Below are 144,179 nucleotides of genomic sequence, written 5' to 3' on the forward strand. Positions count from 1 at the left end.
TATTGTATTCCTTCTTTACTATTGATTGGCAATCTGTGTTAGTTTCTTACAACTGTACATTGGATTGTGTTTTACAATGGCTTGTACCATATAGATCATAAATCAGAGTGTGAGAAAATGGCTGTCAGATGAGCATAAGAGACATTTTCATCTCACGGCAAGAATATAAGTTTGGTGCTCTCACTGACTCCCATCAAATGTATGATCACAGCCAGGTTGTTTTCCTGCTTGGAGCCTTCGTTCCGTCTTCTATATAGAGGGGTGGCGGAGTGGGGAGGAGGGTAATATAATCTATTGCATGTGCTTATTTTAGTAAGTATTAAAAGGCCACAGGGCTGGCGTTCAACACTGGTACTTTTATTATTACCTAATCCTCCTTTTCTTTTTTCTTTTTTCTTTCTTTCTTTCTTTCTTTTTTTTTTTTTTTTTTTTTTTTTTTTTTGACATGGGAACATCTGATGTCAACATCAGAGGCCAACATCAGATGTCAATATCTGAGTGCAGGAGGAACAGATGCATAAGCAAAGGTCACAGGCTTTTAGGTCAGGCATTCAGGTGACTACACCACCCCTGGGTAGTTAGCTTTTTGTTTCAAATATGTCTTTATGCCAGGCTTTATGCTTCTGTTGTATGGAGCGGTGGGGCGGCACCAGGGACGATCTTTCAATATTAAAAACGGATTTTATTCCTACTCTTGATAGCCAAGTACCTGAAAGACAGGGGCAGTAATCTTCTGGGGACTGACAATAACATGAGACCTAAACTATCTCAACACATTGCTTCTGCTTTTTACATATGTCATGGCTCAATGCCGGAAGACTGTCCACTGATGTGTTATCAATAGAGAACATTATCCCGTGGCAGAGGCAAAAAAATGACTTGGTTGAGGGGGTTAGAGCAGAGAATAAAGCAAGAGCTTTATTATTGCCACACTTGGATGGGGCAGGAAGACTGTATTTGTAGACCAGGAGGATTCTAGGCAGCCCACTGAGTCACATGTTGTCAGTGTAGACCCCTCCCACCTCTCTCCCTCAGCTCTTTCCCTAAGGTCTTAATTTCTCTTCTGGCTCCCTAGCTGATGTCTCAGGGGACAGAGGTGGGGGTCCTCTTGCACTGCTCCCTGCCGCCTCATTCTGTCTTACCTATTTTTCGAGAACACTTTTATTCCTTCCTTGCAGCTCACTTAGATATTATCAAGAAGCACCTAATTCATTCACATTAAGGTAAATGACTGATTATTCACTTTTAATCTCCCGTGGCACATGTGCTTTGATATCGAAATAAATCTCTAATGGATCACATTCCAGGCAACACGACTGGGAATACGTTTTCAAGCGGTGTCTCCTCCCCTTTGAAAAATGGAGAGCACGATGGGTCCAGACAGGCTAACTCTGCACGTAAGATGTGATTGCTGGGGCACCTCTAAATGGGAAGTTATCTTCTAGCTGTGCTCCCACAGGAAGTCTGGTCTCTTTATTTACAAAACTCCTAGGGCTCTTGGGATTTGCTTTCTTATAGCTCATTAAAGCTTTGATTTCATAAAAAAAAAAAAAAAAAAAAAAATGCCTTCCAGCATTCGTTTCTCTGCTGGTAGCTCTTTAAGGATTCCACTCTCCCTTCTGAGTTTTGCTCATTCCACACGGATTTCCATAGTACCCTTGATTCACCCACCACCCTGACTCCCTTTCCGGCAGCTGGCCTGCAATTTGTTGTGAGAGTTCCCGAAGTCAGAGCTGGCTCACTTCACTGTTGTGAATTTATACTGCCACGGGTGTATTTCTGAACAGATTCCTAGCACTATGCACCACACAAGTTGTATCATCAAAATCTATTCACTGGATTGCCTTCTACACCCACGATTACTCTCAGGATGTGCAATAGTGAATGCGGACATCCTTGCAAAAACAGAAAAATCAGTTTGACAGCTGTGCTTCTCTTCAACTTCCTGCAGTGATCTTTGGCTGAGAGCCAAGGACACAGAGTGTTTTTAAAAAGCTATGATTCTGGGGGCCCCTGGGTGGCTCACTCAGTCGGGCATCCGACTTTGGCTCAGGTCATGATCTATCTCGCAGTTCACCAGTCAGGGCCCCATGTCAGGCTCTGTGCTGACAGCTCAGAGCCTGGAGTCCACTTCGGATTCTGTGTCTCCCCCTCTCTTTGCCCCTCCCCTGCTCGTGCTCTGTCTCTCTCTCTCTCTCTCTCAAAAACAAATAAAAACATTAAAAAAATTAAAAAGCTATGATTTTAAGAGGGTTTTCATATGATACAGTATACCTTCAAGATTTATAAGTATACTTACACTTATTAAAAGTATACTTAAGATTTCCCTCGTTTCTTTCGGGAAGGTATTCTTTATCAGACAACATGCCTTATCTGTATTCAGAAAAGAAAGACCAGATCATTGTATGTGTCTGTCTTAGGAGCACTGTTATGCCTCAGCTCCAGAGAGGTTTGCTTATTTATCTTGAAAAAGCATTATGGCTATCTAAAGATGCTGCTAATGTAGGTTAAAATGTCTTTCCATGAGTGTTTTCGAGGAGAAAGGCTAATGTGCAGTATCATTACTCCATCAAAGGGAAATGAAATGTAGTCCTGAAAACATGGTGCCCCAATGTATCAAATAGAGGCCAAACAATTATGTTCGTGGAGAAAAGTTGTCACTGACATGACAACCTGCACGGGTTTGTTTACATGAAAAGAACATATTGTTCAAATATTGTGATTGCTTAGGATGTATGATCCTCGTGGGCTTCTCTTAGAAACTGTGAATACTTTCAATAAGTTAAAAGTGTTTTGATTAGCTAATGTTAGGAGAGGAAGGTGAATTTATCACACTGGTTTCTTGATAGAAGAATTGTCAGAGTTTCACATTAGTTGATCCACATGGAAGTGGTCTAGTTTTTCAGTGAACTCTCCCATGTTTGCCATTTAATCACAAATTTGGGATTAAGATGAGAGGCAAGTGGAGGCAATGGAAAGAAGTCGGAGCTGACAGCAGACAGCACGGTCTCTGGTCCAGCTTCCACAGCTAATGAGCTCAGCCATTCTGGACCCCCATTGCTCTACGTGCTCAGACAAGATGATCTATAAGGCCTTTCCAGTCGTGAAAAGACTCCAGGGTAAAAGCTGCCATTTTGCCATTTGCCGATGCTAAGCACTCTGGGATGACGAGAAAAGCATTTGTTGCCCTAAGTGGCCCTAGGACTGAACACCAGCCTTGGTCTTTTAAACCTGTCTGCATCCTCTTGTTCACACCTTAGCCTTGACCTCAATTTAGGATTTCCAATCCCTAATGGTATGCCTTCCTTTGTACCATTGGAGTCTCAAGAGCCATATTCTAAATTATCTCATATTTTAAATTAAGCCACTATTTTCTCACTCAGTTTTTAAATGTCTATTATAGAGAAAATGGCCATTATTATTCCATTGGTGACTATCCACAATACAGCAGTTTTCATTAACGATAAGTGAATACATACATGCAATGGCCTGAACACATTTGATTTTCTGATTATCAGAAGGAAAACAAAAATATCTTTACCTCACTTAAGTTCTTATGAAAGAGTTGTTTTGTTTTGTTTGGCCATGATTTAATATAAGAAGATGTTCTCTGCCGTTGGAGAGAAAAAGATTACTCCTGGAATGACAAGGAAGGATTTGCTGATCACCTAAGACTAAATGCCTGTTTTAGTCTTATAAACAGGTTGGGACTACCACACACACACACACACACACACACACACACACATATCAGGCTCTAGGATACATTCACCAAGCCTTACATTAAAGGGAAAAGGAGGGGCACCTGGGTGGTGCAGTCGGTTGGGCGTCCGACTTCAGCTCAGGTCATGATCTCACGGTTCGTGAGTTCAGGCCCCGCGTCCGGCTCTGTGCTGACAGCTCAGAGCCTGGAGTCTGCTTTGGATTCTGTGTCTCCCTCTCTCTCTGCCCCTCCCCCACTCACACTCTGTCTCTCTCTCTCTCTCTCTCTCTCTCAAAAGTAAAGATTAAAAAAAAAACGGTGGGGGGTGGGGAGGAAAAAAAAGCACTGAATGTTTCATTTTTTTCAAAGCAGGAGTGAAGAGATGTTACTTTGTTCCCCACCATGACAATTACATAAAGTTTTAAAGTTCTCTGGGCAAAGATAAAAATAGCAGCTGATAGAATGAGAAAAAGGGTAGCTACCTTTCAAATTGTAGAAAATAGAAGACACGAGAATTTAAGCATTAAAAGAAGTACAAATCAGGGGCGCCGGGGTGTTGGTTAGGTGTCTGACTTTGGCTCAGGTCATGATCGCATTGTTCGTGGTTTCGAGCCCCACATCAGACTCTGTGCTGACAGTTTGGAGCCTGGATTCTGCCTCAGATTCTGTGTCTCCCTCTCTCTCTGCCCCTCCCCTGCTCACACTCTGTCTCTCTGTCTCTCAAAAATAAATAAACATTATTTTTTTTTAAAGTATAAATCAGAATGACAAATGTAGATTAGACAAAATAGTTAAATAGAAGTGAAAGGTCTAAATTCTTCCTTTCCCTTGGCAAAGACCCTCAGAAATCACTGAAAATGACAATCTAATGTTTTATTCCTAACATTTAAAAAGTGAAATATCACAAGAAAATATCTTACACAAGGCCCTAGAGTACAACTCCTTTTTCCCTCTCCACACCACCACCCAAATAACGCAGGGTTAAAATCTTGACATTGGGGGCGCCTGCATGGTTCAGTTGGTTAAGCATCCAACTCTTGATTTTGGCTCAGGTCATGATTTCACTGGTTTGTGAGTTCGAGCCCCAGAGCCTGCTTGGGATTTCCTCTCTCTCCCTCTCTCTGTCTCTCCCCCACTCATTCTCTCTCTCTCTCTCTCTCTCTCTCTCTTTCTCTCTCTCTCACTCTCTCTCAAATAAATAAATAAACTTAAAAAAAACGCTTTAAAAAATACTGATATCAGTGTTATTTGTAGTAATGACTATCTTCCCTGACAGCATGTTTTGTTTGTAAACCTGTCCTCGGGCCCTATCACAGTATCTGGAACGTAATCAGAATTCAGTAAATATTTGCTGCATGCATAAGTTCATAAATAAATACCTGTTTTGTTAGCAAGAAAAACACTAAGTTGAGTAAAGAGAGTAAATTTATATTGATAAAGCTTACAAACAATAGGCAATCTATAACAGCATTAAACTTTTATGCCTCAAGTAGTTTCAAAATATCTTAGTGTAAATCATAGAATTGCAAATAAAATGAATAATGATAATAGAATCGCAGTCTTGGGTTACTCATCTTCATAATCCTAGGGCATTCTATACTGTCTCGTCTACGGTGGATACATTAGGTGCTCAAGTTATATTAAGAAATTGTGGGGGCGCCTAGGTTGGCTCAGGTCACGATCTCACCACCAGTAATACTGAGACCCGCTTCAGGCTCTGTGCCAACAGTTCAGCCCTTGGAGCCTGCTTCAGATTCTGTGTGCGTGTGTGTGTCTCTCTCTGCCCCTCCCCTGCTTGCTGTGTCTCTCTCAAAAATAAAATAAAAACATAAAAAATAAATTTAAAAAATTGTGTGGCTAAACCTAATGATGAATGTGTGAGAGTGATAGCAGAAAGCCACCCAAAAAGGTCCTGCTACATACAACCCCACTCTTGAATGCTCTTTCTTGACCCTGTATATGCCAGATCCCAGCACAAACCCAGGTTCTCCTAGATTTCAATCTCCGTTTAGATCCACTGTTTTGCATTATTAATATCATTAATAGCCTTCCTCATTTTACCAACGCCCGAATCCCCTCCCTCTTTTATGCACATAACCCCCATGATCATTGCTCCAATTTTTCTGAACCCGGTTCATGAGTTAGTTTCTGAAGGGCCATTGTTCTCTGCTAAACAGTTCATAAGCCAGGTTGGCTTGAATAGGGAAGCAGAGAATTCTTTGAAAGAACATCCATTCCGTGCAAAGTACCCCCCGTAAAGTTAAAGTGCAGTGTGTGTGGCCAAAATGGGTGAAGAGGACGAAAAGGTACAAACTTCCAATTATAAAGAACAAAGAAGCCATGGGGATGTAATATACAGCATGGGGACTATGGCGAAAAATACTGTATTTCATATTTGAAAGTTGCTGAGTAAGTAGATCTTAAAAATTCTCATCACGGGGCACCTGGGTGGCTCAGTCGGTTAAGTGTCTGACTTCGCTCAGGTCACGATCTCAAGGTTTGTGAGTTCGAGCTCCACGTCGGGCTCTGTGCTAACAGCCCAGAGCCTGGAACCTGCTTCGGGTTGTGTGTCCCCTCTCTTGGCCCCTCCCATGCTCATGCTCTGTCTCTCTCTGTGTCTCAATAATAAAGAAATATTAAAACAATTTAAAAAAAATTCTCGTCACAAGAAAAAAATCCGTAACTATGTGTGGTGATGGATGTTAACTATACTTCTTGTGGTGATCATTTTGCATTGTATACAAATACTGAATCATTAGGATGTATACCTGAAATTAATATAATGTTATATGGCAAGTATACCTCAGTAAAAAAAATAAACTAGTGTCCTAACTTCATTTTTATCTGAAGAATCATCCCCTTCCTACTCCTTCTGGCTCCAGCCACCACTTTAATCTTCCTGAAGGGTTTTCTAATGGTATTATTCTCCTATTCTAAAATCTTCAGTCACTTGTAATTGATCTCCAATCTACCTTTGTCAAGAGATGGTAAGTGATCTTTCAAGGTCCAACTCAAAAGGCACCTCCTCTAAGATTCCTGCTTTTATTATCTATGAAGGAAGTCATCACTGCCTATTTGGAACCCCCATACATTCTGTATTACTCATATGGTACTTATAAAAATTAATTAATTTAATTTAATTAAAGGAAAGTAATTGGCAACCATGGGAACCAGCATCGTGAGAGATTGATGACAAAGAAACCAGTTGGAAAAATGCTGTAGTGAGCCAGGCAATAAATAAAGAGGAGCTTCACTGGCACAGAATCCTAGGACCCAGACTTGGAACAAATTGGAGACGTTGGATTTGAAATAACATTTCTGATTTGACACCACAGGGTAATTGATAAAGCTTGAAGTTAAGGATGACTCCCAAGTTGCTACCTTAGAAGAATCAACGGATGATGACACCATGATCGATAGAAGAATTAGCTTTACAGAGAAAGTACAGCTTTGACTCTGAACAAAATGGCTTCTTTTCTAAGCATCCTAATTTTGATGGACCCTTAGGGCTCTCAGGGTGAGATATCTGGTATGTAGATGACAGAGATTTGGTTTCAGTCATGTAACTACCCTGGTCACTTTCCGGACTGTTTTGTTCTTGGTTTTTTGGGCTTTTGTACGGTTTTGGCTGAGTGCCAGCTATAAGCAAAAAGTGATGGTTGGAGTGATAAGAAATGACTAGATTTTGTGGTTCGTTAGATCAGGAAGGAGGAATAAATAACTCTTTTGTCACTGCAGAACAAAAGTGCCTGTTTAAGGTTCTCGATGGAAACAGATTAGGGCAATGTCCTTTTGACATAGATGCAATATTAAATAGTAAGCCGTGCTATTAAAAATGAATATCATTTGAAATCTGAAAAAATTGTTAGTCAAAAGTTACATACACCAAAATAGCAATGTTAACAGCATAAAAGTAAAGACAGCTGAATTAGGTTATTAATGACTCAAACTAGCATCTTCCCACTTTAAATCTCACAAGATTCCCATTACATGTAAGCAACACTTTCCTCGTACCAAGAGCCTTTTAGGAGCCCTCTATCACATCCATCTGGCACCAGGCGAGCAACGTTATGGATCATCGAGACAGGTTGGCTAGAGAGGTAGATCACTTTTGTCAAGGAAGAAAATTTAAAGAGTCAAAGGATCATAACTCTTATCCTCTACAGTAAAAATGGCATTGTTGATGATTTAAGAACTTTGGATGGTGCTATTGAGCCAAGATAATTATAAAGAATACCCCATTGTGGAATATTATTCCATAGGTCTGTAAATTTCCTGTCACTTTCCCTATTTCAGCTCATCTTACACATCAAAAAACTCACACTGTCCATAAAATGGAAGATATGCCATATAATAGTTATATCAAAAAAGATCTTTTATGTGAAATCACTTCATAAAGTCTGTTCGAACATGAGGGATTAGCAGTTATTTTAGCCTATCACAGCAGTACTGCTCAGGACTCCAAGATTTAGAGTCAAACTCTTGGGCTCTTTCGCTAGGCTCTTGGAAATAGCATGCTGAATTCTAAAACATGTAGAAAACAATAGCCCAGAATCAGGCTCTAGAGTCGCTGGAGTTAATTTTTACTTCAAATCGGAAGAGTAATAAAGCCAACTTTGAATTCAGCACTAATTTTCTACATATTGTCAACTCCTTTCAAATGTCATCGTTGACCTTGAAGTGCAGATTCAATCCCTTCTTTTGGAGGTCACATTAGCATGGACTTCCAAATCACCTTCTTTCCCCTCTGAATTTCAGAGCTACCAGAAATGTAGTTTTTGTTTTTGGAGACACAATGCCGGATGTGAAGTTGCATAAAATCGGTAACCCACCTGCGAGGATGCATGAATCACAGATGGTGTCTATTTTAATTTAGTTTCGTTTACTTCCAGCTTTTGTTCTGATGGTGTTTTATCCATCCTTTCAAACTTCTTTCTTCATGAGCAACACAATGCAAGGAGAAAGTGCAAACTCTTCGAACACTTAATTTGTGTTCTTTGAAAAATAACTGTACTTAATTTGTTTGTCTCATGTGGTGGTTGTTAGTTTCAAACAAAGAAGTCACCTTTCCTTCAGGGTGTCTCCCAAAGCAGGACACTACCCAGATGCGCATGTATTTCTAGGGAGAGGAAACAGAAGTCTTTCGCCATCAAAAAGGAATCATTTGACATATTATCTGTCCCATTTGTTTGAACATTGTATTTTCAGGGGCTCAAGTCTAGATTGTTCTACAGCCGTACGTGAGAGCTCTGGAGTATCTGGAGTTTGTAAGCCGCTGGGCAAAAGTGAAGAATGGATCTCGCTATACATTTTGTAATGGCAAAAACAAATCCCCACAGTAAGAGATAAAAGAATCAACTTAATACAACTCTTTAATTCTAGTCTCTGCCTTGTGTTAATTTCCAGTGCTTGGGACCTAAACAACTGAATAATGAACAAGCTGATTGATCTTTAGCCAAGGAATGAATGAATGAATGAATGAATAAATAAATAAATAAGTTTCTTTCAGTCTGGTGGGTATTTTCTGTAATTTCCTAAGGAAACTATTCGGCCTCCGGAAAGGCCAAATATTTGGTAACACATGAACAGGGGGAATACAATCCTGTGTGTTTTGGTTTTATGTCACCAAGTGGAAGACAATATGTCAGGTTAGGTAAACTGAAATTGTGTTTCCCAAGATTCCTTTCACTTCCCAGTTCTGGGTGGGGAGGAGAGCATAAGAGGCCCTTTGAACAAGATTTAGAATAGAAACGTGAAACGGGGGTCCACGTCCTTGGAATGCTGCAGCACTGTGTGAGGGCATTGGCTGCTGTTGCAGAGAAGACATCTTGTTGTGGCTCAGTTGGTTGGCTGGGGAAGCAACTGGGTAGAGCTGCTTACCTCCTAACTGACCTGCTTCCTGCTTTCCTCCTCCAGCCCACACCTGGGGCCGGTGCATATTTAACTTCATAAAGAATGGCTCCCACTTCTCCAGCTGGTTGTCTCCATCCTCAAAGATGAAGACTGAGAGATAGTGGGTTCCAGTTGGTCCTTGTGGGACTCCATACAACTTTAGGAGCTCCAATTTATCCATTCTCCTCCTACTTCACACCCATCTTTTCTTCCTGCCCGCCCGCCCCGTGGGCTTCAAGCTCCCAGACACTGAGCAACTGTCCGCCCCTCCACTACCTAACCAGCTCCCATGCCCCATGGATCTGTTTCTCTGATCCAACCCTAAAGGCTATACACACTGCGATTTTCTTCTTCATGAGTTTTCTTAGTTGTTTACTTGGCTCTCCCCCCTACTGTCTGCCTCTCAAAACCACATCTAATCTTACAGGCACAGTTCAAGCCCCACCCTTTGTGGGAAGCCTTCTCTGATATTTATGATAAAGATTAACCACTTTCTCTTGCATGTGCCCTGAATACTTTTGTTGTGTCTCCATTTGAGCACATAATGCATCCTGCCTTGCGTGGCAGTTCTGTATATCTGCGTCTTCCCTTATAAATTCCTTAAGGGCAGATAAGATGTTTCACTCATATGTGTATCCCCAAAAGCAACTATCACAGTGTCTGATGCAGAACTCGAGTTCAATAAATGTTTGTTGACTTGAAGTCTGGTTCAGTTTGCTTTATCCTCTGGCCCTTGTGGGCCCTGCTTGGGTTATCACCATGACTGGATCTAAAAGACAAGTTTAGCCTTCTGGGCTCTCTGCTCTTGTTTTAGCTATTTTTATGATGTGTTTATACATAGTCTCTGGTTTATGCCAGAAGCTGAGCACTTTGGTGATACATTTTCAGTCAGGTTAAAAGTTTAGCTTTTTTTTTTTTTTTTTTCAAGTGGAAAGGCCCTCGCCAGATGTGTTAAGAATTTTCTTGTGAAACCCTATTATGAAATTAATGAGTAAATAACTACATCCAATAAGGAACCCTGTGATTAATGTAGCAAAGTTCCCAGCGCACAGCAGATTCTCCTGAAATATGGCCTGAATGACTGAAGGAATAAATTAATGGATTTACTAATTATTAAAAACCTACCCAGGGTGTCTGGGTGGCTCAGTGAGTTAAGTGTCCGAATTCAGCTCAAGTCATGACCTCATGATTTGGTTGGTAAGTTCGAGCCCCATGTTGGGCTCTGTGCTGACAGCTCAGAGCCTGGAGCTTGCTTGGGGTTCTGTCTCTCTCTCTGTCTGTATCTCTCTTCCTCTCCCCAGCTCACACTCTGTCTCTCTCTTTCAAAAATAAACATTTTTTTTAAAAAAAGAAACCTAACCAACGGACAAAACTCTCAGGTATGTGTATAGCGTTGCCATTTTTAATGACATGACTTGAAAATATTCCAAAGACACGTAGGTAACTTACCCCCCTGGATATAGTCATACCAGCAGGCAGGGACTTTCTTTCCTTTGAGATGCATTGGTTCATCATTCCTTTTTAAAGTTTGCTGTCTGGTCTAGTTGATAATAAACTATAATTCATTGTTTATTTTTAAAAACTAACATGTCAGAAAACAGAGAAAACCACAGAGCAACTTGTGGAGTGGAATGTCTAAGGAACCATTATCACATGGATCTGAATCTATTTTGCTTGTCTAACATCTATTTTAAAAAAAAGTAGTATCTTTTTTGGTAGTAGTATCTTAAGTATTTGTCTAATTTTGCTAAATATATGGTAATTTTATAAGAATTCTTTCAGCTCCCATCTGCTTATGAGCTTCTATAGAACGTTACTACATATTTCACTAGGAATTAGATACAGTTTTGTCCTCGAAGTTTCATGTAACAAAACATTTTCTCCCCAAAGAAAGTCCTATGTATAGGTCCCAAGGAACCAAGTAAAAGTCTAACATAGAATAAGAAGAACTATCTATTTTCTCAGTAGGAAAATTGTCGGGATATTAGGGAAAACCTAGCTCTGTGTATGTATGAGGGAGAAAAAAAAGAAAGAAAGAAGGAAAACAGACCCCAGAACATTCTTAAGTGATTAAAAAAGTAAAACTTTTACTGAAATTCTTTTATTGTAAATAAAACTAGAATAATTGTTCAGCTAAAAGTAAGTTCTCTGGTTTGGTTTGTGTGCATTTCTATGCAGTACCTATAATGCTAATTTTGAGAAGGTTCTTAGATAACATCTGACTGTGCTTTGAGTTTATCCTGCTAGTATAGGTATCTTCACAGATATTGCTTTTCTAATCCATGGATTACAGCATTTCTTATTGCCTATTATCCAGCCATTTATCCCACCAACTAAAATTAAAGAGTCAACAAAGATTAAAAAAATTTTTTTTAATGTTTTTATTTATTTTTGAGACAGAGAGAGACAGAGCATGAGCAGGGGAGGGGCAGAGAGAGAGGGAGACACAGAATCGGAAGCAGGCCCCAGGCTCTGAGCCGTCAGCACAGACACGGTGCTTGAACTCACAGAGTGTGAGATCATGACCTGGGCTGAAGTAGGACGCTTAACCAAGTGAGCCACGCTGGCGCCCCAAGAGTCAATAAAGACTTTATAAGTCATTCATTCAACAAAATTCCATTGAGCAGTGACAAAACATGGACTCTGGTTCACAGTTTAGATTCAGGGCACAGACACACCCATATTAGTATAATGCATGTTACACGCATTATACTTGAAGGTCTCCATAAACACTAGGAGGTCAGGAAAGACAATAATGAAAGGCATGTGTCTACACTAAATCTTGAAATATCATCAGTGTTCATTAGGCAAGAAAGAGTAGGATAGGAAAAATATCACTCATATAAAGGAAACAGACTGAACAAAGCAGGAGGTATAGAACTCTGATTCAATACAGAAATGAATGGTGCTATCCAGGGAGAAGGAGGAAAGTTAGAGATGTGATATGGGATGAACTATGTCTGCCCAAAATTCATACATTGGAGCCCTAACACCCAGTACCTCAGAATGAGACTGTACTGGGAGATAGAACTTTTAAAGAGGTGAGTGAGATAAAATGAGACTGTTTGGGTGGACCCTAATCCAGTATGATGTGGGTCCTTACAAAAAGAGATTAGGGGGGTCCCTGGGTGACTCAGTCAATTGAGCATCCAACTCTTGGTTTCAGGTCAGGTCATGAATACCAGGGTCATGGGATCAGGCCTCGCATCGGGCTTCATGCTAAGAGTGGAGCCTGCTTGAGATTCTCTCTCTCTCCCTCTGCCCCTCTCCCCTGCTCATGCTTTCTCTCTCTCTCTCTAAAAAATAGAAAAAAAATAATAATAATTTAATTTAAAAAAGAGCGAGATAGGACACACAGGGAGATTCCAGGATGCATGCACACACAGCAAAGATCCTGTGAAGACACAGAACACCTGCCAGACAAGGATCAAGGCCCCAGGAGAAACCCAGCCTGTGGACACCTTGATCTTAAACTTCCATACTCCAGACCCAACAAAATTCTGTTGTTTATGTCCCCCAGTCTGCGGTACTCTGTTATGGCTGCCCTAGCACGCTAATATTTGAGACTGCAGAGGAAGCCTGGGACCTTTCCACAGGAAGCCTCATTATCCTGAGACATCTATACATCCCTCATCTATGGGGATCATTAAACAGTTGTAAATAGGAAGCTAGAGATAGCTTAATGATAACTTTTTTGGTATAAAAAGTATCACTCTGACAACCACATACAGCATGGAAGACATGGACAGACCAAGAGTTGAGTCAAGTGGTGATGAGGGTCTCGTGGGGACAGGAGTAGGGTGAGGATAGGACTGATGAGAGAGAGAGAGAGAGACACAGACAGAGAGAGATGTTTCCGATGCTGACTCAGCAGAAGCTGGATTTAGAGTTGATATCATGTTTTGGCAATGAAAGTGACACTCAGATCTGCTTTGGTATTGGGACCTGCAGTATTGGAACTTGACAACCACTTACAGAATGAATGAATGAATGAATGATGACTGAATGAAAAGAAAAGACAAGGCAATTGCCCTTTTCATTACATGTATACCTGAGAATAAATCATACTACTCCAAACATAATAGCACTCCTACAACCAGCTCCCATAAATTACTATTTCCCATACTGAATATGCAGACAATTGAGTGCTAACTCTAAATATACACATTACAATATCCCCACATTCTTGTATGACTTGTGCATTGTCTGTTCTCCTACCGGTATGTTGATTGCTCAATCAATGCCCAATTTGCAGTAATGTGGTTCAGAAGGGTTGCTATAAAGTAACACAAAATAGATAGATCTCTGCCCTAAAAGGGCTTTTAAAAAATCTCTAGACCATAAAACTTTTATTCTTTAAAATGTACATAGCAAAGCAAAAGGTGTTGCAAAGCATCAGAGGAGAAGTTGGGCTGATGTGGCCCAAACTGCCTTGTTCTGAAGAGTTCAGGGTAGAAAGACATCAGTATGAAATAAACTGTAGAGAAAAAGCTTAACTGAGCTGTACAACTTAAACCGAGCATTGATGGGTGGGTAGATTTGCAAGGTGATAAATCTACAAACTTGCTTCTCCAGAATTTTTTAAAAAGCACAAAAGGAAAGTAAAAAGAACATTAATATGGAAGATCCTTCTGGGTAGTGTGAGTAGAAACATAGACATCATCTCATTTACCAATTTAAGATTAGAGCAGGGTCAGCAAATCCTGCCTCCTAACTGTTCTAACTGTTTTTTCATAGCCTGTGAGCTCAGAATGGTTTATATATTTTTAAATGTTGGAAAAAAGTCCAAAGAAGATTTCTTGATATGTGAAAATTATATGAAATCTACATTTCAGTCATACTTGTTCAGGTTTCCATATTGTCTGTGGCTGCCTTTGTGCTGCAAGGGTAAAACTGAGTAGGTGTGACGGAGACCATATGGCTCGCAAAGCCAAAAAATATTTATTATGTGGCCCTTTATGTGGCTTTTTTCCAACCTCTGACTGAGAGCAAGGAAAATAAGATCAAAGACCTAGATTTTAATTGTCTTTTTGCAAACCCTGAATCTCCTGTGTCCTACAATGTTACAGAGGTGAGCATCCTGCAAACAGGACCCACTTATGGCTCAAATAACCATTCATAAAATTAGCATTTTGCAATGTGTGCTCTATGGAAATTAAGTTCCGAGGGACGGTAAAAGCTGTCATATGCGGGGGGAAAAGGCGTTCCTGGCTACGTAACTTTTAAAGATGCTGAATGATGTTTCAAGGCTTTGGTATGCAAATACAAGTTTTGGATTTTTCTTTTTTGAGAGAGAGAGAGTGTGTGAGCAGAAGAAGGGCAGAGAGAGAGAGAGAGAGAGAGAGAGAGAGAGAGAGAAGTCCAAGTAGGCTCCGCACCATCAGTGCAGAGCCAAGTATGACACAGGGTTCGATCTCATGAACCACGAGATCATAACCTGAGCCAAAATCAAGAGTCAGTTGCTTAACCAACTGAGTCACCCAGAATCGATAAGCATTTCTTAAACATGTTCTACCCTGGCATTTTTTTTCAACCCCACCCTACTCCAATATGGGGCACCGAATGGGACACTTATGCCTTAAAATAGAATTTGAGAGATGCCATATCAGTTGTGTTGAAGATGGGGATAATGAATAACATTCATTGCTTACTGAATTATTCAAAACTTCAATGACGAAACCAAGGAATACATGATACTCTACCGAGGCCTTGTAATCTCAAAAGTTGCATTCTTCTATTAACTCTGCCAACGCATATCATATACTTCTTGACGACCTGAAGAAGCAAATTCTTGGAAAAGAAATCCAGCTTCTGAAGGCGAGAAAGTCTACAGGCATCAGCGCTGCCCATTTAAAGCAGACCAAAAGGGTTTAATGTAGCAGAAAGCCAAGGTAGCTAGGTTATCAACCACCACAGATTTCACTCAGAGCCTCTAATCAGCAGGACCACTTGGAAAAACAAACAGCCTGCGAGGGATAATCACTGCTTGGAAGTCAAATCATGCAAAATATGTTCCCTTTGTGTGAATACCACAAGTCAGTGGAATTGGCTCCTGGTAGAGACAGCCATTGAGGCTGATATAATTTTCTCACTTACTGATTCCTTCAGTTTGGGATTATTCCGAAAACTTTAACTTTTCTTGATTTTATGTCATGGGGGGAAGTGCTGACACACGAGGAAGCTGGATAATGAAAAACACTGCCAAACACAAGAAAAGAAATACTGCCATCATGTTAAATGGCTTTACTAGTGTTTGGTGCTTGGGATTATGTTGTAGTTCTCATTCCCAAGGAAAAATTCACATGCCTAGAAAGCATCGGACTCAATAGTTTTGAAATCATATGCAGATGCCCTTCCTCCCAGGTGTTTTTCTACACAGTGCATGGTGTGTACATGCTGCTGGGGAATCACTGAGGGGGTGGGTGAGTACCGATGGGTCAGAGTTTCAGCAGCTGAGGTGACCGTGAAAGGGGTCTGATTTACAGCCCTTTGGTATATCTTAGGATGTCTCAACAATTCTTAATTTCCTTGTAGAGTGATATCCCTTTATCAGGAAGGAAAAAGACCTGTAAACAAAGACTTGCCCCATGGAAGAAAAAATGAGGATTAAAATCTGCACTTCCCAGGGCACCTGGGTGGCTCAATCAGTTAGGCATCCAACTCCTGATTTGGGCCCAGGTCATGATCTCATGGTTCATGGGTTTGAGCCCCGTGTGGGGCTCTGCACTGACAGTGTGGACCCTGCTTGGGAATCTCTCTTTCTCCTTCTCTCCCTGCCCCTCCCTGCCCTCTCTCTCAAAATAAATAAGTAAACATTTTTTAAAAAGTCTTTAAAAAGAACTGCACTTGTTTTAAGTTGTTGTGAGGACTAAGCAAATTTTATTTATCTTTTTTATTTGCCCTTCACGTTGACAGTTTTGACAGAGGACTCTTGGTTTATTGTTTTTCTTCCTTCAGGAATATTTTTTTAAGTTTTTTCATTTTGTGAGAAAAAGAGTGAGAGAGCGAGGGAGAGGGCAGAGAGAAGAGGGAGGGAGAGAATCCCAAGCAGGCGCCACACTGTCAGCATAGAGCCCAAGGCGAGGCTCCAACTTACAAACTGTGAGATCAAGACCTGAGCCGAATTCAAGAGTTGGACTCTTAACCAGCTGAGCCATCCAGGCGCCCTGTGAATTTTAAAATTATATATTTATAGGGAGCCTGGGTGGCTGAGTCAGTTAAGCATCTGGCTCTTGGTTTGGGCTCGGGTCATGATCTCATGGTTCATGAGATGGAGTCCCGTGTGGGGTCTGTGCTGATAGCACCAAACTGCTTAGGATTCTCTCTCTCCCTCTCTCTCTCTGCCCCTCCCCCACGTGTGCATGTGTTTGCTCTCTCTCTCTTAAACTAAATAAACTTTATGTATATATTTGTGTGTGTATGGAAGGTAATGGCATTTAAAATTGGCATAAAGTAAGCCCTATAGACGTGTTATCTACCTATCTACCTCTCCATCCATGTCTCATCTGTCTATCATCATCAGAGAAGTTTCCATTAACAAAAACCTTCATTAAATTCTCATGAAGTAATAGCTCTAAAATTATCTGCTTGGCAATTTCTGATGTTTATATGTCATGACTAATATTCTTAAAATATGATAAAACTTAGTGTAAAATAGACAAAATGTGTCACCATATGTGCTATCATTTTGTTAGTTTTTATATAAAATCCAAGCACTGATTGCAGAAAAAAATACCTACAGAAAATTCTGGAAGAAAACAAAGAGTATGTGGTTTGCCCTTGAAGCATCCCAGTGACCTTATTCTGGTACAGACACTGATTTGCTTTGGCCTCTAACTCATCATCAGTTCATAGAATCTCAGTGTTGACCCACAGGGGAGCCAATCACTATGTTACATGTTCCCTAGACCGGGATCGTGGTGGCAAGTAAGTCAAGCTGGTCAAATCAGAGTGATTGTCCAGTTTTGACAACACTACTAGAAAAGTTACTTCCTCATTGCTGCCACGTTGAAGGTAGTTAGGCTATTGCCACTGCAGCCATCTTGTCACCATGAGGACAATAACCGTCTGAGATTGAGACCAGTCCATGGAGAAGTCAGAGCTGTGACGTGGGGAAAAACAGAGTTCTGATGGTATCCCCTCAGCTCCTAGATCACACTATGGTTAAATCTAGTCCTACTACAACCGTTTAAATAAAGTGAGCCAATAAGCTGTTTTTCTTAAGCCACTTTGAGTAAATGACGAAATGAGTTCTAGCTGGAAAAGAAACCAAAAATTAAGCCTCAGAGCCTCACTGAGAAGGGTCATGGGGTTTCCTGATAACACTTTAAGAACAGTACAAATGGCTTTTGTATTCTATTATGAAAAGGAAGCAAAGAAACTACCGGAAGCAAAGAACCTATTTATATTTATTAAAACCGCTTACCCATTTGAATTATGATATTAGCATTTGACTCTTATTTCTGGCTTTCAGAGTAACAATTATAGACCTGAACTTCCTGACTTTTCCCTGCTACCCCTTAGGTTATAACATTTAGTATTACTTTGTATTTGTGGTTACCTGTTAGGCTAACCCCCTCATACATACTGACACCGAAAAGACACCAGTGTTTCCTCTTTGTACTAATAAAGAAATGAAAGCTCATCTCAGAAGGCATTTGTAACTGTTCCAGTTGTATCCAGATGTATGGATTTATTTCGTTAAGAAATAATTAGTGGGAAACCATTCTATGCCAGATACGGCAATGAGCCAAAAGACGAACGTGCCTTCCCTTGTGAATCTTCCGTGTTGGGATTGTGAGTGGTGGTGCAGATAGAAAACAAACAAGATGAATCAGTAAAATCTAAGTATGCTAAGTAGTAAATTAGATGAAAGGGAGGTAGGGGATATTGGGATAGGCACAACGATGGGTTACAACTTTACACAGAGCATATTCACCTCACTGAGAAGGTGACATTTAAGTAAACACCTTAAGGAGGTCAGAGAGGAAAGCATTGTTCGTGGAAAGAGTAGCAAGGGCAAGGTCCTGGGGTGCAAGCACACTCTAGGAACAGGTATGTGCCTTAGGAACAGTAAGGAAGCCTGTACAACAGAGTGAAGAGGGGGAAGAGCCATGGGAGGTGAGATCAGAGAGTTAAGGGTGCTATGAACTGAATGCAAGAAGGTAAGGTGGATTCAGTAAAACCATACAAGATAAACAGATTGGACACTTCATTTTTCTGAATGAGTGGAAAACACAGGAACTTTTAAGCAGAGTGATTTGATCTGACCTACATTCTAACAGGATCACTCTGGTAGTGTTAGAATAGACTTGGGGTACAGGGCCAGAAACAGGGACGCCAAGCTAGAGACAATGACAACAACCCCAGTAGGAATAATAATGCCTTGGATCAAGATGGTTGTGGTGGAGGGTTAAGGGTTTACCAGATTCTGATAAAACTTGCAAGAAAAAGACCAGACAGCATAGGGTGGCATATGACCGCAGACTTTTCCCGTGGTGTCCTGCCCTCTCGCCCTAACAGATGCTAACCCTTAGTCTCCAGCAAGATTTAACTTTGAGGTCACTGCATCCAAGGAGACTTCCCTTGGGAGTATGGCTATCAAAGCTCTCTTGACACTATTTCCTTATTTACTTATCTTTTCACCATGAAGCTTCAAGTTGTTGGAAATTAGTATCTGTGTCCTGCTCAAGGGCATCTTGCAATGTTTTGAACAGGGTCTGCCATAAAGTAAATAGTCATAAATCTGTGTTGAATGAAATCATATTTTTATGTCAGCCTCTTAAATTTCTCAAATCTTTCTTTCTTCATTTGTAAAATCCAATAATAACTTCCTTATTGATTTCAATGAAGGGAATATATGTGTCCACAATAGATCCTGACAGAGAACAGGCACAGAGACACTGATGTAACTCACCAATTTTTAGTTTATACAGCTAAAGAAAGCGTTACTATTTTTGCTGACTTTCTCGAACTTTTGAAAATGAATTTTTCTACTTTCTACTTAAAATGCCACTTTACCTTTTTTTTTTTGAATATTTGCTTTACCTTTTAAAATATTAGCTGAAGGACAGGGAAACAACTTTGGATTCAGTGAGAAACAAACCAAACTTTTGCAAAAGCTTTGCTTATTCAAACAAAAACAGTTCTGTGAATCCCCCCCAAAGGGAGATTGGGTGCTGACCTAATCTTGTTTGCTTTCCTATTCAGTATTCTTCCCTACCAACCTCCCTCCGGGCCTTCAAAGGAATTACCAACTGCACGAAAAAAACTGCCTTGATGGTCATGCTTACTTGGTGTTTCTGGTCTAATGGAAGGGTGATATTGAAATAACAGAAAAGTGCTTTTTTTTTTTTTCATTTTTATTTTGATAGCTTAACATTCTGAGGAAGTTTGTCTTTCTATTCTAAAGAAATATCACACAGAAACAACAAGTTTAACGCTTAGTAGAAAAAAAATTAACTGTAATACTCTTCGGAAGAAGCCAAAATAGCCATTATTTTAAATAATAGTAACTTCCAATTACTGGAGACTTACTATGTGCGCTAGAGTGGAATGAATACATTTTCTCATTTACTCCCCTCGAGATGTCTGTGAAATGTGTACTCATATTATCACCATTTTGCACGTAATGACTCTGGGGCTCAGGGTGGTTAAGTAGTGATTTGCCTAAGATTACACAGCCCGTAAATGGTTGAGACGATACACTAACAACCATGTGATACTCATTTCCCTCTAGAAGTGCATGTCCATCTTTATATTCCCATTTCCTGAGTCTTATTTCAGCCTCTCGTCATCTTACTCTCTAATCATTGCAGTGGACCATCTCGCCAAAGCCAGACGGATAGAAAGTTCTAGAAACACCTTTCTTTCTTTTTTTTTTCCCCCTTGTCCATCATGCTCAGTCTTAAAACATTGCTCTGATGTGATGCCCTCCCCACACATAACACATTGATGATTCTCATTGCCCACAAAACACAGGTCAAATTTCTTTGACTGACGTTCAAGGCTCTCCCATCCTCTGCCTTGGCCTACTCATCTGGTTTTTTCTATTAGTTGGGCTTTATACTAAGGCCACAGCATAAGATGCTGCACTGAAAGCCTGCTGATCTATGTGCAGTGACCCTGCTTTAAAGGGCCTGACTGCCAGCTCATCTGTGGGCTCGCCATGTTTGAAACTTGCCTTAGGCTCTTCTGCTCTATTCCCATTTCATCTCCATCCAAAGCCTCCCACCGCGTGTCTATCCAGATCTTATCATATGCAAATGACTGCTCAGTTATTCATCTCTGATCATGTCTTTCCTGATCACCTTGGTCAGAAACAATTTCCCTTTTTCAGCATTCAGATAAAATCTATTTTGAACTGTAAATATGGTGCTGTCTCATATTGCTTTGGATAGCCATCTGTCTAATCCCCTTTACTAGATTTCAATCATCTTGAATACAAGGAATTACAAGAGTCAGGATAGGTTAGGTTGTAGTGCTTTAGCAAGAAAAACAAATTCAGTGGTTATAGCTGCAAATGCATAATTTTATTTCACGCTAAACCCCCATCAGCTCTGAATTTGGCTTCCACAGCACCATCCTCCACCATGTGGAAAGTGGCCAGTCACAATAGCAAGAGAAACATGAAGGTAAATTGAACACTGGTAGACAGGGCTTCAGCCCAGAAGTAACACATAACATATGTCACCTCTGTTTGCAAGTTATTGTGAAAACCAAGCAATTGGTCAAGGATGACTTCAAGAAGAGTAGGGACTTTCAACTGCACCATGGTCCTGAAAAGAGCGAAAACAGTGTATATATAAACTTCTCCAATGGTTTCCACAACCATATCAGCACCTATGGGCTCAACAATAACCAGGACCATGGCCCAATTCTGCATTTCATACCTGACTCAAAACTATCTTCTATCTTCTACCACAGTCATTATATACAGATGGCACTGAATAGGCAAGTACTTCCTCCGCTCTGGCTCCAGGTGTCTCATAACCATTAGAGCATAAAGGTCAGAAAGATCAGACGATCGTGGCAGGGGAGCTCTAGCTGCCATAAGACTGTTTCACACAGAACCAGTATTGTCCTACTGATAATTAAAAGGAAGAGTCTAGCTGATGTCTTGGCTGTGGACAGATCCTGAATCTCCATGACATACAAAACTAAGCACTTATTTGTAGTTCACGTATTTGCAGGCCAGCTGGAGTTGAGTTGATCCAGGCTGGGCCTCAGCTAAGTTTGAGTCTACACTTCAGGTTGGGTCCAGCTTGTTCCATGTGTTCTTCGTCCTCTTGGAAAAGCTACTCAAAGCATATTCCTCTTGTGATGAAAGGTAGAGCGTAAGATTGCAAGCCCGTGTCGGCAAGCACAGTTTATGCTTCTGCTAGAATAACATCTGATAACATCCATTTGATCAAAGTAAAACACACGGCCAAGACCCGAATCAAGGGTGGGAAAGAACACTCCATCCACCATGAGACAAAAGAAGTCACAGGGCCCGAGGCAGAAAAACTATACTCTTCCCATGGATGAAGTCAGGAGACAGTGAACATATGTGAGCAATGATCTACCCCACCTGATGTGAAAGAGGAAGAATAAAATGTGGATTTTACGGTAACGTGTTTGATGTTCGCACAATAGTTCCTGTAGGACCTCTCTCAGCCACAAGGATGGATGGCTTCTCTCAGCCACAAGCGTCTGACTTCAGCTCAGGTCATGATCTCACGGTTTGTGAGTTCGAGCCCCGCGTTGGACTCTGTGCTCTCAGCTCGGAGCCCGGAGCCTGTTTCGGATTCTGTGTCTCCCTCTCTCTCTCTGCCCGTCCCCCCACTCATGCTCCCTCTCTCTCTCTCTCTGTCTCTCTAGCTCAAAAATAAATAAACATTTAAAAAAAAACTAAAAAAAAAAAAAGAAAATCAGATGGTAGGTAGGCTATAGTTTTGAAAGTGAGTTGACTAATGTCCTTTCACTGCCAATGACACAAAGAAAGTGTTGGAGCCCTAGGAGTTAGAAAGCTTCTGTGATTTCTGAGAATCTGGGGAGCTGTGAGACACTCTCAGACTAAACTATTTGAAGCCTGTGTGTCAGGTTTGTTGGGGAAGCAGCACCAATATGACATAGCACCAGCAAAAAGCTCATAATGCAGGGGTCATGGGCTATAACATGAATTTTAACATGAACCAGCAGATCAAGGAGAGAGTCTCCAGCAGTTCTACTATGATAAGGCACTGGAGTAGCTCCCCAGCTGCATAGGGTGCAACTTGCTTACGTGCGTAATCACCATTCACAGGATATTAAGTCTATAATGACCCCCAAATGGCCACCATATTTAGAATAATAGGGGCTGAGGAGAGAGCAAAGGAAAAATTAATGATGGTAGAGGGCACCTGGGTGGCTTAGTCGGTTAAGCTGCTGACTTCAGCCCAGGTCATGATCTCACGGTCCGTGAGTTCGAGTCCCGCGTCCGGCTCTGTGCTGTCAGTTGGGAGCCTGGAGCCTGTTTTGGATTCTGGGTCTCCCTCTCTCTCTCTGCCCCTCCCCCCACTCATGCTCCCTCTCTCTCTCTCTCTCTCTCTCTCTCTCTCTCTCTCAAAAATAAATAAACATTTAAAAAATTAAAAAAAAAAAAGAAATCAGATGGTAGGTCAGAGTCTTAGGAAAAGGGAATGGTGTGTCAATTGTTTAACCCATTTGGACAACTCGTATTTATGGGGAAGGTCCAAGAAAATTAAGACATTCAAATGTTTCTAGACGCAGGATTTAACTCAAGGGAAAACCACACTGACATGTGCGGGAGCAGCAGGATTGCAGTTTCTGACTTGTACTCCATCGTGTTGGTGTGAAACGAGCCGATCCGCAGGATCTGAGCAAAGCAGGTTAGAACAAGGAGCTGGGCTTGAAAATTCCATAGCGCTCATTGTGGTACTAAGCTCTATAATTTACCAATAGGGGCATAATTTATATCCCCCAAATTGTGTACGCTGTGGTAAGGTCAATTTTCACTTTCTAGTCTAAACACATGGCTGCAAGTGTTCTGATGTGGATCCTGCCCATGAAAGAAGGATGTGAACTAGTCACGTAGCATTGGGCTGACCTTCCGGGGTTTGCAGAATGCACTCTCTCTCCAGCTTTAGAGGGGAGAGGTAAAAGTGAGGTGAATGCTATTTAATGCTGTCCTCCCAGCTCCCACCATTTGCATTCAGCAGCTGCACAGTGCAAGAGTGCTCCTTGTGATGACGGGAAAGTTCTATGTCTATGCTGCCCATAAAGGAGACACTACGCACATGTGGCTTTTGAGCAGTGGACATGTAGTTAATGTGATTTAGAGAATGAATTTCTGATTTTATTTAATCTTAGTTAACTTAAACAGCTACATGTGACAAGTGGCTACCATATTGGATAGCACAATTTGAGAATTATCAAGTCCTCTGAGCCTCTCTACTCTTTTAAGTACTCAAAAGCAGCTCAAATGGCCCCTATTCTGCAAACTCACACTCTCACTGCCAAGGAGCAAACATCAGTATCTTAGCAGCTCTCTCAGTTGTCAAAAGAAAAAAAAAAAAATTCTGCTTCTGGGCAGACATCTGACTGTGTAACCGTTGCACAGAGACAATTTAGTTCAAAATTATGTGCCACCCTGACTCTACCTGGCAGGTGCCTTCTGTGCTGGCTTTTCTATCTGAAAACTTGAGAAAGATGACAGGGTTTTAAATGATTAACTCCTCTGGGCCACATTACTTAATTATACAGTACATCCAGGGATAGGCACATGGGTCTTTTATGGTAAATGATATGACGGTCTTAAAAACTCATTAATATGTCATTAACCAAGCAGACATTTACTAATTAAACAATTAGCCCCTCTGTTCTTTTCCTTTGTTCCTCCTAGAGATGCTTGGTTGCCCAGATCCCCAATTTAGCAGAAGGTCCCCCCTTCTTTTCCCAGAGAAAATCGCTCATAAAGCAAACTCTGAGACTAAATGATTCACCAGATTTTTTTTTCCAAGTTGGCTACAAAAAGAAAATCAAAGCTGATTTTCATAGTATAAATTAATGTGGGTGTTTGTCTAGTTTGAATAAATCATCCTCAACCGTAAATCAATTTTATATGTATGTGCTATAACATCCACCATAACCGACATAAACACTGAATATAACAAAACTACATATCCCAGTGAAATAAATACAAACAGACAAGATTAAGGTCTTGAAATGTATTATTATGATTCATCATATAATATCAATACAAAAGAAATGTGCAACGTTCTTAACTTTTTCTCTCAGAAGGTTTCTAAACATCCATCATGGTCTTTGATAATTTTAGCTTCTTCATATTTTTGTGCTGAAACTCTGCTAAACTGTAGTACAAGGGGGATTATCTAGTATAGGAAAGTAAAACAGAGCAAATTTCTTTTGAAACAGAGTTTTGTGCCTTAAAAAAGTAAACCTAAGGTAGTTTTAAATTCAGAATAGGAATTTCTGAGACCATTCAGAAGTGCTATAACACACGCGTATTGTTTTCGGCAATATTTTGGTTATACATTTTACAGTTTAATGCTATAGTTTCAGTGACTTAGAAATGTCCTGCTGACCTAAAGTGTTGAACAGTAGCAAAAGAGCAAGAAATGGGTCATAACTGGGGTGATAAAAGAATACAGTGGAAACAATAGAGCTCAGATGACAGAAAGTTCTAAAGCTGGTACAATTGCTAGAGTTGCTTGACTTTCTCTTGCCTTCCTAAGTTTTCCATTGGCTTCTCTTTCTGCCTTCTGAGTAAGCAATGAAGCTGAATGAGCATTTGCATAATATCCTTTATGATACTAACAGTAGAATATGTCTAGATAACACTCTCAAGAGGTCTAGTCTTGTGGAGGATGAACACATTGATTATTCCCTCCATGAAATGAATTTGGAATGGGTCTTAGGGACCCCTTAGAACATCACCTGAGGCCCCTGTAGCCCACTTTATGGAGACAGCATTGATTCTCAAACTTCACCTCAGATCAGAAGTAGCTTTACTATGAAGTTAATGAAGGTTGAGCTTTAAGACCACTCACTAGTGCAGGCTCTTGACAGTACTGGGAGTAAGTTCTAGGCTGCAAATAGGAAGCATTTTTTGTAAATATTTATGGTAAATTTCCTAAAGGATCTCAGAAGACAGAGGCATAAATCTCTTCTAATGTTCTAGTTACTTGTTGGGATTTCTTCTTCCATTTCTTTTCCCATTCTAAATAAATACTCTAACTAAATAATTTTCCCATTAATTTTTATTTGTAACCTTGGATACTTTTCTTAAAGAGAACTCCTCAAATTATGTAACCTTCAGTATGCATAAACTCTGGACCTGTTCTTGAGCTAATCAACACGTTCACTGCTCAAATTAAATAATTGACCTCCGTCACTAGAGTCTATTATAAGATGCTACCTGACTGAGCACAGAGTTGTGTAATATGAATTCAGCATTTGAATGTTTAAGGATATTCTGCAAAGAGCATTGAGATGTTTATAGCTTCTCACCAATAGAACCAGACTGGACAATTCTGGTTCCATGAGTAAAATAGTGGACTGGGGGAACCAGAAGACCTGGTCCTCCTCACACACTTGCCATTAAGTACCTGTGCCACCTTGGGAAACTCAGTATCTCTACCCTCGTTATGCTCATCTGTAGACAGAAGGTGAAGTAGAGAGGGGACAAGACCCTTGGTACTCAAAGTGTTGTTCCAGGAAGCATTCTGGAAATGCAGAATCTCAAGCCTCAACCCAGACCCCCTGAATCAGAACCAAGATCCCCAGGAGATTCATATTCACATTACTGTTAGAGAAGTACAAGCACTGAAATGGTTACCCTTCCAGGTCTGAAATTTGTACACCATGCTAGATAGAAGGATACACAGAAGTTCACGGAAATTTTCAGGGAAAAAAAATGTAAAATTAAACTTTTGCTCAATTTTATCCTCTCATCACAATATCTCACCCCCAGCCACTCCCAAATTTCCCTTTATCCTCAAGCCCAGTCCCATTTGGCCAATCACCCATATTGTTTGATTTCTTTAATTTCTTAGGATAAATTCACAGGTGAATTTAAGTTTTGTTCAACCATTGTGATCTTTTACAGTTGCCATTCAAAAACTTTGAACACCCAGGAAAAAAAACATCAAATGAAAATGCTATACTGTTTTTAATTCACAGTGATTTTCTGTAAAAACCAAAATATAGCTTATAATTCAGCTCATAAACATTTCCCCCATGTCCTTTAAAACTCTTCTCCCTCCCTCTTTTATTTTTTTCATAATCATATCTCCACTCACAGCAGGAAAATTACATCAAAATGCTCTCATATGCCTCATATTAGACCAAGCGAACTTTGGGAGGTAGAATGTTCGAAGGTATGACCCAAGTTTGCTGGAATTGAGATACAGCTGTCCAGTGACAAGCCCTTTTTAAACGCTAACTTTACTCTACAAGGCCACTGGGATGCATTTGGGTTAAATAATTCTGTTAAGCATAGGGACTGTACATTTACAAGAAGGTTTTAAAGAAAATGTAAACCTGCAAAACATTATACTTCTTGTTTATGCAACGAACAGGCGCTTACCTGCATAGGTAACGATTCTTGCATTACATGCAAATAGGCTTAGAGCTAATTTGAGAGCCGTAATCAGTATATACATTGGAAAACTTTGATCCCTAAGGAGGAAAAGGGCCGTCATCAATAAACTTGGTTCTGACTTGCATTAGTCATGGATTCAGAGACTCGTGAGCTCAGATTCCAGTAAGTACCTGTAAAACAGGAGAAAAGCCATTTGACATTTCAACACTGGAAAACATTTGCGTGAGAAACTTTTTCATAAAGAGAAGATCAATCCCCCTTCCACTGACTAAAGACAAAATTAATTACCACAGTTGGCAGAAGATAAATGGTTCCAATGTACAGAATTGTGTAATTATAGCAGCTGCAGAGCTGGAAGCCAGCTCCTAACTTTGAACCTCAACCCCGACTTGACATTTCTCCCCACCTTCAGTGTTGCTACCAGAAGCATGTTGAAAGCCCCCCCATCTTTCTTCCATAATTACATGCTGGGGTTCAGAAGTAATCACTGGCTCCATTGCCTACACGAAACCTTATCATCCTCCGGTTTGCAAAAGGTATGCTGTATCATCTTTTGAAGTGTTGAAATCTCTAGAGAGAAAAATTTATTAGGGGAAAGTTACTGTTATGGCAACAAAATTAATTCTGCCACAACATGTCAAATTAACCACCCTCCTAAGGACTAGAGTCAGAGCCAAGTTCAGAAATGGACAAATATTCAGTATCAATTTCTTAAATGTCACCCTAAGTTTGAGTAAAGCTAAGGTAAACATCACAGTTTATCTCAACATTCTAATGTTTGCGCCAGAACAACCCTGGCTGGAAAACAAGAGGTTAAGAAGAAGAAAAACAAAAAAAATGTCAAATCCTTGTTTTCCCCTCCCCCTTTTTCAAACAGCAAAGGAGGTTGTCAGTTAGGCTCTGTGGAGCTTTTGGTTCTCCCTTTGAAGCCAAGAGGAACGTTTTTAATCTCATCTTTAATTTTAATCCTTTAAAATATGTAAGTGATTTAGAAATGTACAAGTTAAATTTGGCAGAAGACCCTACTGGTAGAAGTAAAGCCATTTCTTTCAACTTCACCACGATAAAGGAGTTCAAAGCTGGCCACCTAAACTATCTAGATACCTCAGCCACAAGCTGCAGTCTACTGATTTTAAAAGATCCCCTTATCAAAAACGTTTAGAAGTGGTGACAAGGTCACCATCAAAGAAACAACCTCATGATTGAAAATCTATTTACAATTTAACAATTTTTAGAATAAGTTTTTCCTATTCAAAGGGAATCACATCTGTTCAGAGTCAAACATTTGCAAGTTGCTACATCTAGGAGCTCAAATCACTCAATTTTGATGTACAGCAGCATACTTGAGATTTTCAGAGGACTTATATCAATTAAAAGAAGATAGGGTTTGAACAGTTGTGGCATACTTATTCCTGATACTGGTTGTTTCCATTACTGTTTCTACATAAAAAATAAGTAGCTAAATCTCTCCATACTTAGTGGTGTCAAACAACCAGCACTTTATTGTGCTCGCAAATTTTGTAAGAATTAAGGAAAGGGTGCATTAGCTGCACCTTGCCTCTGCTCTGTGATATCTGGGCAGTCAACGGGGAGGCTACAAGTACCTGACCAGATGGGGACTGGAGTCATATGGTGGTCCATTCACACGTGTCTGTGGTTGATGCTGGTTGTCAGCGGGAGCCTCCACTGGAGCTGTTGATCAGAACACCCACATGTAGCCTTTCCATGGGCTTATTAGGCTTCCTCCCAATATGGTGGCTGGATTTTAAGTCATAGTCCCAAGAGACAGGAAGTTGAAGCTGCCAGTTTCTTAAGGTCTGGGCCTAGAAACTGACATGGCCGCATTCATGCTACTGATCAAGCAGTCAGAGTCCAGACTCAAGGTGATATATACCACACCTGGAGTCATGCCAAGAATTTGTGGACCACAGCAATATATTAATTCCCTCATCAAAGGTATAATTGTTGGCATTTACTTCAGACTTCTTGTGCCCACTCCAATTAATTTTGTCTCTTTAATTCATATTCAATTTCTCATTGCCCACAAGTTTCCATAAAAATATGGCTGTTTCCTCTTACACTATCCTCACTACGATTCTACTGCCTCACTATCCACCTAGCTCACAATCTGATATCATATCTTTGCAGTAACCTAGTGGACAGCAGTCATTAAGCAGGGAAGAAGTAGTATTTGTTGGATGAGAAGAAAAAATAATATGGGTACACTAAGCAAGAAACAGAAGAGAAAGTGGTAAGAGATTGGATATAAGGACTTTCCATTGTTGCTAAGATCCAACATAAAGAAATGATTCCAGAGACTTTTGGAGATAAACCAGTACAAATGTAGTTCATCTCTAAGTGTTAATTTCTTATAAATTTGAGTGACAATTGGGCTCAAGTTGTCATTGCCCATTTTCACAGAGTGAAAATATTGAAAACTTTTTATGGCAATAATATAGAAATAGAAACAAAATTCTAAAGATGTGATTTTCAAATGGAATTTTTCACCCAATAGAAACTGGTAAAAAGTGTTTAACATAACATGCATTTTCTTCAATGGAAATGTATCACATTTGCTCAATATACCACTAATCACTCAGAACAAAAAGACTGTAAATTGGAAACAAAATTTTTAATGCACAGTTATGAATGACTGCAGCAGCCACATAAACCTTACCTATTATATTTAATTGGTTTTAATGCTTTCTGTTTCACCTTTGTTTTTGTTTGGGGAAGTTTAATTATTCTTCTTATTGCACAATTATCAAGAAAACACTTCACTTGCAAACTTTGGGAAAATTGGGCATAGGACTTTTAAGCTGACCTACTCTGTATTATGCAATATAATCACCATTTAATATATGTTCTATGATCTAGATTTAAATTTCCAGACTGGTGTTTCTTTTGAATGTGATAACGAGTAAGTTATTATACAAGCAGCTCAACTTTGCATGGGTTATATTTTGGGGCAATAACCTAAGACTTTGGATTTAAGGAGAAATTCTCAGTAACACCTGAGATTCTATGAACACCTGTCTGTTAGATTTGTAGTGTACAAGAAAGTAAATCAAGACATCAAGTATTGTGATAGTTTTTGGAAAAGGAGAGGGAAATCGGGACACTATCTTCCAGGACTGGATAAGCCAGAAAGCCAAATATCCATAACACAATATGAAATCACTACATTGAGACAGTTTAACAAACTCTCTAGAAACATTGTAATCTAGAAATAATCAGTTTTAACCTTCACTTTGTAGAAATCGAGTATCTTGAGAAATTAACGTCCTTTCTGAAGGGAAAGAGAAGCTTGGGCTGATTGAAGGTCTGTGTGCTATTTGTTCCACCAGCAAACACTAGATCCATTGGAGATTTGGCTGCCCCTGTGGTTTTAAAACCTTTTTGTGGAGTCTAGAAGGAGGTGATTCCAGGGATGAATGAAAAACAAATTGATCTTTCAGTTAAAGTATGTCCCTGAAATATCCTAAGGGTGGAGAGCCTTGGAAGTAGACAGATGTCAGAGTGAATGGCCCTGTAGGGTCCAGCATTAGGAACTGTGCATGAACTCAAAGCCTGAGGCCTCCATTCAGTAGCAGATTGCCCCATTCTCTTTGAGTGGGAAATGGCCACAATGTGTAGGTCAATGAGATGATTCTGCAGTTGGTCATCCCACAGAGAAAGAGGAAGTTAGGACAAAAGGATCAGGGCCATAGAGATACATCAAGACAAAGACTTCCTCACAAACCAGGGTGAGGGTTGCATTATGCTATTAAAGCTAAATACAGGAAAATGGGAGAGAGAATAAAGCAAGCTATTGGGGGAGGGGGGGTGACAGTTCAGGTACTTTTGCTGTACCTTCATTATGTCCTTACCCCTGGATGTTGAACACATACAGGATCCTTCAGGTAGACTCGTTCAGAAGGTCCCCAGGGATATTCAGAAAAGGTCTTCAGACCTCTGTTTATTAATGCTTAGTACCTAATTGATGTCACTTAGTCCATTGGTTTTATAGGATGAGGACCCTGGATTTTAGATCACCAGTGCAGACTTCCTCCTAAGATCTAATCTCATATTTTCAACTGCCTAATCAAAATCTCCACTGGATGCCCAAAAGGCATCTTGAAATCAACATTTCTGGAAGCAATGCAGTGGGGACTCCTTCGCCTGAGGTCAGAGCTCCAAAAGACAAAGTCCTATTGGATGCAGATTAGTAGGTTCCTCACCCTCAATCAAAGACTTCTAGGCCAATCCAGAGTTTCCAAACTCTGCTCACTAACTTGCTTCCAGATGTCAAGACTGCTCACAAGTAGTCACTGTGATTGCCTCCATACCTTTAGACTCCAGCTAACGTTTGAAGGACAGGCTGACCTTTAGACTGCCCTGAATTTGAGAAGGGAGAAAACACTCCCACATCTCTTTCATATAGGATTAAGAAGGCAATTGTATTGGTCACACCCACCATATATATGAACAATCCAAGTGATAAAATATGAGATAGCACAGTCATAATAAATACTGTGGCAATGAATTCCCGTAAGTATGCATATGTGTGACCATGTGCTAACATACATGCTGAAGCAATGGCTAATGTCCAGTAAAGCTGAGAAATATCCCAGCTGCTGCTGGGCAAACATGGAAAATTGCTCCTTGAAGTAGTAATCCTTAAAATGTTTATAGAACCACAAACCTTTTAGATAAAGGGATGGAAAATACTGGATACTCTTTCCAGAATAACATACATATACATACGCTTGGAAATTTCTCATATACTTTTAAGGGTTTCTGAAAGGGCGGGCCTACACCGGCCGACTCCATCTTGTTTTGTGTCCTTCACCTAGACCACGCCTCCACCCCTTGAGTAACCTCCCGCTCACCCGTTCAAACTTCCTGGTCAAAACACGCCTAGCGACCTGCGTAACAGGACTCTGACCCTTCCCCAGCCAGTCAGCTGAGGCCACAGCCATTACCTCACCAACTGCCCCTAGGCCCCAATAAAACCTTTGTCCTTTTGAAGCTCGCTCTCTCCCTGGTATCTCACCACTGCCTCGGTGCAGGTAGGGGATTGAGCTCGAGCTAGCTCGAATAAAGGCTCTTCTGCTTTTGCATCGGACTCGGCTCCCTGGTGGTCTTTGGGGATCACGAATTCTGGGCATAACATTTCATGAACTCCTAAAGGTCTAAGGTCCAAGTCAAGGGCTTAGTGAGTTTAATTAGCATGAGTATGCAAGAGCAAGGGAGGGAGGGAGGAAAGGAGAGAGGGAGGGAGGAGGAATCAAGAAATGGTGTGTTCAGTGATTCTTAGCATGTTTCTTTCAGGCCTGTGCATTGGATTTAGAATGTTATCAGGATATAGTAAAGTACTCATAGTCCCTGTCCTCAAGCACATGATCTAAATGAATCTATAACTTTGAGGCACCTGGGTGGCTCAGTCAGTTAAGTGTCTGACTCTTGATTTTGGCTCATGCCATGATCCCATGGGTCATGAGATCAAGCATCAAGCCCTGAGTCATGCTTACACTGGGCATGGGTTAAGATTCTCTCCCTCTCCCTCTGCCCCTTCCCCACTTGTCCACACACGTTTTTTCTCTCTCTCTCTCTCTCTCTCATAAATAAATAAATAAATAAATAAATAAATAAATAAATAAATAAGTTAGCAACGCATAAAACTATTAGAAAGTAATATAAGAGAGTTTAAGGTCAATTGCTAAGAAATTTTACACAAATATAAAAAGAGTAGCCCAAATTAGTTAGGTTGAAAATAAAAAAGTTATATGGATGAGGTGGAATTTCAGCCAAGCTTACAGTACTGATATCAAGCAGAAAAACAGCATAAACAGACTTGAGAAACTATATTTAAACTAGTCTGATTAACATGGGGGAGTTATGTTGGAGAGTCAAGGAAAAAAAGTTACATGTGGAGAAAGGAGAAAGGTTCTGGGAAAATTTACTTAAAATGCACTCAATATGTCACAGTGTTGGTAACTCCAGCAGGCTCTTGAGCCCAAAAATAAATTGCAAAGCAGTGTGAGAAGAGAAATGTGGTTTTAAAAGCACTGAATCCTGAGTCATGGGACCTGAATTCTATTTCTAAGTCAGCCACTTACTGGTGGTGGGTATGGGTTTGGCCATTTGTAAGTCTCAGTTTCTCAGTAATGATGATAATAAAATCACTTTGCATAGTTTAATGAAGATTAAATAGCATAATTAATCAATTAATGAACACTATATAAGTTCTGTATAAATTTATATAGCAGCTCTATGTAAGTGTAAAGCAGCATTTTTTGGCTAGGGGCATCCACACAACATTTTATTACATGTAATTTTTTATTCAGATATAATTAACCTACAACATCATGTATGTTTTCGGTGTACGATGTGCTGATTGGATACATTTACAGGATGTAATTTTGGATATTTCAATATGATCACCACTAACTAATATGATCAGCACTAACGAACACCTCCATCTGTATTCTTAACATTACTTCCGAACTCTGTAAGTAAGGTTAGCGCGGCTGTCGTAACCACCATGGAGCGGTGTGGGGAGAGACTGAAATCAGATTAGTCACGAAATTAAAGCAGAAATCCAAATATGAGAAGCTGGGGGGTGTGAAACAACATGAATACAAGAGCTGAGTATAGTTACCTGGAGAACGTTGATACCCCTGACCTAAAAAGTAGCATCTGAGGGAAGAGAAACTAGACGCCACTAGAGACCCGGGTTTATCTGCATTTCTTATTCACCAGACAGCTGCAGTATCTCTAGTTAGTACATCCATGTTCTTGAAAAGCAGCAAGGGAAAGGGCAAAAGAGGGAAAAGAGGCATTGGAGCTGAGAAAAAGCCAAAGCTTCTCTGGAAGACCGCCCCTTTAAACTTTCACTCATACTTTATTATCCAGAATGGTGGCACTGGGCCATCCCTGGCTGGAATGTGACTTCAGAGAAAGGAATTGTGGGTAAAGGTGGGGGTAAACAGTCATTAGGGGTTGCCTCCAGCCTGCCCTTGAAGGACTTTTGAGAATATTAAATGCAATATCTAAAGTGCCTATCGTATTGTCTATAGGACAGTAGAGTAGCTTCTCGATAATATGCATTCCTAGTACTATTAAACGAAACTATATGAGTGCCTATCAAGTAGCAGGCAGTTGCTGCATCCTGGAAAGCAATAATTGAATAAAGTATGACTTCTGAATGATTTCAATTCTAGACCTCGAAGAAATGGTGGCTTGGAAACCAAGTGAAAATGTGTCCTGTGTAACTAGAGAGTTGGGCAAGGAAACCGTGATTTTTTTTTTTAAATGAATATCACAGGGCCGTTTAAAGCCGAACTAGGAGATAATTATTATAAAAATAAAAAACGGGAACTCCTAGGATTAATGTTTAAAAAACATTAAAGGATAAGCAGAAGAGATTGGCCAAAGCCGGGAGGAGCAAACTTTAATAATGTTACGAAAGTCAAGAAAAGAACATGTTTTAGTTAAGAAGTTGCAGCTTACTTACCAAATTTCACAGAGACGTCAGCAATAGAACAAAAGAAATATTGAGCAAAAATAACTTCATGGATGACTGCATTTCAGCAAAATTCGGGGTGTGCAAGTCACATTTTAAGGAATTAAAGAAACAGGATTGTTTGAGGACAGACCCAGGGAGTTAAGGACATTTATTTAAGACTGTAGAACAACAGGGGTGCCTGGGTGGCTCAGTCGGTTAAGCGTCCAACTTCAGCTCAGGTCATGAACTCCTGGTTCGTGGTTCCAGCCCCGCATCGGGCTCTGTGCTGACAGCTCAGAGCCTGGAGCCTACTTCGGATTCTGTGTCTCCCTCTCTCTCTGTTCCTCCCCTGCTTGCTCTCTCTCTCTCTCTCTCAAAAATAAATAAACATTATTAAAAAAAAGATTGTAGAACAACAAGAGGTCAAGGGAAAATGAAATCCCATCGTGGCTAGATGAGGCAGCCTGTCAAGTGAAGAACTTTTTAAGAAAGGAAAGCCCAAGTGTGCTTGAGGGCAAGGATGAAGGCAAGTCTTTCTTGGAATAAGAAAGTCTTAAAATGTGGTAAAGGAAACAAATGAGCCTCAGAGTAAAATGTCTCAAAATAAAAACTGGGCAAAACTTAGCATATATGAGGGGGGCAAGTGCCACTGTGGACAGGATGCGGTAAGATCTTAGCACCGAGCCAGGGACGGTTGGGAGAAGGTTACAGTGGATCCCTGCTGAGATGAAGGTTGGCTTGGGAGAAAGAGAAAAAAATGAAAGCAGGTTTGGAATGAGGCCTAAGGAGAAAGCAACAAGGACTCAAAGGGGATAAGAAGAAGAAGTTCCAAGAAGCAGCAAGTGCCAAACTGCAGCGTGAGGCACATCCTCTTGGAAACAGAATTTAAAGTCACAGGATACCCTGGGAATCGTTTCTTTGTTTCTAGTAATCTAAAGAGAGGCATGAGTAGAGTAATTTCTGGAATTATTTTAGATGGGGGCTTGATACTGAAGGCTCATTAAAAAACAAGAGACTTTAGGAATCTAGACGGATGGGTAAGAAGCATCAAAGCTTGAGGTTACCAAAGTGTTCAGGTGGGAGAAGGTGACATAGTCAAAGGAAGTGAAAAGGTGGGCAAAATGAGAGGGGATGTGGGTCATGAGGATGAGAGACAGACACCGAGAAGCAGGTTCAGTGGAGGTGAACAGAGGGAGAATGGCAGACCAAGACTCCGTGCTTGTGAAGAGCCCAGAGCTGGAATACTGTGTGCAGTCCCGGAGTTATGGCACCTGTACAGGAAAGCTGAATGCCAGAATGTTGAAACTGGGAATTCATAGCACTTGATGAACTGACAGTAAGAACGCCAGTGTCACTGAGAAAGATGGAGAGTAAACACACTCATGTGCTCGTAACGACTGACAGCCTGAGTTCCGGACGGGACCCAACTTTGCCTCCTAGCTATACCACTTAAACAACCACTTAACTGCTGTTTGTCTTTGCACAAGTTATTCAACCTCAGTACATTTCATTCCCCTCCATTACAGCATGGAAATAATAACAGCAGACCTCTAAAGGATGGGAATAAATGAAGGAAGGAAGGCATGCAAAGTGTTTAGTAGCACATCAGCACAGAGCAATTGCTTGGTAAATGTTAGGAATATCCTTAGGAATATAAAAACCAAATGTGGGAAGCCCTACAGGGCAGCAGTGATAATCTTCAGTGGGTAGAGAGATACTTGAGGGACTTTGAAAGATAAGGAATGTGGGGGGAAAGGGCAGGATTCTGGTGGGATCTTTGAAGAAGCTGGGACTCCATTGAAAATGGTGGAGGGAAAGGCAAGTGTCTGTTGAGACATGAGGACAAAGAAACAACAATGAGAAATAGGCTTAAGAGAAGTGGAATTTTTCTGATATTTAGAAGGGACTTCTTAAGTCACAATAAAAAGAAGGAAAAGAAAGAAGAAGGAGGAGGAGGAGGAGGAGGAGGGGGAGGAGGGGGAGAAGAAGAAGAAGAAGAAGAAGAAGAGGAAGAAGGAGGAGGAGGAGGAGGGGGAGGGGGAGGAGGGGGAGAAGAAGAAGAAGAAAGAGGAAGAGGACGAGGGGAGGAGAAGGAGAAGGAGACAAAGAGGAAGAAGGAGGAGGAGGAGAAGGAGGAGAAGGAGGAGGAGGAGAAGAAGGAGAGGGAGAAGGAGAAGGAGAAGGAGAAGAAAGGAGAAGGAGAAGGAGAAGGAGAAGGAGAAGGAGAAGGAGAAGGAGAAGGAGAAAGAAAAAGAGACGAGCCCAAGGAGAGTGGAGGAATGTACAAAGTAGAGATGAGCACGAAAATCTTAGCTGTTACAGGCACTGGAAAGGATGAGAAATTTCTACCTCTTCTCACCATCAAGACCTACCAAATGTATCCACTTTTAAAAAAGAGGGAGAAGCATCTGTTTCTGAAAAACCCAGAGCCTGAGTGTTTGTGTTCTGTTATCCCAAGAGCCAAGAACATAAAGTCAGAAAGAAAGATCATGTAGGACATCATCACATATGTGCTCACTAAAGCCAAATAAGCTTTCACAGAAGAACTTGGTCCTTGTAACTAGAAAAACATTACATAGAGCATTTTATGTGGCTTTTTCTCCTCCTGGCATTATTTTTCCATCATGGTGCTCAGACCCCAAATATGTTTAGATCGTCATGGTTTAACATTAATGAGATAATTTGATCTTGACCTAATGGCACAGATTGTTTTCCACACAAAAATATTGCTTATAGAAGTAGTAATATTCTGCTGAAATGCAGACAGATGAAAATATCTACCTACAGACATAAATATAGGAAGAATCATGGGGCACCTGGGTGGCACAGCTGATTGAGCATCCGACTCTTGATTTCAGCTCAAGGTCATGATCCCACGGTTTGTGAGTCTGAGCCCTGTGTTGGGCTCTGCACTGACAGTGTGGAGCCTGCCTGGGATTCTCTCTCTCATTCTCTCTCTGCCCCTCTCCTGACTGCGCATGCGCTCTCTGACTCTCTCTCTCTCCTCTCTCAAAAATAAGTAAATAGACATTTTTAAAAAATAGGAAGAATCTATCTGAACCATTCCCAATATTGACTTCTCAACTCTAGCTACAAATTCATCTATTTCTATTTTCCTTGAGAGTTCTCACACCACCCTTCTATGTGCTTCTTCACTTTTAGATTTTACTGGGCTATAGAACTTTAATTTTTCTATTAATTCACTGCCCATCCCGAACCAGAAGTTGCCATATGTCGTATGCTGCATTACAATGGTGTGTGTAAGTTTATGTTGGAAGACTGGGGGTGGTGGGGTGATCTACCTTTAGGCCATATTATTTCCATATAAAACCTAATACCATTTCAATAAGTGAAAATCACAGCCTTTAACACAAAACCAGTTATTTTAAAAAAAGATTTGCCATAAGCAAAATGCTGAGGCTTAAACTGACTGCACAAATGGAAGAGAATGGAAGTTCAGGTCACCAAAACACTACGGCTCTATGCTTTCCCATGATCTGTTATATTCCTGGATTTCCCCATATTCTTCTTTACATGTTTCATAAAAAATCACTTTCAGGTTTATGGCAAATGGAGCATAAAGTGAGCAGTTTTTTGTTTTTTTGTTTTTTTTTTTTAATGAGTTACATGGAAGAAAGAACAGCAACTAAGATTTTTGTGATTACTGTGATAGACTTCCAGTAGGAAGTATTTAGTTTATCTGCACATAGAAAATGAATATTAAAATATTCATACCCCCAAGGCTACCAGAAAAAGCAGATAACAGCTGTTGGTCTAAAATGTGGTTTCATTATGCAGAGATTGGAATAAGCTTGTAATTATGAATTAGAGCGAAAGCAGTTGAAAAAAAAAATGTTGAGTAGGTTTCTAACCCCAACATTTAAAATCAGTTTTTTGTTAAGAAATAAAGGAAGTGTTTATTTCCCTCAATAAGCTTTCAAGTTGTATCAGCAATAACAGACTTGCTTTTGCTCACCTCAAAGAGAAATGTGCAATAAATCCACATAAATTTCAGAATAATCTTTTTTTTTATAAAGCAGGTTCACATACCTTGTCGTGAGTCCATATTCCAAACTACCAAAACCCTAATTTAATATTTCTTTTAGATCTAAGGACATAGCAAATACAAGGAAACAAGGTTTTAAAATATTATTTTGTTTAATAGCACAAATTACGAGATTTTTACCAACATTTATTCTTCTTGGACACGTTACCATGCCAGCGAAGAAAGCATTCTTTAATTTGTTACAATATCAGGTGAACAAAATAAAGTATTGTAAATAGTCTTATTTCAAAATTTACTGCAATTAGGAATACCTTTTAAATTGCATTCTCATGGAAAAAAATTAAATAATATCTTTTCCAACTGTTCAATTAATCCACTGAGAATTGTGACTTTAGTTTGAACCAATTTATTTTAAGAAATTTAACCCCCCCCCCACATAATGCATAAAGTAAATTATATAAAACAATATACAAATAATATTTCCTTCTTCCCCCATCTCACTGCTTCTCCATTACAATCTGTTCAGAAGCTGAATAGGTTATTACCGAAAAAAAAAAAAAGATAAAAGGTATTTGAACAATATGAAGAGTGACTAAGAGAAGCTTTTGCACTAATGCAACACATTTCATTAAGAAATATGAAGCATTTTCAACAATATTTTCTGAAATTAAGAATTATCATCCTTTCTTAAAAGTGAAGATGAAAAATGGAAATTACGTATTAGACCCGAGATGGACAATAGTTAAGCATTACAGAAAAACATAAAAAACGGGAAACTTTGGGGGTTCCTGGGTGGCTCAGTTAGTTAAGCATCCAACTCTTGACTTCAGCTCAGGTCGTGATTTCAGGGTCTTGAGATCAGGCTCATGTGGGGCTCCGTGCTGAGCATAGAGCCTGCTTGGGATTCCCTCTCTCCCTCTCTCTCTCTCTCTCTCTCTGCCCCTTCCCCCTCTGAAAAAAGGGGAAACTTTGCTTCCATTATTTGCCGTGATTTGAACTTTTGGCTAAATTACGTGCATCTGGGTACAACGAACGACATCCCCGTGCTACTTTTTTCCTTTCAATACGAACGCTCTTCGTATCTAACTCTAAGATGTGCTTAGAAAGCAAAAGGGAAAACACGCAGCCTCTGTCCTCCGGCCTCCACCTCCTGAGTTGGATGGAGGTGAGAAAGTACAGCGGACCACACGGGGGGATGGTGAAGTGAATGAAGGGGATCCAGAATACGCTTTTCCTGATGAGCTCTGAGTAACTGTAGAACTACTGACTCACTACTGAATCACCATATCGGACACTCGAAACTAATATAACACTGTATGTTAACTATACTGAAATTAAAATAAAAAAATCTTCAAGAAATTTAGAAAGAAAGAATAGGAGACGGCACACAGAAAGTCTGAAACACTTCCTTGAACACTAGCCAGCATTCTGGGGTTCCAGCAACATGTGCAAATAAAGGACAGAACAGAAAACAATGATCAGGATACTTTTTTTTTTTTAATTCAGAATCATTATCATTAATATTTTAACTTTTTTTTTTTTTTAATTTATTTTTGAGAGACAGAGAGAGAGAGCATGAGCAGGAGAAGGGCAGAGAGAGAGGGAGACACAGAATCCAAAGCAGGCCCTAGGCTCCAGCTGTCAGTGTAAAGCCCAATGTGGGGTCAAACCCGGAAACCATGAGATCATGACCTGAGCCAAAGTGAGAAGCTTATCTCGCTGAGCCACCCAGGCACCTCCGGAATCATTGGTTTAAAATAATATTAATATTATTATTAATATTAATAACTGAAATGGAAGAGAAGTAAAAGAGAAGAAATTCATCTTTATTATACTTTATATTTGACACCTTTAATGTCTCTCTCTGTCTCAAAAATAAATAAACGTAAAAAAAAAAATGAAAAAAAAAAAAATGAAAAGGGGCGCCTGGGTGGCTCAGTCGGTTGGGCATCCGACTTCGGCTCAGGTCATGATCTCGCAGTCTGTGAGTTCGAGCCCCGCATCGGTCTCTGTGCTCAGAGCCTGGAGCATGTTTCCGATTCTGTGTCTCCCTCTCTCTCTGACCCTCCCCCATTCATGCTCTGTCTCTCTCTGTCTCAAAAATGAATAAACGTTAAAAAACAATTAAAAAAGAAAACTTACATGGAGAAGTACACTTGCTCTGTTTCTGTGGGAGCATGTCAGAAGACAAAATACAAACCACACAACAGCAAAAATCCCCCACTCTCCCTTGAGCTCCATTAATAAGTTCAGTCATTTAGTGTAGACAAACAGGACTGTAAATCCCTTCCCTAAACAAATGGCAAACGGGAAAACACGTTGACCTGCAATATTGAAAGTAGCCAGTTACCAACATATTGGCAGACAACAATACCTTGCTCATCACAAAGATAACTTTCTTTTCTTAACAAGAATAAGGAGAAATCCTCAAAAGTGAAATCGATTGAAGAGCGCCTGTGTGGCCCAGTAGGTCTGGCATCTGACTTCAGCTCAGGTCATGATCTCACAGTTTGTGAGTTTGAGCCCCATGTCAGGCTCTGTGCTGACACCTTCAGAGCCTGGAACCTACTTCGGATTCTGTGTCTCCCTCTCTCTCTGCCCCTCCCCCGCTCATGCTCTGTCTCTCACTGTCTCAAAAGTAAATAAACATTAAAAAAAATTTTTAAAAAGTGAGATCAATTGAAAATCTGCTCTCACGTGCATTCTAATAAAGAAGATGTAATACAAAAATTAGAATCTAAATCTTTTTTTGATCTAAAAACTTTTATAAATGATTTACAAGAAAACGTAAAACACAAAACGGATACACCCCTTTTCCCAAAAGCAAAGTAAACAGCAAATAGTTAACATAAGTGAATAAGTTAACATTTTCACTCTTTACATTCATTAGAGAGCCTAACTGATATTTCCATTAATTTAAGAATAGTATTGAATAGCATTAGAAGTATTTTTAAAAATTCCAAGTTATATCGTGCTGCTATTTTTTTGAAGATATAACATTAGTATAAAGGTAATAGAGAACATTAAGAGAAATATGGGACATTTGAAAAAAATTCAATATTTATATCTCCTCCTGAATGTCACAATAATTTTATGACAAAATAGAACTCTATTCTTTTTGGCAGTTTTATTTAATTTTTGAAGGAAAATGGCCATAAAAATACCTTGAGGAGTAATAACAGTATCAAACCCAGAGATCCTAATAAGATTTGATATTTTTGAAAATACCATACAAATATTAATTAATGCACATAAAACATAAGTAAGGAAGCACTATCATTGCCCTCTGACTAACCAACAGTGTGGCCAAGGTTAGTCTCAGGACTTGGGCTGGGATCATCTGCCTTCACTAGCACATAATTTCACAACGCCAGGAAGAATCAGAAGAAAGAAGACATACCTCACATTCCAGTTGCTGCAAAACTTTTGAAAGGGTTCATCCGAGAGGTTTTGACTTGTGTTTATCCTCTGAATCTCCCCCATTTATATTAATTGAACACCTTTCTTGGGAGATAGCACTCCACTGTACAGACATCCTGCACTCTTTTAATTGAGCCCCTTTGGGGGAAAGTATCGTTTAAATATAACAATATATTCAGAACCCTAAAATAATTTGATCTATAATAAATTCTTAAGCAAGGGAGGAAGACCAGCCTGGGGACCCAGGGAGGGGAAGATTGCCAGGTACGAAGTCAGAGATTCACAAGGAAGTTAGAAGCTCCTTCCCTGGAGACTTTTAAAAATAGAATAGACAGCCCTCAACATACAGTGGTGTAGGAGGCCCCATTATACTTTGTTATTAGAGAACTTCACTATAGGTTTCCTTAGGCTTGATTAAAAAAAAAAAAAAAAAAGTGGGAGGAGGGCCAGAGAAAGCCACCTGATGTGAGGAAAATCAGTTTAAGAAATGCCTTTGATGGTGAACTACGTCTGCTCCTTTTAATATGAATTCTCTGATTTTTACACATGATTTTGATGATAAAGTCTTAAATGGATTTAAATTCTAATATCTGTTTGATTGCACTGCTTTACATTTTTATCTACATTTTATATTACTATTGTGTTCACTGCATATTGTGCTATTTCGGGAACCTCAGTACATTCAAGGTCAAGAAGAAATTGAAAGTCGTTATTTTACTTTTTATCTTCCCTTAACCCCATGGTTCTCAATATAATTGCCTGTATATGGAGATACACACCCATATACACATATGATTTAATAATAGCTTTTCAGGGAAAACTAATAACAGTTTAAGTATGTAGAATCTTCTACTAATTAATAAACTATGGGAACATCAATAAAAAATTTAACACACCCTTCTTCTTTAGTTCATGATTCAAGATATCATGAACAAATCCATTAGGAATCCTTTTCTCAGTTAAAAAGGAAAAGAAGAAAAATTCATCTTAATCCAATATCTGTATGCACACAGAGCATCATAGTGGCATGCCCACATGTCATTACTCTTGCTCAAGACTTGGGCCACTTTGCAATTTGAGTTTGAGGACTTCTGAAGACTACTGAAATTCCTTTTGCATTCTCTATTTGGTTAAACTCATCGCTTCTTTTTTTTCATCGGATTACAATGCAAATAACACAACTAATCTCTCGGCTACCCGGGTGTAGCATCTACCGCAAGACTAAATTTGCAGATACATACACTATGCTAAGCACATCATAATATAATTTTGTACTGAGGAGTTAACAACATTTTTTTTTACCCTAATTGTAAATTCATCTATATTTTTAAGAAAATTAATCCTCATTTTTAAGAAAGGTTAATCGAGAACCTAGAACATGTTAATTCTACACTTTATTTTTGTTAAGTTTATTTATTTGGAGAGAGAGAGAGAGAGAGAGAGAGAGAGAGAGAGAGAGAACAAGTGGGGGTGGGGCAGAGAGAGAGGAGAGAGACAATCCCAAACAAGCTCGTGCTGCCAGCGTGGAGCCTGGCTCGGGGCTTGAACTCACAAAATGTGAGGTCGTGATCTGAGCTGAAATCAAGAGTTGGACGCCTAACCAGCTGAGCCACCCAGGCATCCCTAATTTTACACTTTAATAAGGAGTTTTCAGTAACGTTCTGAGCTTTTCAATGCATCACGTTGGGCTGAGATATTGATCCGTTGTATTAGTTTTCTACTGCTGCTGTTGATGACTTAAAACCACACATTTGTTATCTGGATGCTGGAGATCAGAAGCCTGGCATGGTTTTCACTGGACTGAAAATCGAGGTGTTGGTAGGGCTGGCATTCTTCTGTGAAGGCTCCAGGGAAGAATCAGCTTCTCTGCTATTTTCCAATTTTTAGAGACTACCACCTTCCTTGGCTCCTGACCCCTTCCTTCGTCTTCAAATCTAACAATGGCAACTGGAGTCCTCAGATCTTACACTGCTTCACTCTGACCTATTTTTCTGTTAAGAACCCTTGTGATTATGTTGCAATTACTTGGACAATATGGGATAATATTTTCGCTTACAGCCAGCTGATTATCAACATTAATTCCATCTGAGACTTGAATTGCTCTTTGCAACATATTCCCACTCCAAGATGTGGACTTCTGGGGAAGGAATCATTGTCTACTACAACCCCCTCCAAATCTCAAGTACAGATTTATCATCAATTCCCCTATTCCTAACAAACTACAGCTAGTTTAAGTATTACCTGGAAAATGAATGTACCCAAACTGTGTAAGTAACTTCCCAAACTATTTTCCCACCATTTAGATGCTGATTATTTTTAAGTTTCATTGTTCACTTATATAACGTTATTTTCAAAATTCCATATAAAAATGTACAGATACAAAATGATAAATGGTTTTGTGTGAGTTAGATCCTAAATTTTTTTTTTTTAAATTTCAGAGAGAGAGAGAGAGAGCATGAGCAGGGGAGAGGGGCAGAGGGAGAGATATATATATAGAGAGAAAGACAATCTTAAGCAGACTCCACACCCAGTATGGAACCTGATGCGGGGCTCGATCCCACAACCCTGGGATCATGACCTGAGCCAAAATCAAGAGCCAGAGGCTCAAGTTAGCCACCCAGACGCCCCAAATTCAATCCTACACCTTAATGCATGGTAGAGAACTTGGATCAATATCATCTCCATAAGTGAGAAAGACGTGCCCCTGCCCTGGGTCCTGGGCTTTGGAAACCCCTTTTCTGGATTTTCTCTGGCACTCACCCTCTTGTTGGAAAGAAGCCCGTAGAAAGGGGTCTGGCTATTCAGAGTTCTTCCCCACCCCCTAGACTACACACATGACACCTGGTACCCTGGAAGTCTCAATTATGTCACCCAGATTATGAGAACGCTTGATCTCTTCTCCCCTAAGTTTACCCCATCAGGAATATACGGAGGTTTCCCTTGATATCTGAAAGTAGAGACTTCCTATGAAACCCTCTGTAAGCTGAAATGGGATAAAGCAAAAGGTAGCCCCTGCTTCCCAAAAGTTCCTGTTAGGCCACTTCACTTTCATAAAAGGCCTATGTTAATAGAGTAACGGCTTTCTTAATAAAAGCAAAAATCCTTTTCAGATTTCTTCTGGTTAGCGAATACAGGTACTAACACAGGTCTTTTGCAAAAGCAAATGGGTATAAAGCAAACTTTTGGAAAGTGGGGGGTACCTGTATGCATCCTTAGGCCTAAGAGGTGCCAAAACGTTAGTAAGTGCTTGAGGTATATATGGAGGTTGGAATGCAGGCTGTCATCTCCACACTAGCACCTGCAGGGTTTTGTAGTGCCCTACCAGCTAGAGGGAGGGAAGAGGAGACCAGGGCATGGTGGGGGTGGGGGGAGGTACAGGGGGTGAAGAGGAGTTGCAGAGGCCAGAGGCCTTTCCCGGGCATCATCTTGCCACACAGATCTCCTAGGGATTCTAGAATTCAAATTCAAATCTGGCCTTTCAGGTTGTTATAACTTACATTTGTCAAGGTAGGAGGGTAGAACATGTTTATTTGAGAGTTTGCTAGTTTGATTTATGACCTTTAAATATTTACATGTAGAGTATGCGGGCTTGCACTTGTATACTCCTGCCTGGGGTCTTGAAAATATTAGGGGCCAGTCCATCTTAGATATCCTTATTCTGATATTTTCATTCCAATTCAGTTTGCACATCAATAAGGCAAATTAATACCTCTCGAAAAACACTTTTCAGACGTATACTAGAAGGTACCTAATTTTCCTCACCTAGTTCAAAGTATTCTGAAACTATCACAATTTGTTAATTTCAGGGCTTCAAGAACCTGATGATTCTTCAGTTTCTAATTGCTACAAGAAAAAGCTAATATTATTTGTGAATTCCTATCTATCTATCTATCTATCTATCATCTACTTATCTACCTATCATCTATCTATCATCTATCTAGATATCTATATAAATATGGGATTTGAGTTAATGTATTTTGTTGGGAAGCCAAGAGAAACAATAAGAACTCTGGGCACTCAGAATGAACTAGGCATAAAGCCTTTCCATAGAGAGACTAACAGCAGGAAAGACAAAGAAGCCATTAGCGGTAATAGTAGACTTTCCCATTGTTTCATTGGTAGAACCATGAAAAAAAATATGGAGAACACAAGAAATTTTAAACTGGCATTCATACTTATTCATTGAGTCAATGAATAAAATTTCAATTTGGCAAAAAGTATTTATAGAAATGTAAATTCAAGGGTCTTATTTTTACAATATGAATGTGAAAAGTCATAGAAGCTAGCTAATGATCAAGAGCAATCTAACCAAGCCTCATCTTGTGTACTAACACCATCCCTGATAAATATGCACTAATCTCAGATTGAGGGTCAATCTTGTTTTTAATATATTATGTCAGTGTAACTACATTTTTAGATGTCTGTGTGATGGAAAAGAATAAAAAAGGAAAAGAAAAGAAAAGAAAAGAGAAAAGAAAAGAAAGAAAAGAAGAGGAAAGGAAAGAAAAAAAGGAAAGGAAAGGAAAGGAAAGGGAAGGAAAGGAAAGGAAAGGAAATTCCAACCTCTCTTTGGAGAAAACTCTGAAAAGAACAAGCATATTTCTAATTTCTTATTGATCATGACTTCTACTGGTTATGGGTAACAATTATATAAATTTGACAAGGTTCATCCCTTTAGCTTGAGCCATTAAAAATCAATTCATCTTTGTTTTATAGAACTATAGAACTACTGTCTTATATGCTATTGGATGTTCTTTCTTGTAAGATCCTTTGATTATGTTTTCTACCAAAGAATATTGGGAATTTAATTAGCTCCAAAAAATTACTAAATCTTAGGAAGTATTTTACAAAATGTCATTCTTTACTTAATAAAGGGCCAGCCCCATATTTCACGAGTTTCCATTCATCTGACAGAGCTGTGGTGTTTGTAATTGTGTATATAAAGCCATCAGTCTTCTAGAACCATCTCTAGCTGAGCAAGCCCCAAAGCATGGTCCATTCTGCTCATATCTGATCAGCATCTTTATAGCTTATCAGCCTTGGGGTTCAATTTTGTTTCGGATGCTTTTATAAATGAGCACAATCACTGGTGAATCTGTTCTTCCAGATTGCAAAGAGAAAAATCGAGAGAGGAACTTTAGTAGATTACTGTGTCATTGAGAATAAAGTACAAGCACAAATGCACCTAAAGTAGTCTCACAGATGATTTTTGTTGGGTGTACATTTTCAGTTTTATTTCAGTAAAATTAGATGATTGTCTTAGTTATTACTGTTTTTGAAGTTATGCTCTCACCCCAGGCTAGGGGTATGATCAATGCATTATCTTACTAAATCAATTTGTTCCAAAGTACTATTTTTTTTCTTAAAAGGAAGGAAAGATAAAAGAATACAGGAACAGCAATAGATAGAAAGCATAAGAATTATTTCAGGACTTTCTTCTTCTGGACAGGTGTATGATGCATTTTATAGTTTCTAGTAGCTAGATTCGACAGTATGGTTGTTCTCAGGATCCAAGGCAGTCACAGGAAATAGCAGAAGCCAAGAGGAAATTTTAAATCATTTTAGTGGCTTTTGCATTTATAAAATTTCTCTGTGAAAGAGGTCATAATAATATTTGCCTCAGTGAGTGGTTTCTTAAGTCAGTAGGACAATTAAAGTGTAATGTCCAGGGAAAAGTTGTATATCTTAAACACATGTATGAAAATCTTTCATAATATTCAATGTAGATCACATAAAATGTATCATTTGATATTTTAATAAAGGAAATAAAATCTCCAAAGATCAAGCTATCAAATGGTCAAGAGTATATGTTTAACTAATTAATCTTCAGAAAAACCATGAGGCTGTCAAAGAAATTCCAGTGCCTGGCCAAGAATAATTTTCCTGTGTTACACCAGAAATTCAGAGGCGGAGTTTCAATGTTAAAAATCCACATTCAAATTGTTCCAGTCCTGGAAACATATTTTTCAGTCATTATAAAGTGTTATACTTTATAATAAAGTATATAAAGTGATATAAAGCATTATATCCTAGAGATTGTTCTCTGCATGGTAGGAGCAAACAAGGACATAAATGAGCCTCAAAGTACATGTGGTTTGTTCATTTTCTATCTACTCATACTATGTGGGGCATATAATTGATGGCATCTTTCTTAAAATACTTACAACACTTTTATCAACTAAATGCTTGTGTCCCTCCAAAATCCATATATTGAAACCCTGTCCTCCAATATGATGGAGGGGGAGATTAGAATTAGTTGAGATCAGAAGGGTAGAGCCCCCATGAATAGGATTTAGTGCCTTTGTAAGAGTCAATGAGAGAGCTTGCTTCCTCTCTCTGCTCTTTACCATGTGAGGATACAATGAGAAGCCTACAGTCTGCAACCCAGAAAAGGGTTCTCACCAGAACCCACCCATGCTGGCACTGGCCTCCAGAACTGGGAGAATTAAATTTCTGTGGGTTTATAAGCCACGCAATTACGGTATTAGAGCAGCACAAATGGACTAAGACAAAGAACTGTGAAACACATTCCTGAGACTACTTCAGGTGCACTTGTGCTCATAATTTATTGTCAACAACATAATAATCTACTAAATATCCCCTCTCAATGTTCAGTCCTCACAACAGTTATCTTTTAGAATTGACCACATACTAACCATTTCGGCTGCTTGTATTGACAATCACTTTGGTTTACTTATAGACCAATCAATCAATGATGGAGCCAAAAATACCATCAAGATTTCTGGTTGAGGGAGCCTACAATGCATCATCTTGCCATTGTTACATCAAACAGACACCAGGAGAGGATTTCTTACAAGTGGTGAATGATTTAAGCTAATGTTAAAATTATTTCTAAAGAAGACGGAACTACTGCATGGATTTCTCCAAAATTATAGTCTATCACACTCCCATCCCTCACCCCTGGGTTCTTCCCTCCTCCTTTTCTCAATTCCGTGAGACTAAGTATGGTTAAAAATAATTAATATGAAACACATTGAATTCAAAAGCAGATGCCGTGTTAGCCTAGCTACACTGTGCTCAGAAGTTTGTGGAGAACGGGCTTTTAGTAAAACTGAACCCATTTTAGAATAGCCATGATGACAAAAATAAATAAATAAATAGAAGAGACAGACTAGAACATCCAAGAGTATTAAATTCATGTACAAGTCTGTTGGAGGAATTATAAAAATCTACTGTCTGATTCGTAGAGATCATTCAACCAATCTTCTCACCCTTGGGTGAGGAGAAAAGGAGCTTTAAGCACACAGTAGGTATATAAATAAAGCTGACCTAAAAGGACCAGTGTATGGGAGGCAAAACAGCAAACAGTGAGAGCGTCTCTCAATGCAGCTTTAAGGCTCGTACATGTCAGGCCTAGAGCAGCCATCCCCCTTGATAGGAAGGGACCACTAATATGCCAAGGTAGCTCAGGAAATGGGTGTGACACAGGAAACAATGGTTACAGTATGTTCGAAGTCTTAAATAGACTTACAGAGAAAGATAAATGAGACATATGGGCAATTCTATGAACACAGAAAACAGAAATGTCAGCATACATTTTAGTGAGAACTTTTGCGTGGAATTGGTACCATCCTTTGCTGTTCTGCCTTTTGAGGACATGTAGAGTCAGAAAAGTTTCCCATAAATGAGGACTTAAATAGAAGAAAATAAATAGCCGTCAGTCTCTCTGCTGGTCAGGTTTGGAAAACAAGTACAAGTGAAGAATGGCATTGCTTGAGGCCGGGGAGGTGTGGCGAGTTTGTTTTTGGCTTTACAGTTTTTACGTATTTACTTTTATTTTTTTGTTTGTTTCTTTTAAGCTTTTACTTAAATACCATTTAGTTAACATACAGTGTAACATTCGCTGGAGGAGTCGAATTTAGTGATTCATCATTTGTATATACCACCCGGTGCTCATCACAAGTGCCCTCCTTAATCCCCATCACCCATTTAACCCATCCCCCCGCCCACCTCCCGTCCAGCAACCCTTGTTCTCGAGAGCTAAGAGTTTGTTTTATGATTTGCCTCTCTCTTTTTTTTTTTCATTATATTCATCTGTTTAGTTTCTTCAATTCCACATGAGTGAAGTCATATGGTATTTGTCTTTCTCTGACTGACTTATTTTGCTTAGCATAATACATTTTAGTTCCATCCCCGTTGTTGCACATGACAAGATTTCATTCTTTTTGGTGGCTGAGTAATAGTCCATTCCATTGTATATATACAATGGAAGATATACATATATATATATATATATATATATGACCACCTCATCTTTATCTATTCATCAGTCAATGGAAGATATACATATATATATATACGACCACCTCATCTTTATCCATTCATCAGTCGATGATCACTTGTGTTCTTTCCATAATTAGGCTATTGCTGATAATGCTGCTGTAAACATTGAGGTGCATGTGTCCCTTCAAATCAGTATTTTTATATCCTTTGGTAAACACCTACTAGTGCAATTGCTGGATTCTAGGGTAGTTCTTTTTTTAGTTTCTTGAGGAAACTCCATACTGTTTTCCAGAGTAGTTGCACCAGTTGGCATTCCCACAAACAACGCAAGAGGATTCCCCTTTCTCCACATCACCCCAACATTTGTTTTCTCATTGTGGTTTTGATTTGTATTTCCCAGATGAGTGATGTTGAGCAGCTTTTCATGTGCCTGTTAGACATCAGAATGTCTTCTTTGGAAAAGTGTCTATTCATGACTTCTGCCCATTTCTTCACTGGATTATTTGTGGGTGTTGACCTGGATAATTTTTATAGATTTGGGATAATAACCCTTTAACTGATATGTCATTTGCAAATGTCTTCTCTCATTCTGAAAGTTGCATTTTGGTTTTGTTGATTGTTTTCTTTGCTGTGCAGAAGTTTTTTATCTTGATGAAGTCCCATTAGTTCATTTTTGCCTTTGTTTCCCTTGCCTCTGGAGACATATCCAGTTTCTGGGGCTGATTCAAAGAAATCACTGCCTGTGTTCTCCTTTTGGATTTTGATGGCTTTCTGTCTCACATTTAGGGTCTTTTATCCATTTTGAATTTATTTTTGTGTATCGTGTAAGAAAGTGGTCTAGTTTCACTCCTTACAAGTTGCTCTCCAGTTTTCCCTACACCAATTTGATGAAGAGACTTGTCTTTTAAACTATTCAGTAATACTACAGACCAGGAACTGTATAATAATCTCATTTGATAGAACTACTTTGCAAGATAGAGATTTTTTTTTTAATTTTATGTTGTTGGGCTAAGAATACACAACATGAGATATACCATCTTAAAGAAACTTTTTAAATATAGGGGCACCTGGGTGGCTCAGTTGGTTAAGCATCCAACTTCGGCTCAGGTCATGATCTCATGGTTCATGAGTTTTTGAGTTCAAGTCCCACATCAGATTGTTTGCTGTCAGCACAGAGCCCACTTCAGATGCTCTGTCCCCCCCTCTCTGCCCCTCCCATTGTCATTCTCTCTCTCTCTCTCTTTCTCTCTCTCCCTCTCTCAAAAATAAATAAACATTAAACAAATGTTTTTCAAGTATTGTTAGCTATAGGTACAATGTTATACAGTAGATCTCAGAAACTTTTTAATCTTGCTTAACTGAAACTTTATTCTAGTTGAATAACCACGTTTGATTTCCAACTCTGCCTCAGTCCCTGGAAACCACCGTTCTACTCTATGATTCTATATATTTGACTATGCTAGATACCTTGCATAAGTGAATTATGCAGTATGTGTCCATCTGAGATTGGCTTACTTCACTTAGGATAATGTCCTCAAGGTTTATCAATGTGGTGACATATAATAGGATTCCATCCTTTTTAATGGCTGAATAATATTCCATTGTACACATATGCCATATTTTTTTCATCTATTCATCTGTGGATTGACATTAGGTTGCTTCTACATTTCAGCTATGAACAGTATCTCTTCAATATCCTGATGTCAATTCTTTTGGGTAAACACCCAGAAGTGGAATAACTATATAATATGGCAGTACTTTTTTGATTTTTTTTTTAATGTTCATTTATTTTTTGAGAGAGAGAGAGAGATACAGAGACAGACACAGAGACAGAGACAGAGTGTGAGCAGGAGAAGGACAGAGAGAGGGGGAGACACAGAATCTGAAGCAGGCTCCAGGCTCTGAGCTGTCAGCACAGAGCCCACCGTGGAACTCGAACTCACGAATGGTGAGATAGTGACCTGAGCCAAAGTCTGACGCTTACCGACTGAGCCACCCAGGCACCCCCATATGGCAGTTCTATTTTTAATGTTTTGAGGCACCTACCTACTGTTTTCTATAGTGACTGCACCATTTTGCATTCCTACCCATGATATACAAAAGCTCCAATTTCTCCATATCCTTGCCAACATTTCTTTTTCTTTTTCTTTTTCTTTTTTTTTTTTTTTGGCTGGGGAGGAGGGTAGAGGGATAGGCATAAGGTAATATCTCTTTGTGGTTTTGATTTGCATTTGCCTGATGATTAGTGGCTCTAAGCATCTTTTCATATACTTTTTGGTCATTTGTGAATCTTCTTTGGAGAAATGTCCATTCAAGTGTTTAGCCCACTGACAGAGTGAAAGAGTAGCCTGTGGAATGGGAGAAAACATTTGTAAACCATATATCTGACAGGTGTCAAGTTACAAAATATGTAAGGAACTCCTGCAATTCAATACCAACAACAACAACAAAGAAACTAATAAGTCAACTTAAAAATGGGCAAGGTTTTAGAGTTTAAAAACTACTGCGTCCAACTCAGTAGTTACTGGCTTGAGGAGCTATTGTTAGTGCAAAAGAGACAGTAACATTAAAGTGTTCATGCTCAGAGAATCAGGTGCTATTTTCCTCACCCACAGAAGCCTCCTCACCCATGTCCACATCTAAGGAATCTTAGCAACACCCAAGGATTTCTTCCTTGAATTAATCCAGATGCAGCTCATAAATGTACATTATCACATGACGTTTTCCCATACCATGAAATCTATGTTTATAAATAAACAGAGGAAGGGCTTTCTCATTGATATAATGTGGCCATAAATCTGCAAGTTAAATACTGGAAAAATAAATAAATAATGTAAAAGATTTTAACTTTTAAATTGTATATTACCTTTGGAATGAGGACTGTCATAATTCTGGTACCACTATTCTGGGGTGGCCTCTATTAGTCTTGGCAGCTTGAAGTTTTTAGAAACGGAGCTAATGTCGTGAATAAGTTGAGCCTCAAGACGTTAAGTGCCAACTGCTCAATACAAATATGTATTCTCTCTGCTTTTTCAGTTGTTTCACTCTTTTCCCTATAATTTTAATAAGCCCATTCACTTTGTCATCAAAAGTAGTTAACGTGATACAATCACAGGGACATTGACTTCTCCCCTCCTCCTGAATAAATACCATAGCAATGAAACTTCTAAGTACTAGATACCAAATATATGATAATTTGTATGATGGGGAAGAGCCTACCAGGTCCAGAACTATGTCAAGAAAGAAGGATTTTAAATTCAAAAAACTTGTTTATTTTACCCTGTGCCAATCTATAAATATTAGAATTTGGAGGAATGGATACCTTCATAAGGGCTATCATCTTGTTTGCTGAAAAGGTTATTTTCCAAATCTGGAAGATTTTTTTTTTAATTTTTTTTAACATCTATTTATTTTTGAGACAGAGAGAGACAGAGCATGAACGGGGGAGGGGCAGAGAGAGAGGGAGACAGAATCTGAAACAGGCTCCAGGCTCTGAGCTGTCAGCCCAGAGCCCGACACGGGGCTTGAACTCATGGTCTGCAAGATCATGACCTGAGCCGAAGTCTGCCACTTAACCGACTGAGCCACCCAGGTGCCCCTGGAAGATTTTTGACAATCAGATGTGAAGTTGGTAAAGTCCTAAGCTCCTAATATAAATTATTAGATATGATATAATGTATGAAGAAAATAATAAATATTGACCAACATCCTCTCTTCTAAGCCCATGTCAATGATAGATAAAATATAAAAACAAACAAAAACAAAAACACAAAAAGGCACATAATGGCTCAAAATCATCTCTGTAGAGTAAAGCTAGAAGGCAGCCCAGTGGAGAGCAGGACTGAAGCCACTCAGCTTCAGCATAAAGAAAAGCAAGGGGGCCAAGAGATGGGTGCCTGCACAAAATTGAGAAACACGATGGGGCCACTATGGATTGAGGAACAGAGCTCACCTTGTGGCTCGAGGCGATATCCTGGGATAGAATATCCCTTGCTACGAAAAGGAAGCTGAATCAAAAATTAGCTGCTGACCACTGGTCTAGACTGTGTCTTTGGTGGCGGAGGACAAGATCACCTCCTCAAGCAAAGCTAGTGCTAAACCAACGCTGCTTTGGTGACTGGATCAGTGATATCTCTACCCACCACGGGGAAGAGCTCCAGAGTGACACCGTAAGGCCAAGTTCTGGACTTGGAGACTGGAATGCTGGAAAAGCTGGAAAGAAGCATCCCACTAGTCAGAGCATCCCACCACACAAAGAAGAATTAGGAAAGAAAAAGAGATTGAGAGGGAGGGGTGGGAGGAGAAGTGACACAAAACCAAATCACCTTCCATTCAAAATAAATCTGTGACTAAAATATCAAAACACACGATGAGGAATTCTAATACTGAGAAAGTCAACCAAGTTAATCAATAGCATCAAAACATGAATGCATGTGAAAAACTTCGTCTTCATAGTCCAACAAAGACTTTAATTAGATTAGGACAATGAATGGAGTGTCGACATCCATTTAAAAGAAGAAACGGTGGCAATAATAAAATATAGGGAGAAATAGGTGATTGAGAAACAGATGATTTGAAAATGAAAAATAAAGACAGTTTGGACAACAAAGATTTCAAAATTAAACATTTCAAAATTAAAGATTTCAAATGGCAAAATAACTGGACCGAACTGGACACACCTGAAGAAAGAATGTATGAGTTGATAAATGGCACTAAAGCATTTGGCTAGAGTATGCCCCTCCCCCCAAAAAACACCAGAAACAACAAATTTTGAAGAATTTTTAAGAGATATTAAACGATAATTTTATGGAATAATAATTTAAATTTTTTTTATGTTTATTTATCCTTGAGAGAGAGAGACAGAATGTGAGCAGGGGAAGGGCAGAGAGAGGGAGACACAGAATCTGAAGCAGGCTCCAGGCTCTGAGGTGTCAGCACAGAGCCCAACGCAGGGCTTGAACCCACAAACTATGACATCATGACCTGAGCTGAAGCCGGACGCCCAACTGACTGAGCCACCCAGGCGCCCCATATGGAATAAAAATTAAAAAAAAATACGTTAGACCTGGGATCAGAAGTGCATTTAGGGGCACCTGACTGGCTGAATTGGATGGTTAAGCGTCCAAATCTTGATATCTGCTCAGTTCATGATCTCACGGTTTGTGAGTTCCAGCCCTGCATCAGGCCCCACACTAGTAGTGTGGAGCCTGCTTGGGATTCTCTCTCTTCCTCTCTCTCTGCCCCTTCCCCCCTAAAAAATTTTGAAAATTAAAAATTAAAAAAAAGAAGTGCACTTAGAGAGTCAAGGAAGATAAATATAAATCCACTAGAAATACTGTAGTGAACCTACAGAAAATAAGAGAAAAAGCAAAATCCCATATGCTATCAGAGAGAAGATACACTACAAAGAAATAACAAGTTGGCTTTGTATCAACAACAAATGCCAGGAAACAATAGGATAGTATCCTCAAATGCTGCTGGAAAATAATTGTCAGGATATGTTTAATAGATGAGTCTTACTCAAAATGAGCCCCCTGTGCAGCATTGGTGGTATAGTGGTGACCATAGCTGCCTTCCAAAATGAGCCTCAAATAAGTCATTTTAGACATATAAAAAGAAATCTACCACCCATAGACCTTCAGTACTAATGGATACTCCAAAGCCAAGTTAATACAGATAAAGAAATGTATGTAAGGAACAAAGATGAGGACAAATTTTGACAGAATAAGCTGGCAAGGAGCACCTGCGTGGCTCAGTTGGTTAAGCGTCAGACTCTTGAGAGTCTTGATTTCAGCTCAGGTGATGATCTCCTGGTCATGAGATCTAGCTCTGCTGGGTGTTGAGCTTGTTTAAGATTCTCTCTCCTACGGGGCTCCCTCCACCCCTCCCCAATTCACGCACAAGCGCATGAGCTCTCTCTCTCTCTCTCTCTCTCTCTCTCTCTCACTCTTTCTCTCTCTCAAAAAAAAGAAAAAAAGCTGGCAAGTTTGATAAATAATATACTCTAATATAGAATCATGATATCTGTTTATACTTTTAAAATAAAAAAAAAAAAAGACTCTTAAAAGCAGTAGAAAATGGGAGAAGTTTGCTTAACAGATCACCAAAATACTCTAAGGTCCTTTTTTGGGTTTGAGAAATAATTAAAACTATTGAGTAAGTTTGGAATTTGTTAAAAGATTTCATGGCTAAGTGCATGTGTTAAAAATTGAAGATAATTAATAAACTTAAACAATAAAAATAGTTAAAAAAATACAGATGCAACTAATAGCTTTCAATTATTACAGGATGAGGACAAAAGAAAACATAAAAACTTTATCAAACTAACATGAGTCAGAAAAAGGAGAGGAGAATAGGCAAAGAATATAAAATGAAAGAAATTCAAACACAGAAATAATTAGGATTAAGGTAAACAAAGACAATTCATTTACTATTAGATCAGATTAAATATTTAAAACTCAACTTAAAATCAAAAAGACTTTAAAAAATATAGGACTAGAAAAAGATCTATCAGGTAAATCCTAATTAATTCTAATTAATTATAACTACTAATTCTTTTTTTAAGTTTATTTATTCTGAGAGAGAGAGAACACAAGTGGGAGAGGGGGAGAGAGAGGGAGAGAGAGAATCCCAAGCAGGCTTCATTCTGTCAGTGCAAAACCTGACCCCGGGCTTGAACCCACAAACTGCGAGATCATGAGCTGAATGGCCAACCAACTGAGCCACACAGATGCCCCTATAACTAGTAATTCTAATACCTCTTATCACCAGATTATAAAATCATTGAAGTATAATTCATTGTTAAGAAAACATTAATCTAAAATAAATACTACATGTTTTATGCATTTAACAACGTGACTTTGAAAAATATAAAGCAAAAGTTAACAAAATTATGAGGGGAAAAATACAACAACAAAATCAGAGTGGGATATTTTAGTATATTTCTGTCAGAAGCAGAGAAAAAAAATTAAGAATATAGAGGATGGAGTTATAAATAAATTAAGAATAAAATTATAAATATTTATACTATATAATTTATCTGTAATAAAAATTTATATATATACATTAAACTTAAATAAATTCTGAACTAATCATAAAAATATACATTATTATCAAATTCACATGGAGCATTTACAGAACATATGACTCATTCAGTTGGTCATAAATTAAGATATAAATTTAGAAAAACAATATCACAGAGATCATATTCTCTGACAAAGAAACATAAAATGGAATTCAGCACTGAGAAAACAAAGGTTTCTATACTTGGAAATTTAAACAAGCACATTTAAATAACTCCTTAGTTTAAAAAGTAAATAACAATGGAAATTATAAAATATTTCCAACTTGAAATAAATGAAACCAAACAATGGAAGTACTTATTTAAACAACTATGAAATTCAGCTAAAGTAATACCTAGTAATAAATTAATACTTCAAAAATACTTACTTAAAAAGGAAAAAGAAATAAGAATGAAGACTGAGGAAAAAGAGGAAAGCATTTTTCAATTCAAAAGCTAAAAAAAGCATACTAATGTAAAACTGAAAAACCTAACAATAAAATAATACATACTGTGTAAGTCAAAATGAATGTAACAGAAAACCAATAAGCAGGAAATCATCCACAAAACTGTTAGCTGCCTAGTACAAATGTGATACCAAATCAGAAGGATAACACAAGAGAAGAAGGTAATAAATCAACATCATCATACACAAGCAGAAATGGAAAAATTCAAAATGAAGTTTTAGCCAATCGACTTCAGCAGCATGCAATATGGACTACACACACCTACACACATGTGTATAGTATGATGAGGAGAAGATCGATTTTAAAATCAGAGAGGGAGGGAGCCAAAACATAAGAGACTCTTAGAAACTGAGAACAAACTGAAGGTTGATGGGGGGTGGGAGGGAGGGGTGGATGAGTGATGGGCATCGAGGAGGGCACCTGTTGGGATGAGCACTGGGTGTTGTATGGAAACCAATTTAACAATAAATTTCATATTTAAAAAATAAAATTTAAAAAAATCAGAGAAAGCTGAGTTTGTGTCCTGCACTCTCTATCTATTAGGTAAGTTCCCTTGGTATTTAGTGTTTCTGGTGTTTATTTTGTTAACATGATTTCAGTAGACAGTGTCAACATAGCTACAACCAAAACAGTTCTTAATTTACCCAATATGATGAAAATTAAAACTTTAATTGAAAGGTTTTAACTGAGAAAATGTCACCTTTGAAGCTATTTATCTGCCCTGAAAAATGCTAATGCTGTAATGGTTTTGTTGACTTCAGGTAAATATCACCAAAATATATATATTTTTAAGTATAAACACATCTCAAGGTTGGCAACTGAATACTATTTTTTAGTTTTGTTTGTTTTGTTTTACAGCTAAAAAACATGATTTCTTGGTGGTTTTGTCTTGGTGGTTAAACATGAAAACAATGCTCATTTCTTGACTTTTCCTATTGTGAGCTCTCCTGGCCTTCCTGGTGGAGGGTCCGAACCACACACAGTGTACTAACTCATAAACTGTAGGCACTACATCCATCCAAAAGTTACATCATTCAGAGATGTATGGTGTCTGCTCCCACCTGCCTGAATTTTCATGGAAGTCCTGCTCTCGTAACCTGAGGAAGGCAAGTAGGACATAGAGCCGTTGTCCTTCCATCCCAGACCCCCAAAATGCAGCCACCTTCCTCATCTCATCACCGGAGTCCATGTTACCTCCCTGGAAGACACCATAGTGATCATAATCAACCATGTTGGAAATTTGAAAGCCACAAATTTAGTGGCTTGAGTGCCAGAGAAAATCACCATTAAAGAACATATCAATAAAAGCAGGTTGATTCCCAGCCAGCTGCCAACAGTAGGCATCTTGGCACTATGCCTGTAGCCAACCCCTGCAAATAGTGTCCCTCCACCTGCTAGTGGAAAATGGACTACTAACAATTACCAGACCAAATGTGCCGTAGCGTGCCTTTCCAAGCAAATTTCAACAGGTATAATTTGTTCTGTTAAAATGTTGCCATGTTAACCCCCATACCTAGGGACCCTGAAGAAAGCTGGCAGTTGTTTCCTAGGTAGTCTGAGAGCTACAGCCCGGAATTTCCCCTGAACTTTTCCTGTAGCCTAGCTTCCTTCCACCAGAGATGACCTTGCACTTTACTTACTTATTCATGTAAGAATGCCAGACCATCTCTCAGGCACCTGAATACACATGGGGTGGAGAGAAAGCTGGAGTTTCTCCTTCAGAAGGGTAAGGTCCTTAAGGGCACTCTTTGTCCCTCCCTGAGATGTGCTGAACTTAGGTTTCCTCTTGGAACAAGTGTAGCAGTTAATAATGTGGACCTGTCTTGTCTAATGACAAAAGTCAGACTTGTCACCATTATCACATGATGTGTTTAGGGATCGACATGAACCTATTATACATCATAAATAGTCAAGTATACGAAACGTTCTATGGCTTACTTAGAATTGTATAAGAAAAAAACATATTCTCCTCTACACATTATTGCTTTATCTTCAATCACTTTCTTATTTTACTCTTTTTTTACTTCCCCCAAAAAACTATTGATTGAATTAAATCCAAACATAATAAAGTAACAATGTAGTGAATATTAATGCAGAAGCCACAATATTCTAGAAGAGAGGATGCTTTTGTTTCTCAGGATTTTCTTATTGTGGTGATAGGCACGGTGATGGTTGCAATCATTTTAGTAGCTTGGAGAGAAAAAAAGGAGATAAAATAAATGGCCTTGTTGGGCTTCTAAAAAAATAAAATTAATATAATCAATATAATCATGGTGATGGCCATATTTTGAAAGAGAGTCTTTCCCAGTATATATACTGGGAAGTATATATATATATATATATATATATATATATATATATATATATACATACTTGTCCAGAGGAGTTAACTGCTTTGTGCCTAACTTTTTAAAAATGTTTAATTTTTATCTTTCCAAAAAGAAATCTTATAATCAGGTAAATGCAAAAATGCCAAAAATTAACAATTGCCTATCTGACCAGATAAGGAGAGTTTTATTCCATTTTTAATTGCCTCCAGGGAGGAAGTTTCTTTGTAAAATGTAATCAGCTCCCAATCATGGATGAACCTATCTTAGATATATTAGGGTAACATTTAAAAACAGAGAATCAGAAACAGAGGGGCTCAAAGGAATCAATACTCTGCCACCTGCTCTTAAGAGCTTTCCTAGATGCAGAGCATCTATGGATGGTTTCTGGAAGAATGATTCTAGCAAGCACATGTTGGAGCAAAACGTACCAGGGTGTGTGTGTGTGTGTGTGTGTGTGTGTGTGTGTGTGTGTTAAGATGAAAAAGTATTCTCTAATTACTCTACTGTAGTAAGTAAAAGAAAGCTTCAAAGAAATAGTGAAGGATGCTGGCAGACAGCCAAAAATATTTAACGGTTAGCAGGACAAGTGGAGTCTTGCTGCCTTATTCTTAATCATGGTTAGAGAACTCTGCTCTCTTCCGATCACTGTGAACCCTCCCGGTTTGTACATCATTTCCCTTTCCATGCGTAGGACACCAGGCAAGCAAGCATCACCCAGACCCAGGCTCTGTCCTGATGCAGGGGATCTACGGAAATGCAACTTCGGCTGAGGGTTTCCTTTTGAATTGGTCACGGTCACGCTATTCAAATAGGAAGAAATCTGCAACCCATTAGACATTTTCCTCCTGCGTTAATAGTCAGAAAAATTAATTATATCTTATAGCCATTCCTATTATTGGTTATTTTGTTTTTTTGTTTCCCCTGGTTGGGAAATGTTCTCAAAGGGCCGTGCCTGGATAACAGCATGTAGAGTCCATTCCATTAAGTGGTGAGAAAAGAGAAGGGAGCGGGCAGATTTGCAATCCTATCCTTGGAGGGAGAGGAAGGTGGCAACAGAAAAGGAGAGCAAAACTTTTGACATCTGGGGTACCACGAGCAGCCAATTCAATAAAATGGAATTTCAGAAAACCAACCCTGTGCTTTTGAAACATTTCAAATAGATCACAATGCGCTCCCCGTTGTAATCCTGTCCTGAGCTGGCTGGGACCGCCTTTCTCTTGGACTGAAAAGCTGAATCAAACTTCCGGTCTAAAAACCACGTGGGTGCTCCTGGACCGTCTGAGACTCGAAACCTTTCAACAGAAGTATGCACACAATGACCCTGGGTTTCTCACAACCGTTTGGACAGAATCAAGTAACCACATGAGTTGCAGAGATCCAGTTTTGGTTTTTTTTTTTTAAGTTTATTTATTTATTGTAGGGAGACAGAGACAGAGACAGCCTGAGAGGAGAGGGGGCAGAGAGAGGGAGAGAGAGAGAGAGAGAGAGAGAGAGGAGAGAGAGAGAGAGAGAGAGAGAATCCCAAGCAGGCTTCCCTGCTGCCAGCTTCAGAGCCCCCCAGGTTTGGAACCCACCAACCAGATCATGACGTGACTTAAACCAACTGAAACACCCAAGCACCCCTAGGGACCCAGGTTTAAAAAAAAAAAAAAAAATGTGCCACTGCCCTTGGCAATCTAACTAGTTCACTTCCAAAGCACGTGTTTTATTATTTCGCATTTTCAGAGATTGCATGAATTATAAAATGTTAGGGCTAGTGGCAGCCTTACATAGCATCCAATTAAATTTCTTAAATTTCCAGATTAGGAAACTAAGCCCAAGGATATTAAATGACTAAATTCAAGGTGACAACCAACCAGCGACAGAGTGGGCCACAATCAGTTTTTTTATACATATATAAAAAACTGGTAAAGCAAATATATATTTTCTTCCAAAGCTAATGCTCTATTTTCCAGATTTGACAGAAATGTGACATGCTCTACATAGCTGAAATTCAACAATACGTTGTTCTGTGTTCATTTGTTATATTTATGTATTTATACATGTATTTCACATACTGTTAAAGCAGCAAATGGCATATTTACACAGGTGACTATAAGTCTCAGTCACAGAATAAGACAGAAGGATATTTTGAAGTGCAAGACTTTTTTTCCTTGCAAGATATTGCAAGGTATGAGGTAATTCAGTGCTTTAGGATTCATTATATGTCTCCTTTAAAATTCTGTAAAGTATCAGATAATCATGAGAGAGGCATTATCTCATGACTACTTGAATTTATTATAAGTACATATAAAAATTAATAGCAGAGGAACAACTAAAAGCACTTTTATGTCTGTAGCTTGAACGAATATAGCACTTTATGGTTTTCGAAGCAGATTTCAGTTTTGTAGCAACTTTTCAAGGAATAGCACTGGCCCTTGGATTCTGGTCTTTTGTCTCTTTGTGATTTTTTTTTTTTTTTTATTAATAGAAATGTGAAGATGGTCAATTCATGAGGACAGTGTTGGTTTTTCATGTAATTTACAAACACACCCAAAGGGGCATTTCTTATCTTTGGCTATTCAGCCATCCTTCCTCCTGATATCAGTACCTAGATTTTTCTCTCAGTTCATGCGGTTCTGGGCATCTAAACCCCCTCCTCCCAACCCCCACCACCGCCATCCTTACTTTTCTTTCCCACCAGCTAGGTGAAAACATGACCCAGATCCAACCATTAGAGTCTATCTCTTTGTCCACAGGGGTTTGGAGAGAAGCACAGAATGAATTCATTCCAAACTGAACCCTAGAACTTTCACTGGACCTATCATGAAAGAGATTTTCTTCTTCTGCTAGGCTTTACTAAACTTAAAGGGTATGAGTTGAGAGTAGCCATTTTATAAGGAGACCGTGTTGGAAAAAAATGAAACCACACAAGAAAGTTCAGTGGAGAGAGCCACTGATGCTTTTAATATTGCCCACATCTTTGGATCCAACCATTTCTACAGACTAGCCTTGGCGTTGAGGTGACATGTGCTAACGAGCGCCCCCCACCACCACACCCTGCTTTTACTTTGTTATATCAAACAGCAGAGAATTGAACTAGAACATAGCAGGAATCTTTGACTTTGTCCCTTGATCTAATTATCCATTTAAATAGAGTCAGCAAACATTATAGGTTTAAGCAACTGGGGATTCACGTTCTGAACTCTTAAAGTTTTCTCAATCTAAATCCCACCTTTTCTCACAGCTTTCCCAGGTTCCACTTTCTGGGATGGCATTTCTGTCTCTTGAGCATCCCAGAAAAGCCTTCAAATATACACAACAGAGAGAGAGGGAAGATGGCAGCGTAGGAGGACGCTGGGCTCACCGTGCGTCCTGCTGATCACTTAGATTCCACCTACACCTGCCTAAATAACCCAGAAAACAGCCAGAGGATTAGCAGAACGGAGTCTCCGGAGCCAAGCGCAGACGAGAGGCCCACGGAAGAGGGTAGGAAGGGCGGCGAGGCGGTGGGCGCTCCACGGACTGGCGGGAGGGAGCCGAGGCGGAGGGGCGGCTCGCCGGCCAAGCAGAGCCCCCGAGTCTGGCTGGCAAAGCGGAGGGGCCGGATGGACTGTGTTCCCACAGCAAGCACGACTTAGCGTCTGGGAGGTCATAAGTTAACAGCTCTGCTCGGAAAGCGGGAAGGCTGGAGGACAAAGAGAGGGAGAGCTGCTGAGCCCCCGGACGGACGGCAGAGCTCAGCTTGGCGGGGAACAAAGGCGCCAGCGCCATCTCCCCCGCCCATCCCCCAGCCAAAATCCCAAAGGGAACCAGTTCCTGTCAGGGAACTTGCTCGCTCTGTGCAAACACCCAACTCTGTGCTTCTGCGGAGCCAAACCTCCAGCAGCGGATCTGACTCCCTCCGGCTGCCACAGGGCCCCTCCTGAAGTGGATCACCTAAGGAGAAGCGAGCTAAGCCTGCCCCTCCTGCCCCCCGTGCACCTTGCCTACCCACCCCAGCTAATACGCCAGATCCCCAGCACCACAAGCCTGGCAGTGTGCAAGTAGCCCAGACGGGCCATGCCACCCCACAGTGAATCCCGCCCCTAGGAGAGGGGAAGAGAAGGCACACACCAGTCTGACTGTGGCCCCAGCGGTGGGCTGGGGGCAGACATCAGGTCGGACTGCGGCCCCGCCAACCAACTCCAGTTATACACCACAGCACAGGGGAAGTGCCCTGCAGGTCCTCACCACACCAGGGACTATCCAAAATGACCAAAGGGAAGAATTCTCCTCAGAAGAATCTCCAGGAAATAACAACAGCTAATGAACTGATCAAAAGGATTTAAATAATATAACTGAAAGTGAATTTAGAATAATAGTCATAAAATTAATCGCTGGGCTTGAAAACAGTATAGAGGACAGCAGAGAATCTCTTGCCACAGAGATCAAGGGACAAAGGAACAGTCACAAGGAGCTGAAAAGCGCTTTAAACGAAATGCAAAACAAAATGGAAACGACGACAGCTCGGATTGAAGAGGCAGAGGAAAGAATAGGTGAACTAGAAGATAAAGTTATGGAAAAAGAGGAAGCTGAGAGAAAGAGAGATAAAAAAATCTAGGAGTATGAGGGGAAAATTAGAGAAGTAAGTGATACACTAAAAAGAAATAATATATGCATAATTGGTATCCCAGAGGAGGAAGAGAGAGGGAAAGGTGTTGAAGGGGTAGTTGAAGAAATTATAGCTGAGAACTTCCCTGAACTGGGGAAGCAAAAAGGCATTGAAATCCAAGAGGCACAGAGAACTCCCTTCAGACGTAACTTGAATCGATCTTCTGCACGACATATCATAGTGAAACTGGCAAAATACAAGGATAAAGAGAAAATTCTGAAAGTGGCAAGGGATAAACGTGCCCTCACATATAAAGGGAGACCTATAAGACTCGTGACTGATCTCTCCTTTGAAACTTGGCAGGCCAGAAAGGATTGGCACAATATCTTCAGTGTGCTAAACAGAAAAAATATGCAGCCGAGAATCCTTTATCCAGCAAGTCTGTCATTTAGAATAGAAGGAGAGATAAAGGTCTTCCCAAACAAACAAAAACTGAAGGAATTTGTCACCACGAAACCAGCCCTACAAGAGATCCTAAGGGGGATCCTGTGAGACAAAGTACCAGAGACATCACTACAAGCATAAAACATACAGACATCACAATGACTCTAAACCCGTATCTTTCTATAATAACACTGAATGTAAATGGATTAAATGCGCCAACCAAAAGACATAGGGTATCAGAATGGATAAAAAAACAAGACCCATCTATTTGCTGTCTACAAGAGACTCATTTTAGATCTGAGGACACCTTTAGATTGAGAGTGAGGGGATGGAGAACTATTTATCATGCTACTGGAAGCCAAAAGAAAGCTGGAGTAGCCATACTTATATCAGACAAACTAGACTTTAAATTAAAGGCTGTAACAAGAGATGAAGAGGGCATTAAATAATAATTACAGGTCTATCCATCAGGAAGAGCTAACAATTATAAATGTCTATGTGCCAAATACCGGAGCCCCCAGATATATAAAACAATTACTCATAAACATAAGCCACCTTATTGATAAGAATGTGGTCATTGCAGGGGACTTTAACACCCCACTTACAGAAATGGATAGATCATCTAGACACACGGTCAATAAAGAAACAAGGGCCCTGAATGATACATTGGATCAGATGGACTTGACAGATATATTTAGAACTCTGCATCCCAAAGCAACAGAATATACTTTCTTCTCGAGTGCACATGGAACATTCTCCAAGATAGATCATATACTGGGTCACAAAACAACCCTTCATAAGTTTACAAGAATTGAAATTATACCATGCATACTTTCAGACCACAATGCTATGAAGCTTGAAATCAACCACAGGAAAAAGTCTGGAAAACCTCCAAAAGCATGGAGGTTAAAGAACACCCTACTAACGAATGAGTGGGTCAACCAGGCAATTAGAGAAGAAATTAAAAAATATATGGAAACAAACGAAAATGAAAATACAACAATCCAAACGCTTTGGGATGCAGCGAAGGCAGTCCTGAGAGGAAAATACATTGCAATCCAGGCCTATCTCCAGCAACAAGAAAAATCCCAAATACAAAATCTAACAGCACACCTAAAGGAAATAGAAGCAGAACAGCAAAGGCAGCCTAAACCCAGCAGAAGAAGAGAAATAATAAAGATCAGAGCAGAAATAAACAATATAGAATCTAAAAAAACTGTAGAGCAGATCAACGAAACCAAGAGTTGGTTTTTTGAAAAAATAAACAAAATTGACAAACCTCTAGCCAGGCTTCTCAAAAAGAAAAGGGAGATGACCCAAATAGATAAAATCATGAATGAAAATGGAATGATTACAACCAATCCCTCAGAGATACAAACAATTATCAGGGAATACTATGAAAAATTATATGCCAACAAATTGGACAACCTGGAAGAAATGGACAAATTCCTAAACACCCACACTCTTCCAAAACTCAATCAGGAGGAAATAGAAAGCTTGAACAGACCCATAACCAGCGAAGAAATTGAATCGGTTATCAAAAATCTCCCAACAAATAAGAGTCCAGGACCAGAAGGCTTCCCAGGGGAGTTCTACCAGACGTTTAAAGCAGAGATAATACCTATCCTTCTCAAGCTATTCCAAGAAATAGAAAGGGAAGGAAAACTTCCAGACTCATTCTATGAAGCCAGTATTACTTTGATTCCTAAACCAGACAGAGACCCAGTAAAAACAGAGAACTACAGGCCAATATCCCTGATGAATATAGATGCAAAAATTCTCAACAAGATACTAGCAAATCGAATTCAATGGCATATAAAAAGAATTATTCACCATGATCAAGTGGGATTCATTCCTGGGATGCAGGGCTGGTTCAACATTCGCAAATCAATCAATGTGATACATCACATAACAAAAAAAAAAAGAGAAGAACCATATGATCCTGTCAATCGATGCAGAAAAGGCCTTTGACAAAATCCAGCACCCTTTCTTAATAAAAACCCTTGAGAGGGGCGCCTGGGTGGCACAGTTGGTTAAGCGTCCGACTTCAGCCAGGTCACGATCTCGCGGTCCATGAGTTCGAGCCCCGCGTCAGTCTCTAGGCTGATGGCTCGGAGCCTGGAGCCTGTTTCCGATTCTGTGTCTCCCTCTCTCTCTGCCCCTCCCCCGTTCATGCTCTGTCTCTCTCTGTCCCAAAAATAAATTAAAAAAACGTTGAAAAAAAAATTAAAAAAAAAATAAATAAAAAATAAAAACCCTTGAGAAAGTCGGGATAGAAGGAACATACTTAAAGATCATAAAAGCCATTTATGAAAAGCCCACAGCTAACATCATCCTCAATGGGGAAAACTGAGAGCTTTTTCCCTGAGATCAGGAACACGACAGGGATGTCCACTCTCACCGCTGTTGTTTAACATAGTGCTGGAAGTTCTAGCATCAGCAATCAGACAACAAAAGGAAATCAAATGCATCAGAATTGGCAAAGATTAAGTCAACCTTTCGCTTTTTGCAGATGACATGATATTATACATGGAAAATCCGATAGACTCCACTAAAAGTCTGCTAGAACTGATACATGAATTCAGCAAAGTTGCAGGATACAAAATCAATGTACAGAAATCAGTTGCATTCTTATACACTAACAATGAAGCAACAGAAAGACAAATGAAGAAACTGATCCCATTCACAATTGCACCAAGAAGCATAAAATACCTAGGAATAAATCTAACCAAAGATGTAAAAGATCTGTGTGCTGAAAACTATAGAAAGCTTATGAAGGAAATTGAAGAAGATATACAGAAATGGAAAGACATTCCCTGCTCATGGATTGGAAGAATAAATATTGTCAAAATGTCAATACTACCCAAAGCTATCTACACATTCAATGCAATCCCAATCAAAATTGCACCAGCATTCTTCTCGAAACTAGAACAAGCAATCCTAAAATTCATATGGAACCACAAAAGGCCCCGAATAGCCAAAGTAATTTTGAAGAAGAAGACCAAAGCAGGAGGCATCATAATCCCAGACTTTAGCCTCTACTACAAAGCTGTCATCATCAAGACAGCATGGTATTGGCACAAAAACAGACACATAGACCAATGGAATAGAATAGAAACCCCAGAACTAGACCCACAAACATATGGCCAACTCATCTTTGACAAAGCAGGAAAGAACATCCAATAGAAAAAAGACAGTCTCTTTAACAAATGGTGCTGGGAGAACTGGACAGCAACATGCAGAAGGTTGAAACTAGACCACTTTCTCACACCATTCACAAAAATAAACTCAAAATGGATAAAGGACCTGAATGTGAGAAAGGAAACCATCAAAACCTTAGAGAAGAAAGGAGGAAAAGACCTCTCTGACCTCAGCCGTAGCAATCTCTTACTCGGCACATCCCCAAAGGCAAGGGAATTAAAAGCAAAAGTGAATTACTGGGACCTTATGAAAATAAAAAGCTTCTGCACAGCAAAGGAAACAACCAACAAAACTAAAAGGCAACCAACGGAATGGGAAAAGATATTTGCAAATGACATATCGGACAAAGGGCTAGTATCCAAAATCTATAAAGAGCTCACCAAACTCCACACCCGAAAAACAAATAACCCAGTGAAAAAATGGGCAGAAAACATGAATAGACACTTCTCTAAAGAAGACATCTGGATGGCCAACAGACACATGAAAAGATGTTCAACGTCACTCCTTATCAGGGAAATACAAATCAAAACCACACTCAGATATCACCTCATGCCAGTCAGAGTGGCCAAAATGAACAAATCAGGAGAATATAGATGCTGGCGAGGATGTGGAGAAACGGGAACCCTCTTGCACTGTTGGTGGGAATGCAAATTAGTGCAGCCGCTCTGGAAAGCAGTGTGGAGGTTCCTCAGAAAATTAAAAATAGACCTACCCTATGACCCAGCAATAGCACTGCTAGGAATTTATCCAAGGGATACAGGAGTACTGATGCATAGGGGCACTTGTACCCCAATGTTTATAGCAGCACTCTCAACAATAGCCAAATTATGGAAAGAGCCTAAATGTCCATCAACTGATGAATGGATAAAGAAATTGTGGTTTATATACACAATGGAATACTACGTGGCAATGAGAAAGAATGAAATATGGCCCTTTGTAGCAACGTGGATGGAACTGGAGAGTGTGATGCTAAGTGAAATAAGCCATACAGAGAAAGACAGATACCATATGGTTTCACTCTTATGTGGATCCTGAGAAACTTAACAGAAACCCATGGGGAGGGGAAGGGAAAAAAAAAAAAAAGTTAGAGTGGGAGAGACCCAAAGCATAAGAGTAAACTCTTAAAAACTGAGAACAAACTGAGGGTTGATGGGGGGTGGGAGGGAGGGGAGGGTGGGTGATGGGTATTGAGGAGGGCACCTTTTGGGATGAGCACTGGGTGTTGTATGGAAACCAATTTGACAATAAATTTCATATATTAAAAAAAAAAAAAAACATACACAACAAAAGCTGAGCAATATTTCTGATTTCTTCCCGTTAGCAGATTGGTTAGCCCAAACACAAGCAGGAGAGGACAGGCATATCCAAGGTATCTGTGAAGCTGACAAAAAAAAAAAAAAAAAAGTGAAAGGCTTCAGTAATTCAGTCAAATAGGAGGGTTTAGGAACCTTGTTACAGCGCTGATGTCAGGAAATGTGAGTATTTTGACCATATCATATTTTAGGATTTTTTTCCTAAAAGTATATTTGGAGAAAGGTAAGAAGTCAGAAACCTCTAAGTTTATGATTTCAACAAGTCTACAATGTTTTAATGTCTTTAATCGAAGAAACATAGTTATTTTTAATTCTAGTTGTGCATCCAACCAAGTTTCATCTACATCATCTCAAATGCCTGGTAATGGGAAACTTTTTAGTATTCAGGACATTCTTGCTTTCCTTATCCCCTCCCCATCACCATTTGCAGAGTCACCGCTCTGGGATCTCCTATCATAATGTGATTTGATATTATTATGTGTAGCAGCTTGAATGGAGAAATTAGTACACCGCATAGTAAACTTAACAGACATGACTCAGGCATCCTACCACGTTTTTATATTTTGAATATTTCTGAGCACATAAGTTTGAGATAATTCTGAGGTTAATTCTATCAGAAGCCATAAAAAGCAAAAGTGATTTTAAAAAGAAGCTGTCATCTTGCTTTAAATAATTTTAGTTAACAATTATTGCTTATGGAAAGATATTAGTACATTATATTAACATGTAACCGTATCTTATATTTATGTAGCTCTTTCTAGTTTCGAAATGATCCCAATCTGCCCCCCCCCACCCCAGAGATCCTACAAAATAGGTCCAAGAGATTTAGTCAAAGAGAAGGGTCTCTATCAAATAGGAAGAAGAGGCTCAAACCAGGCAGCTGGTAAATATCAGATTTGGGTGTTTTCAGTTGGTTCATACCTTTGAACTGGATACCAGAAAGCACCCAATTAGAAGCATCTCCTATTTATGTATTGGGTCAGGGTATTCCCTGACTAATCACCAATATCATGAACAAGTGTCCAAACTTGGGTCCAGATATGTCTACTAAAATCTTCCAATGAGGCTTGAAAAGGAGGAAATTAATATAGTAAAGCCAAAAGAATGCTGTAGAGACTAGCTCTGAAATGTTAGTTCCATGAAGGCTACAAAAATGTTGCCTGTCATGGTTCTTCTCCAATACCACAAGTTTATCATGCATATAAACATTGTTCATGAACTGGTTTTCAGTGCATGAACAATTCTATCCAGTTCAATCAGTAAGACCTAGCAAATGTATGGATCTATATGTTACACATACACTATTATGAAACCAGTTAAGCTATGTATAACACAGATACAATTATTTATTATTTTGTTTATTCTTTAGAGAGAGAGGGAGTTCATATGTGAGCCAGGGAGAGGGGCAGAGAGAGAGAGAGAGAGAGAGAGAGAGAGAGAGAATCCCAAGCAGGCTCCATGCTTAGTGTGGAGCCTGACACGAGCTCCATGCCACGACCTTGGGATCATGACCTGAGCCCAAATCAAGAGTCGGGTGTTCAACTGACTGAGCCACTCAGGCACCCCCAACACAGATACAATTCTTAATGAATACCAAACCTTTCTCACCAGGATCAGGTAAAATGTGGTCATGAGTTGCCAAACACAAGGTCTCAGTTACAGCCTCAATATTCTTATATGTCAACTTGCTTGCTCTTAACTGAACCTCTTTTTCTTTATAAAACCTTTATAAATATACTGGCTATAGAAGCATCCTTACCATTCTCTAAGAGGCCAAGGAAGTCAGGGTCACATCTTACTTAACCTTGGTTGTCCTAATAGACATAGCCTCATTAACTACACTTAATCTGCTGTCAGTCATCAGATTGCTCTACTCTACTCTGCTACCTGGGTCATGGCAATACCTTTAGTATAGACGTCTCTTTCAAGCCAACAATTCCTTCAGTTTCTTTAAGTGCCCTAGGAGAGACCATTGATTCTGGCTCCATGATTTTGCATGGGTAGAAACAGCTTGAGTAAACCTCTTATTTCCCTTTCCTAAATTTAATGGATTCCATTAAACTTAATGGATTCACACTTTTGAGATACTAATCAATAGATTCTCATAATAGTTTGCAAGTCTAACCCACTCTTATTCTTACTCCTCTTTAAGAATTTAGACCATTAAGTATATGTTATTTCCTGCCTCTGAACTTTTTAAAAAACAAAAACAAAAACTCCTGAGACCAATGCTATGAAATCCAGGAAGAAATGTTATAATCACAGCAAAAGATTTGAGTAGAATAAGATTCTACTCTGAGGGGTGCCTGGGTGGCTCAGTCGGTTAAACATCTAACTCTTGATCTCAGTTCCGATCATGATTTCATGGTTCATGCATTTGAGCTCTGCACTTACATCCAGAGCCTGCTTGAGATTCTATGTCTCCCTCTCTCTTTCTCTGCCCCTCCCTAGCTTGTGTGTACATACACTCTCTCTCTTTTTCAAAAATAAATAAACTAAACTTAATAAAATAGATTCTGCTCTGATCCCATATTCACAAATAATAAAATTGGTTTATATGTCTCTACATACATGAGAGAAAGGGAGACAGTTCTCAGGGGAATTGTTAAAGAAGACATTCCAGAAAGAATCCCAGGATCCTTTTCCTTAGGAAGGCAAAACCCCAGAGATGGAAACCCTAACAAATATAGAGTGATGAGATTGGATCAGTCTCTTAGAGAGTTCTGTGACCTAGCATGAGAAGAAACAGCAGAGTAAACCTTTGACCCTAAAAACAGCACAGACTTAAGAGAAAGAGCCCAAGACCCAATGAGACAGGGTAGACAAAGATATCTCAGCCGTGACACCCCCAAATTAATGGCCAAGGGCCATTTCTGCTCACACCCATAGAACTATTTAACGTCTTCAGAGTCATATACGACTCCAGGGAAAAATGAATGTAGGGAAATCCCAAACTAACTGCAATGAACTCTGTTGCCGTGTTGAGACTGGCCCTCAAAATGAAATCAAAATCATTTGTGGAATAGAAGGACTATTGTGTTTCTCATGCACTGTTGGTAGCTGTTGATAAGGATTCATACTCACTGGAAAGACAGGACTTCCCTAAGAAATCAAGAAACAATATGACTAGACTCAATATGAAGAATTTCGATAAAATGTTGCTAGGGCAACAGAACAAAAAACCGGTTCATAAGTTTTAAAGCCTTCTGTTATTTTTTTGTCCCTTCCTACAAGAGTTATATGTGCACATTTTTATGCATGAACCTGATTAATCCACTCAACAAATATTCATTGAGTACTTCTAATGCAGAAGGTGCTAGACATTATAAGAAATGCAGAGAAATATACAACATGCATTCTCTTACCCAATTGAGGACAAGGAGACAAATTAAATGTAATATATTGGCATGCATCAAATAAACCATAGAAATGATAAAAGTATTATGAGTTTAGACAACTGAGGGAGGCACCAGTGGGCTGGAATTATCAAGGAAAGCTTCACAGAGAAATGTTTTGCAAACAGTGGATGAAGACACATTGGTAAGAATGAAATCATTTTCGGGAGCTATGACCAAGATTTAAACTGAATAAGATAAAGGAGGCTAGAGTCAGATGCAATAGAGCAGGAAGGGTGGGAGAGTAAATGAAACACTTGTGTCAATGTCACTGAGAGGGACTTCTTGGAAATATTCTAATTAAAATATTTTTTCTTTGACATCTGAAGGTTCATTCCCCTTAGAAATCTTAATCAACTGAACTAGATCACTCCTCTTAAATCACTTTTTTAGTAATGAATCCATAGCCTTGATATGTATCTTTTTAGTGCCCTTTGAGATAACCTTTTCCCTGACATCACCCAGTAATTCTGATAAAGCCAAAGTCCCCTCCCGACACACACACACACTGACACATTCACACAATTCCTTAGCCACTTAGATCTAGATGAAAGTCAGTGTAACACCCTCCACCCTGCATACACACAATAATACTCACAACCATAACCCCTATGGCTCAACCTAGACACCCTTCCAAATCCTTCCCTGTGACTTAAAATGCATCAGTCCTGTTCCCTTTCAAAACATATAGTTTCCTAGAGAACTGGTAAAACAAAAAAAGAGGAACACTGGCGTTATTTCTATGAGTACTTTGTGTCTTTGCAAACTCTACGTTCCATGCAAAAGTCTGCTGATACGGTCTGCCCTGTTCCCACGTTGTCTAGTAATTAGAATTCTTCTCAGCAGGAGACAATGCCATGCATCTTGAGCAGAGAAGAGGAAACTGGAAGGATTCCAGAACCTTTGCACTATTGGCTCAACTTGCCCAACTGGTAAACATAATGTTTCTGTCGTTTGCTGGAGGTGATTATATTCAGTCTGAGTTGGAGAAGAATAAGATTTTTTTTATTATTATTCTAAGGACTTGCAGTATTTTTTTTTTCTTAAAACACCAACGAGTCAACCAGCAGAGGAAAACCCTGAGGGTTTACTCATAATACCCAGAGGCAGATCATGCAGGGAAAATGAAGACCTTGACAAAGGATGCGAGGTATTCTCATACAAAGAAACCAAGTCCAATCGGCACATTTCTAACAGATCCCTACTATGTGCGAGACCAAGATATCACATCAAAATAAGTAGTTAAGAGAAGCAAATATTGACGCGCAGAGACTTGGATTCATTTCAGATTTGTTTGCTGACAGTTGATGGGACACCAAATTGATTCTGGCCATATACATATACAGCCTCAGGTCTGACGTCCTGGAGTCGTTTTATCCCATCATCCCTGGGAACATCACTAGGCGATTTAATAGACTCTGTTCCAGACAAGACAAGTAGTACTCAATACCAGGTTAATGAAATTTTTGTGGTCATTGCCTCTTCATACATCTTTCTACTAAAGAATGTGCGGGTTTTAAACAATCACATAAACCTCTATTCCTTAAGCAACCACAGTAAAATTCTTAAATCGTTTCTGGTAAGTACTTTATCTGTGCAATCCCTTCTAGTCTCTTCGTCATTTTTATAGATGTAATCAATTATTTCAGTCAAGCAAAGTACACTGCCAACTTTCCAGAATTCCTAGCACGATTTTAACTACCAGCTTGGGGTTTTATTCGGTATGAGCATAAAAGTTATTATATTCTAATTGCTTGTGATTGTTACTACATTGAGATTTATTTTTGTTGGTTTTTTTCAAGAGATTGTTAAAATGAGTTTAGTGACTTCATTCTGGTTTTCCTGATTGATTCTATTATTAGGACTGTGGAAGCCTGGGGCCCTTTGGCCTTGCTACACATCTTGAACAATTTTTTAAGCAGTTTGGGTTTGGCAAAACCTATTTTACCAAGAACATTACCCTTTAATTTTTAAAAACCATGTGCATTTTAAGGAAAATGTGACCCATATGTTCCTAATTCCTCTGTACTAAACACATCAAAATGTTTTGTAAGAAACACTTGATTTCCAAGAAGACGTATGAGCCTTCCTCATAAGACCTTTTAACTTATTTTCTTTTAAAACAGGAAGTTGCTTCTGCCAAGAATAAAGTTATTTAGACACCAACTGTTTCAAGAAACTCATGAACTAAATGGACATATTTTATGTTACTCTGGAGTATATTTGCTGAATAAAATGGTAGCCAAAAACAAAAACTGAGCTGTGACAGAACCCAATCAAGTAAAAAAAAAAGTTCTTAGAATATATCTATGTTTTCTGAATCTTCATACCCTTGAAATATTTAGTTATAGATTTACTATTTGACAAAAACACCTGCTTCAAAAGAGTCTTTTAGGAATAAGACTGGGGGGTTTGGGGGGTTTTTCATTTTGTTTTTGTTTTCTTAGCTCTGGGGAAGATATTTTAGAATCTTATTTGAATATCTGTTTTCAACATGGTACACATTCACTTCTCCCAGAGAATTTGGAAATTTTAATTCAATTTGTCTTCACCTTCACATTTCTATCTCTAATCCTAACAGTAAGAATAGAAAGAATATTCACAAACCAGCCCAATGTATTTTTCTGCATATATATATATATATATATATACACAAATGAGACTCTCGCAGACAGAACAAACAACCTGTGTTGTTCTGCAGACAGAACAAACAACAGGCCTGTGTCTGGCTGGGTTTCTTAGATATTCCAGTATATTTTGGTTTCCATCTTCTTTGCAAATATCAGATCAGAAGAGAAAAGTAGAAACTGTCTCCATGCCGCAAGCCTGCAAGGATCCACCTGTTTGCCGTCTCCAGGTTAGTTCTCCCCTCAGATCCACCTCATTTTGCAGGACCCTGAAGACAAGGACCTCTGCTCCCACTGGCCATGTTGCTCAAGGCTCTTGAGCCCTTCCATCTCCACCACCACAGCCCCCGGCGGCTGCTGTATTATAACTCCCATCTGCGAGCCAGCCCAACCCTGAGCACTCAGAGACAACCCAACAGATATCACAACAAAGCTATTAAAAGGCAGAATGTTCTGATTTGTAAGTAGCCATACGGTTCGTGCTCAACGATATGAGACGATGGATGTGTTAATTAGCTTGATGGTGGGAATCATTTCACAATGTACAGCTATATCAAATCATCAAATTGTACACCTTATGTATATAAGAGTTTTATTTGTGAATTATGCCTCATGAAAGCTGGGGAAAATGTGAGAAATTATATCATCCGGCTCTGTTGTGAATATAATTTGTTATATGTTAATATTACTGTTTATGCTCTGTTAAAATGTACAGATCAGGAGCACCTCGGTGGCTCAGTCTGTTGAGCGTCTGACTTAGGCTCAGGTCGTGATCTCACCGTTGGTGAATTCGAGCCCCGCGTCAGGCTCTGTGCTGACAGCTCGGAGCCTGGAGCCTGCTTCAGATTCTGTGTCTCCCTCTCTCTCTGCCCTTCCCCCGCTCTCTCGCTCTCTCTCTCTCTCTCAAAAATAAGTAAACGTTAATTTTTTTTTAATTTTAAATGTGTAGATCAGAAACACAAAAAAGACAACTCGTTGTCATCTTCTCCCAGGCCTCAGTTTCCTCGTCTGTAAAATAGCGTGAGAGGATGGAATAGTTCCTAAGATTATTTCCTGCGCAAACTTTTTATGAACCTAATTCTTAGCACGTGAGCTTTCCTTCCAGCAAACCTGACATTAAAGACGTCAGTGGCGGCTAGTGTTCAGGGCGCACAGTACTTCTTGCTGCAAATATTTACTAGATCCGCCCTGAGTTCCTGCTGCATGCCAAACACTTTGCTAGGATTAAGAATACAAAGAAGAAAGCAGAAAGAAAGAAACAAATTCTGCCTTCATGGGTTTTAGAAGAGCTTAGATAAATAAGCATCCAAACAACTGTGACAACGTCTGCTTCGAATTCTCACCGATAAGAAAAAAAAAAAAAAGTAGAGGCTGGAAACTCTTCGTATTTAACATGGAGATGTAAAAACAGAGGCTGATCAATGTCAGGGGGTAATTGACAAGGAAGGCGTGGTGTCGGAGAAACTCCAAGTTATCTGATTAGCAGTAAGGAAATTTCACTTATTTTGTACACATCAGATACTTTATGTCCTCACTTTCCTCTTCATTTTCAAAATAAAAGGTTTTATCAGTTCTAAAACAGTAACTACAGAGGGATTGAGTTCTATTTGTTTTAAAATTGCCGCTGCTTTAGTTTCAGTGCATATTTCTATGTGATGCTTTTCTTCTAAGTTCTCCAGCACCCCAATGTACTGCATCTGTTGCCAACGAAAATAGAATAGGAGGTCCATCAAACATCTTATGGTCATAAAATTCAAAATATACAGAACCATCTCCAGGCCTGGAAATTAATCTAATAATTTCTTGCGTATCTGTAAAAGAGGCCATTATGAAGCTGGAGGAGGGCCATGGAAACACCCCAGATCGTACTCACATGACAGCAAGAGTGCAGCATAGTGAGGGCATTTAAAAAAAATACAACCCTTCAGGGGCGCCTGGGTGGCTCAGTCGGTTAGGCGTCCAACTTCGGTTCAGGTCATGATCTCACGGTTTGTGAGTTAGACCCCCGTGTTGGGCTCTGTGCAGACAGCCCGAAGTCTGCTTCAGATACTGTGTCTCTCTCTTTCTCTCTCTTCCCCTCCCCTGCTTGCACTCTGTCTCTCTCTCTCTCAAAAATAAGCAAACATTATAAAAAAAAATCTGTGACCCTTTAATCTTAAAAGACAAGAACAAAGCTAGTCATAATCAAAGTTTTTAAATTGTGAAGAGTAATATTACAAGAATATTCTGATTCTCTTATGATCTTTAAGGATTAAGGCATTTCGTGAAATAAACAACACACAGTGGATTGCCTGTGTTAAGGATTTAAAATAGGAAATGGCAGATCCATCCATAATTTTCTAAGTTAACCTAAATCTTTCTGAATGTACATCATCCACATTTTTAGATTTAAATTATAAACCACAAAAAAAGTGTTACACTTGGGAATAATCTGGTAAGAGTGTTCTTTGCTGTCAGGATTGCTAGGAAGTTCATGTGTTAAGAATACGTTCATAAAAAGTTTGTGCAGGAAATCACCTTAGAAATCATTCCACCCTAGGACACCTGGGTGGCTTAGTGAGTTAGGCGCCTGACTCTTGATTTCGGCTCAGGTCATGATCTCACAATTTGTGAGTTCAAGTCCTGCATGGGGATCTGTGCTGGTGGCACGGAGCCTGGTTGGGATTCTCTCCCTCTCTCTCTGCCCCTCCCCTGATCATGTGCACATCCTCTCTCTCTCTCTCTCTCTCTCTCAAAATAAATAAACTTAAAAAAAATCATTCCACCTTCTCACATTCCTTTACAAATGAGGAAACTGAGGCCTGGAGAAGATGAAAATGAGTTGTGTGTTTTGTGTTTTGTGTTTTGAGTTGTGAAAATGAGTTTGTGTGTGTTTCTGATGTGCAATGTGATGATGTGATATAGCTGTACCTTGTATATATTGGTAATATCATTAAAAGCAGATCTGTTCTCATAAATATGACTTAAGAGAAAAATATTAATAAATTGGTCTTAATAAAGAGCTGACGCTTCAAACTTATAGAAGATCCATCAGTATGTTGCAATATTCCCAAAATTTTACATACGGTTGGAAATTTCCTTTCATCTGCCGCTTTTGGTAAGGGCATGGATGAGGAGGTGAGAGAATTGTCCAGAGTGAAGCAAGTGGGTATAAATGATCATCAATTACTATTTCTTCTTCACATATATTGTGTTTGGAAAAAAAGGAAGGAAGGAAGGAAGGAAGGAAGGAAGGAAGGAAGGAAGGAAAAGAAAAGAAACCCTCCAAAAAAAGAATAAGTCCAAACAACTTGAATTATAAAAATATTTTAAAAGTAGAGTCAGTAATCTCACCAGCCTCAACTACAGTAATAAGAAAAGTTTGTTTGAGAAACAGCAAAATCTAGGTCTTGACTGGCTTCTTTCAAAACTTACTTTTGTATAATTTACCTTGAAATTCAGTCTCTGGAGAAGTTAAAGATCAAATGCTGAGGAAGGTATCGAAGTATAGATAGAGAGAATATGGCTTTGGTGAATATAATGGTAAAACCAATGCGAATTGTTCTATCTGATAAGCTTTTTTAAAACTCAGAAACATTCACCTATAAACTATGGAATGGGTTACTTGATTTTTAAACCAACCATAGTGACCACTAGCTTTCCATCACTGCAGAAGTATCCAGAGTAACCACAATTAAATAATTATAGTCACTTAACTGTAAATCCAATATGTTTGGTCAAACTTTTTTTCCTTTCTATGAGACTATGCAGAACTGATGCCCATGTTAGCAACAGTCTACCACTGTTCATTCAAGTGAAGTCTGTCTAATTTTGTGGTAACAGCAATCACACAAAACAGGATTTATTCTGTTTATGGATTGTGAGTAAACAAAATTTGTAAAGAAGCGAATTGTTTACCCATGGGAGGTGGATGAGCTCTTCCAGAAGAGCAGGATTTAGTGCCCTCAAGGAGACCTTTTATGAAATGGAGCTACAGGGGCACCAGCGTGGCTCAGTCAGTTAAGCGTCTAACTCTTGACTTTGGCTCAGATCATGATCTCACGGTTTGTGGGATCTATTCCCACATCAGCATCTGTGCTGCCAGCATGGAGCCTACTTGGGATTCTCTCTCTCTCTCTCTCTCTCTCTCTCTCTCTCTCTGCCTTCCACCCTGTGCTCATGCAGGTTCTCTCTCTCTGTCTCAAAATAAATAAATAAACTTAAAAAAAATAAAAAAATAAATGAAACTAGAAATGTGTGTTCATTTCACTGGTCTAAAGAGAGCAAAGGCATCATCATTAAAGTTACATCAGGGCACTAGGATTTCTGTATCAGGTATTATGTAAACTTTGTTTGTACAAACAACCTGCCCTCACAAGCAGTCACAGCAACACGACAATATTTATTAGACCATCCTGCCATGTCATCTCATAATAACGGAGGGGAGCAAAGCCCTATTCTAGAAGTCAGGACATCTCAGTTTGTGTGACCTTCTATGAGCAAGACATTTAAACCCAGGCCATTCATCTGTACACATGGAAGTTAAACAAGATAAGCTCTAAAATCTCTTTCAATTCTAAAGTAAAATTTTTTATTCATTTTCCTTTTTCTGTGTTAACATGTCTTCCCAGTTGTGCTTGAAACATTTTTCTTTCAAGAATGCCTCTTTCACACCCTCCCCAAATATACACTTAATTCCCAAGAATTAAAAGAATGTTTTAAGTGCACTCTTCTCTTTCAAAACACACAAAGAGGCCAAGACAATGCAAAAGCTGTTTTATGATTGTGACAAAATCACTAAACAAATAATTTCCATGCCTAAATAACAGGAGTGTAGGCCAGTCATTTCACTTCCCACCTCCTCTGTTTTCCATCCCCCAAACAGATAATTACTTGCTTATTTTATAAAGTGGATGTCAAAAAGTTTCCTGGAGATTGGGGGGGGGGAGGGGGGGCAGGCAAAAGAGGGATGCAGAGAAAAATTTGATTATATCTTTTATTTTTTAAATTTTTTCTCTCATTAAACTTTTGTTTTAATGGGTCTCAAAATTCTGTGACAAGCTTTTGGTCAACTTGTTTCCATTAAAAAGTACTGATTCGAGAAATTAATAACTTAAAACTGCCACACACACACAAACTTAATGGGTCCCCAAAACATCCTCCTTTCCTTCTGAAGGTTTTACGATGCATTGCTATCACTAACTAGTCTTTTACTACTAAACTTAAATGGCCAATTGGCACAAAGAGTTCTGAGACCGTTCTTCCACCGCTGATTAAGACTGGGGTGGCAGGTGGTGGCAATGATATTCATTTAGCCTTCCGAGCTTTCTAGGCAGGCTTGGTGACCTTGCCAGCTTCAGCTGCCTTCTTGTCCACTCTTTGATGACACCCCCAGAAACCATCTGTCTCGTGTCACAAACAGCAAATTAGCCCAGAGGATAGTCAGAGGAGCTCTCAACATGCACAGGCTTGCCAAGCACAATATCAACAATGGCAGCGTCACCGGATTTCATGAACTTGGGGCCATCTTCCAGGCTTTTTCTAGAACTACGGTCAATATTCTCTTTCAGCTCAGCCAGCTTCCGAGCAACGTGATCTGGGTGACGATGCAGCACACGTGCATGTTCAGCCCTGATTTGGCTGGATGGTTCAGGATAATCACCTGAGCTGTGAAGCCAGCTGCTTGCTGTCACCAGCCACATTGCATGATAAGATCTTTGACAGATGTGTTCTTGACATTGAAGCCCACGCTGTCCCCAGGAACAGCCTCATGCAAAGCTTCATGGTACATTTCCACAGACTTTACTGCGGTTATAACATGGACTCGAGCAAAGGGGACCACCATGCTGGATTTAAGAACACCACTCTCCATTTCGCCCATAAGGACGGTACCAATGCCCCCAAATTTGTAGATGTTCTAGAGGGAGAGACGCAAGGGCTTATCATTTGGACGAGTTGGTGGCAGGATACAATACAGACTTTCAAGGAGCATGGTTCCACTGGCATTGCCATCTTTATAGGTGACTTTCCATCCTCTGAACCAAGGCGTGTTAGCACTTAGCTCCAGCATATTGTCACTGTTTCAACCAGAAATCGGCACAAATGCCACTATGTTGGGATTGTAGCCAAATTTTTTTAAGGTAGGTGCTGACTTCCCTAACAATTTCCTCATCTCTCTTCTGGCTGGAGGGTGGCTCAGTGGAATTCACTTTGTGAACACCAACAATGAGTTGTTTTCACACCCAGTGTAAGCCAGAAGGACATGTTCACGGGTCTTCCCATTCTTGGAGATGCTTGCTTCAAATTCACCAACACGAGCAGCAACAATCAGGACAGCACACTCAGCTTGAGATGTGCAGTAATAATGTTCTTGATGAAGCCTCTGTGTCCTGAGGCAACGACGGTGGTCACATAACACTTGCTGGCCTCGAATTTCCACAGGGAAATGTCAACAGTGATATTGTGTCCATGTTCAGCTTTCAGTTTATCCAGGACCCAGGCCTCCCTGAGAGGACCCTTTCCCATCTCAGCAGCCTCCTTCTCAAATTTTTCGATAGTTCTTTTGTCAACCACATTTGTAGATCAGATGACCAGAAGTGGCAGACTTGTCCAAATCTGTGTGTCCGTGATGATGATATTGATATGAGTCTTTTCCTTTCCCATTTTGGGTTAGGTTAAGCAGGGGTTTTCATGACACCTGTATTCTGGCAGCAAACCTGTTGCAAAAAATCTGATTATATCTTTTTAAAAACTTGTCAATCTTTTGGGGAACTTGGTATTTTGAAAAGAAATAAGTGAAAAGGGAGATCCTGGGTCTAAAATTCAAGTCAGATTGACTTCAGGAAGAATCCAACGTGACAAATTTTAAGTTATTGCTGAAAAAGTGAAGGAGAATACCACGAGGAAACTAACCACACAAACACAGCTCATCACTTTTGTGCCCTTGGTATATTTCAGAGTTCAATATTCACCTCTTAGAATTCCCATAACCCCCATTCCTAACTATGAGCTGTCTATGTATTTTTGTGTCCTCCAGGCACAGTGAAAATACCACCTCACTGATTTCATTTCGTTTAGATAATATTTTCAACAAGGCAAGGACTCATTATGCTCTACTGTTTAAACATGTACACAAACACCCCCCAAACAATTAGACTGTTATGCCTTTGAACGTAAGGGTTCTGCTTTATTCCCTTGTGTCCCAGCACCTACCACTAGGCACATACCAAATGATTAACGTAAATGTGCTGCCTACATAAAAATAAAGTATTTGATATGGAGTTTCATTAAGGTAGAACACGAATTGAACATGAGCAAAACAATAAAACACGTTTAATGTGCTTGTGTTCACTGGTGCCAAGCACTTTACCCACTTTACCTTTAACCCTTAGAATTGCCCTGTCAGGCATCATCATCCACATTTCACAGAGAGGACATTTCTAGGAAGTAAATTGTCCGCCATGATAACAGCAAGTAAGTAACCCATGGCCCAGCTCTCAGCCCCGGTCTGTTGACAGCACAGCCCGGTGCTCTTTCCCTTCCAGGACATTTTCTCTCCTTCCTCACTGCTCTAACCACACACCATCCAACTTACATATGACTTTATGAACACTATTATGAAAAAGCGTGGAGAAAAATATGTTTCTGCTTCACGGCTGGCTAATATCTTCCAATGAGATCTCCAACTTAGTAATCACTTTGTCTGGTGGGTGAGTTGCTTTGTTTTGGTTTACCAAAATATTTTTCTGTCAGAGGGAAAGGCTGTCTGAGAAAATATACATACATCAGTACAAAGGAATCAAAAGGATTATTAAGTGTTCTAGGTAACCTGTAAGCTAGCCACGGAAATAATGGAGGGATGAGGTAGACTGGGAGAAAGATAGGGGACCCATTGTGGTCGTCCAATTACATTAAGTCTTCAAAACTCAAGCTCTTGAGTCAGAGACCTAATCATTGGAGGTCAGTGGACAAAGAAGTTGCCTGTGTCTTAAAGCAAGGCCCTTTTGTAGACTGGGCTCCTTAATCAGATTGGTGTGCTGGTTAAGGAATCCATGGAGTGACCAAACCCCCTGATTATAGCTTGCTGACACAGGGCCCCACCTGACCCACAATTCAATTACTTATGTTGGGAGAAATTGAAGAATCAGATTAAGTTTCCAGGATCAGTCAGCAAGCAGAATATGAAAAACAGCAGCCTGGGTTTGACCAGGATTCAATTTTTTTATGGAATGTTTTTATAATCCTTGCCATCAGAAGTGGGGTCTGATCCTTATTGGTTGTACATTCTCCTAAAAATTGTCACTTTGACTCACTCTCTCTAAAGATTGTCATTTACTCAACTAGGGATTGTCATTTACTCAAGTTCTTCTTCATTCATGGCTTGGCAACAGGTGGTTAACATCAGAACCTAACGTTTGCCTTCTTAAAATCAGTACTTGCAAAACATAAACATTCTTGCTACTTGATCTTCTTTCTTCAGCTTCCAAGAGATGATCATAAATAAAATATGACTAATCCTCAACAATTCACTAAGCTTCAGTTTTGTATTTATAGCTACTATGCATACACATGCATAACAAATGTCATATCCGCATTTGTCATAAATATGTAATTAAAACGTTCCCAAGGATTGTGCAAACTGTTCTATATAAATTATCACAACAAACCTAGGAGGTAGTAATGGAAAAAACTGTGGCTCAGAGGGGCAAACGTGCCCAAAGTTGTGTGGCTGTTTAAACAAACTTTATAAATATACATAACTAAAGAGATGACTCTAAGTCCATTGAGACAAACTAATCACATCTTCTGAAGTAGCAAAGCCTTATGATGTAAATCACTCTTTTGGTTCTTATCATAAACTGACCTATATTGTCATAGTTCGTGTCCAGTCTTATCTTCAAAGGTCAGCTCTTTAAAGCTGGAGAATCTGATGAAAGCAATGAACACTTTCCCCAGAAAAATCCATACATCCACCATGGTTGTTCCATAATTTCAGAGAGAAGGCCTTCTGTAGCCTGTCTCTGGGCTTGAAGTTCCATGTACTCCACAGAGCCATGAGCCCCAGGTGCAGAACACTTCACATGCTCTCTTACCCTCCTTCCTGTCTTCCACAGACCTTGTACTCTTCTGTTTCTCAAGAAATATGCTGACTTCAAAAGAGAAAGACCCTTGCTGTGAACTTTGCAGTCCAGGAGCCTATAAATGTGGTTTACCAGAGAACTTGTTTTTCTTTTTTATTATCATACCCTTGAACACATAAAACCCAGGAAAATAACTGCAGCTTGTGCTGAGCCTTGACTTTGGCGAGCACTATGGGAACAGACACTTCCATATTGGACTGTTTTTGTCTTGCATCAAAAGCTCCAATGGCTGTTGAAGACCTGGATTTGTCTATACCAACTGGCTCATGTTGGAGATATTTAGGGAGGTGTCAAAGTGGACATTATCACTCTTTGGAAAGAAAAGATTCTTCTTTCTTGAAAACTCTTATCATGTAAAAATAACCTGGCAGACCAAAAATTGAGACTATTTAATATATGCTTCTAATATATGCTTCTTTGGTAAAAGCTAAAATTCAATTGAAAGATCTTCGTATGAAATTCACATATTATTATTTTACTTTGCTTCCTTCTAAAAGCATTTTAAAGTCTAAACACTCTTTTTATTGTGGGATCTGTAGCAGAAATACCCTTAAATCCAGTCCTCTGCTCCATCTTTTTTGACTAATTCTGAACTTTATAGTCTTTTGCCTAGGTTCTTAGAACAGCTTTTTGGCTCAGAACCCCTTGACCAAGCTGGTAATGTTGAGTGACTCTAGCTATTTTCCTAATAATTAAGTCTAATCATGTCATTCACTTGCTTAAAAACCTCTCTTGGCTCCTATTGCTTATAGAATTAGAGTCAAATTTCTTATTTTAGCTCTGAAGTCCCTTCTACCACAGTCCTGGCCTAGTGTTCCTTTGCCAACTCCATGTAAACTCTTGTCCACTTCCTCCAAGCCATTAACATGCCTCTAAAGTCATTTTACTAAAGTCATCACCATTTGCTAAGCACAATAGACCTACCATAATAATAAGCATACTATCTCTTCTGGAAGGTCCTTTCTTATATTCACCTATTCTTACAAATACCCCTCATCTTTTAAGACTCAATTCAAATGTTGTCTCTTCCAAGCAGACTTGAAACATTTCATGTGGTTATTTATCCTTTTAACTTCAGTTCCATTTTCTTTGTAACTGTTAAAGTTGATTCCATTGGAAGTTTCATGTGTGATGGCTGTCTTTTCAAAGACTACAAGGCCCTAAAAAATAAAAACAAATGTTTCTGTCTCTATATACCCAGCACCGGACCAATGATTGGTGTAGACCATTAGCTCAGAAATTGTTTGAATAATCAATGAATAATATATAGGAGTGGAGGTGAGCACAAATTTTTGCTCTGTTGCTAACCAATGTATAAAATGGAAGTAAATAAATTTGAGTAGAGAGTGTCATACATTTATAACTTATATTTTATTGAATTAAATTAACATGCAATATTACAACAGTTTTATGTATACAGCATAGTGATTTAACATTTTTTACATTATGAAAGAATCACCTCAATAGCTCTGTCACTACACAAAATTATGCAAATATTGACTTTATTCCCTATGCTGTATATTATATCTCTGTGACTTATTTATTTTATAACTGGAAATTTATATCTTTTAATTTCCTTCACCTATTTTACCCATCCATACCCAGCTCCCCTTTGGCAACCACTAGATTATTTTCTGTATCTGTGAGTCTGTTTCTGTTTTTTTGTGCTTTTTAAAAATTTTTTTTGTTTTTATTTTAAATTCCACATGTAAGTAAATCACATGGTATTTATCTTTCTCTGACTTATTTCATTTTTCATAATACACCTTAGGTCCATCCATGTTGTCATGAATAGCAAGATTTCATTCTTTACTATATGAACTTCCAATTCTATGTTAAATAAAAGTGGCAATAGTGAGCATCCTTGTCTTGTTCCTAATCTTAGAGGAAAAAAACTTTCAGCTTTTTACCTTTGAGTATGACATTAGCTGTGGGTTTGTCATATATGGCCTTTACCTTGTCGAGGTGTATTCCTCTATTCACTTTTTTGAGAGTTTTTATCATAAATGGAAGTTGAATTTTGTCAAATGCATTTTCTGCCTCTATTGAGACGATCATAAGAATTTTATCTTTTGTTTTTTTATGGGATATGTCATGTTGATTGATTTGTGATGTCAAATCATCCTTGAATCCCTGGAATGGATCCGCTTGGTCATGGTATATGATCCTTTTAATTTATTGTTAAATTTTGTTTGCTAATATTTTGTTGAGGATTTTTGCATCTATGTTCATTAGTAACCCTGGCCTGCAATTTTCTTTTTTTCTTTTTTTTCTTTTATTTTATAATATCTTTGTCTGGTCTTGGTATCAGGGTAACCCTGACCCTATAAAATAAATTCAGAAGTGTTCTTCCATTTTCAATTTTTGGAGATAATTTGAGGAGGGTAGATATTAACTCTTCTTTAAAAGTGTAGTAGAATTAACCTCTGAAGTGGACTTTGTTTATTGTGACTTTTTTGATTACTGATTCAGTTCCATTATCGCTAATTGATTTGTGGAGATTTTCTAATTCTTCATGATTTCAGTCTTGAAAGATTATATGCTTTTAGAAAATTATCCATTTCTTCTAGGTTGTCTAATTTGTTGGCATGTAATTTTTTACAGCATTCTTGTGATCCTTTATATTGCTGTGGTATTGGCTATAATTTCTCTTCTTCTGTTTTTTTATTTTATTTATTTGGGCCATCTCTCTTTTTTTCTTAATGATTCTGGCTAGAAACTTGTTGAATTTTCAAAGACAAAGAATCAGTTCTTAGCTTCATTGATCTTTTGTTTTAGTTTTTTTTTTTTTTTTCCAGTCTGTATTTTATTTATTTCCACCCTGATCTTTTTCATTTCCTACTTTCTTACTTTGGACTTAGTTCTTTTTCTAGTTTCCTCAGGTATAAGGGTAAATTATTTATTTGAGATTTTTCTTGTTTCTTGAGGTAGACCTGTATTGTATGAACTTCCCTGTTAAGAATTCTTCTGCTGTGTCCCAAAGATTTTGGAATGTTGTGTTTCCATCTTCATTTGTCTGAAAATATTTTTTTATTTCTTCTTTGATTCTTTTATCGACCCATTGATTGTTTAGTAATATGTTCTTCTCTACACTTGTTTGTGGGGGTTTTCTTCCAGTTTTTTTCTAGTAATTGATTTTTGGTTTTATGCCATTGTGGTTGGAAAAGATATTTGATATGGTTTCAATTTCTTGAACTTCTTGAACTTGTTTTGTGGCCTGACATGTGATCTACTCTGGAGAATATTCCATGTGTATTTTTTTAAAATGTGTATTCTGCTGTTTTGGGGTGGAATTCTCTGTATATATTAAGTCCATCTGGCCTAATACGTTGGTTAAGGTCACTGTTTGCTCATTTATTTTATATTTTGATGATGTATCCATTGATGTAAGTGGGACATTTAAGTTTCCTACTGTCATTGCTATCTAATTCTCCCTTTATTTCTATTAATATTTGATTTTTATGTCTAGATGCTCTTATTTTGGGTGCATAAGTGTTTGCAAAAGTGATATCTTCTTGTTGGATTGACTCCTTTATCTTATGCAATGTGCTTCTTTGTCTTTTGTTATGGTCTTTGTTTTAAAACACTCTTCTCAGGGGTATTAGAAATACCCAGCAAAAAAACAAAATAGAACCCTGGACTGAAGTAAAACTTCTTGGAATAAACATAAATTTATTAGGTCAGAAACTAAGTGAGTAAAGAAGAAGAGAAAATTCAGATACAATTGGCGGAGGGCACCAGACAGATATCAGAAAATACTGGATGCTTGGCTATATGGAGAGACCATATTTTTTAATACTCTGCATGAACAACAGATACAAAATCAGGGAGGAGTACAAAAGAAGAACCAAATTCTAGAAAAAAATCTAGCTTGACCCACTTCTATCCCCTACACAGGAATCTCTTCTTTGAAGTATAGAGGTACCCAGCTCACTCCAATATGAACAACAGAAAAGAATTAAATATTATTTAATTTAATGTTAAATTAAATATTACTATATTAAATATTAAATATTAATTTAATATTAAATAAATGTGTAGACTAAATAACCTTAAAGAAATAAATACATATATAGTGAAAGATGAGAACAGAAAGACCACATAAAAGAATTAGAAATAAAAGTAATAGGTTTAGAAATGAAGACTCAATGGAAACTAATATAAAAGTAGAGAGACAACTCAAGAAGCAATGTTAGGAAAAGAGAAAGAAAAAATAGAACTAAAAAAAGTAAACAAAGAGATTAAAAATAATTTGAGATAGACATAGGACAAAGAAGACCTAGCATGAGTATAATTGGAGGTCCTGTTGAAGAAAATCAAAACCATGGAATTAACAAATACTAAAATTACAATCCAAGAAAACTTTCTTCTTCATAAGAAATTTGAATCCATATATTGAAATGTACAATGTGTACCTGGAAATTGATGCAGGATAGTTATATCTTAATACACAATAAGAAGCTAGATATTTTTATCGAATTTGGAAAGATTACTTAATTATGGTAACCATAGATGATAACGTGTACACTATTTAACTTTCATTTTCTCAAAATTCCAGAAAATAGCTTGTCTACTTGAACCTAAACCCATAGGTAATACCTCTTGAATAAGTAATTACCTCTCGTCATCTATCCTGCCAAAATAGCCACATCTGTCATTGTGATAATGATGGCAAATCATGCTGGTTTGAAGATCTGTGTTGGTAGCTACCTGTATCTTTGATTCATTAAAATTGCTATCCAATAAATAATCACTTAACATTGTAAGTGATGGTAATTAATGATGGGGGAGGGAGGGAAGATAACCAAAGTTTTGTCATAGAAAATGTTGAAAGCCACTCACCTTGTCCTGTTCTTTCAGTGTATAAACAAGGAAATGAAATTTAAAGATAAGTAATTTGCCCAAGATAAAACAGCCAGACCGTACCAGGCTTCAAATAAAAAGTTTAGTCTTTTAATTTTCAGGTCATGTTTTGTGCTACTAGGATCATGCATAAAATTAAACTTATTCATTTTATTTAAGAGTAAATATCACAGTGTGGGAAATTAAAAAATCATAATTCTTTTTGGAATATGATCTTCACAACCGTTATGTATAAATAATAGAGCCCTCTGAATCAAAAGATAATTTTAAAGATAATAATAGTGTAGTAAAGAATACTATAATGTTATGGGTTTATCAAAATCTACATGTTGTCACAGCTTCCTGGGCCCACAGCTACCTTATAGTTAAGTATGGCCAAGTGCCTGATTTCGAGCCAATGCAATGTGACAGAAATGATCTGTACTGCTTCCAAGCTGGGCTATAAAAACCTCCCATAAGCTGCGCTCTAAGAAGGAAGAAAACGTTCTAGGAGCAGATGAGACCAAACTTTGCTTGTTTTTTTTTTTAATGTTTTATTAATTTTTGTGAGAGAGAGTGCAAGCTGGGGAGGGGCAGAGAGAGAGGGAGACACAGAATCTGAAGCAGGCTCCAGGCTCAAACCCACAAACTGTGAGATCATGACCTGAGCCGAAGTCAGATGCTTAACCTACTAAGCCACCCAAGCACCCCAAACTTTGCTTGTTTTTGATTCTTAGTATCAATAAAGATGAGAGAGAAAAAAATAAAACAATTAAACCTCCCATAAACAAATCTGCATTCTCCCTTCCATATCTGCTGGCTAAGTGTCTGTGCCTTGAAAAGTATATATTTAAAACAACAGAGTATTGCTACTTTGGACTGCTAGATGAATTTATAAAGCAGAACCCACAGCCCCTCCAACTATTGGATTTTACATGAACAAAAACCAAACATCTTGTTGGATTAAGTCATTTATATTTCAAGGTTTACCTGCTACTATAATTAGTGTTATCTTACACAGAAATTTCAGTCAGAGTGGGTAGTAACAAAAAATATAAAATCTGTGTTACTGGCAGAAGAAAACTAGGAAACTAATATCAGAAGCTAGGCAAGTGAATTATCAAGTTAGGCAGTGGGAAAATATTCAGTTACAATGATGCTGATGATATTTGGAGAGGCAAACCACACACCTTCCTAGCCTGTGGCTCTAGCAGAAGAGATTGGAAAACAGAATTACATTAGCATGCATTAGATATTAGTAACTTTATGTGGCAAGCTATTAGAAGAAGAAATGACCACAGAAAACACTTGCAACTAATTTGGCCATCTAATAAAGAATTGGCAGTCTTTGCATATTAAAAGATTAAAGTAGGAGTGCCTGGCTGACTCAGTTAGTAGATCATCCTTAGGGTTGAGAGTTCAAGTCCCACGTTGGGCATAGAATTGACTTAAAAGTAAATAAAAATAAACAAGAGATTAAAGAAAAGCATTAAATATTTTACAAATATATATAAATTTATAAATATATAAAAATATATAGAGAAATATTTTATAAATATATATATATGTATATAGTATGAGTGTGTGTGTATGTATGTATATATAGAGAGAGAGAGAGTAGAAAGGAAGCCTCCAAAAATTTAAATCTTTGAAAATTTGGGCATGCTTATCTCAAAGATTAGATTCCAAAGATTAGAGAATAAGATTTTTTTTAATTGAATCATTAAGGATCTGATAATATAATTATGTGATAAAGTTTAGATTGAGCCGGGCCCTCAACCCAAGGCTGATGTCCCTAAGGTAAATGTCATTGACTTGAGAAAAAAAAAATTGTGATGAAAAAGAAAATAAATTAATTGGATTTAAGAATTATGTCTAACAAAGAATTGTAGCTGTGAGTACCAGCATATTGAACTAACTACAAGCAAAGAGAGGAAAGTCTTAGTAACTTTAAAGGAAGTTATATTGCCAAAACAGCTGTGAGTTAAAACTTAAAAGTCTTTGGCTGATTAGTTTTCTATTCATTTGTTTATTAGTTTATTGATGTGGTTTTTTGAAAAAATACCCTGAAATCCTTTGAAATTTAAGAGTTAATGTTTATTTAGACATATCACCTATATGACAAATTCTTGATGTAAATGATTTTGAATTTCCTATTGGCCAAAATATGTAAATATGTATCACATATTTTTTACTGTAAATCCATATAAATGATGTCTATTTGTGAATTTGTATCTTTAAATCTTTTTTCCTTTGCCCCCACCTGAAAAGCAGAAACATTGCTAGACATAAAAATATTCATGATGGGAATGTTATTATTATTATTGGATTTGTTTTCTTCTCTTGGTGACGTTTGGAGTTTAAGCCTAGACATAGGCTCCTTTCCTTCTCTGAATGATTATGTCTGATGAAATAGCAAAAACAGAAAATATACTTTCTTTTTAAAGCCCTTGGCAGAGAATTAAAACAACTCTTAAGCCACCCAACTCATACAGACAGGAAGTATGCAGCAAAAAACTCTGGAGCCCTCAACTCCCACTACAAATGTGGCCATGTCACATCATGGACCAGCGAGAAGCCCCAGATGGCAGAACCAGAGACCACAGAGGACAAGGAAGTTCCTCTCCGAAAGCAAAATTGAGTTCTAAGCAAGGAATGTCACTCACAGCCAGGACTTCATAACAGCTGTCCAAAAGGATTTCATCATTACCGTGGACGGCAATTACTACGTATAATGCAATTTTCTGTTTTCTGAATGGGCTATTTATTACAGTCATCCTGTCTCTATTCCACCGTGCACATTGGCTAAAGTGGAGGAGACAGAAACCTTGCAACTAATTTAGCCATCTAATAAATCATTCGCAATCTTTATAGATTAAATGATTCAAGCAAAACATGAAATATATATATATAGTTAATGTCTAAACGATATCTAATTCAGGAATTTCCAACTCTTAAGATCTGTAATATTTTCACATTCTCCTTAGTGAAAGGCTTTATAATCAAGGTCTTCATTAAACGACTTTAGGCTACTTTCTTTGTCTCTGCCTATAACCTCTTTACCTACCAATGATATTTGTCCAAAGACTTCCTAATGTCCTTCCAGTTCCCACAATTCAGTATAAATAAAAGGAAGCCTGTAGCTGAAGAAATAGTCCACTGTGTTAGTTTATGTCAGCCCCTGCCCCTGCCTCTACCCCCTTACCCCCTCCAAGCAGACCCTGAGATAAAGATTTGAGTCCTCAGAGTTTATTTGGAAGGTGAACCCAGGAGATACTATGAGAGAAAGGGGAAGTGAGAAAAGGAAGGGAAGGAAGATGATAAAAGGTGCTTTATGAAGTAATTTTCCCTTGAATGGCTACAGTCTTATGGCCTTAGGAAACTGTAAGAGATCCTCTGGAATGTGCACCTCACTGCCGTCCCATCCATGGATAAGAGAATTCCTCTGGGTCTCACTGAGGACGCTTCTTCATGGCAGCATCTTCCCAGTACTCTGAGGCTGTTGCATGCCCAGGCAGAGCAGACTCCATGGGCCAGAGAATGCCCTCAGGCAAAGGGAAACAGTTGCCAGCAACTGGGAGTCAAACCAAATTAATACATAACTGGTGAGGGGCAAGGTGATGGTAATCTCATCTATACTAAGGAAAAGTTATTATGTTATGAGTTGTTTTGGAAGCTGGATATTGAGTCTATTTTGGATATACAGCATGATGCTACTTTGCTAATATTTTGGTAGAAAGCAACTATTCTTCATTTTATCTGAATCGTGAAAGGCAAAGTCTTCTGGGAATAAGTCCTAGATAGAAGGCTAACTGATAATATTTTCTGAATACCACCAGGAATGCTGATAGGAAAGTAGTTTCAGATACTTTAAGCTTAGCTGCTTCTAACTTACTCTGTGTGTTCTTTCCCTGCCAAATCCCATAGTGAATAGAGCAAACATTGAACATTCAGCCTGAGTGAGAAGACTTTGGGATTGCAAACCACCAAGTTGGGGGAGTTCTTGCCCCTGCAGCTTAACTGTAACAGATATCTTCCATTTACCACTTCAGTTAAATTCTCCACCCTCCTCTGCTGCAGAAAGCCAGCCTGTAAAGTGTATACCAACGAGCTGTCTTGCCCTCTGGGTTCTGCGTGAGTTCAACCACTAGAGACCTGGCAGGAGATTAGAGGGAGAGAAGAGAGTGGGGACAGAGTATTCATAGTCCCTTAACTCCCTCTCTGTGGGTCACTGTGAGTTGCTGGTTCCTCCCCATAAAGATCATGGCTCTTCACAAGGTGGTCCCTCCACAAGACTCTCCTTCCAGGTAATTTACCTCTTCAGATCTATAGGTGGAAATTGGCTCTGAGTGACTAGTGTTGGGGTACTTCTCCTTGATGGTTCTCCTATATCCCACCTACATTTTCACAAATGGCCCCTTTATTAAATACTCCTTGAAATATTCTTTGGAATGAATCATCTATTTCCTGCTGGGACATCAACTGATACATTATTCTAACCTATACCATCTGGTTTTGTTTTTCTGTAATAAAACATCACATCATGATGGCATTCTTCCTGAACCACTGTGGTTTCCACTACATTCAACCTTGCCAAAATCAAGGAAGAGACTGGGAGATCTAAATTCCACTGTCATCTCAACATTATTTATGCAATAGAATTCTTTCCACAGACAATGATGTCTTTATATCTGAGAGAGCAAGTGTTCCATCCAAATTGCATATCTATTGCTCCATTGACCAACCCCAACCTATTTTTTAAATGCAGTACTGATTCTTTAGTACTTTAGGGAAGGTTTCTAATGTAAGATCTTTGATATTATTTCTTCTTCCCCATGTTACTCCCTCAACTCTACCCCAGGTTGAGTCTGTTTTTGTTTTACGTGTGGAAAGGACAATTTTCATAAAAGTCATATTTGTTGAGAATTGATTAGTAATTCCAAATACTGGATCTTAGTAGGAGGTAAGGACTGACATGCTTCAAGTGTTATAAATCAATTCATTAAGTCAAGGTAAGAATTGAACAGATTATTTAACTACTTGGAACCAGGGAAGACTTGTTTTATCCCACACTTAAGTGTTCAACAACATCACCTAAGGAAAATTATAAAAGGATCTCAAATATATGCATTACAATTTCAAAAAGAAACAGAAACTAGTAAATTAGAGATTATCATCTATGGAATATGTTCAAACACACTGTTTAACAAGCCTATATTTAAAATTATTATAAGTGAAAGTAATTTTGCCATTACAGGTAATTTATGTTGTATGTAAATTAGACTTACTGAATCATCTTATAGAATTCTAGTCCAAGTTTGTTAAAGACAAATGGACATTTTTTTTTCTCCTACTGAAAATTACCATTTGTTTTTCCCTCCTGAGCATTGCTTCTTTACCCTTGAATGCCACTATTTACATAGTGTTTCACTATTTAAAATCCTTTTCACATACAATGCTGGTTCATCTAACAGTCCTTTGAGCATCTAATGGCAATAATGAGCACTCTCTCTAGAGTTCTGTTCATGGGCCTATATACATATACTACTGCATCGCAATTATGGAAGGTTCATTGATTTCCTAAAATCCATGCAATGGTGAATAACTCCTGTAATTTATAAGTTAATCCTCACAACACTTCTATGAGATAGGTTTTGTTATTCCCATTTTTCAACTGAAAAGATTAAGCCACAAAGAAGTTAAATGATTTGCCCAAGCGAGGCAGAAGAATTTGGTGTTAAACTCAAACCTAGCACTATATCAAATGTGCTCCACTTTGTCCCATGACGCCCTCCTACTTCGGTTAGTGTGGGTCATCACCTATATTCCACTATAAAGCATTTTATGTCAATAAGGTAGAATCAATATTTATTGAATGAGAATTCCAGGATATCTAAAGTTTTCTGAATAAGTTACGGGCTAATAATCTCATCTGATCTTCAAATGATAGCTCCATTTTGATTTTAGATTCAATTGAATTTCTGGTCTATAAAGCATTTTCAGTTTATCTTACAGTGTTATAGAAAGTTAAAAGGCAATATGTATGCCCCAAATATAGATTTGGCTCATTATTTCAACAGTGTTTCCTCTCCTCTGTTTGCCTCTCAGCATTCATGCCCAACCTACCACCTTGGACTCTGGACCCACTGCCTTGACCTACTGATATCCAAGTGTTGGGGTGGGGAAGAGAATGACGAAGATACTTGAGTACACATAAGAAGACCTGATTCTAATGCATTTTGCCACTTAGCAGGTGAATTACCTTAAGTAAACCACTTATTTTCTCTGAGTAATAATTTCCTTACCTGAAAATGAGGATGATATTGTCCACATCTATGTCTCAGGGCATAGAAAGTATCCAACAAGATATACTGCCTGAGAAAGCGCTTCAGAAATGTTTAAAGCAGCATACACTTAGGTTGCTGTTATTAGAGTCAGCAAAGATGCCTCCATCAGCAAAACCAGCGTTAAATTTTTTAAAAGTAAGAATAGTGAGATTGTTCATCCATTAAATTACTCACTGCAAATGTCCAGCCATCACTATTACGTTCTACATGTTGATGCTGCTTTATTATAAGAAACTGACTACATTGAGCTCACTCATCCAGCCAACTTTGCAGAAAAGCTTGTGTCCTGGTTCCCAAATTGAACATAAACCAACACATGAGTCACTTAACAAACTCAGTGACCTTGCATGATGCAGGGATTTATCTAGTGAAATTGTATGGTAGATTTACTGTCTGGTATTAAATTACTATTTCATTATAAATAGCACCAACCTAATTGTCTTTAAAAAGTAATCTTCAGTAACATCTTTAAATAAAGAGGTATCAATTACTTCTCAATATATGTGGGATTTTTAAAGATATTGTTGCATAACCTGTTTGGTAGATTTCTCGGAATTTTTTAATGCAGTAAAGGCTTATTTTACCAACTTTCTTGCGTCCTAATGGTTGAGTGAACAACACTGCAGTATGTCTTTCAACACATGGATTAAGCCCTTCTGTAAATGAAGCCAGTAGAATTATATCACTTGAGTACAAAACATGCAAGGCAAATATAAACTATGAGTAAAAATCAAAAGGAGTCAGAGAAGACCCATAAGCAACTGTTTTCCAGGACTATAAAATCCAGTTAGGGAAACTGGCTCTGAAAAAGCTGAAAAAAATAATGAAATTCCTAGTGTTTTACAGATCTTTTTAAAGAAGAAATTAAGCTCAAATGCAATTCCTTGAAAAGGCAAGTTTTATGATTACATGATGGCTAACCTATGACTCTACCACAAACAATAACTGCAGTCACTTCAGTGACTTTTTACAACATTTCATAGTCAGGTTCTCTTAGGTTGCAAATCTGTAGCAATTAAAATGTCCATGAATAAAACAACTGAGGATAGTAATCTCAGGCTTCAAACATGCATATACAAAGTTTTCTCATTTTATATTTTCTTTAGCAACTCATTACTATCATGCACCCCCAGTCAGTCTCATGGTCAAATTCAGGATTAATCAGTCAGTGCAGTGTTTTCTCCAGCTATGACTAACCTGAAGGTTTTCTGTACTCATTCATTATCCCAGGGGTGGCATGTCAGTGTCAAGGGATCTACTTAGTATCACAGCATCAGTGGGAATGGAAGGATGTCTGGCTCTCAACCACCACCTTCTCACCATGGTCAAATGTTGAGACATTCACACCTTATCTTCTTTCTCGCCATTGGTATCTAGTATTGCAATCTCCCCATTCCCACCGGGTCTTGGATCATTGCTCCATGCAAGTCACCTTGCATCCTTGAAGCCCCTGCTGAGAGGCTCCTTCATGTCTACCAGCTGTCTCTCCACTACCAGTGTGCCCCTCGAAAGAGGGAGCAGAGAGAAAGAATGTTATGTAAAATGTAATGTTGATGTATAGACTTTAGAAATGACTCCTACTCTAAAGGTGCTTGCAATCCAAAGAAAGCATTAAATTAATAGTTCTCTGTTTTTCTCAGAGTGGCCACACCAAACTTTACCCACTTGAGTATGGGCTTTGGATTCAGATGGCCAGGATCAAACCCAAGCCCTACCTGTAGAAGAGTTTCTGGTTCTACTTTGGATATCCCATCGATGCAACAAATTGAACAGTAGCCCCCTCATAAGGTTGCTCCACAGATAATAGATCTAAAAATAATTAAAACATTGTCTCTTGTCTAATAATCTCTAAAGAAGTCATCTCCAGTCTCATCATCATTATATCTCCTTCTTTCCATTCCCTCTTTCACCCACTCCCACTCATAGAAATGTGTCTGGGTTGATGGCTCCAGTGAAAAAACAGCGGAGCTAACACTGAGTTAAATAAGTGGGACACCACGTTGGTCAGGAGAAGACATTTTTACCAGATCCCACGTACTGTTTGCAATCCTGTCATGTTTGCCTATGAGTGTATAGCATTCTTTATTTCTCTGCAAAAAAATTTTCCCCAAATTCCTAAAAGATATTCTTTCAATGTGAACACAGAAGGCTAACATTTGGATCCAGTCATTAAAATCTATTTAATTTTATAACCAGAAGCCGGGGTGGGATATTTGAAGGAAGAAAGGAACACATGAATTCTGTCAGCTTTCATCTGTTTCCTTTCCTAAAAGTATCCAATTGTAAATCCAAAGAACTAGTTCTTCCTAAGTCGTGGAGTGAAAAAGCTCCAAAGATTAAATCAATCCAGAATCACCTCATGGGTAACTAGCCCAGTAAGTTAATTACAGGATTCTTTGTTGCTTTTTTTTTTTATTGTGGGTAAGAGTTCTTGATGCAATATTTTTGGTTAATTGAAGATTTTCTTTAAAACTATGCAAGACAGCCAGCAAATAGTGCATTTATGTATGTAATAGAAATGGTTGTAATATATCATTAAGGCACTCCAGGGCATGTTTTATTGGTTCATTAATACAGTACATGCCTTAGGTGTATTCAACCACTCGGGGCCTATATTAATGGACCAATAAAATATACCCGGGAGTGCCTTAATGCCACCCTAATATGGCTAAGCTTAAATTAATTTTTTCAGGCTTATCTTTTTAAAAATCATTTTTCCCCACTTGGGAAGATAGATTCCTTTACAGTGGGAAAAGTTCATGGTGACAGAATAAGAAGAAGTAGGATAATGAAAATCTTTTTTGTTCCATCAGTTTTCGAAAATGTTTCATCCTTTCAGATCCATTTCTAATTGTCTGCATTCTACATCCAGTGTCTTCCCACATCTTCCATGGAAATCAATAACCTTATGGCTAAGATCAGGGAAATAACAACTATTCTTGGAAGTAACAGATCAATGTGCCAACAAATGTCATGTCTAGCTATAAAAGCCAATCACCTTTCAATATTCTACCTGACCAGGACAAATGCTTACACTGATTTAAGGACCAGCTTTTCATCTACCTCCTGTCACCTTGTGTAATCAAGGAATCATGCTTCCCTACAAAAAGAAAAATATTCTTCCCAATCATCCACATTATACTTCTCTTTCAGCTTTACAAAAGTTCTTGATTTCCACTTTGGTTCACTGAGGAATCTTCTTTAAGAAGAGAAATGTGGAGAAGAAAGAAAAAGCATTGAATCCAGTTGAATGAAAATCTTGGTCTTACCATCTACTTGTTCTGATACTGATCTGGAAGCTTCTAGTTCCTTCTCAGCAAAATGTGTACAATAATGTCTATCTCATAGGAATAGCATGAATGTTGAATGAGAGAATTCATGTAAAACACTTGGTATAATGCCTGGCATGTAGGAACTACTGGATAAGTGTTAGGTTTTATTAACCTGTGAAATGCTATGGAAGAGACCAAGGTGAATGCAACAGTTGAACAGCATGAACTTCCTAAAGAAATGCTGAAAAGTTGAGCATCCTGTCTATGAAAAGCAGATCTCCCTCACTCCTTCCTGTTTTTCTTTTCCTATTACCAGTGAGATACATACCTTTAAAGGTTACTTAAAAAACAAACAGAGTGTAATCCAGGACTTATAAATGCCATAAGTAAGGCCTACTCTGTGGGGGTGGGGTAATGGAAAGTCTGTCACCATCTTCAAAGAGGTTATCTGTTACTTGGAATAACCATATAATATGGAAGAATATAAAATAACAATATAAGATTGATCAATTGTACGTGCCACCTAAGTTTTAATTCATTTTTGGACATAATGGAAGAAAGCTCTGTACACAGGATTGATCAGAAAAGGAGTCAGCGGGCCAGTAGGACCTATACAGGCCCGTTTGCTTAGTGAAGAAGGAAGTAAACATTGAAACCGGCCATGGTGAATTCAGAAGGCAGAGGTGGAAATATTCCACAGTGGGGAATGAAACAAAGGCATGTGTAACATTGAAACCGGCCATGGTGAATTCAGAAGGGAGAGGTAGAAATATTCCACAGTGGGGAATGAAACAAAAACCAGCGAGTTTTTGAGGAATGACCTTTGGGGCACTAGCAGGAGATGCAGTAGGCTGGATGGTGTGGAGAACTCTGCCTTTCAGGTGATGATGGAAAACCAGTGTAGGGGTTTGGATCAGGAAATGTCCTGAAATAAAAGCAGTATTTTTTAAGTAGTCTAATTACCAGTCTGTCTGGAAAGTGGAGTAGAGAGAAATGATACCAGAGGCACCAATTGAGGGAATATTATTCTATACTATGTTTGAATTCGGAGGCACCTGTACAAGTTGCTGAAGGGAAGACTGAAGAATGTGAATGCAAAAAAAAAAAAAAAAAATGTTTGTGATGAGCATTTGATTGTGGTATGCAAGAGAGAGGAAAGGTAAAAGAACAACTGAGAGGCTGAAGAAATGGGAGCGTTAAATAACTATTTGCTCCATTCGATTTGCTTATATTCCATTTGCCTCACTTAGAAATCGTTTTCCAAGTACTTGTTCTATGAGCTTCACGTGCTCTTGAGTAAGAATAAAACAGGATGAATGGCAAAATAGAGCCAATGTCATTATTAGGAAATACAGTTAAAAAGTACAGGGGTGCCTGGGTGGCTCAGTCGGTTAAGCATCCGACTTCGGCTCAGGTCATGATCTCGTGGTTTGCGAGTTCAAGCCCCGCGTCGGGCTCTGTGCTGACAGCTCAGAGCCTGAAGCCTGCTTCAGATTCTGTGTCTCCCTCTCTTGCTGCCCCTTCCCTGCTCATGCTCTGTCTCTCTTTCTCTCTCAAAAATAAACATTAAAAAAATTAGAAAAAAAAAAGTACGTACCCCGACAAAGGTGGGTCAGTCAAGTGCATTAATTTTATGTCTGAAAAAAACCACTTTGTCAATGATCACAGCACAAAGTATGGCAAAACTTGAACAGGTCATTGAAATGTTTCTGTCATTTCAAGTCATACCATGCTTCATGCATTTCCTTCATTTTGCCAAAATGAGTCCCTTCCTCTGTGCTCTGTCTTCTCCTTTCTGCTTACCTAAATAATATTTACTCTCGAAGGCCCACTTTATCCAAGAAACTTTCCCTAACTACTCAAACAGGGACTGAGCCCCCTCTCCCTCCTTGAAGTCCTAGAGCCCTTGCTGAATTAGCCACTTAAGTTAGCACTTAATTATGTATGTCTGCAACACACAAGTCTGTGGCACTCTCAGGGTGATGGTGCTATAAAATACTGTATCCCCACTTATTAATTCAAGTAAAATATTAATTTCTTAGTTCAAAGTTACATGTCATTATAAGCATTAACTGTAACTGTCATGGAAATAGGAAATGTGTCATTTATTTTTATATTTTTGCCAAAATTACATGAAAGAAACTTTTCATAAATACCTTATGGCTTATTGGGACGTTTACATAATTATTTGAACAGTTAAGAAAATACATACCTTTTTGTTCAAATATCTGCCCCAACTCAAAGATGACAAGGCCAGGGGGGTCTCATTGACAGTTTACAGGGGCGTGTGTTCCAGACAGCCATAGTGAGGTGAGCCGGGCATGAGGGTAACGAAGGTCTGCCCATCTGAGGTTGTACAGAGTAAGAAAACCCAGAACGTTAGGAGAAGCCAAAATCCATTAAGGAAAGCAATGAGTAAAAGCCAGAGAGAACAAAATCTGAATGTGGAAGCCAAAGAGCCGGAGGCAGATCAAAGCTGGGGTGTATTGCCAAGAGTGAGAGCTGGAATTAGTGAGAAACCCAGTGATAGCGTATCAGCTCTGGTGTTGAAAATTTCAAGCAATTGCTTAAAAATAGCTTGGAGCATCTGAGGTAGACTTAATCATACTGAGTAAAGGATACTTTTCTAATATTTCTTGACACTTTCGAAATCTGTTTTTGAATGTGTTTGTATTTGGGGGGACCCAGCCTCATGGGTTAATCATGAATTTCAATAATTTGCCCCAAATTCAAATTTTTGAAATGCAGAGTTTCTATGTGTCCTATGTATAAGTTAAAGTTTTTCACTACCTGTACAAATGTAAAAAAACGACATGTCACCTACAGACGTTGAAGCTGACAACATATTTTAGTAATCAGCGCACGCGATTCATTCTTAACTGAAACCTATCAGATTGGAAGACAGGAATTTTATAGATTTCCAGGCACATGGCTCAGATTTAATTATCAACTAAGAATCTCCAAGTAAATTCCAGTTTTGCAAATAGCTATTTAAGACTATCTCATAGAACCTGAAAATTTCCCCCAGTCATCTCTATAACTTAGGCTCAAAAAGTAGATTTGTCACAGATGGTCTTTTACACTACCATGGAAATAATTGTTCCAATCTTTCTGGAAGGCAATTTGGCAGTTCATATTAAAAGCTTGCAAATGTCCTTATCCTTTGACAGTGAAATCCTGTTGTGCTGTTTGTGAATTTTTCCCAAAGAAACAGTTACGAATGTGTACAAATATGTCTCCACAATGATATTCATTGTATCAGTGTTAATAATAGCTAAAACAACCAAAAATTCAAAGGTATAAAATAGGAGTGTGGTGAAGTAAACTATGAAAAATCCGTATAATAAAACTAATTAGCAGAAACAAAATTGTTGTGGAAGAACATTTAATGAATACAGATGCAAGTTACAAACAGCGTATAATGTCTGATCCTCTAAGAATTAATGAAAGAGAAAGAACAAGTTGGCTCAAACTATTAATATTTTTTCTCTCTCACTGTTTTTAGAAAAGTTGAGTTCCTTCAAAGGTGCCACATGATCTGGTTCTGACCTGCTGTTCCAGCTTTGTCTCTGCCACCTTCCTTTCTGCTCACCACTCCCCAGGCATTTGGGCCTCTGGGAACTTGCCAATGGCCTTCCGTCCTCAGGGCCTGGCCACTCACAGTTCCTTCCATCTAGAATGTTCTTCTCCCATTCACCACTCCTACCCTCTTACCCAGGCTCTGCTCAAACTTCAGACTGAAACACATTGTCACAATATTCACCCCTTCCCCTAGTCTACAATAGGTCCCCATGTCATGCATCCTAAGAGAACCTTGGACTCTGTTTTCATAGCATTGGAGTCTGTTGCAATCATAGAGTCCTTTTGTGACTCTCTGTTTAATATCTGTTATCTCTGATATTCTATAAACTCCATAAAGGCACAAAATATGTATTGTACGTATTAGGTACTCAAATTGTTACAGAGCATAGGATAAATGGATAAAATTATGGGTATTATTTATTTTCCTCTCTTGTCATTATAAGTTTTTGTAGCAAGCGTGCATAATTTCTGTAAAAAAAAAACAAAAAATCTAATTATAAAAAAAGTTGATATGAAATATTCTAAAATTAAAGAAAATTAAGTTTGGGAATGTACTCGAATTATTCAGGTTATATCAACACCCCAATTTGCTTGCTAATATAAACTAGACCGTGACTTTGAAATCAGGGTTTTACATGTTGAAACCTCGTCACACATTTTAAACCTTGAATTTGACTTCATATTTTTTATTGTTGCTTGTTGAAAGGATTTATTTTTTGTTTTGTTTTGTTTTATTAATTTATTTTCAAGTTAGTTAACATACAATGTAGTCTTGGCTTCAGGAATACAACCCAGTGATTCATCTCCTACATAAGACCCCAGCACACATCCCCCCAAAAATGCCCTTCTTAATGCCTGTCACCCGTTTAGCCCATCCCCCTAGCCACCTCCCTTCCAGCAACCCTCAGTTTGTTATCGGTATTTAAGTCTTGTATGGTTTGCCTCCCTCTCTGTTTTTATCTTATTTTTCCTTCCCTTCCCCCATGTTCATCTGTTGAGTTTCTCAAATTTTTTTCACGGCAATCATTAGAAACTCCTCAGAGTAAGAATCTACATACCACGCAGGAAGTCTCTGTGTGGATGGTGAAAGGAATTTTGCCTTAAGTTAACAAGCTACTTCTCAGATAATAAGTACTAAAATAGGAATTTCATGGGTCAGATAAAAAGAAGAGATAGCTCTTAAATTGCGGAATGGTTCAATGGTATGTGTGAACTGATAATATCTTGCCCTACTCTTTCCTTTTAGCCTTGACCTATGCAACAAAGAATTTGGTCTCCACCATTCCGCCAATTTGAACATGAATTGCCAACCTAGTACATGATCCAGTCTTAGTTCATGATTCTTTTTTGATGAGAACAGATCCGTATGTTTGTACTTGTTTTAGGCTAGTTTTTTTCTCCTTAAGTTGCTTCTCTGTTTTTAAGCACATAAAATGTATTTCAACACTTAACAACACAAGAAGTATAATCAAGGGCTACAAAATGTTCCAGCGAAGGTTCTCTTTTGAAGTGATAACCAAGCATTGCTACACAGGCTGACTACACGGTAGCTTAATGGTACGTTATAAAAACCCTTTTCAACATTAAACAGGAAAGTAAACCTGCCAAATTTACTTTAAAATGCAAAATTAATTTCCTGCCACCATCTCATTGCCAAAATGATTTCTTGCAATGCTGAAAGTTTGTAAGCTAAATCTCTTCCTAAAAATTGAAAGTTGAGTGCTATGTTCCTAATTAAGACTCAAGTTATTATTTTTACAGGAGAAAAAGTAATAACAAATATAGTCCCTCCTCTTCAGGTGATCTGAATTGTTTAATATGTATGTAAGATTCTTGATAATATTTTTAAGTTCATTATTATTAACCTTGACAAAAATACTGTTCTGTAGTCAACGACAATTTTACTAAAATCACATGTAACTGCAGTATTATAAATGCCTCATCTTGGCTTTCTTACAATCTATCCAAATTCAGTGTTTCTGGTGTAGCCACTTGAGTTCACATTAGATTTATCTCACCCTATAAAAGCACAATTCATTAAACAGACTAGTCTATTTAAACTAAGGCAATTTTATCACAGTCAATTCAATTATTTAACACTGCTTTTTTAACTCACTACTTAAAGCTTTCTTTTGACAAGTATTCCTTTAAATAAATGAGTTGTAATTTAAAGAATGAAAAAAGATTAAGTTCCTTTACAATATATGCAATTAGCCTATAGGGAGATGTTTTTCTGACATAAAACGAAGTTTTCTTTGAAAGTTAGACTGAATTTCAAGTAACAAGAGCCACCAAGTTTATTTTTCAACAGAAATAAACAAAAAGGCGCTTCCTCTGTATAGTTAACTTTCTTTTTTCGTGTTGCTTGAATTTCATTTAAGGAAGTAACTTCTTGGCCAAGCCTACATAATTAAAGAATCAGATTGATCATCTGAATAATTTATTCCAAAGATAATATAACCTGGACTATGTAGAATTGGCTTCCTCATCCTACTAAATGATAATCTGGTAAGTGACTTTATAAAGTCATAATAAATGCCAAAATGAAAGTTTAATAGCTGCCTACTCCACTGCTAACAAAAGCAACTTGAGCTGGTGTGCCAAGTTCTTTTTAAAAATTTCCCCCCAAGATGCTTTGTTTAAAATTATTCAGAGGCTTGGGGCTCCTGTGTGACTCAGCCAGTTAAGCGGCCAATTTCGGTTTATGTCAAGATCTCGCGGTCCTAGGTTCCAGCCCTGCGTAGGGCTCTGTGCTGACAGCTCTGAGCCTGCTTCTGTTCCTGGGTCTCCCTCTGTCTCTGCCCCTCCCCATTCGCACTCTGTCTCTCTCTGCCTTTCAAAAATGAATAAATGTTAAAAAAAAATTAAAATTATTAAGAGGCTTAAATTTTATTCCAGATTACAAATATGAACTGCAGATTACACGAACAGAACTACGAATGGCACCATCATTAAAGAAAAAGGAAGGTAGATGTGTTTAGGACACAGTATATTCACAGAACAGTGTCTTCATAAAGGCGATGTCATTAATTTTTCCTGAGAGTTATCCTAGAAAAACAAGGTGAAAAGAGTCAAAGGAACATGGCACATGTTGTCTGTATCCAAGAGGATTACTATGATTTATTTTATTTATTTTATTTTTTGAGAGGGAGAGAGAAAGAGTGTGAGTGAGTGGGCTCAAGTGAGGGAGGAGCAGAGGGAGAGAGACAGGGAGAGAATCTTAAGCAGGCTCCATGTTCAGTGTGGTGGAGGGTTTTTTTTTGTTGGTTTTTTGTTTTTCTTTTTGTTTTTTCTTTTTGTTTTTTTTTAAGTAGGCTTCATGCTCAGTGCAGAGCCCAATGCAAGGCTTGAGCTCATGACCCTGAGGTCAAGACCTAAGCTGAGATCAAGAGTTCGATGCTTAACCTATTGAGCCACCCAGGCACCCCTGATTTTGATAGGTATTACATGAAATGAGTCTCATGACTATTAGGTCAGGTTTCACGTAGTGTTGCTTCTTAATGGAAATACTCAAAATATATTCTTATTACTAAAATATTTGAGGGAAAGGGAATTTTTGGAACTTGGCCTCTCATGAATTGTTTTTGTTTCTCCTTTCTTTTTCTATTAAGAAATATGTTTGGGTGACTTTTATTTTTCTGGTATAACCACTCATCATACTTTAATAAACAATCCATGGATCAAATTACTTCCTTTAGTATAGGTTAGTGAATTAATAACTTTTATCAAAAAGAAATAATTGTCCAGAATGAAATCTTTCATTATATTGGAATCACCTAGAAATTAAATGCTGCATGCTGGGATAAACCAAAATCATCTACTCATTACCTGAAAAAATATTCCTAAATTTGAAGATAGCTTTGTATGCCCCCTGGACTTACTTTGTACCTTCCATATCCAAAAAATGAAATACATAATTTTTAACAAAACATTACAATATTTTCATAGGATATAAGTGTCAATTTTAACCAGTAATAGATAGTAAAACCTAAGAGCCAAGTTGGATATTATCCAGAATGCCTCATTTTGGTGTTAATTCAAGTGAATTAATTACCTAATTTAGGACTACAAGGGTAAGCCAAGCTATACCTGGAAGGAAATGAAAGAAAAGTCTAGACAAAAGTTTCAAAACAAAATACGGTCATGGTGTGTGTGTTTATTTCAGAGACTTATTTTATCCCTGCCTTTCACTTTCTCCAGTAGAGGGGCCTAACACACTAGTCAGATCTTTCTCCACTCTAAACACATTCTTTGGGCCTTATACGCATCACCACTGACAAATGGTGGCCATAACTGAGGGCACTCAAGTTCGTGGCGGGATCCTTGTAATGGTCAGAGCTGACACCAGCAGACCAAGCAATAGAGTCAGTAGTCACGAAATGTGCCTCCACTGAAAGCAACTAAATTCTTTGTCCTCAAGTCTATCATAAAGCATGAGGTTGTATCTCTTTGATCAACCTCCAAATTCCATTTTTATATCATTATTTCACTTTGCCAATTGAAAAGATTTTCTTCTGTAATTAAATTCCTTCAGTAGCATGTATATGATACATGGGATTTGTGATTGTTATTGTCATCTACTTGATGTCGGGCTGATGATTTCTCATGAGTTAACACTAAGTGTTGGGAGTCTTAGGATGAAACAGGTTGGATCCAGATTAAAAGGATTTGGGCAGACCATAGAGACATTCCTATGCACCCAGAGGAGATATATATGCCAGTGTTTGCCAGTACAACTCTACCTTATGTTGTCAAGAAGGGACAAGAACTTTTCTACTACTCTCAAGAACGTTTCTACTCTTCTGGGTTCTTTTCCCTTATAATTGTCTGTTCTCACATTTTCTTTATCATTCTCTATGCTTCTAAAATTTATAAAGAGAGAAATAATTTAAAAATATTGTATCTGGGGCACCTGGGTGGCTCAGTCAGTTAAGTGTCTGACTTTGGCTCAGGTCATAACCTCATGGTTCATGAGTTCAAGCCCTGTGTCAGGCTCTGTGCTGACAGCTCAGAACCTGGAGCCTGCTTCGAATTCTGTGTCTCCCTCTCTCTCTCTGCCCCTCCCCCACTTGCACTCTGTCTTTCTCTCTCCCTCTTTCTCTCTCTCTCTCAAAAATAAGTAAACCATAAAAATATCTTAAATAAAATAAAAAAATAAAAATATTGTATCTGATGGATTTAATCCATAAGACATATAAACCTCCATCTCAAATTAATCTAAAAATTAAAAATAGGAACAAAAGTACTCAATAAAATTTTCTTTAATATCTGAATCTCATCTTCTCCTCATCATTACTGATCTTTCCTTTTTTTGTTGTTTTAACTTAAAAAGTACTTTTATAGCCATGAATTAAATTTCTACTAGAACTTTAAGGGTTTTAAAAAGTATAATGACTACCAATAATTTTGTCAATAGATAATTCTTTAAAAAGAGTTCCATGGCCAAATCACTTTGGAGATCATACATAAACTTCCTAATTCTGGAGATCGTATAGAAAAAATACTAAGAAATCTCAGAGGAAAAAAATCCTACTAACTTCATTTATCTCAAATTTTCCCAAGTTTATTTTATTACAGTTTTAGCATGGAATACTGACTAACATCTTGCAGAACTGGTATCCAGAGCAATGCAGTTTAGGAAACACTAAAATATGTCACATTTTATAGACCAGGAAACTGAGGCTCAAGAGGTCTTTCTATCTCACCCATGGCCACCCAGTCATTTATTAGCAAAACTCCCACTGAAATCCCAGCCTCCTGAATCCCAGTCAAGTGGTCTTTTTCTCACTAGGAAACATGCATGTTAAAAAAAATTTTTTTTAACGTTTATTTATTTTTTGAGAGGCAGAGAGAGGCAGATTGTGAGTGTGGAGAGGCAGAGAGAGAGGGAACCACAGACTCTTAAGCAGGCTCCAGGCTCTGAGCTGTCAGCACAGAGCCCGACATGCGGCTCAAACCATGAACCGTGAGATCATGACCTGAGCTGAAGTCAGATGCTTAACCAACTGAGCCACCAAGGCACCCGAAACATTCATATTTTTACCAAAAATAAATGCAGTTGCTTTTTCTAATATTGTTAGATGTAAATTGTCAAATGGATCTGTAAATTATTTAATACCAAAACACAATCAATACCAACTGAAAACTAAGGATTGTAAAGACGTTTGAACCACAGCGTTGAACAGAAACACCTTCCAGAAAAGTTTTTAGACCATATTTCATATTGAGGCACCTGGGTGGCTCAGTCAGCTAAGCGTCCAACTCTCGGTTTTGATTCAGGTCATGATCTCATGGTTCATGAGATCAAGCCTTACGTTGAGTTCTGCACTGACAGTGGGAAGCCTGCTTGGGATTCTCTCTTTCTCTCTCTCTCTCTCTCTCTCTCTGTCTCTCTCTAACCCTCCTCTGTGCTCTCTCTCTCTCTCTCTCAGAAATAAATAAATAAATAAATACATAAATAAATAAGTAAATGCATAAATACATAAATACAGTTTAAAGAAAATATTTCATATTTCAAATATCGAGGTTATAAGAAATAAAACATTTCAGTAATGAATATCTTAATTATATATTTAATATGGCATGTAAATCTGAATTTATAAGTGAGAATTCTAGATAGCATATTTTATTAAACATTGCAAACTATCTTTAAATGCCTAGGAGTTACCAAACATAGGCTATATACCTTGTATCACAGTAAATATAGATTGAATAATCCTACTTCAGTCAGAATGATCTCAGATTAATGTAATAAATGTAAATTGTAACTTACAGAAACAGGACGGTAAGTACACGTTAGAGCCTTGGTCTTTGTTCAGGTTTGTATTTCAAAAGTTAAACAAAGCTAATAGATGGAGATGCTAAGAATGAGTAAGTCTACACAGCACAGGACCCAAGAAAAATTTCTCCTTCAGACTAGTGATAGCTCTACCAGCTGGTATAAATGAGGGTGATCTTTCTGAAGGAGAAATGTCCCTTTATTCACCCATTCAATGAACATTTATTGAGCTCCTACAATGGCAAGTCACTGTGGCAGCTTAACTAGGCATAGGAATGAGGAGAGAAACACAGTTACTGACCGTGGGAGCTTAAGTTCTAACAAGGGAAGCAGACGGTAAATAATTGCACAGGTAATTAATCCGTTAGTTGTGGTAAGTGCTACAAAGTGGTGCAGGGCTGAGTAGAGTGGGGCATAGGTATGAACATAACTGTCACATCAGAAGACCAATCCACGGGATAGGGCAAGTCTCTTTAGACAACTTACATTTGATATGGATCCTGAACCTGATAGGAATTTACCAGAAAAGGAAGAGAAAGGTATTTAAGGCAGAGTTGCTGGGTCCTTTAACAGGAAAGCTGGCTGAAGAGTAGAGAGTTAGGAAAATTTGATCGCCAAAGGCTGGTAGAAAGTCAAAGTTCTGATATGAAGGTCTGACCAGCTGAAAGGAGCAGATCAAAAAATCACAGCCCTGAAATGAGCAAAAGGCCAATTAAGTGGGCCCATAGTTACACAGATACAGTTTGAGAGAGGGTGTAGGCAGAAGGGTGAGAGTGAAGGGAATAATCTACCTACAGCCCTTCAGAAAAATAGTGTTTTCTATGAGCTTTCTAAGATTCTGGCCTCTGCAGTGGCTGGCCTTGACTCCTCAGACTTTGTAGCCTGAACTGATATCTTCTCAGTTCTCCTCATTCTGTTCATGCTTCCTGTTTATTTCTGGAGTTTAACCAACCACATCCACAGAAATACACCCTGCTGGTTCTGTCCATGTGAACATACTTGGGAGGGTGGAGAATGTATCTTCACTTGTAATCCTCACATATTGAAAACAGATGAGCCTCCATTCTGTCTTTGAACTCATTACTTTAAGATATTCAATTAACTAAACACCAAATTAGCTACATTTCAAAATCCTTATGAAATACACTCAAACTCCTGGATGTTATTAAGATTAGGAGAATGAAAACTGTTTTTGAAACATTTTGAATGAAAAACGATAATATCTCACTATCTGTTAAAGCACTAAGTACATTTTCCCCTCTCCTGTTAAATATGGGTAGAGATATGACTCCCAAACTACTTACGTTTTCAAAATGTAGTCATGTGCTATAATTTTCAATATGAAAGTATGGGAAATTATATCCTAGCTTCTAATCTGAATTTTTTTTTCATAAAAAATATTGGAAAATGAGTTATCTATTTACCTCTTATTAACATGTAAGGATACCACATTTTTGCAATTATACAAGGTTTATAACTAAACATTTATCCCAGTAAAAGACTTTTATCTTGAAACAAGTGTTATTCTTATGGAAGTTTTCAGTTTTCTGAGGTTCCCTGAGCAGTCTGTCAAGAAAATAGGAAGTATACTTTTGTTTTATAAGCCAGCTTCCGTATGATTCCATGTATCGCAATTCTAAATGACTTTTCATCCAAGATGTCTTATTAACTGGTTGGTGAAATAAATAGATGTGAACCTCAGCAGATATTATGCACAGGTATAGTTGATGATTAGCATTTCAAAAAGTTATATGCAATCTATGGATGATATTTGGAGATTATAAATGAGAGGGGCTGTTTTCTATTTATTTGCATGCTTTAACTTGAGGATATTTAAAGAGTAAGGAGACTATGGAAAAGCAAGTGTTGGACATATGGTCCCAAAGGTAGTTTTTACTATTGTTCCCTGGAACACGGTGGTTCTTCTAAGAAAATTATTACACAAGGTGCTTGTTTAAATTTTGCATATAACATAAAATGCAACTCCAGGCCGTCTCAAATAGTTCTTTTTCCAAAGGTTTGTTATTCAGAATCCAAAAAGCATATTCCCAGAAAAGAAACAGTACAACATTTACCATTGTTAGGTTACCATGCCAAGCCTATTTAGCTCACAATACCAGTAAACCTCATATTTCTTGTGTGTGGGAGTTTTTGTGAAGATTATGTAAGATGATAAAAAGCACATAATCAGATTTTGAGTATATAGTCTAATATAGTCATTCTTTTTTATGGAATCTAGGGGCTCAACTGATGTTTGTTTCACTTCTCTGTCTCTTGTTATTTAATAGGCTGATTTGAATTCAGTGTTCTGGAGGCATTGGTAAGAAGCCGGAAATATTAATAAAGGAGAAAGGAGGGAAAAATCAAATGACTTTCTCAATGTCCCAAAGCTTCATCTATAGAACAGACATTCAGTATCTCCTTCCTGCTGGTCAGATATTCTCAAAATAACCACCTATCCAGGCCTGCCCTGATCTCCAATTTACCAACCCCTGCCCTCAAGCATCCAACCCAGCACAGCTGATCCCAGCTAGGTATTTGAAATGAAGTCATACTAACACATGGATGTAATTTTAAGGAAGTTTAAAATACTGAAGTGTACTCTAATTTAAAAGTAGAAATGGGGGCTCCTGGGTGGCTCATTTGTTGAGCATCCAACTTTGGCTCAGGTCATGATCTCAGGGTTTGAGGGTTTGAGCCCTGCATCAGGCTCTGTGCTGACAGCTCAGAGCCTGGAGTCTTTGGATTCTGCATGTCTCTCTCTCTCTCTCTCTCTCTCTCTCTCTCTCTCTCTCGATTCTGCATGTCTCTCTCTCTCTCTCTCTCTCTCCCTCTCCCGCTTGTGCTCTCCCTCTCTCTCCCTCTCTCTCCGTCTCTCTCTGTCTCTCTCTCAAAAATAGACATTAAAAAAATAAGTAAATAAAAGTAGGAATAACTTGGAAGCATAATTGTTTTTCTGATTCGTTGTAACCTGTAATTTGTGCAAATTTTAAAGGAAATGTTAGAAAATATTGAGATCGGGGAACAGTATCTGACATAAAAAATTTCTATCATAAAGGTCCTGCTACGAAGTCTAGCCCAAGGGTCAGTTTCCATGAACTAGGGAGATTCTGCCGACCCTCTCCTGCCTCCACTTTTCCACCTACGTCATTGTCCATGACTGTTCAGGAGCCAGTATGTGCTTACTGGGAGTAGCTGAAAGGAATAGTCATAGAAATGCAAGCAGGAACTGTAGGTGTTCAGCGGCAAACTCAGCCCCTGGGCAGAAACTTGAGTGCAGCGGATCAGGGGCAAACTTCATCCTGGTTCCACTCCGGGAAGTGGGGCACAAGGGGCTGGGTGACCGGCCACTCCTTCTCACGTGCACTAGACCACTCTCGGGGATACAGACACCCTCTGTGCCATTTGCCATCGCAAAGGGCTGGAGTATTTGTATTTTTTGACATGATTTGTAACATGCTTTTGATGATTTAAAAAATACACAGAAATGCAATACTCAGAATTCAGCATAAAAGTCTCAACTTTCTGTAATCAGTTTTTTTAACTGATAGCAAAATTTCAGTCATTTTCATGTTATAATTGATGTGATTTAGCTTCTTGGATTTTATTATGAGAGATTTCCAGGTTCTTAACAAGTTCTGCAAATACAATTGGCACTTGAACAACACAAGATTTGGGGCACTGACCCCCCACACAGTTGAAAAATCCATGTATAAGTTTTGACTCCTCAAAATTTAACTATTAATAATAGCTTACTGATGACCGGAAGCTTTGTCAGTAAGAGCAAGGGCAAGTTGATTAACACATATGTTGTATGTTATGTGTATTATGAAGTGTATTCTTACAATAAAGTAAGCTGGAAAAAATGTTATTAAGAAAAATGTAAGGAAGAGAAAAATAGATTTACAATACTGTGTTGTAATTATTGAAAAACTCCACATTAGAATGAACCCATGCAGTTCATGCCTGTGAACCTGTGTTGTTCAAGGGTCATATACATACATACGTATAGTTAAATCTACACAAACAGTGAAATGGAAAATTGAGGACCATACTTTGTGACAAAATTTCTTTTTTATCCTTTGTATGCTGTTATAGTATAAAAGGGAAAAGGAAAAAAATATGTCAAAAAACAGTTGCTGCTATTACTTTTGCTATTTAGTTGATACATTGATGAAAAGAAGTAGGAAGAGAACAGAAGATTCTTTATACACGTTAACCAGGTTATGAACATTTGTGTGGTTTCCATTTTGAGGAATTGTGAATAAGCTACCATAAGCATTCAGATATAGGTGTGTGTGTGTGTGTGTGTGTGTGTGTGTGTGTGTGTGTGTGTTCTTCCATCTTTTATAAGTACCTAGGTCTAGGACTATTGGGTTGTTGCTAAGTATAACTTAAGTTTATATGAAACCATCAAACAGTTTTTCAAAGTGGCTATACCATTTTCATTGACACCAGCAATGTGTTGAGAGTTATAGTTTGTCTTATCCATTGCAGGTTCTAGTATTTTCAGCTAGTTTGTTTTGTTTTAATTTTAGCTGTCTTAATAGATGTTTGTTTTGTTTTAATTTTAGCTGTCTTAATAGATGTGTTCTGATATGTTATTGTAGGTCTAATTTGCATTACTCTAATGTGATATATTATTGAGCATCTTTTCATATTGTTACTTGCAACCCGTATTTCCACAGTAGTTACTTGCAATCCGTATTTGCTTAAATCTTATGCATACTTTTAAAAGTAGGTTCTTTATTTTCTAATGATTGAGTTGTAAAAATTCTTTAAATATTCCGGAGAAAACTGGGCTTTTTTATTATGTATTTTGTAATTTCTTTCCTTGTAGATTTTATGATTTCAGCTTTCTGTACTCTGCCTAAGAAATCTTTCCTTAATCCAAGGTCACATGGATCTAGTTTATGGTTTCAGGCTTAGAGTCTTATGGAGTTTTATAGTTCTGAGTTTTACATTAGGTATATTTTCCATTTCAAATTCATTTTTGTATTTGGTATGAAGAATAGGTCGAGGATTTCTGTTTTGTGTAGGCTTGTTTCTTTTTTTATATACAAATATCCAATTTTTCCAGTATCATATTTAAAAAATAATATCCTTTTACCACTAATTATCTAATCAAAATTCAATCGATCGTATATATGTAAGTCTGTTTTCTTTCTATTCATTCTATTAATCTATTTCTCTACGCATTCAGTCTTAAAATTGGGTTGTGAGAGTACACCAACACTGACACTTTCAAAAAAATGTTTTGACTATTCCATATCATTTGCATTTTTATAAATATTTTAGAATTTATTTGCCAGTTTCTATATTATTGCATAGTTTCTGACATTTATAAAACAGTTTGTTCCTTTTATGTAATTGATATTTTTTCTCTCTTGCTTCCTTTAATATTTTATTTTATCTTTGGTTAAAAGCTGTTTAGAATGATTTGACATGTGTGTGTGTGTGTGTGTGTGTGTGTGTGTGTGTGTGTGCGCGCGCACATGCGTGTGTCCTGTTTAGGCTTCTTAAAGTTACTTGGATCTGTGGTTTGATATCTTTCATTCTTTTTGGAATATTCTCATCCATTATATTTTCAAATAGTTCTTCTACCTATTTTCTATCTTTCAGTCTTTTCTTTCTAGGATCCAATTAAAGATATGTTAGACCATTTAATATTGTTGTACAGCTCCTGGATGCTCTGTTCCTTTTATCTCACTTTTTTTTCTCTATATATGTCAGTTTTGATCATTTTAGGAATGATACATTCCTGATATTTTTCTCACTGATGCCTTCTTCAGCTGTATCAGGTTATTTTCTGAACTGTCCAAAGGCATTTTTTATGCGCGATGGTGTCTGTGCCATGCGGATGTGGATATGATTCTAGCATTTCTTTTTCATTGCATTACTATAGTTTCCGACTCTCTATGAAAAATTTTCATATGTTAATACATGTGATCCACTTTTTCCACTAAATCTTTTAACTTGTGAACCATCGTTATTTTTACATCTCAGATAGTTCCAATATCGTGATCATCTCTGAATGGGGTACTATTTATTGCTGTATCTGTTGACAAATCATTGTTTTTTCTTGCTTTCTGTGTACCTTCTACCTTTTTATTGAACACTATGTACAGAACCATAGTAACGTAGTATGTAGAACATTATGTGTAGAAGAGTACATAATGAAATAAGTATCATTTATGATATTTATTCTTTTGTCATAGGCATTAGCGTCAGGATTTGAGAAAAACTAGCCATGGGTTGAGCAGGATTTGGGTTTTGATGTCGCTACTGCTACAGTTACCTTTCTTATATCATATGCTTCAGTTCTTCTAGTGGTGGGGTACATTCTCTTGTACTTTGGGCTTGGGTTCCAGAAGTTTTCCTTAGTACTGCTGCTCCAACTCAGCTTTCAGTCATCTCGCTGTATGCTCCACCATATAGTTGCCCTTTTTCCACCCTCTTGTGCTTCCTCTAGTGGCATATTGCTTTCGTTTATTCTCCATGCCCTTCTTGGGAAATGGAAAGAGTTCTCTGGATGCCAGGGTCTCAGAGGTAGGGTTTCCACTCACTCTTTGTCACAGCAAAACTCTGACTTGTATCTTAGGCAGGAATTTCCCCTCCTTTAGAAATAGCAGGTCTTTAATGGTATCAGTATAGGTATAAAAATGGTATAAAACCCTGGTCAAAGAATTTTCCTATCTCCCACTCACCCCCTCCACGAATAAGTGTTTTTTTGCTCCTATCTTTCAGTCAACTCAGCTACTGTATATATTTGTTCTCTTCCTGTCACCACTTCCAGTCTTAGCTGCCCTCACAGAATTAGCCTGAAAACTTTTATAGAGTCTCTGGTTTTCTGTCATTGTTAGGATGGAAGCAATACTTTTAATTTTAAATATTTATTTGAATTTATTGTCCCTTGGATACCTTGTAATGTAGTCTCCATTTCTGATATAATTTTCTTCTTTTTAATTCTATCTAATTCGACTCTTATTTAATTTTATACTGATTTTTTATACATTTATATTATTAGATTTAGAACTTTTGATTTAAGGATTTTTTTTTAATATTTCCAAATGCTTGGAGAGTATTTATTTCAGTTTGAGGAATCATGTTACACTTTTCTGCTTGTGGTTTTTTGGGTGGGGAGAATATTCAACAGTTGAAATTTGTCTGATTTAGATTTTCTGTTATCATTTTGCAGTACTTTTATGTAAAGTAGCAGATTACAATCTGCTTTTTTTTTTCTATTTTTATTCCATTCGTGGATGGGGTTACTAGTTCAAGAGTGCCCTCTTCTGTTATTTTAATAAAATACAGACACTCTGATGGATAATAATGAGTGGGTAAGGCATTACCAATTTTTCACAATTTGTTTCGGAATTCTTAATTTCTTTTCTCTTAGTTCTTCTTTGCCTCATTGTCACATCTCCAAAGGATACCATTCCTTCTGTATATATCTGATTTATCCTGAAAACAATGATTCCTCAAGGATGTTATTTCTGGTCCCACTCACTTTGAAGGCCCTTTCCTCTAGACAGTAGAGCAGACTACCAAATTCCAGCTCTCTGTTCAGTATTTTGTCTCCTCCCCTGTGACTTTTTTTTCTTCTGGGAGTGATTTATGTGTTTGACCTACACTTTTCTTTGTGGAGACTTATGAACCTTCCTCCCTCTCTGTATATTCTCAGCTCAGACAGCAAGAACATTCGAGAATTTGGTTTATTATTCTACTTAAAATAATTTGAAAGTTGATGTTTTTCTATTCCATAATGCTGAAAATGTGAGTCATGTATAGTTGAATTTGCAAATCTAGTTTGTTATAGGGTTTCCTGGGGGAGGGGTGTATGAAGAGGAATAAAATTAGGCATCCACCATTCAAACTGTAGCATATTCATAAAATAGAATATCCACAAAGCACAAAAATAGAAGGAGTTTTTGATAAATGCAATACAGATGAAACTCAAAAACATCATTTTGAGTTGAAAGTAACTATATGCAAGTATATAAATCCTATATGTGATTATTTTTATGAAGTTTCACAACAGGCAAAGTCAATTTTGTGATATAAATAAGTTGTTGCCTGGGACAAGCCACAGAAGGAAATCACTGCAAAGGAACACAGGGGACTTACTGGAATGATGAAAATATTCTACATCTTGACTAGTGGAGAGATGGCTACACGGGTGTATACATTTCTCAAAACTCATCAAGATTTATACTTAAAATCTATGAATTTTGTGGTATGTAAATTTTACCTCAATAAATTTGACTTAAAAAATTTCAGTATATGGGTGGGGCGCCTGGGTGGCTCAGTCAGTTGAGTGCCAACTTTTGATTTCAGTTCAGGTCATGTTTTCAAGGTTGTGGGATTGAGCTCCACGTCGGGCTCAGTGCTAAGGATGGAGCCCACTTAGGATTCTGTCTCTCTCCCTCTGCCCCTTTCCCCCACTCACCCTCTCCTTCTCTCTCAAATAAAAATAAATAAAATAAAAATAAAATAAAATAAAATAAAATAAAATAAAATAAAATAAAATAAAATAAAATAAAATTCAGTAGCTCAGTTAAATAGCAGATTAGGCACAAATGATGAGGGAATTGATGAAAGATCAGAAAGATAAAATATGGACAATATAAAAAGAAAGCTAAGAGACTTAGAAAATAGTAAAAGAATATCCAATAATGTATATTTAGTAATAGTTCCACAGGAATAGAGGGAAGACAAAGGTAATATCCAAAGAAGTAATGACTGTGAACTTTCTAGAAAAAAAGCAAGTAATAAACCTTTATACTGAAGAAGGAAACAAAAATTTGAGCAGATTAGTTTTTTTTTTAAATCTATATCAAAACATTGTAATGAAACTGTGGAGTTCAAAAAAAAAAAAAACCTGAAAGAAAATCCAGAGAGCATGAATACAAAAAAGAAAAATTGAATGATGAGTAATATTCTCATTAGTAAAAATAGATGACAGAAAACAAGGGAGGAAGAGCTGTAAATGTAAAAGTCTACACCTGCCTAAATTATAACTCAAAAACAAAAGCAAAATAAATATGAATTCACATGAAGATAAACTTTGAGTGTTTTCTATTCGCTGACTGATACATGCTGAAACATTTACAAAAGATGTAATTCAGTAAGAAATAAAGAGCAAAGAACAACAATGTTGATAAAAATTAGGAAAAAAGAACACTGAGATGAAAATATTTTGGCACAACTCTAGAGATAGCAATGAAAAATAGTCCAGGAAGCAAAAGAAGTTGTTAATTATTATTATTTCATTGTCTTCAAAATAGAAAAGTATAGACCACAAATGAATTATCTGAAAGGGACAAAGGATAATATGGTTATATTTCAACATTGAAGAGGAAGAAAGACAAGGACTCTGAGAAAGAAAATATGACACATAACAATAATAACTAAAGTATTTGTAGAGGGAATGTGTCATCCTAATTAACAGCACAGGTTCTAAAACAAAACAATGAATATGTTCAACTCCTGATTTATCACTTTCCAATTGTGTCACTTTGGGTAAGTGACTAAGATTATCTGATTTCCTCATCTGCAAAACGAAAAAAAAAAAAAAATAGTGCCTACCTCAGAGGGTTATTTGAGGAATAAATGAGGATAGCTTCTCATAAAGACTACGGCCTGTCATTATTCACAATGCTTGATAACACTTCAGTATTTTGGTTCTGAAAGCTAAGTAGAGCTGATATGGCTTTTGTTTGCTCAGGTGTGTTTATTTCTCCTACTAATGAAGATCCCAGCAATCCCAGTGTGAGCTTTTACTAACTATGACCTTGTACAATTCACCCGACCATTGTGAGGCTCAGTTTGCTCCTCCATAAAATGGGGATAAGACTGCCTATCTGTCAGTGCTGTTGTGATGAACAAGTGAGACAACAGGTTAAAATGTTTGAATGATAAGTAAGATGGACTCCTTACAATGACCTCTATGACTCAACATGATCTAGACTTTATCTCATATTACTCTGATTTCTCACTTCTCTTCAGCCCCGTTGACCTCCTCACTCTTGTATGAATATAGCAACACTTTCCCAGATCAGAACCTTTGTATTTACTCATGCTCAGATATTGTCATGGTTGCTCCACACTTCTTTTAGGTCTTTATTCAAAAGTCATCCTCTCAGGAGTCTCTTGACTACGCCTGCTTACAAACACTTTATACCCACATTTCCATCTTGGTCTTCTTCCAAGATGTCATTTATTATACTCCTTTATCTCACTTTTTTCTTTGTCCTTTCCTGGAATGCATTTTCATAAAGGCAGAAAATTTTTAACTTTTTTTCCTTCTATTGCTGTTTCTTTATCGGTGGCTGGTACCCAAGTAAGTTCTACACCCAATGTGGGGCTTGAATTCATGACACTAAGATCAAGAGTCACATACATGCTCTACTGACTGAGCTAGCCAGATGCCCCTCACAGCTGGCATTTGATAAACAGTAGCTGAATGAATCAATTGAAGGCTCTGTTTCAGATATAGATCTCTTGTGTTTTTTCTTATTTCCTTTCTGTTGTCTGCCTTCTAAACCCTCATCATCTTTGTCCAGCCAAGCCCTGCAATTCTATGCTTGGGTCTTCCAACCATCAGCCCTGGGGATGCTGGGCCCTATCCTTTAGTTTCCACTGGACAGCCATGCCTAGAAGTCACTTCCAGACTTAGATGGAACACTGCATCGCACACACCGTGTGATCTGGCATCCTGAGGGTCCATCCAATGGGCCAAATGATGCAATCCCAAAGGTCAGAGAAGTTAACTCATCTCTAGTGAGGAAATTGGAACAATACACAATAAGAGTGGGAGGGAGTGTGCAGGCAGCTACATTCCTGTTCTTCCTTACTCCCACAACTACTCAGCGATATGGATTCCCTGCAAGTTGTAGAGAAATCCTTTGTGCTAGGCAAACACACCTGCCAAGCAACATACAGGGCGTTTTTGTGGCTTGCTCTGAGCTCTGAGCTCTGTCCAAGCAAAAGCCAGTGCAAGGACATGCCACATCACTTTGCTTTGTTTCTCTCCCCAACCCTTACTTCCACATTCGTCTTTTTTTTTTTTTTTTTTTTTTTTGCTCTGAGTTTGTATCTTTCAAATCAGGCACCTGCACCATAACCCTTGTCTCACACTCTGTTTTCTGAAGAACGTGGGCTAAGACAGGGTCTTTGATGTGTCCATCCCTTTGTATTCAAGGGGCAAACTACATTTATCACTTTTGTAGGTGGAGACACGGTGGTATGTTCCATGTCATTGTAGTCAAGCTGAACCAGGTTTGAATCCCAAATGTACATTTGCACTTATATGCAAGGGGTGGGGTGACACTATGACATGTGCTCTGGCAGGGTATATCCTTGCCAGCCATCCCTCTACAGTATGAAAGCTTGGTGGACAGTTATTCACGTCTACCAGGAAATGTTCATTAAATGATAGACTCAGTCCTTTAACCAAGGTACTGCGATACTAAAGCTGTGCCCTCTCTACTACACTGCATTGCCTCTCAGCAGATATAAATAGCTCATAACAACTGATCACAAAGAGAAAACAGAACAAAACAAAATCATGTTGCCTACCTTCCTGTGGTGGTCAGTTTTATTTAGAAAATACGGTGCTTTGTTCTTAATAAAAGGCAATATCATATTCCTATTACCTAGCTGCACAGATTCTAATAAAAATCTAAGGATTATTAATATAGAGCTCATTTGAGGAGATGAATAGTGTAAAAGACATCGCACTTTTCAATATAACAGCTTACAATACATCTTTAATGAACATGTCTAACAAAATAGATAGGGAGAGGCAAAAATTTATGAAAATTAAGACCGATCAATTCTTGATCTGTTTGTGGCCCACTGTCTTCATTTCTCCTTAAACCTGAACATTTTATTTGAGGCGAATTAATAAACATACAAACAGAAGATAGAACAATATAACACAGAGACCGTGCTGTTGATGATGTGCTAAAGTTTATTTGTCAAAATTTAATTGTGGTGTCTCCAACGGAAATTGAATCCATGAGTCAGGTAAACAAAAGAATCCATTTGTGTTTCAAATAGAGACAACCATGTTTGCAACCAGATTTTTAAAGAGAGAGAGAGAGAGAGAGATGAAGCAAATTCATTCTGCTTTAGAATTCAACATATTCACTGTCCATCCCTTCCTTCTAATTTCCCCTCTAACCAGTTAATGGTAGTGTTATGAAAAAAAAAAGCACATATATTTATTTAAATGGTGTTGACACACACTGAGAATTTTTAAACATGTTTGTTTATACATGCTCCTTCCTCAGCCATCAATTGTTTCCATATAGCCTTTGAAAAATAGAGGGATTTGCGTAATGGTAGCATGGGCCACTTGTGTGGTATAAATATATATATTGCTAAGTAAACATTATATACACATAAAATATATACATAACACTAAGTCTTGCTTATACAAGAGCTAAAGTAAAGACAGTGCCTTCTGGCTTAGCTCAGAAAATGTAATTTCTATAATGAATCATTTTTTTCCCTTATATCCTTGATAGTCTAGACCCAGACAATAAGATGAAACTTTCACACAGTAAAAAGAAGCGAGAAGGAGTAATACCATCAAAAACTAAATGGACCCCAAACCAATGAATGCTAAATAGTCAAACATCATAATAAGGGAAGTGATTTTTTATTTAAGCCACTCCATTTTCAACATTCATCAGAGTAAGAGAGAAGTTTCCATTAGTTTTTTTATGGATGGTAACTAGATCTGCTTTCTTTAACATTCCAAAGCCTGCCTGGGTATGGTAATGCTTGTCATTACTCTGAGTAGCTGTAGGGTTCTAAAGACTCCCTGTGCCTGTCTTTTGCTTATCGCCCTAAAGAGATTAATCTCCAAACAATGATCTTCTGGTCCTGTTAACCTTAGGTTTGAACTTTTAGCCCATCAAGAAAGAAAGGGCAGATTCAGAATGGCAGAGAAAAAATCTAAAGTTTATAAAGGAAAGCAGAAACTGGTTTCCTGTTGTAATAAATCCTCATCATAAAAAAACACTCACTACAAAAGGAAAGGTCCATGGTAAGATATTATTTGTATCTATCCTTTTGTCACTTACTTCCCCAGGAATCACCTACCGGCAACTCAAAGAAGTGTCTCAGTTAAGCGGTCCAAAAAATTCATGAGGATGTTTCTTTTCTTTTCCTTTCTTTCCTATCAGCTTTCTGCCCAGAATTTGATGATGATTGGAAGCGAGTTCTATGTTCACAGCAATTTATCTTTCTACATTACCTGTTTCTAGGTGATAAATATGTCATTTTCAAATTAGTGTGGCATTTGTTCAGTTAATTATATGCATTAGGAATTATTTCAACAGGAATGTAATTTTCACCACACACATGCTAAAGCAGAAATCTTCCTAGGACCCCAAACTCCTGCACATGAAATCTTATAGACATTTCCTACTAAACAAAACCTTAAAAGGAACATTTTCTGGGAAAAATAATGAAAACATTGAAAAAACAGTAAATATCAGCACACCAAAAAAAAAAAAAAAAAAGTGCCTAGAAATAAGAAAAAGTATCCCTCTTCCAAATCAGAAAGAATCACCTAAAAACACCTAGAAAAGTCTTCATTCTTACCCTTCCATGACTTACAGCCTAGGCTATGACTTTTTTAAAATTTATTTCAGCCTCAAACTATAAAGCTGTATATTAATTATAATACAAGCTTATCATTTCTGGACTGCCTTCTATCTGCATTATTTTGCCAATTACAGACAATTACCACGATTTCTGGTTTTATTGTATTTCTTCTTTCATTTCAAATTTTTATAAGGCTTTATCCTCTTTACACCATTCTGCTACAAAGAATAAAAAACCAAAGTGCTCATTAGCTTATTATGACAATAGCTGACTAACTCCAACAAAAAAAGCCACCTTTCAAATTTTACTTTTATTTTTGGACTTAGTTAAAATACTTCTAAAATATGCATGCCTTGACTGTGAGAAGATGTAATTGTGATATTAAATTTTATTGAAATTTCTCAGGTCCTGATTTGTGTACAGGCTTGTGCTCTGCGTTCCCACGAAGCAGTAAAACGTTTAAAATACTGTCTGTGCAAATGCAAAATTTATGAATTCACACATCTCTGGTTGATTTATGTGAAATAATAATGCACTATTTAATGCTTAAACATGGCTAGAAGCAATGCTAGGCTATCAAGATGTACAATGGAATAATAGATTTATAAGACGGATAACCTTCTTGCCTAGAGAAGCTTGTTTAAAGGTGTTGTACAGATATATTAAACTATATGTAATTTTATACTAACTTAATGCTGTAGGCCTCTACTGCAAGCAATAAAAGATTACAACCGTGGCATTTGCAATAATAAAATGATCTGGCTATTCAACATAAGGTATGTATCTGAGAAGTAACAAGACATGAGGAACCTGTTTAAAACTTTTGTCCCTTCTCATTCATTGCTCTTTACAAAATATTTTTTTTTCCCTTTAATGTGGCCAACATAACTCCATGCCCCAGCGGTTGTCTATCATCCTGTAACTGAGGAGAAGATTTCCACGAGGGGAGTAATTGGATGTTTCTAGGAGGCCTCCAGGCACATTTAATTATCACCCGATTTGCTTAGAAAACAAACTAAAAACTTATTAGGACGAGATCTAAGAGAAAATTATAATTGGAAGTTTTCTGGTAGTCTCTATGCTCTTTTTATTACACTGTACATGTTTTTCTCTCTCTCTTTTTTTTTTAATCAGGAAAGGAAATAATTTTTCTCATCTGAGTTTTTGATTTTTTGATCATTGTAAGGTAAGCCCTGAGATGCATTAACTCAACTATCATGTTCACATGAGTTAAAAGATATATGATAATTTTAGGATTTTTAGTTATTATTTCCATCATAGAACGTTTCGAATTTTGTAGTGATTTGGTCTCAGAGTTTAACACCCTTACACAGAGTGGGCTGAATTAATGACAAAATCTCTAAAATAGAGATCTAAACAAGGTAATAAACACATTTCAAAGATCTCCATTTGTATTGCAATTTTGACTAAATTCCACAGATACTTTCATTCAAATGCTGTTAAACAGGAATTCAACAAAGTGATTTTAATAACCAATGAATTGCCAAAAAAATAACCAACGAGTTATCTTAAAAGCAAATTATTTTCTTTCAACAACTATAGAATTTTAATAGAATCTCCTTTGAAAGAACATTTTGACAAATCAGAACATTAATGCAATTCAGTTTACATTGATTAACAGAGTCACAAACCAAAAACGCCAGAACAGGATAAATGGCCAGTTATAGAGAAATAAAGATTAGTCAGGTTGTATTGCACAAGGTCCAGTTGAAATCAAATTAAAATTTGATGACATTTTCAGAAGAATCATGAACATTTTTTTCTTTTAGTTTCCAAAACTTAACTGTATATCTGTGGCTGCATTGCCTACCTAAGATGAAGTTTTTAGAGCCTGACAGTGGGATCAGTTATGCTGATTTTAAAAGTCAGCTATACTTGTCAGGAAATAGCCTGATCGCACACTAACCATCAAATGTTCAACTCCCTTTCTGCGCATAGAGCGGTGCAAAATTTCATCAGCCATTGTTCGTGGTATTTCAGCAACTTTTATCCCCTGCTTACACACACAGTGGAAATACATATAATTAAGAAATATCTTGGTGCTGAAATATCATCTTATGTAGGACACTGACTGTTGAATGATTTTCAGCATTTTTAACATTGCCCTTAAGACATGTATAATATCTAAACAGCCAGAAATCCAGTAACCTTGTTGAAACTTGTCAAAATATGTGGTCAGTTGGAGTTTTGGAGGTGTAGTTTGTGTCCATTGTAGCCCATATTCCTTCAAGCTACATCTGCCTACAGTCTCCTAAAGTGTTATCAACTCATACAATGTGCAAACAGATAACCTGAGGTCCCTTCATAACAGAAAGACAGGAGAAGAGAAACTACGACACTATTCAACCTTGATATCTAAATGGATTCATATGTATTCTACCATTAAAAACACGAATAGAAATACAAAAGGTATGACATAACTAGAAAATATATTTAATTTGCTAAAAGTCATTGTTTATTTGAATATTTTGAATTGGGAGATGGGGAACTCCTTTCAAGGATCTTTTCAAATGGCATAAATAGAAATAGAAATATAGAAATAGAAATAGAAATAGAAATAGAAATAGAAATAGAAATAGAAATAGAAATATCTATAAATATAAACAGAACCTCCCCCTTCCCTTCCCACTTATATTATTTTCTATCTTCCTTCCCAGCTCTTTTGTCATAGCACTTGTCTAATACCTGAATTATTATGGATTCATTTGTTCATCCATTTGTTGTGTGACTCTCTCAACTTAAGTGTAACTCTGTGAACTCAGGATGTATTTTGTTCACCAGCACCTAGAACCACACCTGGCACCTATATTTACTAAAGAAATATTTACTAAAGAAATATTCATTGAATGATCATTTTCCCTAGCTCTTCAGCCCCAAGGCTAAAGTCATTGAATTCTTCTGGGTTTTAGGTTCCCCCCAGTTTTATGAATGAGGGAATTGGGCTAAGTAATCTCTCCGATATTTCAGATTAAAATACTTCAATTTCAGGGGCACCTGGGTGGCTCAGTTGCTTAAGCATCCAACTTCGGCTCAGGTTGTGATCTCACAGCTCAGGTCATGATCTCACAGTTCATGAGTTCAAGCCCCACATCAGGCTCTATTCTGACAGGGAGCCTGGAGCCTGCTTCAGTCAGATTCTGTGTCTCCCTCTCTCTCTCTGCCCCTCCCATGCTTGTGCTCTCTCTCTCAAAAATAAACATTAAATATACGTATATGTGTGTGTGTGTGTGTGTATATATATATATATATATATATATATATATATTTGTTATGTGTGTATATATATATATATTTGTTATGTGTATATATATATATATATTTGTTATGTGTATATATATATATATTTGTTATGTGTATATATATATATATTTGTTATATTGTTATATATTTGTTATATTGTAATATACATATATTTGTTATATATATATATATATATATATGTATTTGTTATATTGTTAAATGCTTCAATTTGATTTAAATGCTTTAATTTGACCCTATAGACCACCCTTTCTGAATTACAATATGTTTTGGGTCACCTGGGTAGCTCAGTCAGTTAAGTCTCCGACTCTTGGTTTTGGCTCACGTCATGACCTCACGGTTCATGGGCTCGAGCCCCACGTCAGGTTCTATGCTGACAGCATAGAGACTGCTTGGGATTCTCTCTCTCTCCCTCTCTCTCTACCCCTCCTCTGCTTGTGCTCACTCTCTCTCTCAAATCAAATAAACTTAATAAAATAATATAAATAAATAAATTATGGTATGTTTCCATGAATTTGCTTAGATGAATATTATTTCCCTACATCACTGGTTATGGATAATTTTCAGATCATAGTGGCAAAAGATGGCCTATTTTTCCATTTTTTACAATTCATATTTGTGTTCAGTGACTAAAATATAAAAAAGAAAAGAAAAGAAGAGAAAAGAAAAGAAAGGAAAAGAAAGGAAAGGGAAAGAAAAAAGAAAAGAAAAGAAAAAAGAAAAGAAAAAAATGGAGTGATTGTGCCAGTTGTCAATTTATTACTTTTCCAGTCCAAGTTCACCCTTCATTACTCTGCCTTGTGACTCTGAAGATGGGCCCTCCAAACATTTCTTCGTCTACTGGTCTTCATGCTAAGCTTTGTCAGTAGAGGGTGACAGAGGGATGCTGGGGGAGAAAAGAGTCTCTTCCTCCATTCACAGTATGCTCTCCTCTCTTCTGCCCCTGCAGTGTAGGCCAGCACCTGGGGGCACCCAGGGGCACTCAGTTATCTGGCAAGTTTCAGCAGCACACCTCAGCAGCCTCCTAGCCAATTTGGCTGGTTCCCCAGTCAGGATCCCAGATAGTCTGGAAGATGTCTAGTGGACAACTTCCCAGAATGTGCCCCTTGTGCTCTGGCTGATTCCCAGTGTCACTGGGATCACAGCGGCAGCTTTCTCGCTTGCCAGTCTGAAGCACCAAAGCGAGCTTCTCCACCTGCTCAGTGGGCTGTGGCACGCCTTCTCCAAATACGTCCCTTTCTTGTGGACCCTCCTTAGCCATAGAGTCAGTAACTACTCTATCTTCCTTGAGTCCTCTTTACCTCTTACTAGCTAATCCCTAGTTACCAATTAACAATTGTTTATAGTAAACTTTACCTGCTTGAGTTACTGTGTGTTGTGTTTTTGTTTTTTGGTTTTGTCTCCTGGCTGAACCCTGATAGAGACACTTTTTTATTTTGTATTTTATACATATTTTTTAAGTTTATTTATTTTGAGAGAGACAGCATGAGTGGGGGAGGGGCAGAGAGCGGGGGAGAGAGAGAATCCCAAGCAGGCTTCCCACTGTTAGCACAGAGCCCGACACAGGGCTCGAACTCATGAAACCATGAGATCGTGACCTAAACCAAAACCAAGAGTCAGAGGCTTAACCGACTGAGCCACCCAGGTGTCCCTAGAGACTTTTTAAAAAAGGACTCACTTTATAAAAATTAAAAGCATATATGATATTACTTCAAGTTACAGTAATAGCTATATCTCAATTTTGTAATGTTTTGAGAGTTCTTGTAATGTTGAGATTTTTTTCTTTTTTAAAATGCCAACATAAAAAAAAAACAGAAAATCTAAACTCTAAAAAATAGGGTTTCTTAGTCTCTAGTTTTATACAAGGGGATTGTTTTTAAAAAGAAGGACGAATTTATTTTTTATAAGCAAGTGAGGGAAGCTGAATTTAATAAATACACAAGTCCCTGGAGTCTAATTTGCTTTATAACAGAGGATAAAAATTGATTCATAAAATGCCCTCATGTAGATTATTACATACTCCCTGCACAAAGCTGCACATATGTATAACCCATCAGAGACATACACACTCAGTGATAGTAGCTTAAGCAGTATTAGGTATGGGTGCTTTCTAGTTAGAATATGGTATTTCATAAACCACATGAATCTTATGGAATATTATATGGTTTAATGCAAAACATACAATACATCTTCATAGGCCTGTGATTTTTTCTATTCTTAAAAGAGCTCTTTAAATTGTACAACACATATATTCTTACGAAACCCCCTTTAAGTTTCCAAAGTTAAATGTGATCTTCAGTACGTGTCAACTTTTTTCTTCTACTTTACCAGAAGAGATAATGCCATCAGACAAAAAAACATATGCACACTGCTATATTCCTCCAAAGCTGTGCACATATGACCTTCATTCTTTCTGAGGAAAATATTAAAGTTGGGATTGGAAACAAGGGCCCTACTTTAAACATCAGCAATAACTTCTAAGTAAATAGCATTTTATTTCAAATTTTAGATGTTACTCTTTCACGACTACCTAGTAAAGCCTGCGAGAGTGCTATCCCTGTGGAGGAAGGGACAGAGGGGAATAATGGGGTGTCATTCCCACAGTTAACCACATGGCACGTTGAGGGCGGGCTGGATGGAAGAATACGAGAGGGCTATATTACAAAAGAGCAAGCTCTACCTGAGTGTATGTGGAAGTAGATGTTACTCTGGCCTGCCAAACGGGCCAGTGAGTCCATCCAGTATGTCTTCACCACAGGTGGCAGTTCCACTTAACCCCTCCTTCTAGGACATTCCTGCTATTTCAGTCATCTGGTCCCCGCCTCTCATTTTACAGGCAAAAAAACCCCTAAGATCTGTATAGGTTAAGTTCTAGGTGACATAGCTAATTGATGGGCTGAGCTTTAATGCACTGAGAAATGCAACTCCTCCAATCAAAATCAGTACAGTGATACTGTGGCGGGAACGGCTAGCTGCTTCCCAAACCCAGCTTCCCCTGTCTTAACCCAGAATCCCATTTTCGACAGGCACATTCCTGCCCAGACTCCCTTGCACCTGAGCGGGACCATGAGACCGTTTGGCCTATGTAAACGAAGTTTCTACTATGTAAATGGAAAAATTTCATGTGAATGCCAAGAAATACTATTAGAGGCATAAGGCATAGCCTTTTCTAGGATCTTGCTATTCCTGGCTGATTCCAACCTAAACAGTTGCAACTCGTGTAGCCACCTTGGACCCTGAAGTGATGTACTAAAGACGGCTGAGCAACAAGATGGAAGGAACGTGGGTCTTTGACACAGTGGAGCCAAAATACCAGCCTTAGACAGCTTACCTCAGGACTTCTACATGAAAAAGAAATTATCTTGTGTAAGCCACTGTTAGGCACGTGTACTCAATCCTAATCCTAACTGGTTCGGAAAATTTCAGGTCCACGAATTTTCTACCAGCTATTCTGAGATAGAATAGCAAATCGTCACACCCCAGTCACAGGCCCAATGAGAGTCTAAGACCTTGTTACCAACGCGTGACTCACTGACCATGAGCAATGGCAGCAACCAATCAAAACCCCAAATCTCAGGGCTCTCCCTACCAAACCTGATTCTGCATATAATCAGGATTCCTGAATGATGATTCCTGAAATGTGCACATGGAAGTTTTGAGAAGCAGCGCTCTAAGATAACACCACTGCTGTCATACTCACCCACGGCGGTTGATAGGAGCCTCGTGGGTGTAGGCAGTTTTACTGCAGGACCTTTCTGCTGAGACCAACCAACAGCGTGGTCTCCGGCAAGTTCCTCACATTCAGGTGTTATAGTGGTGACAGCTATCAGCTGAGGCTCTACATTTTAAATTTAATAATCATCACAAAGCAATTGTGAATCTGATTTTTCCCTCATCTCAGGAAATCCTGGGAACAAGACAGCCCCATGCTCAGTTTTAACGTAAGAACATGTTTGGTCCCTTTTTTTAATTTTTTTTTTTTTTAATTTTTGCCATTGTGTAATAGTCCTTTGCAAAAATGGATTCAGTAGATCCAGAAGCACATTTCTCAATCACAGTCTGCAGTTTTTCCATCCACCATGGTTAATTTGTTCAGGATGGAGGCAATACAAGGGCTTAGTGTGCTTTGCAGAGATCAAACAAACTTGCCCATGGTCATACATCAAGTCAGAGGGAGAAGCTGAGCTACCATGAGTACCAGAAGCAAAATTTGTCCTCTCTGACAGAAGAAAAAAAAAAAATTATCTTACAATTCTTATCCTCCCTGAGAAGATTCTTTAAAAAAAAATTTTTATAGAATGAGAGCTCAAATTTGTATCATGTCCATATTGAGTAACTAGGCTTGTAAAACATAGGATACTTCCTGAAGTGTTATTTAAAAGATATCTTAGGGGCGCCTGGGTGGCTCAGTCGGTTAAGCGTCCGACTTCAGCTCAGGTCATGATCTCACAGTTGACGAGTTCAAGCCCCATGTCGGGCTCTGTGCTGACAGCTCAGAGCCTGGAACCTGCTTCGCATTCTGTGTCTCCCTCTCTCTCTGCCTCTCCCCCGCTCATGCTCTGTCTCTCTGTGTCTCAAAATTAAAGATAAACATTAAAAAAAAAAGATATCTTAGGTTCCTTAATTATTAATAAATGATAATTATGATCCAAAGCATAATTTTGCATAAGGACAGGCACTAATAACTTTAATAAACTAAAAAAAACAGCTACCTAAACAACTGAATATGTTCTTATACATCCTTACCTTTATACTAATAGTCGTGAGGGTTATTGTTAGCTGATTGGTCAGTCTAGTGTTTTTTAATAACATTTCAAACAGTGGTGGTTAATGACACAAGAGAAGTCAAGTAAGACAGACCAAGGTTATAATTCGAGATTCTCAAATTAGAGTAACACATATTTGTTTCTTACACGTTGATTGGTAGATTTATTTGATATAATTAATGTACAATAAACATCACAAATTTGAAGAGTGTAATTTATACTTCAATTTAATACTATAATTTAATACTTTAATACTTGTACACGCACCATATCAAGGCAGTGAACATGGCCACCACCCCCAGAGTTTCCTGGTGGCCCACTGCATTGCCTATAGAGAGGCACCCGTTGAACTGCTTTCTGTCAGTAGACTGTGTGGAATTTTCTACAATGTTATATAACACACGGAATCATCCTGTGTGTACTACTTTTATCAGCCTATCTTCTCCCACTTAACATAACGATTCTGATATTTATCCATACTGTTGCTGCTGAGTAGTATTTCATTATAAGGATATGCCACGAATTGGTTAGCCATTTACCTGGAGATGAATACGTGTGTTGTTTCCAGTTTTTACCTGTTCCAAATAAAGTTGCTCCAAATATTCATGTAAAAGTCCTTGTGCAGAGACCTTTACTTCTCTCAGTGGAATATCTGAAACTTATTGTAAGTGAATGTTTAAACTTGCAGGAAACTGCCAAACTGTTTTCCCACTTCCAATCCCACGAGCAGTATACCAGGATACCAGTATACCGTACACTTACCAACTCTGTTGTCAGTCTTTTTGATTAGAGGCATTCCAGTAGGAAGGTAGTAGTTTCTCATTGTGGGTTTCCATGTACACTTCCCTAATGATTAAAGACATCGAGCATCTTTCTGTATGCTTATTTGCCATCCGTATATCTTTTTGGTGAACGATTTTGTTCAAATCTTTTGCCCATTTGTAATTGAGTCATGTGTTGTGTTATTATATTTTGAGAGTTCTTTCCATATTCTGGATATAAATGTTTTAATTTTTTTTTCTTTTTAGAGAATACATTTTCCCAATCTACGGCTTGATTTCGCTTTATTTTCATAGTGTCTTTCAAATAAATGAATTTCTTTTTTTTTGTTAACATTTATTTATTATTGAGAGACAGAGAGACACAGAGCGTGAGCAGGAGAGGGGTAGAGACAGGGGGAGACACAGAATCCGAAGAAGGCTCCAGGCTCAGAGCTATCAGCACAGAGCCTGACGCATGGCTCAAACTCACAAACTGCGAGATCATGACCTGGGTCGAAGTCGGTTGCCTAACCAACTGAGCCACCCAGATGCCCCAAAATAAATGAATTTCTTAATTTCAGTAAAGACCAGTATATTTTTTCTTCTTCTTTTTTTTTTTTTTTTTTTTGGAGGGTGGTATTATATTGTTGATGCTGTGTTTAAGAAATCATTGCTTAACCCAAGATCACAAAGATTCTAAATTTGCTTCCAGTCATTTTATAGGTTTTATATGTGGGTCTATGGACCATTTTCAGTTAATTTTTATATGTCGCAGCGTATGGGTCAAGTTTCACTACTTTGGGTAGAACTAATTGTTCCAGTGCCATTTTTTTTTCTTTTTTTGGAATGACGATTCTCTCTCCATTGAATTGTCCTTGTTGAAAATCATTTGGTTGTGTATGTTTGAGCTTATTTCTGGTTTCTTTATTCTTTTCCCTTGATTTATTTCTCTATCTTTGTGCCAATGCCACATTGTTTGACTCACGTAACGAGTAATACAACAACAAAACAACCATCTAAAAACAGATGCTGTAAATCCTCCAAGTTCGTTCTCTCTTTTCTCAGTTACTTGTGACTATTCTAGGTCATTTTTGTTTCTACATAAATTTAAAAGTCAGTTATTTAATTCTATCAAAATACTTGCTGGGATTTTCATTGAGATTTAATTGAAACTATAGATCAATTTAAAGTGTCATCTTAAGAATATTGAATTTTCCTAACCAAGAAAAGGATGTTTAACTTTCCCAAACCTTTTACGTTTTTAAAGTTTATATCAACAATGTATGATGGCTTTTTATGTACATCTTACACATTTGTCATGAAATTTGCTCTAAATATTTCATTTCTGATGCTTTTTAAAATGGTATTATTTTCATCTCAACTTTGATTTGCTCACTGCTAGTATATGAAAATAAAGCTGATTTTTAATTTTTTTTTATTTCCAAGTTAATTAACATACAGTGTAGTCTTGGGCTCAGGAGTAGAACCCAGTGATTCGTCCCCTCTGTATGACACCCAGTGCTAAAGCTGAATGTTGATTATTGGCTTGTATCCTACCACACTGTTAACCTCACTTTTTGTTTCTAGAAAATTTTCTGTAGATTCTGGAGGATGTCCCACATAGACAGTCCTGTTATCTGTGAATACTAATAGCATTTACTTACTTCCGTTCCAACTCTGATGTCTTTTATTTTGCCTCGCCTTATAGCAGTGCTGCAATTCCAACACTATGCTGAATAAAAGTACTAAAAGGCTATTTTTATCTTCGTCTTTTGGACTTTCATCGTTAAGGATGATGTTAGCTGTAGGACATTTTCTTTCATTCCTTCCTACCTTCCTTCATTCATTCATTCCAGTTTTTATTTGAATTCCACTTAGTTAGCATACAGTGTGTTATTAGTTGTGGGTGTGCAATATAGTGATTCCACACTTCCATACACCAACGCACGCTCATCACAGCAAATGCCCTCCTTAATCTCCACTACCTGTTTCACTCATTCCCCACACCCACCTTCCCTCTGGCAATTATCCGTTTGTTGTCTAAAGTTACGAGTCTATTTCTCTTTTTCCCTCGGAGCATTTGTTTTGTTTCTTGAATTCCACATATGACTGAAATCATATTGTATTTGTCTTTCTCTGACTTATTTTGCCTGGCATTATCCTCTCTAGCTCCATTCGTGTCATTGCAAACGGCAAAATTCCATTCTTTTTTATGGCTGAATAATATTCCATTGTGTTTAACTACCCCACCTTCTTTATCCATTCACCAATTAATGGACGCAGGCTGCTTTTATAGCTTGGCCATTGTAAATAATGAACCCTATGAACATAGGGGTGCATATATCCCTTTGAATTAGTGTTGTTGTATTCTTTGGGGAAATACCCAGTAGTGCCATTGCTGGATCATAAGGTAGTTCTATTTTTAACTTTTTGAAGAACATTCATACTGTTTTCCACAGTAGCTACATCAGTTTGCATTTGCACCAACAGTGCACAAGAATTCCTTTTTCTTCACATCCTCGCCAACACTTGTTGTTTCTTTTGTTGTTGATTTTAGCCATTCTGACAGATATGAGGTGGTATCTCATTGTACTTTTGATCTGCATTTCTCTGATGATAAATGATGAACATCTGTTCATGTCACTGACAGTCATCTATATGTCTTTTTTGGAAAAACGTTTGGAAAAATGGCCTCTCTTCTGCCCATTTTTTAATTGGATTATTTGGTTTTGGATGTTGAGTTGTATCAGTTCTTTAAATCTGTTGGATACTCTTCCTTTATTGGATATGTCATTTGCAAATATCTTCTCCCATTCCATAGGTTGCCTTTTAGTCTTGTTATTGTTTCCTTTGCTGTGCAGAAACGTTCTTTTTGATGATGTGCCAATAGTTTATTTTTGCTTTTATTTCCCTTGCCTGAAAAGTCATATCGAGAAAGAAGTTGCTATGGCCAATGTCAAAGAAGTTGCTGCCTGTGTTCTCTTTTAGGATTTTTGTGGTTTCAGGTCTCATATTTAGGTCTTTAATCCATTTTGAATTTATTTTTGTGTCTGGTGTACGAACGTGGTCCAGTTTCATTCTTTTGCATGTTGCTGTCTTATTTTCCTAATACGATTTGTTCAGAGACTATCTTTTTCCCATTGGATATTCTTTCCTGCTCTGTTGAAGATTAATTGACCATATAATTTACTTCTGGATTTTCTATTCTATTCCACTGATCTATGTGTTAACTGCAGGTTTTTAACAGATTTTTTTTTATCAGATTGAGGAATTTCCCTTTTATTCATAGTTTGCTGAGAAATGTTATCAGGAATAAATATTTAATTTGGGCAATGGCTTTTCCAGCATCTACCCAGATGATCATGTTCTTTTGTTTTGTTTTGGTATGTGAATATGATGAATTACATCAATTGATTTTCAATTGTCAAACCAATCTTGAATTCCCAGAATTGATTTCACTTGGTCATGTCATATTATCATTTTTTAAATACTAATGGATTCTATAAGAAATTTTTTTATTATTTTTGCATCTGTGTTTATGAAGATTAATGGTCTATACTTTTTTTCTTCTAATATCTTTTTCTGGCTTTGGTATTTGGTTAACACTGCTCTCATAGAATGAATTTTTGAGTGTTTTATCCTGTTCAATTTTCTGGAAGTGTTTGTGTAGACTTGGTATTTTTTCTTCTTCAAAAATTTGGAAAATACTCTAGTGAAGTTAACTCAACCTGAAGCTTTGTGAAAAGATTTTATTTTTATTTTTTTTTAATGTTTATTTATTTTTGATGGAGAGACAGAGACAGAGCATGAGCGGGGGAGGGGCAGAGAGAGAGGGAGACTCACAATCCAAAGCAGGCTCCAGGCTCTGAGCTGTCAGCACAGAGCCCGACGCAGGGCTCGAACTCACAGACCATGAGATCATGACCTGAGCTGAAGTCGGACGCTCAACTGACTGAGCCACCCAGGGGCCCCGGAAAGATTTTATTGTTTCTAAAGTTTATTTTATTTTATTTTATTTTATTTTATTTTATTTTATTTTATTTTATTTATTTTATTTTCACAGAGAAATAGAACATGAGCAGCAGAGGGGCAGAGGGATAGAAAGAGGGGGAGAGAGAGAGGAAGACAGAGAGAATCCCATTCAGACTCCACACTCCATGCTGATCTCTCAACCATGAGATCATGACCTGAGCCAAAAGCAAGCATTGGACGCTTAACTGACTGAGCCATTCAGTTGTCCCAGCTTGGTAGAAAGATTTTAAACTACTAAGTCAATTTCTTTTATAGATATAACGCTATTCTAGTTATCTATTCTGGAGTGACTTTTGGTGGTTTATGGTTTTTACAAAATTTGTCAATTTACTCTAAACTGTCAAATTTTTGGCAAACAGTTGTTCATAATATTCATTCTTTTTAAAAACATAGGTAGAATCTATACCTGTCAGTTGTATAACTCCTAATATTGATAATTGGTGTTATATCTTTTTTTTAATCAATCATTTTTTTTAAACCTACTCAGAGAAACAGCTTTTGGTCATATTAATTTGTTCTTTGGGTTTTTTATTTTATTTTATTGATTTCTGTCCCTATATTTATTACTTCCTTACATCTGCAAATACTGGTTTTAGTTTGCACTTCTTTTAGTCTCTGAAAACAGAAGCAGAGGTCAAGGATTTTGACTTTTTTTTTTAATTTTTTTTATGTTTATTTATTTTTGAGAGAGGAGAGAAGCAGAGCATGATTAGGGGAGGAGCACAAAGAGAAGGAAACACAGAATCTGAAACAGGTTCCAGGCTCTGAACTTTCAGCACAGAGCTGGACATAGGGCTCGAACCCACAAACCATGAGATCATGACCCAAGCTGAAGCCAGACGCTTAACAGACTGAGCCACTCAGATGCCCCTAGGATTTTGACTTTTCTTATTTTTAATGGGCATTTATGGCTATAATTTTTTCCCTCAGAACTACTTTTAGCTATGTCACACAAAATTTAATATATGGTATTTTTATTTTCATCCTAATTTTACTTTTGATTTTTTTCTTTGACCCATGGAATATGTAGAATTATATTATTTAGTTTTCAAATTTTGGTAATTTTCTAAAATTCTTTGGTTATTGATTTCCAATTTAATTCTATTCTCATAAAACATACTTTATAAGAGTTGAATTCTTTCAAACTTAATGAAACTTGTTATACAGTCTAAAATATGGTCTGTGTCGATTAATGTGCTAAGTACATTGTATATCTTGCACTTGTTGGGTGTAGTGTTTTATAAATGTAAGATCAAATTGGTTGATATTGTTGTTCAAATGTTCTATGCCCTATGAATTTTTCTTCTAATTGTTTCTCCATCTCTATAATTATTGAGAAGGGGTGTTAAAATCTCTGAATCTAATTGTGGATTTTCTATTTCTTCTTGTTTTTCTGTAAGTTTTTCCTTCATTTTCTTTATTTACTCTGTTATGCAGTGCATAAATATTTTGGATTGTTATGCATTCTGAAATCTACTTTGTATGAGATTAATATAGCTACTTCATCCTTCTGATTAGTGCTACCTTGATATATCTCTTCCATTCTTTTCCCTTTAATTTATTTATTTCTTATAAACAGCATATAGTTGGGTCTTGCCCTTTTTTAAAATACCAATTGCCAATCTCATCTGTTATTTTATTTTTTTAATTTTTATTTATTTTGAAAGAGACAGAGTAAGTGGGGGAGGGGCAGAGAGGGAGAGAGACAGAATCCCAAGCAGGCTCCACACTGTCATTGCAGAGCCCCACACGGGGCTGGAGCCCACAAACCTCGAGATGATGACCTGAGTGAAGTCAAGAGATGGGCGCTTACCCGACTGAACACCCAGGCCCTTGGCACCCCACCCATCACATCTTTTAATATGGTGTTTAGACCACTTATATTTATTGTGATCATTTATATTCTTGAGTTTAAATCTATCATCTTGTTATTTGTTTTCTATTTGTTTCATCTGTTCTTCTCTTTTTTCTGGCTTTTTTGGGGATTGATTGCCTTTTTAATGATTTCCATTTTATCCCTTTTGTTAGTTTATTAATTATAAATCTTATTTGATTTTTTTAGTGGTTGACTCAGGATTTATAGTATACATCTTTAACTTATTCATCCACTTTTGAGTAATATTATAATCCTTCAGGTACAATGTAAGGATCTTACAGTAGTTTGTTTCTGTTGCAGCCCCCTCCCAGCCCTTGTGCTATTTTTATCAAAAGTTTACTTTACATGTTGTAAACCTTCTACATGTTTACCTGTTGTAAACACTATCATTTTGGCTTTAAACAGTCAAATACGTTTAAAATAAACAAAAAAGGAAGAAGTATTTTGGATATATCTGTGTATTTTGATCTAGTGTCATATTCCTTCTCCTGAATGACCAACATTCTCAGATGTGGGTCTATTGCTGATGAATTCTTTTAGCTTTATAATATCTGAAAAAAGAAAATATTTCATCTTTTTTTGGAATAATATTTTCTTTAGATAGAGAGCTCTGAAATAATCATTTATTTCAGTAGCTTCAATATGTTGCTATACTGTCTTCTGGCTTCCATTGTTTCTTAGAAGAAACAGATGTCCTCACCTTTATCCTCTGTCCATCTATGGTTTTTTTTTTCTCTGCTTGCTTTTAAGGTTTGTTTTCTGTTTGTTTGTTTTGTCTTTTTCTTTTCTTTTCTTTTTTTAAAAAATATTTTCCAGTGTTTAATTTATAGCAACAGAACTCTATGCCCAAACTGGACACAACGGAGCTGCTCAACAGAAATGGCCCCAGGTGACCCGCCTGAGAGCACCTTCCCCAGTACACAGAAACCTTACTACTCAGAGGACCCCAGTGAAAATATTCATCCAAGCAATTTGAATCTTATGGTTCCCCAAATAAAAGGGATTTGCACACAATCCCCACCCCCGAAATTCCTAAATTTATTTTCCTTTCTTTCTCTCCCCTCAGAGAGTTCCCCAAAATTTAATGGGCTGCATAGCAAAGACAACTCACTGAACAGGAAACTGATGATCAAGGCAGAGTGGAGGCTGGAGGTCTGAGAGAGGAGGAGTGAGAGGGAAGGAGGACTGGGTAGGTCCCAGATTAACTGGATCCAGATTAACTGGAAGACGGAAGTGTTTGGTCTATGGGCAGGTAGAAAAGGAGTTCAGGTGCAGAAGGCCCTGGTGATCACATAAAGTGGTGATGGCTGGACTCTTTCAGAGCAGGGGTGGGGGGTGGGGGATGGAGGGGATGTTGAGCTGGCAGAATTAGCAGGTCTCTAGCTTCCATGCAGGTTCATCCTTTTCTTTCTTCTTTATATGACACTACTAACACCATTCAGGAAGGATCCTCTAAGAACCCATCAGTTCCCCCAGACACTTCTCATAAGCCACCTGGGGCATATGTCCATTCCAGCTAAGCACTAGGGTGAGAATCCTGACTGTGTTTTCCTAGCAGTAACTGCTATAGGGGCACAGTGGGGAGTCACAGAATGCACACATATCTGTCTCTGGTCCAGCCATTCAGAACCAAGGCTAAGCAGCCTGTTTTTCCACTGGCACATGGGATTTTCTTGCAGTGCCCACCCCTGGGGCAGCAGAATGCCCTTGCCTTGGAAATGTGGTGAAGACGGAAGGAGCAGCAGGGGCTGGTTTCCTGGGGACAGACTGGGTCCCAACTTCCCAATCAACCCATCCACCCAACAGCTTGGGGGAAGGTTAGTACCAGCAGGATGGACCCACATGGAAATCAGAGACCTGCTAATTCTACCAGCTTGGCATCCCCTCCTGGGACAGTTCAGCCACCAGTATTTTATGCCATGAGTGGTTTTAAAGCAATTTTAAAGCAATTTTCTTCCTAATTCTTGCGCTCTAAGTTTCATGATCTTGGCTGTCTGGGTTTATGGTTTGTCATGTTTGAACATTTTCAGGTATTATTTCTTCAATTTTTTTCTTCTCTTTCCCTTCCTTTTGCAATTTCAATTAGACATATATTAGGCTGCTTGAAGTTGCCTTAACAGTATACTTTTACTCTGTTTAAAAAAAATGTTTTCTCAGTCTTTGTTCTCTCTGTGTTTGATTTTGGATAGTTTCTATTGCTATGTTTTCAAGTTCACTAATCATTTCATTTGCAGTGTGTACATGTACCCTACTGTCTGTCCCATCTAGTGTATTTTTAATGTCAGACATTGTAGTCTTCATTTCTAGACGTTTGATTTTAGTCTTTCTCATGTATTTATGGCCCTGTTTAACAGGACACATCTTTTTTCTAACTTTTTTTTTTAAGTAGGCTTCATACCCAGCACAGAGACCAATGTGGGCTTGAATTCATGACCCTCACATCAAGACCTGAGATCAAGAGTCAGGTGCTTAACCTACTGAGCCACCCAGGCACCCCTCTCTAACTTCTTGAGCCTGTGAAGTGTGTTACAGCTTTGAATGTCCATGTCTACTAATTCTATCATCTGTGTGATTTCTTTTTCTATTTCTACTGATTGATTTTTCTTCTCATTATGAGTCACATTTTACTACTTGTTGGCATGCCTGCTAACCGACTGAATACCATTATTGTAAATGTTACTTTGTCGAGTGTTGGATATTTTATATTCCTTTAAATAACCTTGAGCTTTATTTGCAATGTGATTAGTTTACTTGTAAGCACTCTGATCCTTCTGAGGCACACTTTTAAGCTTTGTAAGACGAGACGGAAGCAGCATTTAGTCTAGGACTAACTTTTCCTATGGAAGAGGTAACGCCCATCCAAGCACCCTATTTGATGTCCCATCTACTATACTTTTTGTTTTGTTTTGTTTTTGTGGCTTTTGTTGTTGTTGTTGTTTTCTTACCACTCTGGCTGGTGGGAACAGGTGCTATTACTGAACCTGTGTAAGTGCCGGAGATTGTTGCCTCTAATCTTTTCAGGTGGTTCTTTCACTGGCCTCAAAGAGGTTCTCCACCTGGATATAGCAGTTGTCCTCTAAAGAGGAAACCTGTGAAGATGTCTGTATCTCTTTCTCCTGGCAGCTGTCATCAGCCTGGTATATCTTCTCTGCTACCTGTTATTGCTTCTCCTTCCTCCCAACTTTGACCTTTCAAGGGAGACAGAGCCAAGTCTGACCACTGGGCCTGCTGCCTAACTGTGTTGTGGCCTAAACACTCTCCCCAAGTAGTACACCAGGGCAATTGTAGGACTTACTTTCTTTTTTTTCCCCCTTCTCTCAGGGATCGCAGTTCTGATTGGCCTTATGTCCAATGTTTTAGATTTTTCTTTCATATATTTTGTCTTTTTTTTTCTTTTGATGGGTTAGCAAGATTTTTTTTTAGGTGAAAGGTCCTTGTTACTCCAAATTCATCAGAAGTAAATATCTGCTTTTAATATCCCTCTGATATAAAGAGTAAATAGAGTTAGGTTTGAACCTAACCTCTACCACTGAATAGCTATTATTTAATCTCTCTAAGCTTCATTTCCCAATCTCCGTGAAAGCATATACAAGATTTAAATAAATAACATACATAAAGTACTTATCATGGTGCCCAACAATAAATGCTAGAAATTAGTATTTCTAAAACTGGAAGACTCTTTCAAGGCCTCAAAAACAAAGTTCAATATCAAACAATAAATTAATGAAAATTATTTAGGATGTTTATGAACACAATCTTTTTTTTAAGTATATGTCTTATAAATTTATCTATTACCTCTTGTTGTGACCAAAAATCTTGTGATTCAGAAAGAATGATTTTTTTGCATTGTTCTAGGTCCAGAACTTGTGGGATTTCATCAGCTATATGGAGAACAGATGCTTTAATGCTTGCTTGCCTGAGTTTTCTCACTCTTTCCTCTTTGGAAATGGTAATTACAATAATATATTAGAAATCCAGCATTATTTTTTAGACTGCTACTGGAAAGAAAGTCTATCCCCAACCCTAGACATCTATTTTCCATTCTACTTAAAATTCCCATCAGCTCTAACAGCGGCTTGCTTATGCTCTAGCTACCAACCACTTGAGGGCAAAGTTCACTTTATCAAATCTTGACAAATAGTTACAGCAAATGGAAAACACTCAGAATTCATATTTAGTAGTTTCAAAAATAATAAATTCTTCTGTCCTCAGAAGCTTTCATTTATCCAAACTAACCTGCCAGAATATTTGTCATATCTTTTAAGAAATTAATTATGGTGCTGTCTCTTTACATTTGAAAATATGCCAAGTCCTTTGTGATGAAGAAGTCTTTATTTTTGATTTAGGGAGTAATCTGTAACTCTGAGAAAGAGGAAGAATCGCTGTGCTGCTGGCAGCTAACAGCTAATTTAGAGCCTGAAAGTATTTTGGGAGAAAATCTCTTTACAGAAAAAAAAAATGCCATCAAGATATTGACAACCAAAGCAACAAACTATTGGGGCTGGAATACCTTTGTGTCTTAGTAGATAATAGAGTACTTAGACGGGGAAATCTGTTCAAGATGTCATTCAATTGCAGAGTTCATGTTTTGAGTTTTTTAAATGCCAGTCGATGTAGAGATGTGGATGGCAGTGGTTGATGATGGTGATGATGACAATGCCTTCTTTTTTCTCTATGTGGAAACATTTGTGTGTTATTAAAACAATGGTTTGTACTCTTCCTATTAAATGCAACAACACAAGGCTCTTTGTCAATGTATCCCTTTGTAAGCAATTTATCTGTAACTTTAGCCAAATCTTCTTAAATTTCTCAGCAGTTCACCTTCTGGAAACTTGTCATGGTTATGAAATTTAACTCAAAAGATCATTAGTTGATCATTATTAATCTGTTAGAAGAATTATGATAAAATAGAGACTGAGGTATAATTATAACAGTGTCAGGGAAGGAGAATTTTTGGTAGAAGGTGAATCCTAAAGTAAACTTTAAAGCCTTACATTTAACTTTACCATAATTTAAGTAATTTAAAGATTTAGATAATTCAGAAAAAAAAATTGTTAGTGGTGTCATTACTTAAAAACAATTTTATAAAATATCTCATACAATAAAATAAAAGAGAAGCTTAAGACTATTGTGACCCTGGAAAAGATTGATCAGTATGTTGTCTATTTCTATATTTTTCTAAGATGAACATAAAATTCAAATAATTAACTCAATTGGATCAATTATAAAGATAATACTAATATATTAAGTTGTATGAATTTTGTGTAAGAAGATAAGTATTTCCTATAAAATTTAGTGATACTGGTCACTATTTTTCCACTTGTATAATGTACAATGTTTTCAAGTAAAATTTAAAAATAAAGATACTCATAATTAGAAAAACATTAAAGATCTTACATTAAGAGAATATAATTTACTGGGCAATCTTAAAGATTGTGCAAACTAAATGTGTTCTTCTAAAAATTGTAAGACAAGGCTGAAATTTTTGTTATCAAAGATTAAATTAATAGTACTGTTTTCATTTGCTGAGGTTGTGTTTCATTTTAAGATACAAACCCCTTCTAATCAGAACCGATCTAACACATATACATATAAATAAATTCATATTCTTTCCTTCACTGAGCCACTGGGCAAGAGTCTTTGGGCAATAAAAAGAAACATACATGTCAATTAATATATAAAAATACAGTAAGTCTGTTGTAAAAATATAATTGGCCTTTTATAAAGTTTAGTAAAATTTTATAAAAATTTAGTAAATTTTATAATTAACTAAAATGGGCATATGTTAATAAATTATAAAATTATGTATATGTGTATATAATTTTTAACCAAAAGGCTTATAAGATTCCATTATTATTATGCACAAGTTTTGCTATGCATGTGTTAGCAGGAAGAAATATATTTTGATAATTAAATAAGCAGTCAAGTAATGAATTTTAGATATTTATCCTCTTCTGCGATATATATATTTATTTATTATAAATTATATTAATAACATATATGGGTTTATATACATAACATATATATAATAGAATATTACTCACCTATGAAGAAGGATGAGATCTTGCCATTTGCAACATGAATGGAACTACAGGGTGGTACGTTAAGTGAAATAAGCCAGACAGAGAAAGATAAA

General features: G+C 37.9%; 1 long non-coding RNA gene across 1 annotated transcript; it reads right to left on the reverse strand.

Moving 5' to 3' along the window:
* Positions 1-24,817: 24,817 nt before the first annotated feature.
* LOC132666759 (uncharacterized) lies at positions 24,818-103,156 on the reverse strand. The gene is made up of 6 exons (XR_013555393.1): positions 102,899-103,156; positions 101,562-101,695; positions 28,805-28,892; positions 27,665-27,770; positions 27,186-27,370; positions 24,818-24,969 (listed from the first exon to the last, which is right to left on the reverse strand). It is a non-coding gene; the product is annotated as an uncharacterized LOC132666759 (long non-coding RNA).
* Between the last annotated feature and the right edge of the window lie 41,023 nt (positions 103,157-144,179).

Source organism: Panthera onca, chromosome B2, assembly GCF_046562875.1.
Source record: "Panthera onca isolate mPanOnc1 chromosome B2, mPanOnc1 haplotype 2, whole genome shotgun sequence".
In the NCBI taxonomy this organism is placed as follows: Eukaryota; Metazoa; Chordata; class Mammalia; order Carnivora; family Felidae; genus Panthera; species Panthera onca.